The 111450-nt window shown below is 48.2% G+C and overlaps 2 protein-coding genes and 1 non-coding gene across 3 annotated transcripts; 1 reads left to right on the top strand and 2 right to left on the bottom strand.

Moving 5' to 3' along the window:
* Positions 1-3187: 3187 nt before the first annotated feature.
* Positions 3188-58163, top strand: CCNJL (cyclin J like). Its single transcript, XM_029215696.1, has 6 exons — positions 3188-3429; positions 3808-3922; positions 31371-31584; positions 52228-52530; positions 54334-54493; positions 56005-58163. Exons 2-6 carry the CDS (start codon positions 3857-3859, stop codon positions 56426-56428), a joined length of 1167 nt encoding a protein of 388 aa, XP_029071529.1. The 5' UTR covers positions 3188-3429; positions 3808-3856; the 3' UTR covers positions 56429-58163.
* Positions 58164-64662: 6499 nt separating this feature from the next.
* On the bottom strand, positions 64663-70737 carry FABP6 (fatty acid binding protein 6). Its single transcript, XM_029218998.1, has 4 exons — positions 70610-70737; positions 69308-69483; positions 67269-67358; positions 64663-64773 (listed from the first exon to the last, which is right to left on the bottom strand). Exons 1-4 carry the CDS (start codon positions 70674-70676, stop codon positions 64720-64722), a joined length of 387 nt encoding a protein of 128 aa, XP_029074831.1. The 5' UTR covers positions 70677-70737; the 3' UTR covers positions 64663-64719.
* Positions 70738-87304: 16567 nt separating this feature from the next.
* Positions 87305-87377, bottom strand: TRNAW-CCA. Its single transcript has one exon. It is a non-coding gene; the product is annotated as a tRNA-Trp (tRNA).
* Between the last annotated feature and the right edge of the window lie 24073 nt (positions 87378-111450).

Below are 111450 nucleotides of genomic sequence, written 5' to 3'. Positions count from 1 at the left end.
CTGCATCGGCAGGTGGATTCGCAACCACTGTGCCACCAAGGAAGCCCACAATGATATATTTTTAAGGTTTTTGAGTGATATTGTCTTTCAGAAGATGGTATTAATTTATATTCCCACCAACACTATATATTTGTCAATCCTGTGTATTGTGTTCTTAAAAATTCTTGACAAAGATATACCTTGTTTCTAAAACATGTTTAATGTCTTTACTAGTATGAGCATTTAAAAAATGATAATTGTCCATTTGAATTTCTTCTTTCTTTTTAACAAATATTTATTTATTATTTTTGGCTGCATTGGGTCTTAGTTGAGGCACGTGGGATCTTCGTTGTGGCATGTGGGCTTCTCTCTAGTTGTGGTGCAGGGGCTGCAAAGCACGTGAGCTCTGTAGTTTGTGACACACCGGCTCTCTAGTTGAGGTGCTTGGGCTCAGTAGTTGTGGCACATAGCCTTAGTTGCCCCGTGGCACGTGGTATCTTAGTTCCCCGACCAGGGATCGAACCTGCGTCCCCTGCATTAGAAGGTGGATTCCTTACCACTGGACCACCAGGGAAGTCCCTGAATTTCTTCTATCATGCATGCCTGTTCATCCTTTTCTGCATTTCAGGTATTAGCGTTTTATAATATGTGTTGATTTACAATAGGTCTATATAGTAAGATCAACATTTACCATGTTTGTTAAAAACATTTTCTCCAATTTGTCATTTTCCCTTTTGGTGATATTTGACGTCTAAGTCTCGCATATTTATTAAAATATATATACTCATCCTGGCCTTTTGTTTCTTCCTATGCCTTAAGCTCTAGGCCTTCTCCTCTGAAATAACCTGTGTTTTCTTTTAGTTCTCTTGTGATTTGTTTTTTGGGGGGTGTTGATATTTCTTTGTAGTTCTTTGGGTTTGAAAAAGTTAAATTGTATGTTGGGACCCACCAAATGGAGGCTGCCCCAGTGGCCTGGCCTACATCACAAATCTAAACTTAAATCAGTCTGCACTTATGGGAAACACCTCGCTGTCTAGAAAACCTAACCACACCAATCACAGTCCTCCAGCTCAGTTAAAGCTGGCTCACCTTACCCTAGAAAACAGGACCTCCTAGCCAATCATGCCCTGTTTCCTCGTTGCCTCTTCTAATGCTCTATAAAACTCGCTTTTGCCCCAAATCCCTTGGGAAGAATGTTCCACCACTTGTGAGGCACTGCACTCTCCCAATTCATGAATTGTTTTCCCTTAAATAAAGAACATCAAACTCATTACTAAATTGTCTTAGTTTTGTCATTTGACAAGTTCTTATATTTATTTTGATGATGCTTTAAATAAATCCCTAGTTTTACTTTTTTCCCCCAAGTTAACTAATTTCCCCTGCCCAATTTATTGAAGAATTTATCCTTTTCCCCTCAAAAGTGAAATGCCACATTTCTCACACAGTTAATTTTTAAGTATGTAGGATGTTTCTAAACTTTCAATTATTCCACTGATACTTATCCATCCATTCTTTTTTTTTTTAATCCATCCATTCTTGTGTCAACACCACTGTTTGAATTATAGCTTTGCAATATGTTTTAAGATTTGGCAATATATAGATCTATACCCCATTTTTAAAATATAAAAATCTTAGCTTTTGCCATAGATATTCCTCCATTTGAGTGTTAGAAACAGTGTCATCCCTCCCCCACCCCCATCTACCCACAATCGTTAGAATTTTATTGAGTTAATTTGAGTAAAGTTGATATTTTCACCTATTTCTATTTCTTCAAGCCTTTCTTATTATGTTTAACCTTTATAATTTCTTTATTAAGAGCCTGCACTTATTGTTTATTCTTAGATACTTTTCACTTTCACAGTAGTTTTTTTTTTTTTAAACTAGATCCTTTATCTACAATTTCCCCTTTCTTCTTTCGCCTTTAATATTTATTTATTTATTTTTGGCTGTGTTGGCTCTTCGTTTCTGTGCGAGGGCTTTCTCTAGTTGCGGCAAGCGGGGGCCACTCTTCATCGCGGTGCGCCGGCCTCTCACTATCGCGGCCTCTCTTGTTGCGGAGCACAGGCTCCAGACGCGCAGGCTCAGCAGTTGTGGCTCACGGGCCTAGTTGCCCCGCAGCATGTGGGATCCTCCCAGATCAAGGCTCGAACCCGTGCCCCCTGCATTGGCAGGCAGATTCTCAACGACTGCGCCACCAGGGAAGCCCCTCACAGTAGTTTTTAAAATTTATTTTTTACATTAAAACTTCTCTTTAAGCACCTATTGAAGCTTATTAAAGCTGATTTAAACATTTTTTTCCCAGGTGGGTACCTGGGTACCAGTCAGAAACCAAAGGCTCTTTAGTGGCAGCTATTTGTTGTTTGTTTTATACTCGGCATGGCGATTATCCCTTTATATGAAGTATCTTATTTAATGATACAGTATCTCCAGCAGGTTGGTGCAATTTTTATTCCCAATTTACACATGAGGGTTCCAAGCTTACAGAGTCTGAGGAACATGGCAAAAGTCACCCAGTTGCCAGCTGGATTTGAAACAGATCTGTGAACGTCCAGAAGAATCACAAAAACCAATCAATCTTCTGTGCCATCAGAGGAGCTAATTAAAGGGCGTGCCTTTCCGAAAACAATCAACTCAATTAAAAAGACAATGCCTTCCATCCAGCGGGCCCTCCAAAAAGACTGGTTTTCTCCCAATGTAAGGCGTACAATTTATACCTTGCAGGAGCACAAAAAAAAATCCGTTGATTTACTGAGCCTCCTTTAGAATCAGGGACTCGTGAATAATCAAGAGCGGATTTTCTGGCGATTTCGTGGGAACTGTCCGTTTGGAAATCCACCTCCCCATTGCAGGGCCGGTTAAAAAAAAAAAGAAATAAATAACCAGGTGGAACCGACGAAAGGTTGGCTAGAACAGCGCACGCGGGAGAGAGAACTTTCTGGGGGCATTCTGCCCGCGCCTTTCACGAGTGGCGCGCGCAGGTGGCGCCGCGGTCCTGGCGCCGCGGTCCCAGCGCTGCCCGCGTGAGTCCGCGGGGTGCCCAGGAGGCCACCCGGCGCCCACGCGAAGGTGAGAGGAAGCTTTCCACCGAGGCGGGGGAGGAGGGCTGACAGGAAACGCAGCCAGCGCCGGCGAAAGAAAGACTCCAGTTCCCAGCCCCCCGCCCCGCGGGGTGCGGGGGCCGGCGGCGCATGCGCGAGGCCCGGCCCCCAATTCCCCCGGCGAGGGAGGAAGGCCCCCGGCGGCCCCGAGGCTGCGAGCCGCGGCGGGACCCGAGCGCACGCAGGGGCGCGGCGGTGGCGGGGGCTAGCCGGGCTACGGAGGCGGCAGTCAAGAGCGTGGAGCGCCCAGCGCTAGGGCCCATCCGCGTGCAGGCACCCCAGGGCACAGCCAGCTGGGCCCTGGGCCGGGGGGGCCTGGCGCCCGCAGCCCCCCACGCCCGGAGAGGGATGCGTGAGTTTCGCCCCGGCTGGAGGGCAGGATGTGGGAGCAGGACAAAGGCTGGGCGGCGGGGGAGGAGTTGGGGACGGCGAGCTGGTGGCCGCTGCCTGAACCCTGGCCTATGGAGAGCTAGCGAAGTCGGCAACTTTCTCTGCAACTTTTGCAAAAGGGAAGATAAAAATTCTGCAAGTTGTTGCACAGCTCCAGGTCGCCTCAGGTCCCGCGAATAGAGGGGAGGGGGCACTGCAACCTTCCCGGGATGGGAGGCGACCGCCAGCTCCGCTGAGCGGGACAGGAGGGGGCGCCCGGCAGAGACCCCGGCCGAGGACGAGAGAGGATGGGATGCCGGGGGGCGCGCTACGGCCGCTGAAGTTGCCCGTGTCCACACAGGGTGCACCCTGAGAGCCCGGTAGCCTCGCGTCGCGGCGCTGTAGACTCGATGATGGATGAGCCGTGGTGGGAAGGGCGTGTCGCCTCGGACGTCCACTGCACCCTGCGCGAGAAGGTCAGTCCGTCCCCGCCCTTGTCACTCGCAGGTCTGGGTATTTAAAGTCCCTTTCGCTCTCGACCCCGTATCCTCAGGTCGCCCTGCGTGGGCACTAGGAACTCCCGGTGCTTTTCTTTCCTCCTGCTCTTAGCCTCCTCCTGGGACAGTCGTGAGGTGAGAAACGAGACTGGAGAGCTTAAATTGGTTTTTCTGCTTAGGAGCCCAGAGTTCTCAGACAACTAAACTGTACCCCTTACGGTGGTATTTCCCATAGTACTGTCACCCGAGATTATTTTAAAGGGTACATGAATGAACTTAAAAAAAATAATCATCGTGTATTTACTTTAATGTGCAATTTAAAAACGTATATATCGAGCAAGTTCTGCATAGGCTAACTGATGATGATTTTCCATATATTGTAACGATGTAGTTCTTTTTAAAATAAATTTAAGTAAAAGTAGTGACTTTACATAAAGAATAATTAGGTAAATGATAGTATAATGCATACGTAGTTAATGCCCCCACCCCAAATATATCTAGGATGGGACTGAATAAGATTTAAGAAACACTAAAGTAGAGGCTACACAGCACTATTTACAATAGCCAGGACATGGAAGCAACCTAATTGACAGATGAATGGATAAAGATGTGGCACATATATACAATGGAATATTACTCAGCCATAAAAAGAAACGAAATTGAGTTATTTGTAGTGAGGTGGATGGACCTAGAGTCTGTCATACAGAGTGAAGTAAGTCAGAAAGAGAAAAACAAATACCGTATGCTAACACGTATATATGGAATCTAAAAAAAAAAAGAAAAGAAAAAATGGTTCTGATGAACCTAGGGGCAGGACAGGAATAAAGACGCAGACATAGAGAATGGGCTTGAGGACATGGTAGGGAGGGGGAAGCTGGGGCGAAGTGATAGTAGCATCGACATATATACACTGGTATATATACATATATACCAGATGTAAAATAGATAGCTATGTGGCTAGTGGGAAGCAGCCACATAGCACAGGGAGATCAGCTCGGTGCTTTGTGACCACCTAGAGGGGTGGGACAGGGAGGGTGGGAGGGAGGGAGATGCAAGAGGGAAGAGATATGGGAACATATGTATATGTATAGCTGATTCACTTTGTTACACAGCGGAAACTAACACACCACTGTAAAGCAATTATACTCCGATAAAGATGTTAAAAAAAAATAATAAAATAAATAAATAAATAAAGGAGAGGCTACAAAACTAAGAGAATGTGGGGAGACAACAAACACTACCCTGCCAGTTTGCCGCTGGTGGCAGAAGGTGGAGGCACCTGAAATGTGATCTCTGCTTTCCCCTCACCTCAAAGGGAGAAGTGCTGATGGGCTCCCGGAAGGTGGAAGAGTCCAGGTGGGTTAGAGATGTGGCCTGTGTGTCTTGTCTCCTGCCCCTGGGCTGAGACTGGGAAGGGTGGTTTGGGGAACAGGTGTGAAATAAAGGTGTGTATTGGTTTCCTAGGGCTGCTGGGACAAAGTACCATAAACCTGGGGACTTACACAATAAAAATATGCTCTCTCACAGTTCTGGAGGGTAGAAGTCCAAAATCAAGGTGTTGGCAAGGCCATGCTACTCCTTGTCATTCCTTGGCTCGTGAGGCATCACTCCCATCTCTGTCTCTATTGTCACATGGTGTTCTATCTGTATCTATTTTCTCTCCTTATAAGGACACCTGTCATTGGAATAGGGGCTACTTTAATCCAGTGTGACCTCATCTTAATTTAACTAATTACATCTGAAAAGACCCTATTTCCAAATAAGACCACATTTTTAGGTTCTGGGTAGACATGAATTCTGGGGGGGACACCATTCAACCCAGTACAGGGAGGGAGAGGTCTTCTTAGTGGATTAGCTGGCTCCCTACACAAACAGGTCTCATATCCAGTGCATTTGCACCCGATGTCTATGGAGTTCTGCTTAAAAAGTCACCAGCTTTTCAGGGTTTTTTCCTCATCAGGGGGTAGCTGTCTTCTAGTAAAATTATTTTTTCTTTTTTCCTGTACCTAGTCTATCTCCATCTTGCATTGCTTGTCCGGGCTGTGGCTTTCCTCTGCTCCCCTTGGTCTTCTTCCCAGAACAGAATGGCCCAAGGTGCAAGCATATTTTAGGCATCTGGAGAAGAAATCCAGGTCTTGGTGTTTCAATTAAAAAGCTGGGGCAGTGGGATGGTGGACCAGGCAGTAAGGTCTTGGTCCTTTTCTGGAGGTGGTGGCTAAATAAATTAGTGAGGCCTGCCGTGGAAATTGGGCTTCCTTGTTCATTGTAGGCTCAAGTGGTTGTTCTGCTCATAGCTTAGGAGGAATGGCTTTGACCTCATTGGTCCTTTCTAGCAGGAAGGATTTCTGAGAGCAGTCTAAACTCAACCAGCTCAACTACCTGAGAATCCTCAACCTTTTGTATATAAGCAAGATTGTTCTAATCTCTCTTCCAGCCACTCAGAGGAGCAGGGCAGGCAGTTCCCCATTAATTGTGCCTCACCCATGCCATAATGCCATATTGGTTCACTGTTGGGCTGCCTACCTTGAAGGAGGACGGGTTTGTCCAGGTTTTTCAGGTTAGAGATAGAAAACTCACTCGGGTTGATACTCGGGGTCACCTGTGACTTGAAGCTGGTCTTATTAGGGTAAATCCTGGGTTTCTTTTTTTTTTTAATTGAAGTATATTTGATTTACAATGTTGTGTTAGTTTCTGGTGTACAGGAAAGTGATTCAGTTATACATACATATACATATTCTTTTCTGTTATGGTTTGTTACAAGATATTGAATATAGTTGCCTGTGCTATACCGTAGGACCTTGTTGTTTATCTACGCTATAGGTAGTAGTTTGCATCTGCTAATTCCAAACTCCTAATTTATCCTTTCCTCACCCTCTTCCCCCTTTGGTAACCATAAGTTTGTTCTCTGTGTCTGTGAGTCTGTTTCTGTTTTGTAAATAAGTTCACTTGTATCATATTTTAGATTCCACATATAAGTGATATATGGTATTTACCTTTCTCTTTCTGACTTACTTCTTTTAGTATTATAATCTCTATGTTCATCCATGTTGCTGTAAATGACATTATTTCATTCTTTTTTATGGCCAAGTAGTATTCCATTGTATATATATATCACATCTTCTTCATCCATTCATCTGTTGATGGACATTTAGGTTGCTTCCTTGTCTTGGCTATTGTAAACAGTGCTGCTGTGAACATAGGGGTGCCTGTGTCTTTTCTGTTCATTTCTCTTTTTTTAATTAATATTTTATTTTTGGCTGCGTTGGGTCTTCGTGGCTGCGCACGGGCTTTCTCTGGTTGCTGCAAGTGGGGCTACTCTTCGTTGCTGTGCGCAGGCTTCTCGTTGTGGTGGCTTCTCTTGTTGAGGAGCACGGGCTGTAGGTGCACTGGCTTCAGCAGTTGTGGCTCGCGGGCTCTAGAGCGCAGGCTCAGTAGTTGTGGCGCATGGGCTTAGTTGCTCCGCGGCATCTGGGATCTTCCCGGACCTGGGATCAAACCCGTGTCCCTTGCATTGGCAGGCAGATTCTTAACGACTGAGCCACCAGGGAAGTACTGCATGTATCTTTTCAAATTAGAATTTTCTCTGGATATAATATGCCCAGGAGTGGGATTGATCGATCATGTGGCAACTCTAGTTTAAGTTTTTTGAGGAACCTCCATACTGTTTTCCATAGTGGCTGTACCAATTTACATTCCCACCAACAATGTAGGAGGGTTCCCTTTTCTCCACACTGGTTTTTCTTGCTTATAATGTCATACTCTTTGTTTGTTGAATGCTGCCAGATGAATACAAAGTGTGTTTCCATCTAGGCTGTTGAATTGTCATCATAGAACCAGGAGCAGTTATCCTCACTTGACTGGTGCAGGAAGCAAGCCTGGGATGACAGAGATAGTGGGAGCCCCCCTGTTTGTCAGATATGAGATTCCAGTATAGTGTTATACTACAGTATATAAAATGTGACACTGGGGAAACAAACCTTGGTGTTGAATGCAAGCTACTAATGGCAGTGAAACCTTGAGGTGCTTATTTAGCCTCTCTAAACCTCTTTAAACCTGGCCCCATTGTTCATTCTTCCCACAACAGGCAGAACTTAGGTTGTGTCACTTCTCTGCTTAAAGACCTCTACCGTCATCCCATTGCAGTTATAATTTCCAGTCCTTATCACCACCTCTGTTACCTGACACAGTCCAGCCCTGGCCTGCTCTCCTGCCTTGTCTCCTACCCCATACCATTCTGACCTCCTTTCTCTTCCTTGAATAAGTCAAGCTCCTTCATGCCTCAGGGCCTTTGCACAGGCTGTTGTTCCCTCTATCTGGAGTCTCCTTTTCTCTATAACTGTTCCTCTGTGTCCCTCAATCAAATCATCCTGTTTTGTTTTCTATATAGCGTTTAACGAGTATCTGGGATTATTTTCTGTTTGCTTATTATCTTTTCCCCCACACGAGAATGTACATTCCACAAGAACAAGCCTGTGTTTGTCGTGTTCAGTGCGGGGCCGCAGTGTCCAGAACAGAGCACCCCTCTGCAGAAGGATGAGATGAGTGAATCTTCTTTAATTTCCTCTTCTGTAAACTGGGGGAAATGTTTTCTAGGAATGTTAGGATTCAGTGAAAGAACCTGAGAGCCGTGTGAGGCACGTGGCGGCTACTTGACAGGTGCTGTGCTTTTCTATGCTTTTCCACTTAACGACCACTCCCGGGGAGGCCGACAGCCCCTTTTGTGACATGCGTGGTTAGGGTAAGGCTTGGAGTTTGTGACCACCCTCTCTGAGGGGTTCGCGAGTGTGACAGGGTCTTCATAAGAAAGGTAGCAGTGGACCTTTGGATGGTGTTGGGGCTGAGGCTGGGAAGGGCAGCGGTGGGCCGTAAGTCATGTGCCTGCCGAGGGGTAGGACACAGGAACTAGACCCCATCCGCAAGATCTTCTACCCAGCCCCGGGAAGGCTTTCTGACCAGTGAATGGGAGGGTGGAACCTCTTCCCGCCCAAATTGCTATGGAGAGATGGCTCCCTTTCCTCTCTGTGCAGACCCCCTTTATCCGGTGCTCAACCTTAAAGTACTCCTATTTATTTATTTTATTGAAGTATAGTTGATTTACAATGTTATGTTAGTTTCTTGTGTACACCAAGTGATTCAGTTTTATATATATATATATATATATATATATATATACTTTTTCATATTCTTTTCCACTATGGTTTATTACAAGATATTGAGGGACTTCCCTGGCGGTCCAGTGGTTAAGACTCCACGCTTCCACTGCAGGGGGTGTGGGTTCAGTCCCTGGTCAGGGAACTAACATCCGGCATGCCACGTGGTGCAGTCAAAAAAAAAAAAAAAAAAAAGATACTGAATATAATTCCCTGTGCTCTACAGTAGGTCCTTGTTTATCTATTTTATATGTAGTAGTGTGTATATGTTAATCCCAAACTCCTAATTTATCCCTTCCCACCCACCTTTTCCCTTTGGTAACCGTAAGTTTGTTTTCTACGTCTATGAGTCTGTTTCTGCTTCCTAAATAAATTAACTTGTATCATATTTTAGATTCCGCATATAAGTGATATCGTGGTATTTGTCTTTCTTTCTGTCTTACTTTACTTAGGATGATAATCTCTAGGTCCATCCATGTTGCTGCAAATGGCATTATTTCATTCTTTTTAATGGCTGAGTAATATTCCATTGTATATATATGTACCACATCTTCTTTATCCATTCCTCTGTTGATGGACATTTACGTTGCTTCCATGTCTTGGCTATTGTAAATAGAGCTGCTGTGACCTTTGGGGTGCATATACCCTTTTGGACCATGTTTTTCTCCAGATATATGCCCAGGAGTGGGATTGCTGGATCATATGGCGACTCTATTTTTTAAGGAAGCTCCATACTGCATACTGTTTTCCGTAGTGGCTGCACCAACTTACATTCCCACCAACAGTGTAGGAGGATTCCCTTTTATCCATACGCTCTCCAGTATTTATTATTTGTAGACTTTTTAATGGCGGCCGTTCTGACCAGTATGAGGTAATACCTCATTGTAGTTTTGATTTGCATTTCTCTAATAATTAGCAATGTTGAGCATCTTTTCACGTGCCTGTTGGCCATCTGTATGTCTTCTTTGGAGAAATGTCTGTTTAGGTCTTCTGGCCAATTTTTGATTGGGTTGTTTGTTTTTTTGTTATTGAGTTGTATGAACTGCTTGTATATTTTGGAAATTAAGACCTTGTAGGTCCCATTGTTTTCAAATATTAAATTACTCCTTTGATCATCCTACCTGGCCTTACTGCTTCTGCTGGAGCAGAGCTAGAGCCCTCCTCCTTTGACTACTTTTCTGCTGGGGCTGGGGATGCCAGTCAGTACAGGGGAGTCAGGATTCTTCCTCATCACACCTGTGCCCTTGAACTTCTTCACTGAACATGGGGGGAGGAGCAGATCATCCCCACCATGCTGGTGGTGAGAATGAGGCTGTTGGTGTTTTTCTAGTAACCAGCTGTATGCCCCAAGGAGTGTTCAGATTAGACTGACAGCCACTTTTTTTTTTTGCCAAAAGATGCATCCACCCAAGTTTAAAATTAGCAGGTTCTGGGTACACATGATGAAATTAGGTCATGGGATGGCTGTCAGCTTGAGGGCCAACTTCCTGGTCCTTCAAGCCTCTCTCCCTTACCCCATGTGTCCTGGCCCCAACCTCATGCTTCTTTCGTTGTCCTTGTCACCTGTGTAGTAACTTGTCCTACTCACTAGATTGTGAGCCCCTCGCAGGCATGAGGCGTGTGTGATATCTCAGGATTCCCAGACCAGTGTGATGAGGTGTGGAGGGAGGGCGAGGGGTGTCCATCCCTTCACCTGCTGCAGACGCAGCCACTGGGGGAGCACAGAATGGAACGACGAGGCTCAGGTGTACTTGCAGGGGCACGGTGAACGGCGGTGCAGGAATGCTTCCCAGGGACCCTCCGTTGGGTCTTGGGCATGTCCCAGGAGGTGGTATTTGTCTTTTTGAAGAAAGTAAAATTCCCCCCGACAATCCCACCCATTGGAAGTAATTTGTTGACATTTTGGTGTAGGTTCTTCTGTTCCTTTGTGTGCCTGTCATCACAATACATTTTTATTTTGGAGTTTTTTTTAGTAAAAATGGAAAATATCTTTTCTCAGAACACTTTGTTGATTTTGTAGTATGTCATGCTCACATTTCCATATCATTCTTCTCCACCCAACTCCTGATTATTGGACTTTAGCAAAAAATTAGAAACGATTGTGTTTATTTAGAATAGACAATATGAGAACATGGCAAAAAGGAAAAACACCCAGGTTATATGAAAGGGTGGATGGTGAAGAGGCTCTAGTTTTCCTCCCTGAAAGGTACCACTGATCCCAGTTTCTCATGAATCCTTCCAGAGTTGTTCTCTGCATGAACAAACCAAGTGTGTGTGTTCTAACACAAGTGGTAGTAGCATTTACACACTTCCCTGTACCATTTGATGTTTTTAAATGTGTACAGTTTAATAATTTAAATATTTTTTATGAAACGACCAAACAGAAGCTCCATGACGAGAAGGGATTTTTTTTTGGTCTTTTCTGCTCATTGTAACAATAAAGGTATAGTGTAGATACTCAATATATTTGTGTTGAATGAATGAACAAAATATTTCTTTTTGGTAATTTTTTATCCAAATATATACATTTTATTTTATATAAATGTTATCATAGTATATTATAGTTTCATAACAATTTTTTTCTTAACTGCATATACTAAGTAACTTTGTACGTAATTAACTATTCTTCTCCGGTATCATGCATAATGTTTTATTGTATGGATATACCATGATTTAACTCATTTCTTTGTTAGATACTTAGATGGAGCTGCGTTTTCATTTTTTTAAATTGAAGTTAATTTATGTACAATACAATGTACAGATCTTAAGTGCATATGCAGTTTCGAGTATACAGTGAGTTTTGACAAATGTATGTACTCATGTAACTACCACCATAGTCAAGATACAGAACATTGCCATCAACCTAGAAAGTTCCCAGGTACCTTTTCTCAGTCACTCACCCCATCATGCTCCCAGCCCCAGGCAATCACTGATCTGTTTTTTTGTCTGTGTGGATTAGTTTGTGTTTTCCAGAGTGTCATATAAATGGAGTTACATGTATGTGCTCTTTTCTGTCTGCCTTTTTTAACTTAGAGATTCACTTTTTTTTTTTTTTTGCGTTACGCGGGCCTCTCACTGTTGTGGCCTCTCCCGTTGCGGAGCACAGGCTCCGGACGCGCAGGCTCAGCGGCCATGGCTCGCGGGCCCAGCCCCTCCGCGGCATGTGGGATCTTCCCGGACCGGGGCACGAACCCGTGTCCCCTGCATCGGCAGGCGGACTCTCAACCACTGCGCCACCAGGGAAGCCCCTGAGATTCACTTTTGAGAACATTTTTGAGATTCACCTATGTTGTATCTATTAGGAGTTTATTTCTTTTTTATTGCTGAGTAATATTCCACAGTATGTGTATTACATAATTTGTTCATTCATCTCCCTCTTGATGGTCTTTTGGGTCATTTCTCCTGTACCGTTTGATTTTACACAGCACTGCAGTGGTGATCCTATTCTTCTGTCTGCAAGTGTGCTCATGAGAATAAATGCCTAAAATAGAATTGCTGGTCTTGGGGTGTGATTTTAAGAACTTTGAGTTTCACCAGTTAATAAATGATCAAAACTTGCACCAGCCTGCACTTGCACCAGTGGTGTGGGAGGGTGTCAGCTTCCCAGTAACTTTGCTAACCCTGGATATTAGCCTTTAAAAAAAAAGAAAAGTCCATGCCGGGCTTCCCTCGTGGCTCAGAGGTTAAGAAATCCACCTGCCAGTGCAGGGGACACGGGTTCAAGCCCTGGTCCGGGAAGATCCCACATGCTGCAGAGCAACTAAGCTCGTGCACCACAACTACTGAGCCTGCGCTCTAGAGCCCACGAGCCACAACTACTGAAGCCCGTGCGCCTAGAGCCCATGCTCTGCAACAAGAGAAGCCACCTCAGTGAGAAGCCCACACACCGCAACGGAGAGCAGCCCCCGCTCACTGCAACTAGAGAAAGCCAACACGCAGCAACAAAGACCCAACGCAGCCAAAAATAAATAAATAAAATAAACATTAAAAAAAAAAATTCCATGCCATTTCAGTAAGTCAAAATGGTGTCCCTTGGCTATGTTTAAAAGAATCAGGAACCCAGAATGGGAAAAGCGCTAATGGATGGAAAGGAAGGGGTAGAGAACTCTGAATACTTTCCAGGATCTGGGGAGGCCCATATGCAGCAGGGAACCAGCCTGAGACCTGTGTCAGGCTGGGTGAGGGCTGCTGACCTTCGACCCTGGCCAGAAAACTCCCCAGGCTCTCTCTGAGCCCCATTTTTGCAGTGTGTGCTTCCCTCTACCCCCAAGTGGCAATTACTTGGAAACTTGAATCTTGAGGCGGAATTTGAATTGTCCTGCGGCACTGGCTCCCTTGCAAGGTCACTGGAGCAGATGGTACCAGGGCCTGGGCCTTCTTTGTGGTAGGGACATCTCCCCTGGTAGCACCAGCTACTTACTTAGTCCAAAAACGGTCATCCATTGACTTGCGTGGGTGGGTTGTGATGACAAGGAGTGAGGTGGATCGTAAGAACAGAGAAAAGCATCAGGAATTGGATGGATTCAGTTATTGTAAGGAAAACTTGGAGAAAACCTAAATGCCCATCAGAGGGGAATTGGTTTCACTGTGGTTCATGCATACACTAAACTAGGTGGAGTTATCAAGTACGATGAGGTAGATAACTTTCTGCTTAATAACAATTAATTTCCTGATCCTTGTAAAAAAAAAAATGCAAGTAACTCAGTACTGCTGACTCTTTGGAGTGCACCACTGTGTTTTCCTTTTTATTATAGAAATTTAAAAGGATACACAAAATTAGAAAGAAAAGTGGAATGAATCCCCATGTACCCTCTACCCAGCTTCAGTACCTGTTTCATCTTCCCCAGACAGCATGTCATTTCACCCATAAATATCTACTAAGCAATAAAAGCTTCTTTTTTTTGACATAACAACTATGCCATTATTACAAAACTCACCGTCATTCATTAATAATCTGTTGCTCAGTCCATAATTCAGTTCTCACAGCTGTCTCAGAAATGGCATTTATAGTTGGCATTGTTCAGAATCACAATCCAGATAAGATCCATGCATTATATTTTTTTAATTGAATGTAAGTTTCTTTAAATTCTATAGTGCTTTATAATTTTCAAAAGTTTCACATACATGATTTCATATAATCCTGTAATAACCCTTTTTTTAAATCCCCTGCTTCTGTATTGTCCCACCCCCTTTCCCTCTCCCCACTGGTAACCACTAGTTTGTTCTCTATATCTGTAAGTCTGTTTTTTTGTTATATTCACTAGTCTGTTGTACTTTTTAGGTTCCACATATGATATCATACAGTATTTGTCTTTCTCTGTCTGACTTATTTCACTTATCATAATGCCCTCCAAGTCCAGCCATGTTGCTGCAAATGGCAAATCTTCATTCATTTTTATGGCTGAGTAGTATTCCGTTGTATATATGTACCACATCTTCTTTATCTGTTCACCTGTTGAAGGACACTTAGGTTGCTCCCGTACCTTGGCAATTGTAAATAACGCTGCTATGAACATGGAGGTACCTGTATCTTTTTGAATTAGTGTTTCTGTTTTTTGGGTTTTGTTTTTCCACATATATACCCAGGAGTGGAATTGCTGGGTCATATGGTAGTTCTGGTTTTAGTTTTTTGGGAAATCTCATACTGTTCTCCACAGTGGCTGCACCGATTTGCATTCCCACAAACAGTGTAGGTGGGTTCTCTTTTCTCCACATTCTTGCCAACATTTGTTATTTGTGCTCTTTTGATGATGGCCATTCTACAGGTGTGAGGTGATAATCTATTTCGTTGTGGTTTTCATTTACATCTCCCTGATGATTAGTGATGTTGAGTGTCTTTTCATGTGCCTGTTGGCCATCTTCATTTCCTCTTTGGAAAAATGTCTCTTCAGTTCTTCTGCCCATTTTTTAATTGGATTGTTTGTTTCTTTGACGTTGAGTTGTATGAGCTGTTTATATATGTTGGATATTAACCCCTTATCAGTCATATCATTTGCAAATATCTTCTATTCAGTAGGTTTTTAAAAAAAATTACTCTTAAGTCTTTTATTCTGTAATGGTTTCCCTGTCTCCCAGCTCCTTAAAATTGTTTTTTTCATGCCATTGGGTTTTGGAGAAACCAGGTCATTTGTCCTGAGGGACACCCCCTGTTCTTAATTTGGCCTGTTACTTCCTCATGGTATCCTTAACTTGCGTTCACTGTTAACAGTTTGGCTTGTATACTTCCCTACTCCGTGGGACTAGAATATGCTGCAATCTCCTTGTTCTCTAGTTGGCCGTCAAACATCACTTCCTCAGAGGAACCTTCTCCCACTCGCACACAAGGTCAGTCTGCACCCCTGTGACGTTCTCAGACTACCCTCGATTATGCCTTCAGCACCGGGCATGACTTGTAATTGTACATTTCTTAGTGGGATTGTTCCATTTGGATTTGGCTCCCTCTCTGGACGGCAGGTGCGTGAGAGCAGGCTGGGGCCGTGTTTCCCCAGTTCTGAGCAGAGTAGCCACAAGCCTCTTGGTGTGTGCTCATCACGGATGCCTGGTCTGGGGTCTGTGCCTTACAGCCCACACACACATCGCCTTCCTGGACCTCACTGTCTGGTGGGGTAGGTAGCATGGCTGCCAGTAACTCCATCTACAGGGAGAGAAACAGCCTCCAAGGGCTTCAGCACTTGGCCAAGGCCCCCATTAAGTGGGGGAGCTGGGACCTTAAAACCTCGCGGTCTGCTGTCCGGAGTCTGACTTTGAAAAAGCAGAGGAGTCGCACGCAGCCTTGAAGGCAGCGATGTGTAACAGGGACTTCCCCTCAGCGGGGGTTCCACCCCGGGGCGAGTGGTACAGAGCTGTTGGCTCTGAGTGGAAATCTCTTGTTGGTCTTTTCTTTTGTGTTAACTTTCTGTTTGGAAGTATTATCAAACTTAGCAGAGTTGCCAGCGCAGTACACAGTTGTAAACACTTTAACACATTTGCCTTATCATCCCCTTTTTCTGTCAGGCGGTTTTTTTCCCCTCTTGGACCAAGATGCAGACATAATACTCCATTATCCCTTAATATTTCAGGGTTTATCTTGCATGGTTACTTTTAAGATGGGCCATAAAGCACTTTCTGGGGGAACTTGAGTCAAACCCCTAGCGACACCTTCCCAGGTAGGAATTCTCCCTGGAAGGCTGGTTCAGGTGAAGGGGATTCAGCATTTGGATCAGGAGGGAGGAAGCCGGGTGGCCACAGGTGGCCTGGCCGTGAATCTGGGAAGGCAGAGTTCTGGCTCATTTCCTTGGACCATCCCCGTGGCTTATTGGCAGACGGCTTCTTCATTAGGCAGTCATTTACTGAACCCCGTGTATGACCTGCAGACCCTAAGAGGCTCTCCCAGGAGATACCACAGCCCCAAGCCCCACTCCGGTCCTGGGGGTTGGGGGGGGGGGGGGGGTGTGTTCTTAGCACAGCTGAGGCTAATCATCTCAAACCGCTTCTGGCCATTCTATTTGTTAATGGTCGTAAAAGCCAGTGAAATGTAGCAGTGCTGTTCCCCGTTAATGGGTGCTTGTGTGCTTGATGTATGTTCCCTCCTGTTATCTAAATCCTCTGGCAACCCCCTCTAGTAAGTACTAAATTATCCTCATTTTATCCCCACTTTCCAGATGAGCCTGCTAAAGTACAGAGAGTTAAATAACTTACCCAAGGTCATACAGCAGGTAGATGGCAGAGCCAAGATTTGAACCCAGTCAACCTGGCTCCAAAGCACACACTCTATTTTTTTTTTTTTTTTTTTTTTTGTGGTACGCGGGCCTCTCACTGTCGCGGCCCCTCCCGTTGCGGAGCACAGGCTCCGGATGCGCAGGCTCAGCGGCCATGGCTCACGGGCCCAGCCGCTCTGCGGCACGTGGGATCCTCCCGGACCGGGGCACGAACCCATGTCCCCTGCATCGGCAGGCCGACTCTCAACCACTGTGCCACCAGGGAAGCCCCAAAACACACACTCTTAACCACTGTACCAGCGGTGACACCCCATTGCCTAGGGAAGTGTGAAGAGCTTCCAAGAGAAGGTGAGATGTGGAGGAAGTTCATCTACCAGGGCTCAGGGCCACGTGTGATAGTCACACATCAGTGACCTGCCAGGGGCGCTCTGGTGAGTAGGGGAGGAGGGGGAGATGGACCGGGAGCATTGGCTCTGGGATGCAGGTCTCTGTAGGTGTTTACACTTATCCTGAGACACATGGAGAGCTGTGAGGAGCCAGGGCTGAATCACTGGAAAATGACCTTGGCCTTGGAGACCTGGGTGTTAGTAATGATCCAAGGAGATGGCTTCTGAACCAGGGCAGGAAGTGGGGAGACTTGAGAGTTTTAGGAAATAGGGTCAAAAGGACTAGTTAACAAACAGTGAAAGATTTCATGTTTCTTACTTGTTGGAACAAAGAGATTTTCCATTGCTGAGGGATTGGCCTTTTTCGTGATGAGCAGTGTTCTTAGAAAGCTCCTTCCAGCAATTAATTGCTAGTTTCTGTGTAATCTTTCAAGACTCCCACTGCCCTCTAAATTAAGGGAGTAGGTGTTTATTGGGCACAGTATGCCAGACGTTGTTGAATGTTTGTTGCACATTATCTTATTTGATAATTAAAGTTGCCTTAATGTCCTGACCAAGCAAGGCACTAGTAGTTCTTGCGCATCGGGGCGCAGGTTCATTCTTGCATTCAACACATGTTTTTTAGCAGCCGACCACATGCCACACACTGCTAGCTACTGGGGATATAAGTGATGAACAAAACAAAATTGTCTTCATGGAGCTTATAGTCAAGCATCAGGCTCACATGAAGTGCTTGTAAAGCATATTTAGGTGCCCGACTCCATCCCAGGATGTCTGATTCAGTAAGTCAGGAAATGGGGAGTGTAATAGATTCCTAGGGCTGCCTCAAACTGGGTGACTTAAAACAACAGAAGTTTATTCCCTCACAGTTCTAGAGGCCCGAAGTTTGAAAGCAAGGTGTCTGCAGGGCCATGATCCCTCCAAAGGCTCGCAGGGAGGATCTTTCCTTGTTTCTTCCAACATCTGGTGGTTGCCGGCCACCCTGGGCGTTCCTTGGCGTGTAGCTGCATCCCTCCGTTCTCTGCTTCCATCCTCACCTGGCCCTCTGCATCTGTTTGTCTTTGCCTAGTCTTCCCTTTGTATGTTTGTGCGTCTCTGTTTTCTCTTCCTATAAGGACACCAGTCATTGGATTAGGCTCCACAGTAATCCAGTGTGGCCTCATTTTAACTTGATTGCATCTGTAAAGACTGTTTCCAAATAAGGTCACATTCTGAGGTTTTGGGTGGACATGAATCTGGGTGAAACGCTATCCAACTCAGTACCTGGGGGCAGCCTCCATGTTTCAGTAGATCCCCAGGAGATTCCAGTGCCTGTGATCAACTGACCACGGTTGCAGAAACCCAGGTCAGCAAGGGACTGGAGTCCCAGCTGGAGTGACCAGGGGTTAGTGGTGGTGGTTACCCTAACTGACTCGTTTTGGGCTGCACAGTAGGGTCTGGGTGCCCAGGAGAATCCATCAGAAGGAATCTGGAAATTGGGGAGGGGAGCTGGAAGTGTGGAGTGAAGAGCTTTTGAGGCCACAGCTTAGGAATGGTGACCCAGGGGAACAGGAAGAGAGAGTCAAGGGTTGGACCTGTTGCAGAGAACCACCGTAGAAGGGGGCACATCATGACCCCTACCCCTAGGTGATGGAGGGTGTGGGAGAATGAGGGGCACCCCCAGTCGAGAAGGTGTGGGGCGTGCATATCAGGAAGCTGCTGAATGCAAGAACTCTGGGGGCGTTTAATAAAAAGGTTGTGAGTGTTTTCGGTTCTGGGAATGAGGAGGTGTGTTTGGAGCTGGCCTTCCTGCCATTTGCAGAGTTCAGGGGGCCCGGGAGAGATGGGGTGGCTGGGGGTGACCTTTCTCTCTGCTGGAAGGAAGCTGCAGGCCAGATATCAGCAGGAGAGGATGTCACCAGCATTGTTGGCTTCATGTACCGCAAGCCACCCTCTCGAGAATGTTGAAATAGTGTTTCCCCAGAGAAGTTGATTCTTTACGGAAAATGTCTCCTCGGGGTTTATGAAGCAATCGGGCAAGAGTGGAAGGGAGGGTGAGTGATCCTCCGGCTTTGCAGGGCCTCCCAGGTCTGTGGTGTGTCCTCCTGAGGCCTCTGAAGAACCAACCCACCTCGTCCCCTTTCTTTTTCCCTTTCAATTTGCATGTCTCCACTTCCTGTTGGTCACCTTGGTTACCCATGGCGTTTCTTCACGTCTTGCTGCTTTTTGTTCTCAGGCCGACTCAACCCCTGCAGCTGTTTCCCAAGGAGCTGGCCCAGAGCCTGGAGGCCCAGCCTCCCTCGGGAGGTAGCCATTGGCAGCAGGGAGGATGAGCATGGTGGGAAGCACGGGAGGAGACCCAGAGTGGTTTTCTTTCAGTGGCTGGTGTGGGAGAGCAGCTCAGTCGTGCTCTGCACCTTGGGCTGTATGAAGCAATTGTCACATTCAAAGCAATGTCACACCCCGGGCCCGGCCAGCTCCTCTGATGTCCAAGCCAGGATTTGCCACTAACCTGGAATGTGGCCTTGGCCACTGAACTTCTGTGCCTCAGTCTCCTGGGTACTATTGTTAGTGGCAGTACCTCTGCCGGGGCCCATGTCAAGATGGTGGGTGTTGGGATGGAGAGCCTAAATTGGGTTAAATTGTCGGGGGTGTCTGTGTGCAGAGAAACAGTGTCAGAAGGGCATATATCGACACTCATACATACTCACAGTTATCTCCTGGTGGAGAGATTGCTGGTGATTTAAATTTTCTTTGTGTTCATCGTATTTTCTACAATTTCTGTAGTGATGAGATATTTTATAATCAGTTAACTATAGCATTATTTTGGAAGGAAAACACAAACCTAAACTATCCCATGGGGACCCCAAAACATAGTGTTAAGATCACGGAGTCAGAAAGCCCAGATTCACATCCGTCATTTATTTAATTTAATTTATTTATTTATTTTTGCGGTACGTGGGCTTCTCACTGTTGTGGCTTCTCCCGTTGCGGAGCACAGGCTCCGGACGCGCAGGCTCAGCGGCCATTGCTCACAGTTCCAGCCGCTCCATGGCGTGTGAGTTCTTCCCGGACCGGGGCACGAACCCGTGTCCCCTGCATCGGCAGGCGGACTCTCAACCACTGCGCCACCAGGGAAGCCCACATCCATCCTTTATTAACTAGGAGCCCTTCGGCAGGTTACTTAGCCTCTCTGAGCCATCCTTGTCTGGAATACTGGCATGCTGATGATCCCCATCTCCTGGGTCTGTTGGAGGATGAGAGGACAAAATGCATGGGATGCAGTGTCTGGCAAATGACATAGAAGCTTTCAAATTATAAATATGATACATATATATAAAATGGTATGTATAATATGATACATACATATAAGCTTTCAAATTATAAATATGATACATGTTTTCAAATTATAAATATGATACATTCGTCATAATGAGCAAGTCCAGGTACTCATGAAGACCAGAGGGGAGGTATAAAACTCAGGGAGCTGAATTCCAGGGGAAAGAGAAAGCTCTGTCTTTGCCTTGGGGTGACGTGTGCCTCAGTCTATCCAGTAGCAACAGAGGGTAACCAAGAAGGAACCAGGTCTGTGGTTTACGGAGAATTGGGAGCTGCCAAAGTTATATATATATATATATATATATATATATATATAAGAGATGGGACAGGGGCAGGAGATTTAATCTTGGGCCCAGTCCCTGGACCCCTCAAGGCAGGGCAGCCAGCACTTGGCTGCCCGGGGCTTCTGTGGCTGGCATCTGTGGCCTCTTGTGCCCCTCCTAGGCTCCTAATACCACAGCCATGTGGAAATTCTTACCAGAGGCCATTCTTCAGGTGGAAGCTGTGGTTTTTAATCTCAGCAAGCTTTTCAGTTAATCTCTTGATTTCGAATCATCAAATTATTAGGCAGTGAGCCAAGGATTTTCACCAGAGTCTTGCCTTGCAGATGTGCCGGTGTTTCATTTTCCCCAGCGCACCAGGGCCCAGCTGCCAGCACTCTAAAGCACCATTTCACAGAACAAGCTCTCTGGGATGTTGTTAGTCTGCCCCTGAAAAAGGACAGCAGGTGGTGGTGGTCTGTGGATAAATAAATTTAACCTAGCGTTTCTCAAGACTATGTAAGTTTTTTCCTGAACAAATGTTTCAGGGCCTCTAATGGGCTAATATGTATGTAGTGTTTCCCGAACTAATGGTCCAGAGAACCCTTTTTTCAGGGGCTGGGGTGTCATGGAACACATGTTGGGAAGCATTACCTTTGGAATGACCAAGTGTGGAGGGCATAATTTATGATTCTTAAAGCTCCCAGCCCTCTGTAAACACTGACCTTCTTCCTCCTCGGTCACCCTGTGTTGCTGTTGAGTAGACAACACCCCAAGGCAAGGACAGCTTTCTCTTCCCCTGGAATTCAGCATTTCCCCCACCCCCACCCCTCCTGCCTTCACACTGCCAGGCTTTGTGAGTAGTTGGAATTGCTCAACTAGATGAATAGTTTTATTCAACCTGAGATCAGGAGCAGCTCATTTTGTCTTACCTTTTCATTTCAAGTATTTGCGGTTCCCCAAATTTGGAGATTTGGGTAAGTATTGAGTATCTCTTTTGTGTCAGGCGCTGGGGTCACAGAGCCGAACAGGATGAACCCAGTCCCTGCCCTCGTGATGCCCAGTCAGGGGTGAAGAAGGTGGTGCTTGTATAGGGAGAGGGAGGGAGGGGTGGATGGAGGGATAGATGGATGGATGGCTGGAAAGTCCTGGATGCTCGGAGACTGACAGGGGCATGACCAGGGAACACTTTTCAGAAGTGACTTTTAAGCAGAGATCGGAAGAAAGAGTGGGTTAATAGTCAATTAGAAAGTAACACAGTGCAGGACACCAAGAGGTCAAATGAAGACTTCCCTTTCTCCCCTAATATAAGAAACCAGGGGTGACTGGCTGAACTTTCACAGTACGCATGACCTTCAGAGCCCTCTGAGGTAAGCCTTAAAATGCCGGCGGAGGCTGTTGGTGAGGGGCACACACTGAATTTTCTTCCCCGTCTCTCCTGCAACAGTGATGGGCTGGGGTCCTGGCTACGGGCTCAGGGTCTGTTGAAGTGCACTTGGGGCTGGCCTTGCCCATGTTCCCACGCACATCTGAGCCCAGCACAGGTGCAGAGGGTTTGCCAACCTCTGCCAAGGTCAGCGCCTCTGTGCTGGGGGGAGGGGAGGGGGAAGCATGGAAACCTCCAAAGCCTCTACAGGTGGCCCTGCTGCCTCTGTGTGTAGCTCGGTTTGGGGCTTCATGTGGGTCATGATTCACTTGTCCCTGGCCTCTCTTGGAGCCCTGCACCTCTCAGGTAGTCCTCTTTCTGCTTTGAAAGCCTCAGGCAGAGCTCTTAGGCAGCAAGGAGAGTGTTTCTAAAGGACTCAAGCCTGTCTTGACACCCACCGCCTTCCTCTCCCCCAAAGTGGCACCTCTGGTATCCCTGGGGTTTCCCACTCGGGGGCCGTTCCCCCACCCCGTTGGTTACCCCAGGGAAGGGTGCAGGACCAGGTAAGGGAGACTCGGGGGAGGAGGTTAGAGAAGGCCCCAGGTGGAGGGAAGTTTCCCCAGTTGGTGTTTGCTTGGGTCGCACCTGTGTTCATCACAGGACACTCCATTCATTCATTCATACATTCATGCACTCATTCAACAGATATTCATTCGCCCTCACTGTGTGCCGGGTACCAGGGGTACAACCAAGACCTGGAAAGAGGTGGCTCCCTCCCTCCCGGAGATCACATTGTGGGTGGTGGGGGCAGGGAGGGGGCGACAGATGGAACACTTGAGTCAGCAGTAACCGCTGATTGTAGGGGTGCTGCAGCAGAGGGGGGTCAGGGAAGGCCTCTCAGACGACACCCGAAGGAAGATAGGAGATACAGCCCACATGTCCAGAATCGGGGTCTGGTTAAGTCACAGCACGACCTCACAATGAAACTCCAGGCAGCCATTGAAACCACAGATTCCTGTGAAAGGGACGTGCTTGTAGACGAGGATCCTGTTCTGTGAAAGTTTGCACAGAGAAACATCCGAAGAATCCATGTGAAACTTAATAGTACTTCTCGCTGCACCAGGGATTATCAGTGATATTTGTTATTCTTTTTTACTTTAGAAGATTTATCAGTGAGCACCTAATTTATAATTAGTAAAAAGAAGAAACAAAGAAAAACACTACTTCTGGGTAGTGACTTGGTGGGGTCTTTGCATCTTGTGAGGGTGAAGCGGGATATTTAGCCCAGCACTGGCAGGGGGGATGCTATTATTAAAGAGCTGATTTTGTCAAAGTGATGACGCAGGGTTGCCAGGGAATCCTCGGGGATAAGGTTTGAGCTGGTCCTTAATATAGTGGGTATCCAGTCCCTCTCTCCATTTTTTCCAAACTGGAAACACAGTAATTGAAATAATAAAGAGAATGTTTTTGTGGGTTTTTTTTACAGTGAATGTTTTTTAAAAATCTGGGCAGTGTTAAAAAGCGTGAAAGTAAAAATCATGTGGGATCCCAGCCCTCTGAGATAACCACTGTAACCACTTTGGTATACATCTAATAGTTTTTTTCCTAGTCCATTGTTATTATTTTTAAAAATATGGTAAACTACTGAGATAACAAGAGAAGGGTTTTTTTTAAGGTGGATCCCCCTGCCCTCACCCTATCATGGCCATCTGTCCCTGTGCTCCCGCCTTTAGATGTACCTGAGGCACAGGTGCTCTCCCGTCTGGATCAGGTGATAAAGAGCCAGAACTGGGGAGGGAGAGTTTCAGGAAGCTTCTGCCCGCCCCTCCACCCCTCCTCTCAGTGCCCTCCCCGCAGCTTTTGTGCTGGCCACACCGATGCTGCCCCTGGCCCCAGCTGGAGCAAAGTCACCCTGCCTGACTGGTTCCTGCCCCCTTTCCGCCCGCGCCAGCTGCTGCGTGCCTGCCAAGTGCCTGCCTAATCCAGGAGAGCTTCCTGAGCCGCCTCTCAGCAGGCTGCTCTTTGGTTTCTGGAATCCAGGCCACTCAGCACTCAACGGAGGGTCTGGCTTCATGCACCCGGAGCTGACTTAGGTCAAGAGTGCTTGGGGAGGAATGCGATCCTTAGAGCAAAGCCCTTGTAATGAATGCCTTTCCCCGCTAATTGGGTTAGGGGAGTAATCGGCTGGACTCTCAACTAAGCAGGGTAGGCATGCTGGCATCCCGCATTGTTGTTCATTTGCCAAAGAATCGCCCTGCTCTGAGGTGCAGGAGAAAAGCAGAGACTCAGAGCTCCTAATTCCCTTTGGTTCCGGGGCTCCACAGAGCACGTGGAGTGGTCAGGCTTCCTTTTCTGCACAGACCCCCAGGCCCAGCTATAACCCCTCAGGTAGAATGTCTCGTTCCACCGTACAAAGCAGCTTCCTATGAGAGCCCGACAGAGGCAGATAAGCTCAACTTACCTGAGATTTGATTGCCCAGTTTGAGGGAAAGGCCACTGACGCTTGCTTGAGTGCTGTTAAGTGCCAGATGCTTTACATTATGGCACTGTGACCCCGGTTTTTTGCATGAGGACACGGGTTCAGAATTCACATGCCCAAGGTTAGTAAATAGTGGAGGTGAGACTCCACCCCAGAACTGCCTGACTTTACAATCTGTGCCAAGTTGCTCCCCTATATATGGCAGGGATGGGTGTATTTGGAACAGGGAGGGATGTCCTTGTGTTCATTCTTTTTTTTTTTTTTTTAAATTGACTTTGTTTTTTAGGGCAGTTTTCGGTTCACAGCAGTACTGAACGGAGGGTACAGAGGTTCCCCACGTACCCCTGCCGCCCCCTGACACACACACAGCCTCCTTCACTGTCAACAACCCCCCTACCAGAGGGGTCCATTGGTACAGCCAATGAACCTACATGGACACATTATTGTCACCCAAAGTCCACAGTTTACATTGGAGTTCACTCTTGGTGTTGCACATTCTGTGAGTTTGGACATGTATCCATCATTATAGTATCACACAGAGTAGTTTCACTGCCCTAAAAATCCTCTGTGCTCCCCCTGTTCATCTCCTCCCCACCAAACTCCTGGCTACCACTGATCTTTTCTCATTCTCTCCATAGTTTTTCCTTTTCTAGAATGTCATATAGTTGGAGTCATAGTGTGCAGCCTTTTCAGATTGACTTCTTTCACTTAGTCATATGCATGTAAGTTTCCTCCATGACTTTTGATGGCTGTTCATTCCTTTTTGCTCATGCAGATATTTTTTTGAGCACCTGCCCCTGGGCCAGGCTCTGGGCGCTGGGCAGATGGTATCGGCAAGATGGACGTGGCTCCTGTTCTCTGAAGCTAGTGTTTAGCAGGAAAAGACACATAAATAGGTAAATACCTGGCTGTGAAGAACAGCGTGCTAAGAGAGAAAACAAGGGGCACCTGATCTGGAATGATGACGGGTCAGAGAAAGCCTCTCTCAGGAAGTGACCTTTAAACCCGTGTCTGAGGGAGGAGAAGAAATGGGGCTGGGAAGCATCGCAGGCATCTGTTCTAGTGTTCAGAAGCCTGCCCACACTTGAGACCAGCCTTTTCCAGGAAGCCCTACCTGCTAACTCCTTCCGGAGCTATTGTTGCCTGTTCTGAAGGTCCATAGCTTTTTCTTTTATGCACCGATGGCCTCCTGTGAGAATCTGCTCAAGCCAGTGGGCCCTTTTCGCAGGGGAGTGTTCAGAGGAAAGACCTAACAACGTATTGCTTTGAGTTTCTCTTGACACAAGGGAAAATCCAGAGGGAGGGAGTGAAGCTTGGCTGGGCTGAGCTGAGCCGGGAGGGAAGTCAGGACATTGCATATCTGACTTATTGTGTTTGGGGCCTTTGAACTGCCTTGATGAGGGCAGCGCGGCCTGGGCCAAAGGTCGCTTGGCTAATTTCCCCCAGCTGCTGCCTGTGGAACACCAAGGATCTGTGACTGCTTGCTTCTTGTCAAGAGCCATAGAGCCCTCTGCTTAGAGGAAATGCCCAAGTAGGCTGCAAGCTTGTGGAGGCTGCTGGAGGATGGGGAGAGGGCTCTGTCGTTGAGGGGCTGCAGCCACACGCTGGTTGCTGATACCAGCTGTCTGGCTGTAGCCCAGGACGAGCCTGGCTGAGAGGTCTTCCCGCATGGCTGCTGCGCCCGTGTCAGTGCCCTGCTCTCAACCCTTCGCTGGCTCCCCATTGCCCTCAGGGCGGGCCGGATATCTTAGCAGGACATACAGTCTGGGACCCTGCCCACCCTCGCAGCCTGCTTTGTTCAAGCATACCCTCCCTCTCCGGCTGTTCCAAGGGCTCCAGATTCCCCAGACGGGACACCAGTGTGGCCTTACAGGTGCTGTTTTTCCTGCTGAGCTTCCTTTCCTTTCTGCTTCTTCAACAGGTTAATTCCTAGACATCCTTCCAGAATTTGGCTAGACAGGTCTCTTCTCCTTGAAGTCCCCACGGACCTGCTGCTCTACACAGATAGCCACACCTTCCTCTGGGCCCCGGGTGGTTGATACTCATCACTGCAGTCCCTCCCTTCCTGTTCCCCTCCCTTCCTTCACTCCTTCACTATTTAGTTTCGGGCACCTGACCATGTTCTCATCACACCAGGGTGGTGGCAAAACAAACATAAGCAAGAGCAGACCCAGACCCCACATTCAAGGGGCAGCATGAATCCATCAAGCAGTGTAGATGAATAATACATAGGGAAGCCAGATCTTTTCCGTAAAGAACTTAAGATTTTCTCCATGAGTGAAAAAGTCTACAAATCATAAATGCTGGGGAGGATGGGGAGAAAAGGGAACCCTCCTACACTTGGTGGGTATGTGAATTGGTGCAGCCACTATGGAAAACAGTATGGAGGTTCCTTAAAAAACTAAAAATATAATTGCCATATGATCCAGTAATCCCACTCCTGAGCATATATCCAGAAAAGACAAAAGCTCTAACTCAAAAATATATATGCTCCCCAATGTTCATAGCAGCACTATTTACAATAGCCAAGACATGGAAGCAACCTAAGTGTCCACTGACAGATGACTGGGTAAAGAAGATGTGGCACATATATGCAATGGAATATTACTCAGCCATAAAAAAGTATGAAATAATGCCATTTGCAGCAACCTGGATGGACTGACCTAGAGATTATCATATTAAGTGAAGTGAGTCAGGTAGAGAAAGACAAATATGTGATATGACTTATATGTGGAATCTAAAAAACGATGCAAATGCATTTATTTATAAAACAGAAACAGATTCACTGACATAGAAAACAAATTTATGGTTACCAAAGGGGAAGAGGGGGGGTGGATAAATTAGGAGTATGGAATTAATAGATACGTACTACTATATATAAAATAGATAAACAATAAGGATTGTTTACTGTATAGTATAGGAAACTATGTTCAATATCTTGTAATAACCTATAGTGGAAAAGAATCTGAAAAAATATATATATATATATGTTAACCAAATCACTTTGCTGTACACCTGAAACTAACAAAATATTGTGAATCAACTATACTTCAATTAAAAATTGTTTATTAAAAAAAGATTTTCTCCATGATTTAAAAAAAATAAAAGGTTGAGAAAAAGGCTACATTAAAATTCTTCTAGTCTCAGATCTAATATTGCTAGTTAGTTAAGCCCTGGGGTTTGTAGGACTTTGTCAAACTCAGTTTCTTCATGTATAATGTTAGGAACAGGAAATAATTGATTGAGGCTTTGGGCATCTTCCTTGAGCACAGCCCTAGGGCTACTGAGAGAGCTGTGTGGCGGACTCAGGGCTCTGGGGGAATAAGCCAGAAGAAAAGAGATCCCAGCATGAAATCTCCACCAGGCTTTGCTTTCAGAGGAGCTTTCCCAGAGTCCACAGCTTTCCTCCGTAGTGTTGATCATGGTTTGGAATTCTGCAGTTGCCTTATTCTTTGATGGCCAGCTCTTTCTAACTGGGCCATAAACTCCATGAGAGTGGGTGATGTGTCCATCTTATTTTTTTATAACAGCTTTATTGAGATATAAGTCACACACCATAAAATTCACCCTTTTGAAGTATACATTCAGTTGCTTTTAGGGTATTCACAGAGTTGTGCAACCATCCACACTATCTAATTTCAGAACATTTTCATCATCCCTGAAAGAAACCCCATATCCATTGGCAGGTCCCCCCGCCACTAACCTCCCCAACTGCCCCCAGCTCCCAGCAGTTGCTAATCTGCTTTCTGTTTGTGTGGATTTGTTACCGAAAGGGGGGCCGCTTCCAGGGCCCAAGAGTGGGCTCTTGTCTAACGCTCGGAAATGTATTGTCCGAGGAGACACGTTATCCTTACAGGGCGAAAGACTTTTTTGGGAAGGGGCACCTGGGCAGAGGACAGTGGAATAAGGGAGCCCAGGAGAACTGCTGTGCCGCGTGGCTCACAGTCTCAGGTTTTATGATGATGGGGTTAGCTTTCCAGGTTGTCTCTGGCCAGTCATCTTGCTTGTGCCCCTGTTTGGTCTGACTAAGGTCCTTCCTGATGGTGTGTGCATCTCTCAGCCAAGATGGATTCCAGCGTGAGGGTTTCTGGGAGGTTGGCAGGACATATTATGGGCCAGCTTCTCCTCCCTCCTTTTGGCCCCTCCCGAATTCTCCTGGTTAGTTTTCAGCGGCAGTGTGCCCTATCGGGACCTCCTGTCGTGACACAACTCTTGCAAGTGGTTATTATTGTGCCTGGCTGAGGCAGGCAGTTTTGGTCAACAGATTTTCCTATACTGGACATTTCATATAAAGGGAATCACAGGATATGTGGCCTCTTATGATTGGATTTTTTTTACTTAACATAATGTTTTCAAGGTTCATCCATGTCGTAACACGTATCAGTATTTCATTTGTTTTTGTGGCCTAATAATATTCCATAGGATGGACAGACCATATTTTTCCATTCATCAGTTGATGGACAGTTGGGTTGTTTCCATTTGGGGGCTATTATGAATAATGCCACTATCAACATTCCAGTACAAGGTTTTATGTGGTCCTGTGTTTCCATCTCTTGGGAATACACCAAGGATTGGAACTGCTGGGTCATGTGGTAACTCTGTGTTTCACATTTTGAGCAGCTGCCAGATCGTTTTCCACACTGGCTGCACTATTTTACTTTTCCACCAGCAGTGTATTGAGGCTTCCAGTTTGTTCCATTTTGTCCACATTCTCGCTAACACTTGCTTATTTTCTCTTGTTTTGCTTTTTATAACAGCCATTCTAATGGATGTGAGGTGGTATCTGATTGTGCTTTTGATTTGCATTTTCCTAATGATTAGTAACGTGAGAATCTTTTCATGTGCTTATTGGCAATTTCTATATCTTCTGTGAAGAAATATCTATTCAGTCCTTTGCCCTTTTTTTTTTTTTTTTTTGTGGTACGCGGGCCTCTCACTGTTGTGGCCTCTCCCGTTGCGGAGCACAGGCTCCGGACGCGCAGGCTCAGCGGCCGTGGCTCACGGGCCCAGCCGCTCCGCAGTGTGTGGGATCTTCCCAGACCGGGGCACGAACCCGTGTCCCCTGTATTGGCAGGTGGACTGTCAACCACTGCGCCACCAGGGAAGCCCTTTTGCCCATTTTTAAATTGGGCTGTTTGTCTTTTTATTGCTGAGTTGTAAGAGTTCTTTATATATTCTGAATTAGAGTCTCTTGTTGATATATGATTTCCAAACATTTTCTCCCATTCTGTGGTTTGTCTTTTCACTTTCTTGATGTTATCTTTTCTTTTTTTGTTGTTTTTTTGTTTGTTTGTTTGTTTTGCGGTACGTGGGCCTCTCACTGTTGTGACCTCTCCTGTTGCGGAGCACAGGCTCCAGACGCGCAGGCTCAGCGCCATGGCTCACGGGCCTAGCCGCTCCGCGGCATGTGGGATCCTCCCAGACTGGGGCACGAACCCATGTCCCCTGCATTGGCAGGCAGACCCTCAACTACTGTGCCACCAGGGAAGCCCTTGATGTTATCTTTTGAAAGTTTTAAATTTTGAAGTCTAACATGCATTTTTTTCTTTTTTTGTTCCTTCTGTCTTGGATGTCAGATCAGAGAAGCCATTGCCTAATCTAAAGTCATGAAGATTTGCTCCTGTGTTTTTCCCAAGAGTTTTATAGTTTTAATCTTACATTTAGGTCTGTGTCTATCTCATTCCAGATTGTACCTCCTGTGCCTAGAATAATGCCTGATGTATAGGAGGTACTTGATACTGAGTGAAATGAATGAACTGATATCTCTTGAATGAGTGAGTGAACAGATATCTTCTCATCCCAGAGCTGTTGCTATTTAAGTAAAGCCCCAGGGTTAAGAGGGCATTAGACGGAGGATGGGCACCAATTTGTTTTAATCTCCTCCCCCAGGGAAGCTGCCCTTAGTGAGCTCTCACAATTCCCTTTCTGCCAGCTTTTCTTTTCCTGTTTTTCCTCAGTTCTGTTTCCCTATTTGACAAAATGTTTCTAAGACATTTCCTAAATAAATTGTGTCTTGTCTACTTTGGTTAAATTATAAATATGGTAGATATACAAGAAAAATTTTTCCGTCATAAAAATCTTGGTTGGGTGACATTTCTCTTGTTGGTTTTTATTGCGTTAGACTAAATAAATTCAGGTGACATGGCAGTGTATGAATTACAAAGGAAAAGTTGCCTCCTAGGGGGATATATGATGTCTAGAACTTACTTTTAGAAAAAAGCACCTATGTCTGCAGAGAGAGAAAACGTAATATGTCAACAACTAATGAATCTGGGTGAAGGCTATTTGGGAGTTCTTTGTACTGTTATTTTAACAACTTTTTTATGGTGAATTTTTTCAAAATAGGTGCTTCACATCCATTTTTCATTTAATCCTCTGCTGTTGAGGAAGAAATGAAGGTGAAGGCAGGCTGACCAAGGTCCGTCAAACTGGTTGAGTAGAGGAACCAAGATTTGGATGTGGGTCTCCAACTCAAGGCCTCCTACATGTTTTATGGCCTCGTGCATCTCAGATAGTCGAGCTTTTGCTGGGAATGACCCGCTCCTTCACCTGCCTCTGTCTTCATGTTCTTGACACTTTACAAGCCTATGCTCAGTGAGGGCAGGTGGGAGACGGTCCAGGAGTTTCTAGAATAGAGGAACTGCCATCCTGGGACTTGAAGGAAAACGAAGAGGGTGTGGAGGGAATCAATGCTTCCTCACCAGCCAGCAGGTGGGCCTCTGAGGCTCTCGGGAGACAGCCCTGACCCCCCTTCTGCCCTGCCTGTTCCAGGAGCTGAAGCTGCCCACCTTCCGAGCCCACTCCCCGCTCCTGAAGAGCCGCCGGTTCTTTGTTGACATCTTAACCCTGCTGAGCAGCCACTGCCAGCTCTGTCCCGCTGCCCGGCACCTTGCCGTCTACCTGCTGGACCACTTCCTGGATCGCTATAACATCACCACCTCCAAGCAGCTCTACGCCGTGGCAGTCTCCTGCCTTCTGCTCGCAAGTACGTGGAACCCACTTCTTTCCCCGTGCTGTTTCCTCAGCCGGTGAGCCCGGGCGCTCCCGGGTCGTTCTACATTTCCATGGTCTTTGCACTTGCATTTGCACTTGCAAATGCACTTTGCATTTCCATGGTCTTCCGTGTTCATCCTTAGCTGAATGCGAACCATAGTAATAACAACCAACATTTTCTTTAGCATCTATAACATACCAGGCCAAGGGATGAGGATTTTAGCAGCTTGATCTTAATGAATCCACACAGTGACACTAGAAGACAGATACTTTTAGTACCCCCATTTCACCGAGGCACAGAGAGGTTAAGAAACTTGCCTTGGGTCACCCAGCTCATCTATAGCAGACAGGATTTGAGCCCAGAACTGCATGGTGCCAGAACCTGTGTCTTAACCCCATGTTACCTCCTTTCTGACATAGGGCTTCTGAAATTGCTGGCATGGGGCGGAGAGCCCTAGCAACCACTGTTCTTAGAGGTGTTTAGAAATGTGACTGTTTGTGTGGGCCCCAAGCAGGACCCATTGTGTAGTCTCCAGGCCTGGGCACAGGCCTCTTGGAGTTTGTATCTTCCAGTGAGGCCTCACTAAACACACGGCATGGGGACTTCCCTGGCGGTCCAGTGGTTAAAACTTCGCCTTCCAATGCAGGGGGTGTGGGTTCGATCCCTGGTCGGGGAGCTAAGATCCCACATGCCTCACGGCCGAAAAACCAAAACATAAAACAGAAGCAATATTGTAACAAATTCAACAAAGACTTTAAAAATGGTCCACATCCAAAAAAAAAAATCTTAAAAAAACAAAACAAAACACGGCATGGCTTTGACCATCTGTCTGCCTAGGTAGGAAATGAATATGCTACTACTCTGGTCATCTGCTTAAAGCACAGTCTGCCATGCCACGCTGCAACTAAAAATTGCCCCCTGATTTACCGACAGTCTTAGAAGGACCGTCCGTCAGGGTCCTGCCTCTCTGACCTCAGGCCTTTCTCCTCTTCCATCCCTAGGTTCCAGCCAAGCCCCTCCTGTCGCAGATCTTTGCACATGCTGTTCCCTCTGCCCACAGGACTTCCCATTCCTTCCCCCTGCCCATCTGGTCCTGACTAAATGGCGCTTGGGCCCTGTACTCACATCCCTGAGAAAGCCTCCCCTGCCGCCTTGGGAGTGGGGTGTACATAAGGCCTCCCTGAGGTACAGCTGCACGGCCTCATGGACTTTTGATTGACACCCACCTCCCCCTGCTAAGCAGTGAGTTTCAGGGAGGGAAAGGAACACATAGTAAGGCCTCAAAAAATAAGATTTGTGGACTCTCGTGCTTCCAGAGCCGGGGGCGGGAGTTCTATCCCTGGTTGGGGAACTAGGATCCCACATGCCGTGTGGTGTGGCCAAAGAAAATAAAATGAAATAAAATGAAAACAATATTTGTGGGCTAAAGGAAATGAATGGAGCCAGAGTTTCCCTTAGAGCTGGGCCAAGTTGCCCTTCATGCAGACGGGTGGGACACCCCAAAGTGGCCAGCTGCAGTCACATTTCTTTGACATCTAGTCTTTTCTCCTTAAAATTCAATCACATCTTACATTCTCCGCTACAATATGTTATTGTCCTATTTTATTTTATGGGTCCCTTCCCCATTCCCCAGTGCTGGATTCCCTCTGATGCTTTGAGACCACCATGCCCATTTTCTCCTGTGGCTTTGTCTGTCCCTGGCATGCTGCTACAGACCCTCCAGCACAATCACCCAGGTCCAGACACATGGCTTTAGAGTTTTCAGAATTCTACCTTTTTTTCCACCCTGGCACCTGCCACCTGCTGTTATCTTAATCCCTTTGGCTGCTCTGGGTTTACAGCCTCCTGACTTGTGATTTTCTCTACCTTGAGCCAACTGGATTTCCCATGTTATACAGGGTAGCCTGTCTTGCTGGGAGTCCAGCCTGCTCATTACTTCAAAGTCTCAAATCAACACGCAGCTCTCTTTTGTCTTGGGAGGAGCTGGGGGGTTTGTCCCCGCTGCAGCGGCCGTCGAGGAGTCTGCACCGTGGCCTCTGGCCTGCTGCCGTCTGTGATCTGCGGGTTGCCTCGAGGGCCCTGGGGGCAGGGGACTCGGATTTCCATGGGTTCACCGAGGCTCCCAGCATCTGTCTGGGGAGCTGGGATGAGAGGTGCGCACTGGGGACTCCTTTGTGCCTGCTGCCGTGGCAGAGGGAGGGGGCCTTTCAGAGGGAGAGGCAGAGGCCCTCACCCACATGTCTGAGGACAGCAGCCAGCCTTGGGCAGCAGGAACGGATTTTTCAGGACACCTGCCATATGCTCAGAGGCCCCAGGAAAGAAAAGTTTCCATGACAGCCTGAAATCCTATTCATTCCTCCCTCCCCTCTCGCCAGGCCGACTGTCAGCCACAAGGGGGTTCACCTTGCCTCAGGAAGTTCTGGGTTCTGCTAATTTTGTTGCAAATAATTAATTCCCAGATAAGAAGGGGGATAGTCCTTCTTGCCCCCATCTGTCCATTCTTAGGTTTTTAAAGCTGCTTCCAGGTAAGGGCCTTTGCATAGGTGGAGCCCTCTCACCTACACATAGCCCCTTCTGCCCCCATAAAACAGGAGCCAGTCAAGGACGCATGTCTCCAAGCCTGGGGAAGGGGGCAGAAAAGCAAGAGCTTGTGGGTTGTTCCTTGGGGGACCACTGGCAAAGCCACCCTTTGCCTTTCTAGGACCAAGTTAACTGCATTTCCTACCTTGACAGAGGAGAGAATTCTAGTATAAATATAATCTAGATATAAATATACCATAAATAGAGAAGAGCCACTCTCTTCTTTAGTCTTTTGTCTCACACAGCACCCCTCCCCAACTGTCTTTTGCTTGTTGGTGTTTAACTAAAAGGACAATTTGACAACACAGAAACCCCACCACTTGCAGGTGAGTTGGCTTTCACAGTGCCACGTAATAATCGTCGTCCCGGCAGGGGCAGCTTCATTGCTCACTGGTCCCCTTCTATGCGCCCAGCCCTGTGCCAAGCACTTTACACACACATCACTTGGAAGCCTCACAACCAGCCTGTGTGATTGTGCTGTCATCTGACCATTCTGTAGGCTCAGAGAGGCCCAAGGTCACACAGTTTGGAACTTTGCTTTATTTTTTTTAAATTGAGGTAGAAGTCATATCACAACATAGACTCTACCATTTTAACCACTGTAAAGTGTATAGTTCCGTGACATTTAGTACATTAACGCTGTTGTGCAGACATCACCTCTCTCTAGATCCAGAACATGTTCATCACCCCAAAAGGAGCCCATGTATCCATTAGGCAGTAACTCCCCATTCCTTCCCACCCCTGGCCCCTGGCAACCACCAATCTGTTCTGTGTCTGTATAGAGTTGACTGTTACGGGTATTTCATATGAAAAGGAGTCATACAACACGTGACCTTTTATGTCTGGTTTCTTTCACGTTCTGTTTTCAGGGTTCATCCGTGTTGTAGCATGTATCAGTACTTCATTCCTTGTTATGGCTAGATAATCTCTGTTGTATGGATAGACCACATTTGTTTTTATCCATTCATCTGTTGATGGACATTTGGGTTGTTTTCACGTTTTGGCTATTAGGATTAGTGCTGCTGTGAATACTCGGGCACCAGTTTGTTTGAACATCTATTTTCAATTCTTTTGCGTAGCAACCTAGGAGTGGAATTGCTGGTCATATATGGTCATTCTATGTTGAACTTTTTAAGGAAACTTGGAGTTTTACTTTTGCCTGGTTGTCACTGCTCAGAGATGACTGGGTGCTGAGTTCTTAGCTTCAGGGCATGGACCAGCCTGAGGAACGAGAGAGGGAGGGAAAGAAAACTGGAAAGACAAGAGGCATGCTTGCTATGCTATGTTATGCTATGTAGCATGGCCTTAAATGTGATGATACAAAAAGTATGAGATACATTTTTATTGTTAGAAACATACAAAAGATACAGAAGGACTTAGTGTAAAAAAATTGTTTCCCCCCAAATCCATAGTTCCATTCCCAAAGTTTGGGGTGTATCCTTCCAGTTCTAGATGTACTTACGTATTTTCAGAATTGGGAAAACAAACCTATTTTCATTTCCGGGGGTGAGAGGAGGGAATGAATCATAGATTAACAGCCGTATAAACCGCCCGTAAAGGAACTTCCCTGGTGGTCTGGTGGTTAAGACTCCTTGCTTCCAATGCAGGGGGCACGGGTTCGATCCCTGGTCGGGGAACTAAGATCCCACATGCCACGTGGTGTGGCCAAAAAAACCCCCAAAAACTGCCCTTAAACAAAATTGCCAGATTCCCTCTCTTCCTCCTTTTTCTATTCTTTTTTTTTCCTTTCTAATCCCAATTCCGTCATACTTTCTCTTTACAGACTTCTGTTTTCTTTCATTGTGACTTCCAGACCCCCACCCCACTCCCTGGGAAAACAAGGTTTCTTTTTTTTTTCCCCGGTACACAGACCTCTCACTGTTGTGGCCTCTCCCGGATCGTGGCCTCTCCCGTTGAGGAGCACAGGCTCCGGACGCGCAGGCTCAGCGGCCATGGCTCACGCGCCCAGCTGCTCCACGGCATGTGGGATCTTCCCAGACCGGGGCATGAACCCGTGTCCCCTGCATCGGCAGGTGGACTCTCAACCACTGCGCCACCAGGGAAGCCCCTAAACAAGGTTTCTTAGTGCTGAGTTGTTGGTGAGCCCTGTCCTGCTCCTGGCTTCTGGCTTGTGAAAAGCTGTGAAAGCTCAGGGGGACAAGTCCATCTGTTTCTTGGGATAAAGTTCTGACTTCCATATTTTTGTAGGTGAGCCTGAGTCCAATGCTGGCCTTCATCTCAGCCCTCATCCTCCTCCCCAGGAGAGGGAAACATCAAGCAGGAGTGTGGTCCCACGGCCTCTGCAAGGGAAGGACCCCTCTCTGCACATGGGTCCTCCTGCAGGGCAGGGTCCCGTAGCCCGGCGTGAGTCTGTCATGCTCTGCTGTGCTTACCTGCAGAAAGGCCCATCTCCCTCCTGTAGGGTTTTAAAATTAGAAATGGTGTGCTCACTTGTAAATGAGATTCAAAGAATAAAATAAAAAATCTGTTACCCATCTCATTCTCCAGAGATAACTTCTGGCAAAAGTCCCTTACATCTTTTTCCAAAATGGATCGAGTGTATTTTCTAGAAATGTTCTGTGCATATACAAACATACAGTCAGCCCTCATGAGTCCAAGATTCCATACTTGTGAATTCACCTACTCACTAAAATTTATCTGTAACCCCAAAATCAATACTCCCGGAACTTTTCGGGTCATTCGTGGACACGTGCTGAGCAACAGAAGATGTGAATCGCCTGGCGTGCGTGTTCCCAGGTGAGGTCGAACAAGGCAGCGCTGTGCCTTCTCAGCTCTCATACTAATAACAGGTGTCCTTTTTTTGCTGTTTAGTGCCATGTTTTCTCATTTTTCTGCTTGTTGGTGTTTTTGCTGTGTAAAACGGGCCCTAACCATCGTGCTGAATTGCAGTGTCGTGTTCCTACGTTTGGGAAGGCTGTGGTGTGTGTACCTTAGGAGAAAAATGTGTGTGTTAGGTAAGCTTTGCTCAGGTATAAGGTGTAAGTGCTGTTGGCTGTGAGTTCAGTGATCATGAGTCAACAATACAGTAAACAGAAATACACAAAAAAGGTTATGTGTTGATCGGTTGTGATCAGAGGCTCAAAGGAACCTAACCCTGTATCTTCCCCTAGGAGCGTGGTTCTGTATTCACCAGATCAGTGTGCACAGTGAATAATCAGAATCCATTACATTTGCACAAGTGGATTAATACCAAAGGTGTTTTCTTCATGGTACCTTAGGGAACATCTTTCCCGTCTGTATGGATTTACCTTACTCTTTTTACTGACTGCAGAGTTCTCCATATTATAAACACTGACATTTATAGAATGATTCCCTGTCGATGGATATTTACATTGCCATCTTTTTTTTTTTTTTTACTGCTTTAAACAATATGACAACAGCTGTCCTTTCCTCTGCATCTTTGCGCACTGAGGTATGTCTGTGGGATTGCTTTGGTCAGAGGTGTGTGCATTTAAGGTTTCGGTGGGTAGCACTGAATTGCCTTGCAGAGGTTTTGACCAACAGCTGAGCAGATCCCTTTTTTCTTAAATTGAACTTAATGTGTGGGAGCCTTTGGAAGCACGAGCTTCTCCACGAGAGCAACACACCATCAGAAGAGGAGCGTTGTCCCTCCCCCATCCTGGCCTCTTGTCCACTTTGAGCTTCTGTCTATGCTCCCAGCAGAGAGTACATTTGCATCCTGCCTTTCTGCCTTGTCCTGTCCAGGGTGTCCAGGTGAGAAATGAGTTCCCACACCAACTGCTTTTAAGGCTTCTTAAGCCAGAAATCAGTAGCCTCATTTCTTAGGGCAGGTACCAAAAAAGGCACTGCCTCTGGGTCTCGGGAGATTCTAGGAGAGGCCTGTCTTTCTCCTAGGAAAGTGCCTCACTCCCCCTCTCTCATCCCTGCATCCCTCCCCTCCGCTCCCCTCCCCTCCCCCTGCTTTGGTGACTGAGAAGCAGCTTCTTTGACAGCAAAGTGGGGGGAAGCAATCCTAATCCCTCCTGGATTTCCCTTCTGGACAAGGATGAAGGAAGGCACCCCAGCTCCCCCCAAAGCTAGGAATGCTTGGGACCCCTCTGGGGCACTAATTGTAGGCAGCAGATGCAAAGGGAGCAATTTTTCCAGGTGGCCTTGTTCAGGGGTGTACTTCAGACAAACCCTAAGATTTATTTATAGGATTAAACCCAAATCTGCGAGGAAATGTGGCTGCCCCCATGCAGGAAATAATTTAACACTCCCTGCCTCTCATGCAAGAGTGGCCAGCACTCAGTTTCCTCCCTGCCATGGTTTCACATTTCAGACACCAGGATAGGTCTTACCTTTGATGTGTGCGCTTCATATGACCATAGTTTATTATTTCCTCCAGAAAGCTGCTGCAACATCAGTGGTACGTCTTCTAATCGGTGACATTTTGGCAGTGGCCACACAGCATGGGCGGACTGAAAACAGTGGTCTGTCACGTGAGGGCCACGCTGAGCAGATCCGGGCTCGGGGCTCCAGTGTTATGGCACAGTGAGTGAGGACACGGTGATTTTCCATTTCCTGTTCCCATCTCTGCAGACTGGCAGGCTTAGAACTATTTGGGGGGAGGGATTTTGTGTGACGTGCTGGTTGGATAGCTGGCTGGGCTGGAAATTCAGAAATCACACCATTTGCCTTAGCAATTCTAGTGCCCAGACCTGTTTGGCCAAGGCCTGGGGTTTTTTGAGAGGAGGGGGAATCTTGAGCTGCATGGGTTCATTAATCATGCAGTGTTCAGGAGCCCTTGACCCTGCATGGGTAAACCAGTCAAAAAACATTTATTCCACCTCTGCAATACGCCAGGTGCTGTGTTCAGCCCCGGGGAGACGGGGGTGAACGGTAGGGGTGCCTACAGGCCCTTTCGTTGACGATGGTTCATTCCACACACATGTACTTACTATGCGCTGAGCCTGGGAGACTGTAAGGTACAAAGTAGATCAAGTCCCCGTCATAAAGAAGCAGACTTCAAGCCAAGCATGACCAGCAGGTCTCTGGGCACCTGCCTGGAACAAGCCAGTCACCCTTCTGAGAAAATCCAGGTGTCCTTACTGTTAGGAGAACAGCCCGGCTCACACGAAGACCCAGACATTGACGTTGGGCAGCCTGTCCACTCCTCACGCTGTCTGCAGTTTGGCTGCTGGGAGCTAGGCATTCATCTTTATTTTCTTTTTATTTGCAGTAGCCTTGAACCCTCTCTGTAGTGAATACTCGTGTCTTGTAGTACCTTCTCTGCTCTTATGGCCAGAATTGCATTATACGCATTCTCCTGCTGCTGCTGAAGTCTGAGAGGGCAGAGCTCAGAGTCCTTCATTAGGCACCCGTTCCCCACACCCAGAGACTGTCTTCCAGATTAGAGCCCCTCCTTGCCTTGCCCAGGAGACTCGGGCTCCACGTAGTGGGTGTTCACTCCCCTGGTCACAGCACCCTGCCCTCCACGGGACACCCACCGCCTGGTCAGCATTGGTCTCGATCGTACCAGCAAGGCACCTTTCAGTTGATTTTAAAACCCCTTCCAAATAAATAACTAATAAGAACCTGCTGTATAGCACAGGGAACTCCATTCAATACTCTGTGATGGCCTATATGGGAAAAGAATCTAAAAAAAAAAAAAAAAAGAAGAGTGGATATGTGTATATGTATAACTGATTCACTTTGCTGTACACCTGAAACTAACACACATTGTAAATCAACTATATGGTGGCGCAGTGGTTAAGAGTCTGCCTGCTAATGTAGGGGACACGGGTTTGAGCCCTGGTCCGGGAAGACCCCCACATGCCGTGGAGCAACTAAGCCCACGAGCCACAACTGGTGAGCCTGCACTCTAGAGCCCGCGAGCCACAACTACTGAAGCCCGCGTGCCTAGAGCCCGTGCTCCGCAACAAAAGAAGCCACCTCAGTGAGAAGCCCGCGCACCGCAATGAAGAGTAGCCCCCGCTTGCCGCAGCTAGAGAAAGCCCGCGCACAGCAATGAAGACCCAACACAGCCAAAAATAAATAAGTAAAATAAGTAAATAAATAAAATAAATTTATTTTAAAAAAATAAAAAAATGAAGATCACTGTCCTCTAAACAAAAACAAAAGCCCCTCCCAGGCCCAAAGGAAATATGCCAGCCTGTCCCCTCTCTGGGTGGTGAGATGAGATTGTTTTCATGTTAGGAGTGGATTTTCAAGATGGTCTTCAAGGAGCATGCCTTGCCTTTCCCTATGTCCTAGTCCTGGACTAGGGCAGATCCACATTCAGGAACCTTCTCTGGCAGTTACTTTGCCGGTTGTGGCTTCTAGGGGCCCGTCTTCTGAGAAGTTGAAACTGCTTTTCCTCAGCAGGAGAGTGGTATTTGTCCCTTGTAGAAAATTAGAAAATAGAAAAAAATATAAAGAATAAAATAAAAACTACTTGCAAACTCACTGCATTTTTTTCTATAATCAGAATTTGCGGGTGGAGGGCAGATCCTGGCCTCAGGGATCATGGAATGGTTAATATTTATTGTTTCTATGCCAGGCAGTGTTTTGAATTCTTTGTGTGGGTTTGCTCATTTAATCCTCAGAACAATCCTGTGAAGTAGGCATTGTTATTTTCCTCAGTTGACAGAGGATGCAACCGAGGCCCAGTAGTTGGGTAACTTGCCCATGGGCACACAGCTAGGATGGGAACCCAGGTGGCCATCACCGCCCCCCAACCCTGCCCCCCGAGTCCTTGCTCTCAGCTGCTACACAACAGCAGCACTTGTCCCACAGCAGATCACTTTCTTTTATTTATTTATTTATTTTTAAATTTAATTTTGGCTGCATTGGGTCTTCATTGCTGTGCGCGGGCTTTTCTCTAGTTGCAGCGAGCGGGTGCTACTCTTCGTTGCAGTGCGCGGGCTTCTCATTGCGGTGGCTTCTCCTGGTGTGGAGCACGGGCTCTAGGCACGTGGGCTTCAGTAGTTGTGGCTCGTGGACTCTAGAGCGCAGGCTCAGTAGTTGTGGCGCACGGGCTTAGCTGCTTCACGGCATGTGGGATCTTCCCGGACCAGGGCTCAAACCCGTGTCCCCTGCATTGGCAGGCGGATTCTTAACCGCTGTGCCACCAAGGAGGTCCCAGATCACTTTCTTCCTTGGCTCTAGCAAGAAGACTCAAACCAGCAAATGAAGAGGTTGCTGGGAGATGCCTGGCTCCTCTGCTTTCCGAGGCTACAGAGTGCGTTTTAGCTGACCTGGATGAAAACTTCGGCCCTAAGGATGGTGTTTCACGTCTGGAAGTGACTCCCCTTCTAACCTTGAGAGAGGGGGCCAAGATTGCTGCACTCCTCCCCTCCCCCTCCCCTTCCGTCCCCCTTCCCCTCCCCCTCCCCTTCCCCCTTCTCCTCTTCCTCTTTCTCCTCCCTTCTCCAAGCAGAGAGGTTGGAACAACAAAGGATCCAGGACCCCTCCATCCATGCCTTCAGCACCACAGCCTAGAAGAGCTCTCTCTCAGCTCTTCCTGCAGCCCGGCAGCCTGGTCAGGCCCAGTCCAGGGCAGCCCCTGGTGAGCCAGGAGTGGGCATTCTGCAAAGCAGTGACCCTCATTACAGGGGAGAACTCTGTAATGTAATCCAGGCCCCAGATGCCAGCCGTGTACATGACAAGGGGCCACATCCCATGGCCCCTTACAATCAATGATATTATTTGGGTCCCTTGTAAAGAGGAGCACAAAGGAGCCTGGGCGTTGCTGGGGCCACCGTGTGAAGTCATGCCACCAGTTGCTCCATCCTGAGACGGGGAAGTCCTCGCAGCCAGAAGGGAAGCCAGTGTCTGACCCAGCTGGCCGAATGCCACCTCTGACCTCGGAGACATTTTTACAGTTTCCTCCTGGAGAAAACCACCACCTGCAACCTCATCTCCGGTCCAGAGTTGGACTCAGGAACTGAGTCAGCCTGTCAGAAATGTGTTTTCATTCATTCGTGCATTCAGTATTTATTGAGCTCTGCTCCGTGCGGGAGACTGGAGATGCAGCTTTGCTGTGAGGAGGGGAAGGAGGGAGACCCTGTAAGGCAGGGTACGTGTGTGTGGAAGGAATCTTCAGTGACAGGGATCGTAGACATTCCTTAAGGACCTTTCTTTGTGTCCTGAGGAAGGAAGGGAGCTCAACCAGGGAAGGTGGCCGAGCTTCACCTTCATGCCGGGTCTCCCTGACACCCAGGTCTGCCTGAGATTACAGGCTTGTTTCTGCAGGACGTTTCCTAACCTCCAGGTCTCTGGAGGGGCTGGAGCTCTTGGACACAGCATGTCTGCAGCAGGATAGCGTGGGGGAGACACATCCTCCCCGCTTCCCACCGCTATGGTCTTCACATCTTCCTCCCTTCCCTGAAAACCACCACCGAAGCACTGTCTTATAGCTGGAGGGTTTTCTTGCTCTGTCCCTGGCTTTCTCCCACCTCAAATCCTGTTCACAAATTAAGCTGTTATTGCACCTGTGACTGTGACTGCACGGTTGGTCCTGAAGCGAGCAGAGGTTTATAAAGCAGCGCACGTTCCAATGTTTGTTGAGGGCCGGGCCCTGTTCTGAGCACACCGAGCCCTTGTGTCATCCTCACCACCATTCTGTCTCCTTCTGTTTCTCCCATTGCACCAGCCCCAGAGGTTGAGACTTGCCCCAGACCACACAGCCAGTGAGTGGCTGAGCCTCTGGAGAACCCAGGGTGACCCTCGGCACCGTACTTGCTCTGCCTCTCCGTGCTGCATCGCAAAGTCAAACAGCCTCTCGGAGGGTGCCGTCCCCAGAGTAGTTTCCTAGCTTCTCCATCAGATTGCTCAAAATCTGTCTCCCCTGGTTCCTCGGAAAGACACTTGTCTGCTGGACATATGAGCATGCCCCTTTGGGGACAAGTAGGAAGCAAGCTTCTGGCCTCAATAACTACAAAAAGCCAAAGAGCTTTTTTTTAAAAAAAAAAATTGAAGTATCGTTGATTTACAGTGTTGTGTTCATTACTGCTTTACAGCGAAGTGAATCAGTTATACATATATGTATATATATATATATACACATTCTTTTTTTAATATTTTCTTTTCCATTATGGTTTATCACAGGATATTGAATATAGTTCTCTGTGCTATACTGTAGGACTTTGTTGTTTATCCATCCTATATATAAAAGCTTATATCTGCTAACCCCACTTCCCACTCCATCCCTCCCCCACCTCCCTCCCCCTTGGCAATCACCAGTCTGTTCTCTATGTTAGTGATTCTGTTTCTGTTTCATAGTTAAGTTCATTTGTGTCTTATTTTAGATTCCACATATAAGTGATATCATATGGTATTTGTCCTCTTTCTGACTTACTTCACTTAGCATGATAATCTCTAGGTCCATCCATGTAGCTGCAAACGGCATTATTTCAGTCTTTTTTATGGTTGAGTAGTATTCCATTGTGTATATGTACTATATCTTCTTTATCCATTCATCTGTCGATGGACATTTCTGTTGCTTCCATGTCTTGGCTATTGTAAGTAGTGCTGCAATGAACATTGAGGTGCATGTATCCTTTTGGACCATGTTTTTCTCTGGATATATGCCCAGGAGTGGAATGGTAGCTCTATTTTTAGTTTTCTGAGGAACCTCCATATTGTTTTCCACAGTGGCTGCACCAACTTACAATCCCACCAACAGTGTAGGAGGGTTCCCTTTTCTCCACACCCTCTAGGGGAGGCTGTTCTTTATTACAGAAAGCATCCCTGTTGGAGATTTACTCTTCAACTTCAGTTCTGCCATTGGAAATAAAAACTGAGTCTTGTTGATCATACAGATCTTTAGTGGAAAGGCTTAGGAGGATTGATGAAGATGAGTATTTGTAGAGAACATGGGGGTTAGATGGGGAGGCTGCAGCTTACCTGACACCCACATCCATGGGAATTCCTGCACCCAGGTAGGTAAACTCACTATGGAGACTTTCTGGAATTGCAGGGATCTTTGTGATTGTATCTGAGATTTCCTGCTTGTGGTATAGAAAGCTCTGGACTTCAGAGCCATTTATGTATTGGTTTAAAAAAAACCTATTAAGTATTGAATTTGTGCTGGCTGCTGTGCTAGGTGAAGGGGATCTATAATGTTCTACAAGACAGGTGTGGTCCCCATCCTCATGGAATAAGTAGCCAGCCAGACTTTTCATTTTGCTCTCGCCCTTCACAGCTGGGTGATTGGGGCAACTCACTTAACCTTTCTGAGCTTCTGATTCCATGTGGAAAACACTCCCAGCCCCTGGGGTTGTTCCCAGAATGCACTGAGTTCACTTGTCAAGGGCATAACAAACGTGGTCCGTGGAGGCTGCCCCTCCCTCGGGACTGCCTGTATTGCTTGATGCCTGCTGTGCTGTGCGTGGAGCCTGAGATGCAGAGGGGAACCAAGTGTGAAACTCCCTGCCCTCCGGGGCTCACATCCTAGTGTGTGGATTCCCTGCTTCTTGCTAACCAGCTGGGACACCTGGGAAACTCCCACCCCTGCAGGGAAGACCCATCCGGGAAAGGCCTTGGACCCCACACTGCCCTTGGCCTCCCTCTCTGTGAACCTTGGAACCACCAGCAGGAGGGTGGAATTCAAGGTCACAATCCAGGGGAAGGAAGCTGGGGCCACTCTAGCGTCCTCTCTGGGGGTCCCTCACAGCCCAGCCGGTGGAATTGGTGGAGCTGGGGTAGCCTTTGGTTGGACTTATTTCCACCCCTTTTTCAGAGCCTGTAAGAAAATGTCTGTAGCGTCGGCTGCCAACTCTAGTTCATCTCTACCCAACTAACAGGACTTTAGAAGAAAGATCAGAGGTCCGGGGCGCAAGGAGTAAATAACAATGTTCAGTGAATAATAGCAGCATCTGCTACCGTTTACGGAGCGCTTCCTGTGCCCCGGGTCCTGTGCCAGTCACGCACCTACTGTCTCCTCGAGCCCTCCTGACCACCCTTTGGGCTGTGGGTTTCCAAGTGATTGCCCAAAGCCATACAGGTCGTAACAGCAGTAAGGATGGAGAACTAGAACTGGAGCCTGAACTCAAAGTCCTTGGAGGGAAAAGGGGAGCATTCTTGCCTGTTTCCAGTCAGGACCTCCCCCAGAATCCGGGTTCACCCTGGTTAACAGGATGTGCTCAGCCCTTATTAAATATCCTCAGGACTAGCTGTAAATAAAGCTGGCCGGCTCTGCCCCACCAAATGGCCACTGCTCTCCCCTTCGATGAAGGAAGGATCTGAAGAAGGAAGAATTAGTATCAGAAAGGTCTCCACTCAGCCTGGCCCAGCCTGGGGACTAAAGGGCCCAGTGCTTTCTCTCCCAAGTACTGGTGAAAAGCCCTTTCCACCAGGGCTTTCTCTTTCCTCTTGGGTCCTCAGCTCCTCTACCGCCCAGCTCTTTTCTACAGTCAGCTCAGAAGATGTCAGGTCCACCTGGAGGGCCAGGCAGCCACGGGGGTGGCTCTTTACCCTCTGACCTGCCTCCCCCCTTCCCTTTATCATGAGCAGCATACAGAGTAGGGCAGGGAGCTGCGGGAAGCGGGAGGGTAGCCATGGGGTCTCAATTCCGCATCCAATTTTGTTTCTCTTTCTCAGATGAAGGGCGGGGGGAGGACTTCAAATAGGAGAGAGGCCTTTCTTCAGAAAGGGCAGCTTTGACTGTTTTTAAAGGCATTGTACTTCTTTAGCAAAGAAGAATAGTTTTAATAGCTATTGCATTAAAACCTGGTTCTCTTTAGCCGGGGAACTTTGGCCTCGTGTCTGAGCCTAGGTTTACCTCCTGAATGGGCAGCAGGTAATCCTGAATGAGCCTGTAAATGGGCATCTTGCCAGGCATGAAGGACTGTTGGGGGGGATTAACTGGGACCTGTCTAGTAGAGAGTGGGCAGCGCTGGGCCTGGGCTTGAGAAACGGGCAACACTGGCTTTTTATAGACTCCCATTCTGTGCTGTTTATGTTTTTATTTAAGAATTTTTCTAAAGTCAGTGTAAATGTGGATGAGTGTTAGAGTCGCATAATGCATTCATGGGGCTTCATTATAACATTTTCTCTATTTTTTGGGTATTTTAAAATTTTTCCAAAATAAAGAGTTTGGTTTTTGTTTTGTTTTGTTTTTTAAGCAATTAAAAATACTGCTTCTCTTGACCCTACTTCAGAAAAGTCAGGAATCTGTTTGGTCTGTTTTAAGGCTTGATTGTCAGGACAGTAGGTAGAAGAAGAAGAAGGAGCCAGTCTTTAGTCAATTCATAGAGACAAAGTAGAAAGGTGGTTATCAGGGGTTGGTGGAGGGAGACAGGGAGCTGTTTAATGGGTTTCCGTTTCGCAAGATGAAAAGGGTTCTGGAGATTGGCTACACAACAGCGTGGATGTGCTTAATGCTACCGCACAGTGCAGTTAAAAACGGTTAGAATGGTACATTTTCTGTTATGTGCATCTTACTATAATTTCTTTAAATGCCATTTTAAAAAAGAGAGAGGAAAAAAAAAAAAAGCCAGTGTGTGAGTGTCACTCCTGAGGCTTGCTGGCTTACAGTGTCTGGCCACTGTGGCCTAGTCTGTGGTTAAGAGTTTAGATCACTTGGTGGCCTCACGGTCATCAGTCCACTAACTCACTCTATGACCTGCCAAGTGTGGCTCAGGCTCTCTTTGCACCAGCCCCTGGGAGTGTGGGAGCAATCAGCTGGTGTGCAGAGCATCCTCAGAGGTGTTGTTTGTACGTTTCACCACTGCCACCAACACTAAGGGCTCGTGTGCATGTGGCTGGCCTCCCAGATTCAGGGTGAGTGCTCTGATAGGCTTAGGATTTTTTTTCTTAACTTTAGTGTGTTGACAGTGCTCCCACTGTTCAAATTTGGGACAGTGTGAATATCCAAAAAGAAAAATGTAGATGAAATGGTAGAATTGTTAAAAATTCTTTTTTTCGACCCCAATGTAATAATTTATTCAGGAAAGGATCCTCCATGGATGCGAAACCATTGAGTTAAAGGCTGTTGGGAAACAGGGTATTCACTTATTCTTGAGGAGTCACCTCACAGATGACTTATTAATTTCACAGGCGAATGGTACCTTTAAAATGGAGAGATCTGATGTCAGCACCTTAATCAAGCGATCAAATGTAGCATCGCTATTGCTGGGACAAACTGATGTTGTATAATTCCTGATGTGATCTGTTAAGAGGGACAAAACGTCACCTCTGTAGTTTTCTTGCTCAAACCGTTTGATCATGAGGAAACAATCAGGGAATCCAGAATATGGGACATTGTACAACTGGCCTGGATTCATCCAAAGAGTCCATGTCATGAAAAACAAACAAAGAATGGGACCAAAGGGATGTAACAGACACCATGTGTAGCCTTTTGGATCTGGATCAAAAAAACAAAGGTCATAAAGGCATTTTTGGGACCCTTGGGGAAAGTCAAATATGGATTGAATGTTAGAAAATGTTAACTACATTAATGCAGATGTTCTTGCAATTGCTAGTAACATTATGATTAGGTAGGAAAATGACCTCAGGGATGGATGCTGAAATATCCAGGGGTGGCATGTCATGCCTGCAACTTAATTAAAAAATGGTCCAGTAAAACCAATATTTATATACCACACACACACACGCACACACACACATGGCAATTGTGTGGCTCCGTGTCAGCTGTTGGTGAATCTGGGGAAGGGTCATCGGGGTTCATTGTTCAGTTCTTTCTTCTTTCCTGTGGATTTGAAACTTTTCCAAATAAAAAGTACATCAAACAAGTTGAAGACAGTCTGTGGCTCTTGTCTGACTTGCAAAGACTCGGACTAATGTACCCCACCCCTCCTGGGGGACCTGCCTAAAGACTCCCAGGCATCTGCTGTCTGTGCCATTTGTCAACAGGGAGCAAGCAGCTGAGTGGCGGTGCTCGGTGGTGGCGGGCTGGGGACAAAGGGCTGCCCGGCTCACGGTCATGGGAGGAGGGGAGGAAACGTCTGCCCGGCACGTGCAACACCAGGAAACTCATAAAATCTTTGCTGGCTGTGAAATGTGTTGTTCGCTAAGAGCAGGGGCTGTAAGGTCACTCCTAGGTGTGGAGCTGAGTGCTTGCGTGAGCTTTTTCTCTGAGCCTCTGGGGCTCCGAACAGAACCTACCTGGGAGGATCTGTTGTGTGTCCAGCACAAAGCCTGGTGCCCAGCCCCAGCATGGGAGCTCTGTCCATTTCTGTGTGCTGGGTACTTCTTACAGCACTTTGCATCCTGCGTAGCTATGCTTTCTCCGTGTGGGGCGGATTCCTAGAGAAGAAATGAACAGCCTGTGGAGTTTAGTGCTTTTAGGTCCAGGGTCAACTTGTCGAGGATTCAGACCCAGCTCCGCCCTGCTCTGCAGTGCGGTGGGTCCCTATGTAGCCTCTCCAGTGTGGGGAGCAGAGAGAGCAGATGAATCAGATTCCTCAGTAATCCATGGCCCCTTCCATTTGAGGGTGATCCCTTTTGGGCCTGAACTCTGAGGGGTTTGAAAAGCACTGAGGGCAGGGAGAAATTAATCTGATTGAGCACATCTGCCGTTGGAATAGATTGCTGGCTGCCAGCAAGACCGTGGAAGGGTCTTGGTGCCACCGCTGGCACGATGCAATAGCGATGCTACATTTGCTCGCTTGGTTAAGGTGCTGACACCAGATCTCTCCATTTTAAAGGTCCCAGATGCAAAGGTTTCTGCCAGAGCGGTGACCTTCACCGTGCCACCCTCTGCTCTGGGAAGAAAAGAGCTCTAGCTATCGAGTGCCTGCGAACAGCATTGGCTCACGTCAGCCCAAGGTTCAGGGAAACCTTGACAATTTTGCAAGAAAAATATTATTTTCTTTCTTTTTAATTTGCATAAAGAATAAGTGAATTGTTGGAGAAAAAAATAGCAAACACAGATAATCAGAGAGCATCGGAGAACAATTCAAATGGCCTACAATTCAGCTATCCAGAGAGAACCATTCATTCTCTCAACAAATAGGCATTGGGCATCTACTGTGTGCCGGGGACTGTGCTGGCACCTCGGGGAACACCTTCGAATACGTGGGACATGGTTCCTATCTTTCTGGGGCTCACACTTGTTAATGACCTATTAATGGTCAGGTGCTGGCCACTGATACTACTATTTGAGATGAAACAACCTGAGTGTGAGAAGTGCATTGATGACACCGAGCGGCCTCTGAACTGAGCTCTGGAGGACACATGATAAGGGGGTGAGGGGATGAGCACGCCCGCTGGAGGAGGGGCCAGATTCCAAGTGTGGCTGGATCTAGTGCTTGGGGAGGGTGAGGGGCCCTGAGGCTGCGGAAGGCAGCAAGGCCTGGTCAGCAGGGTCCCCCCTACCCAGGATTTCAGCGTTCAAGAGCCTCTTCCCCTTGGGCAAGGGGCAGCACTGTCCTCACCTTTTCCTGCCTGAGTTGCCCTGGTACAGGGCAAGGGAGTAAGGTGTGTGCTCCGCCGGCGGGGCCGTGGATGGGGCTCTGGAAGGCGATGAGTCTGGGTTGCTTTGCTGTAAGCCACTTCGGGACCGGTCAGCATCGTCTCTGCTCCTCCGTGGCAAGCACTAGAGCTTCACGTCACCATCTCTGCCCACCCAGTGGGCTGTTGCCTGGCTCACAGAGAAGAAGGATGCAGGCTTCCCAGAGTCAGTGTTTCATTTCTCAGTGACATCTTTTGAGGCCTTCGTGAGGAATGTGTTGTATCTGCTGCAAGGCCGCCTGCCTGAAGTGGTTACTTCCTTCTCTCTCAGCGAGCCTGAGCGTCTGCTGAGAACTGGGTCAGGGGGAGCTGGCAGTTGAGCACAGGTGTGTGGATGATTTGTTGGCTGTTCCCTTCATCGGCACACATGTGTGCTCAGAGCTCAACTTGGTCGCCCACTGCCTCTTCCGACACCTGCTCCCGCAGCTGTTCTGCAGCCAGTGAGGTTAGGCTTGGAGGCCAAGGTGACCAGACCGAGGCCACCACCGTCCGATGTGGGCATCGGGCAGCATGTGGGGACCATGGTCAGGGAAGGTTTCCAGGGGCAGTGGCTTCGAGGTGAAGGACGGGGTGAGCTTGGCGGAGTGAAGAGGGGATGGGGAAGGGTGCTCTGTGCAGAGGGGCTGTGCGGACAAAGGCTCGTAGGCAAGGAGGGCACGGTGCCTGCAGAGAACTTCCATGGCCGAGGCTACAGCCAGGTGTGCGTGGTTCCCCCGAGTGAGGGTGTGGTGGCTGCACGCCCCCTGCCTGCAGAGCCCTCCACAGCAGAGGCTGCCACTAGGGCCTTCCACAACTGATGACTGCCAGGGGGACATTGCTATGGAAGTCCTCGGTTCCTTGACCCTTGAGTGGGATAACCCCAGGCTTGTGTTTTATTTCTGTTTGTTTGTATCTAGCGTCATGCGGATTTATTTCCTGCAGATTATTTCCAGAACCTTCCAGTATGAGGTCATTATTCCTTCGGTACTTCCCGAGCTGTGTGACATGTCTGTCTGTAGGGTTTCGCATCTTTTTGCCACTGTGCATTGATATGAATGTATTCCAGTTGTCTGTTCCTGCAAAGCAAATCACCCCAAAACTAAGTGATTTAAAACAACAACGATGTGGGTTGCTTGGTGGTTTCTGTGCTGGTATTACCTGGACTCCTTCATACAGTTGCTGGAGGATCCGCTGGCCTGGAAGGTCCAGGGTGGCCTCATTCACGTGTGTGAGAGTCGGTGCTGGCTGGGCTGTTGCCTGGGCATCTTGGTTCTCCTCCTTGTGGCCTCTTCACCTCCAACAGGCTAGACTTGATTCCTTGCACAGAGGTCTCGGAATAGCACTCCAGGCGGGGCAAAGGCAGAAGATGCAAGACCTCTTAAAGCCTCGCTTTGGGAGTTACATGACACCACTTTTTTTGTTTTCCAGTTTTATTGAGATACAGTTGGCAGACTGCATTAGTTTAAGGTGTACAGTGGTTTGATATATGCATATATTGTGAAATGATCACCACCATAAGTTAACATCCGTAATCTCACATAGTTAGACTTTTTTTTCTTGCAATGAGAACTTTTCAGATCCACTCTTTTAGGAACTTTCAAATATGCAATACGGTTAAGTGTAGTCAGTATGCCTGACGTTGCATCCCCAGGACTAATTTATAACTGGACGTTTGTCCTTTCTGACTATCTTCACATCCCCCACCCCCTCCGGCAACCACCAATCTGCTTTCTGTATCTGAGTTTGTTTTTTTAAGATTCCACATGTAAGAGATATCATAACAGTATTTGTCTTTCTCTGACTCTTTCATTATTCACTTAACATAATGCCCTCAAGGTCCATCCATGTTGTCCCAAATGGCAGGATTTCCTTCTTTTTATGGCTGAATAATATCCCATTGTATATAAATACCATATTTTCTTTATCCATTCATCTGAAAGGGGGCACTTAGGTTGTCTTGGCTGTTGTGAATAATGCTGCAGTGAGCATAGGGGTGCAGAAACCTGTTCAAGATAAAGTGCCCTTTTGGCTTTTGTCCCTTTCCTGTCTTCTCCTACTTACAGATCTTTCCTAGGCTCACATCCCAAGCAAACTGTGTGTGGGGGAATCCAAACTAAAGAACCCATTGACAGAGTTTAAACTCAGTATTGAAGATACTGGGGAGCCACTGAAGGACTTTTCCACGTCTGGAGGGACAGGACCAGATTTGCAAGGTCACCGTGACAATGGCCCCCTGACCAGTCCTGAGGCTGAATTAGCGAGGACCAGATGGGAGGGCCACCTTACTCCCCAGGCCCTTGCTGCTGTTGCTAACTGCTGTCAATCACCTTCTGTGATCCTTATTGCTGGTCTGAACATTTGGTGTGAGGTTTCCCATTGAATCTGACAAAATCTTTAGGATGTATAAGTCCAATTTTACATGTGAGAGAACTGAGGCACAGAGAGGGTGAGACACCTTTCCATGACCACACAGCACAGCTGGAAGTGATGGCCTGGGGATTCGAGCCCAGGTGTGACAGATCTGGAATGTGTGCCTTTGGGCTTGCTCTTCTCCCTGCCAGCACCGTCCAGGTACTTTAAGGTGGGCTTTTACAGCAAGTGTTGTAAAAGTCCCAGTAACCTCTGCTTCTCCCTCAGGTAAGTTCGAGGACAGGGAAGACCACGTCCCCAAGCTGGAACAGATAAACAGCACGAGGATCCTGAGCAACCAGAACTTCTCCCTTACCAAGAAGGAGCTGTTGAGCACAGAGCTGCTGCTGCTGGAGGCCTTCGGCTGGAACCTCTGCCTGCCCACGCCTGCCCACTTCCTCGACTACTACCTCCTGGCCTCCGTCAGCCAGAAGGACCACCACTGCCACAGCTGGCCCACCACCTGCCCCCGCAAGACCAAAGAGTGCCTCAAGGAGTACGCCCACTACTTCCTAGAGGTCACCCTGCAAGGTGGGGCTGATGTCAGGGCCTGTCCGCCCTTCCCCCCCACCACATGGGGGCCGGGGTCAGGGGCCCTGAGAGACCTGCCCCAGGGAGTCCTTGCTGATGGGGGCCCATCCACCCAAATCACCAGATCACTCCACTTGGCAGGGATCAGCAGGGAAGGAGCAACGATTCAACCATGTGTTAGCAGTAACGTGTAAAAGAGAAGTAGCAGCTTGTATGCAGGCAGCTGGTAGCCTATTTACTGATCACCTGGTAGTTTTTGTTTTGTTTGTGTTTTTAGCAGTACGCGGGCCTCTCACTGTTGTGGCCTCTCCCGTTGCGGAGCACAGGCTCCGGACGCGCAGGCTCAGCGACCATGGCTTACGGGCCCAGCCGCTCCGCGGCATGTGGGATCTTCCCGGACCGGGGCACGGACCCGTGTCCCCTGCATTGGCAGGCAGACTCTCAACCACTGCGCCACCAGGGAAGCCCTGGTAGTTTTTTGTACACTAATCTGGAACACAATGCAAATCCACAAGTAGGCCACTCCGGAAGAGCTATCATTATACAGGTAGGGTGGGAGAGAGGATTATGTTTACATCTGCTTTAGCAATAAACTTTTGTCCTGCTTGGGGACTTTTATTTGAAGTATCTAAAGATCTAGGTATTAAGTACAACACTAGGTCAGAAATACTGTTGATACAACCACCTGATAACCCACTGCAAACCAAATATCAATAATATCAGTAACAACATCAACAATTGTGATATCAAGCATTAAATGAGCACTTACTATGTACCAGGCACCTTATTTTAGTGCTCTGCATGCATTGTCTCATTTGAACCTCACAACGACTTCACATGAAAATCATTTGTGCTATTCTCATTTTACGAATCAGTTTCCTTAGTTGTTACTCAAGGTGTGAAGTAACTTACCCAAGGCCATCGCTGGAATTTGAACCTGGGGAGTCTGACTCTGTGTCTGTAGCCGTACCACCCTGCCTAATTCATACTTTAACAGGCAAATGTTGAAATCATTGAAAGTCATAAACAGTTTAAGACAGCATAATAATGCGCTGATAACTGACTGTTCTTCATGAGAATTGTGGGAATTTCAACGCTTTGCCTTTGCACATAAGTAGTCCCAGCTTTGCCACGTTGCCAGATATCAAAGTAGGACGTTAAGATTTCTCAGATCATTTTCCAGTGTGTACATGTACCAAAACATCACGCTGTACACTGTAAATATGTACAGGTTTTATTTGTCAATTATACATCAGTAAAGCTGGGGTGGTGGTGGGGAGGATTCCCCAGTAAACATAAGTCAAGTTCCAATTTTAGTTAAGAATATCAAACACTTACAGGCATTCATTCATTCTTTAGTTCTTTCAACAGATTGTTAGTGAGTGCCTACTGAGGGCCAGGCTTTGTTACTAAGTAGCCTTCAGTCATAACCTCAAAAAGAAGCCTTTGAAACAGTGTGTCAGTCACCCCTAACAACCAAAGGAAGGAACAGGTGTTTGGCAGTTCTGCTTGTAGCCCATCAGCAAGCCCACTGCAGCCCCTAGAAGCCAGGGATGGTATTTTGAAAACTGCTGCTCTAGGCTGACATAAGAAATCCCAGACTGAGAGAGCCAAGGTGTTTTAAGATTCAAGAATGGAAATTCATGCTGTTTTAATTTTTCATCGTGTGTGTGTGTGTGTGGTGTGTGTTTGCGGGAGCAGTGAACAACCTTGGACCTAATCATTTGTCTACCAGGGAGCACAAGGCAGGACTCCAGGACCAGGCCTTCTGATGCTGCCTCTTTCTCTGTGATTCTCTTTCAGATCATATTTTCTACAAATTCCAGCCTTCTGTGGTGGCCGCAGCCTGCGTCGGGGCCTCTAGGATTTGCCTTCAGCTTTCTCCCTACTGGACCAGAGACCTGCAGAGGATCTCAAACTACTCCCTGGAACATCTCAGCACATGCATCGAAATCCTGCTGGTGTAAGTTCCCCTCCTGATCCTTTGTGTTTCGGAAATACCGAAGTTCCACTTGCTCGTAAGACCCACTTCAGGCAATTTCCTGGAGGCTTATGGTGGGTTGATGGCTCACGGAAAGTGGGCCGTGGTGACTCCTGACAGAATTGGGATTCGGGGAGTTGGTCCCTCCTATTTTGAGTAGCTTTGGGTTTGCAATTTGTAGGTCAAGAGTGTAGCCGCAGAAGGGCTCTGTGCACATCTTTCTGAGTGTCTTGGGCTCTTTGACCCAGTGTATCAGTCAGTCTTCTGGGTGATTATATTGAGACACTCTCATTATGAGCTGCTTTTCTCAGACATGGCCACAAAGCTGACTCTTAGCCAGCTAAGCCCAGGGTGGCTCCACATAAGAGGCCACAGCCTCCTTGCAAGGGTCCTTGGGAATCTTGGGGAGGAAGTGTTCATTGTTTCAGAGAGGATGCTTAAAGGCATCATAGACAGAACACCCTGAAACTGATATCGGAAGCAAAAGAACTCAGTAGTGACTGCAGGGAGGAGGGCAGAGAGGACAGAAAGCCCTCGCCTGGCTGCACCTGGTCTCTCTTCCACCCAACGGCTGGTGGCATCTCCTGGATGCTGGCCCCGCTGACCACGGGGCCAGTCCCTGAAGAGCCACCTCTCAGCCTCCTGGTGCAGCTGCCTTTGTCCCATTCCTCTGGAATCAGTCCTGTGCCCTAGCCCTTATTTTAGAATCTTTGCCTTCTAGAGGGTGCCCAAAGCTGGAGAACACGGTCTAGCCTGAGTGAGGATGGGTGCCCCTGGATACTGAGCCACCAGCCCTGCCTCTTCCCCAAGGCTGTCCCCCTCTGGGGTAGCCCCGTGCTCAGACCTGCTGCAGCCTCCACTTGTTCCTTTCTTACCGAAGCCTCTAATTGATTTGTTTTCCCAAAAAGATTTACTACGGGAAGCTTTTTTTTTTTTTGAGATGGCAAAAGACCTGTTCCATCCCCCTTTTCAGATGGAGACACTTAGGTCCCTGGGGGCAACCTGCTTGAAATCTGCTAGCTTAGCTGGGGATGGAGCTGGCTGGAAGTGCCTTGAAGGCAGAGGTTGTGCTCACCTAAGCACCGGGAGCTCTGCCCTCTTAGGGCAGGCGCTGTGCCCAGGGTGGGGATGCAGCGATGAGCAAAAGCAGATGGGTCGAAGCTCGAACTCTGCACGAGGGACCAGGTAGTGACCGGAAGTTATCATCTGTGGTGTTGACCGCCAAGGTGGGGCAGTGCAGAGGGGCTGCAGGGACAGCTAGGCTAGTCTTGAGGGGTCAGAAGAGGGTTTTTGTAGGAAGCAGATCCAAGCTGAGATGTGAGGCCTGAGTTTAGTCAGAGAACAGCTGAGGCAGTGCTTCAGGCAGTGAGCCCAGGCTGGGAGAGGCCCAGCAGTCACAACACATGGGTCTCCTGGCATCCCCCTCAGCAAGGCAGGTGTCTGGTGCTGGAGCCTCTGACCTCCCAAGTCTCACCCAAGTCCTTTCCTTTCAGAGCCTATGACAACATCCTCAAGGATGCCGTCGCGGTCAAGAGCCAGGCCCTGGCGATGGTGCCCGGCACACCCCCAGCTCCCACCCAGGTGCTGTTCCAGCCACCCGCCTACCCCGGCCTCGGCCAGCCGACAGCGATGGCCCTGGCCCAGTTCCAGACCCCCGTGCAGGACCTGTGCGTGGCCTATCGGGACTCGCTGCAGGCCCACCACTCGGGGACCCTGCTCTCAGGGGGCAGCGGCTCATCCCTCCATGCCCTGTACCCCACCCTCCAGCCCCTGGACGTGTGTCCCGTGCCGCTGCCCACGTCCCTCAGCATGCACATGGCTATTGCAGCTGAGCCCAGACACTGCCTCGCCGCCACCTACGGGAGCAGCTACTTCAGCGGGAGCCACGCGTTCCCTGCGGGCTGTTTCGACAGATAGGGCACCTTTAGCCACGCAGGGAGGCCTTGGAGATCTGGGCAGAGGAAGAGGATGCTGACGAAGGGAGCTCAGCCCAGTGAGGCGCCTGGGAGGCTGTCCCCGCAGAGCCTCAGGACCCTTGAACGGAGAGGATGCATGCTCTTTTTAAATAAAACTGACCTGGGGCAAAACAGGCAGTGACATACCTCACCCAAGAGCATTGCTCGGGAAAACGTCTTCCACGTGTGGCTGGGATGCAAGGGGATGGCTCGGTGGCCAGCCCCTGGAGAGGGGCCCAGCGGGTCGAGAAAGACCTGGGAAGAGGCCAGGAGACTGGGGACTGGATGCAGACCAGCAGTTCATGAGCACGTCCAGGTTTTAGCATCAAAGACTCCTTTATTCTTTGCCGATGGCAGCTACACCACTGAAAAGGGGGCAGCCTGATGTGTCTCCAGACCCCCGGTAGATGCTATCTGGGGTGCTTTTCTTCCCCTGGCTCCATCCACAGGGGCCTGTGTGTGTGTTCGTGCACGAGCGTCTGTCTGCCTTCCGAGGCACAGTGGGCAGCTGTCTTGTTGCTTTGTTATGGAACCTAAAACCCTCTTCAGCCTTTTAGGTATTTCACATGCTGCTGCTTCCCGAAGTGACCTAGCTTTCTGTTCAGTAAGATGTCTTGTTTACATGCTGTATCAGGGATTTTGTGCTACTTGAAAAGTCCTTAGGAGAAAGATGGTGGTGATTGCCACACTGCCTGTCCCATGCAAGGGCTGTAGATTTTTAACCCGGCTTGGGGCAGACCTGTGGTTAACCACAGAGCGCCCTTTGCAAAAGCATATAGTTGGGGAGAACCACTTTCCAGGCTCTCGGTTCTGGAAGATTCCACGTCTTGGATGCTCTGTTCACCTGTAGAACTTCGATAACCACCCAGAGGAGAATGCTTGTTGAAAAGTAGACAAAGATTTAAACCCAGCAATACTCACGTCCTTCCACCGCATGCATCTCCTGCTTGAGGCTAAACCCAGCCTCAGCCTCAAGTTTGGCTCAGAGCAGAGGCTCATAATGTGGGATTGTATGCCTGATGCCAACTGGCTTTGGGGATTTGGGGGTGTGCAGGGTCTGTTACACGACTGACAGCCAGTGACAGGATGGATCAGAAGCCAGTATTTGGGTCTCTGCAGTGAGAGGGCTCTCAGGAAGACTCTTGGAAGCATGTGCAATATGTTTTTATTCTGACTAACGGCTTGTGCTCAGCGTGTTTTATGTTTTGGTTGGTTTAGGGTCAGAGGTCCCATTATTCACCCCCTAGGACTGGGAGGTGCAGAGAACCACGAAGGCGGTTTTTGGTTGGTTTTTTTTTTTTTTTTTTGAGAAGAACCCATCTTAGTTTTCTTGACTTGGTTGCCAGTCCAGGAGACTGGCAGGGGGGCTGCCAGGAGTCGGATCTGAAGGCGGTTTTCAGAGCAGATGGGAGCCTCAGCGTGGAAGCTGAGTAAAGAAGAGCCTGGACGTGGGCGGTGCGGGGCCGCTTTGTCACCCTAGCATAGGAAAGTGCACATTCATTTGTTGTTTTCTCTTTTTCTTTTGCCAACCTCCTTCTATTTATGTGCAACTGGTTTGGATTCCAAGTTATTGTGTTTGTCTTTTCTGGGGCTGGGCGCTTGGGAGGGTCCGTCCATCCGTGTTGTCGTCACCCCCCCAGTAGAACCTCACAGCCAGCCCAGCCCCTAAAAAAAGTGGTCCCGCAATAAACACATCACCTGCTCGTGGCCTCTCTGGGTTCTCTTCCTGGCCTTCTCTCAGCCAGCCCTCCCTCCCTCTCCCACGTCAGCCTCTGGGGATGGGCACCCACACTGGTGCCAAGAGGTTGTGGGCATGACAGCAAGACGGGCTCCTGCCCTCGGAGCTGGAGCTGGGCCTCCCTGGGACACGGGCTGGGCGTGGGAGTGAGTGAGGCTTGACATCCCAGCTCTGAATCGGGTGGGGTTCTTCAGAAAAACAGAACCCATTATGGAGGTAGTGAGAGTGATTTAGTTTAAGGAAATCGGCTGAACATCACAAATGCCTGGATTAAGGTCAGGGTTAAGGTTCCACTTCCTCATACCCTCTGGGTTCAAAGTCCATCTCTCCAAAGCCATCGATTCTGTCATCTGAATGCTCCCCTCTCTTAATCCCTTATATCAGTGATTCTCAGCGGGGCTCATTTGTGCCCTCCCGGGGACTTTGGGCAATGTCTGGACATATTTTTGGTCGTCACAGTTGGGAGAGGGACATGGTTGGCATTCAGCGGGCAGAAGCCAGGGATGCTGCCCAACATCCTACAACGCACAGGACAGCCCCCACACTAAAGAATGGACTGGGCCCAGATGACCGCCGTGCCATGGTTGAAAAACCTCAGCCCACAAGGTCACCTTCCAAAGAGGTCTTTGTCATCCCCCAGGTCTCTTTCCTTACCCCTTTGTTTTCATCATAGCTGTTAAATCATCTGGAACGATCTTGTTAGTTTGTTTACTGGGTTTGATGGCTGTGCCCTAAACCACCTGCAGCCAATGGAATATATAGATACCTGGTGATCGTGACACTAATCACCCAGCTGACGTTTATTAAGCGTTTGCTGTTTATAAAGCACTCTGCTAAGGAATTTGCTCATACTATTTACTATAATCATCCTAGTAACCCTGCAAGGCAGCTGTACCTTACAAATCAGAAAACACGGCCACAGAGAAGTTCTTTGCCTAAAGACAGTGTGGTAAAGGAAGGAGGCACAATTCAAACCCAGGCAGCCTGGAGCTGCCCCGCCGCCCTGAGATGCCTCAGTCGAGTTTTGAATAAGTGCAAGGCTCCAGCTGGCCGTCCTGCTCACCTGGTGAAGAAGACACGACAGAATAATGGATATGGGTTCGCAAAAGAGTGGCCAGGCATTCGTGCTGCTGACTGACGGGGTCAAGGGGATTCTCAGAGTGTGCCCAGCAGCAAACGTACAGAAACATAGCTTTTGCACAGCTGCCACAGGCTAACGTGATTTACGGCTCCATCTGCCTGCCCCCAACAGGCTCTGATGTGGGAGGGGTTCCCCCAGCCCCATCTGTGAAGGTGAAGATCTGGGACCAGGCTTGGGGCTTCCCCAGAGCACCCCCTGGGAGGGACCCCACCTCTGGGCTGCCTCTGGTAATCCCTGGCACCAAGTTCCTGGGAAAGAATCTTACCAATCTCATTAACCTCATTCTCTGTTCCTCAGGGAAGCCATTTGTGACGAATTTCAGCAGAAAGGCCATAGCCTTTGGCAGGCGTCTCAAATCCAAAGGCCCACCAGGACCAGGCAGGTAACATAGTGAGTGAATCCGCTGGATGACTGAGACAGCGCGAGGCGATGGGGACTGATGAAGCCAGTGTGTCCCCTGTAGGGGGTGTGGCTTCTGTTCAGCTCTGGCTAATTACAACCTTTCAGGGATATAAGCCTTATTTTGCCACAACTCCAGATTTTCAGAGAAACTGGATATCTGCACTTGCTAGGAAATCTAATTTTTCGTGATTAAAAAAATTTTTTTTTTAATCGCAATGCAATAGAAGACCAATAAAACACACTGCAGGTTAAGGTGGTTCTTAGGCTGGAAGCTTGCAGCTTCTAGTGTACGGACAAGAACGTTAGCCCGAGAGGTGGAAGGTGCGAGTCTGTCTGCTCTTAGCTAGATGACCTTGAGGAAAGCTGCTTCTCCACTCTGAACTTGTCTTCTCATGTGTAAGGTGAGAAAGCTGTCAGCCTGGGCTGCACTTCAGGTTTATGATAAGAAAACATGGAATATGTGGCATCATTATTCAGCAGTGAGTTCTGTGACAAATATTGTAGATGAGTGGGCCTTTCCCTTTTGAGGAGGGGCCCAGATGAGCCCCAGAGCTTCACCGCCCCCCATCCCAGCTCTAGCTTTAAAGGAGGAAGAACTCAAGTGGTCATCCATCTGCTGGCCCAGCTCGGACAATTGTTTCAGGCCTTGCCCTTACCAGAGCCACAGCAGGCAGTATATACTGGAGTCAGGCCTTCTGCTACTCCCTAGCTGTGTGGACGAGGGCTGGTCAGTCCCCTATTCTAGATCTCAGTTTTTTCATCTGCAAAATGGGAGGGTTGGGACTGGAATGGTCTCCAAGGTCACACCTGGCTGGGGAGCACTTCAGAACAGTGACATCTCCCTGGTCTTTGTACCCAAAGTGTCCTGTTCTGCAGGTCTGCAGTGGGGCCTGGGCTGTCCTTTTAATAGGACCCCCAGGAGATGCACATGCACAGCCAGGTCTGGCCACATCTCTCTGCTCTAGAAGCTCTGACCTAGTGTGTTCCCAGTCACACCAGTAGAACCTCCAAGAAGGGCCCTGTTTAGTGAGCACTTACTGTGTTCCATGCCCTGTACTTGACACTTTCCTCATGGTCTCTTAATCCCCCTGCTCATCTTTTGTCCTCACGACAACATCATTATCACCATTTTCCAGATGAGGATACTGAGGTTCAGAGAGGCCCAAGGTCTCACCATGGGCAAGTGGTGTGGACTCAGTTTTGCACTTAGATATGCAGGACTGAGGAGCCTGTGGCCTCCGCATTGCCCCCGCCCCCAGAGGAAACACACACCCACACCATGGCCCAATCACTTGGGATTTCACTGCTCACCCCCCTGCCCCACCCCCAGCATACAAACACCTCTTGGTATCCTTGGGGGCCACAGGTGTGTGGTGGAACGCCACCTAGTGGTAGTCTTTAAAGATGCTTTGAGAAGCCCCCATTTCACCAGATGAGCTTGGCAGGAGGGAAATGGTTGCTAGAGATGACTTCCAAGGGTCAGGGTGAAGGGCAACCGAACTGAGCAGGGAGTCACTACCGCACCTTGAACAGCACAGCAAAATGGTGAGGCGCCTCTAACTTTATGGAGGCCACTAGCGAGGATTTTTACCTTTAACCCTTGCAACTCCTCTGTCACCCGGGAAGGGAAGGTCTTATTAGCTAGCCTATTTTACACATGGACAAGACAAGATGCCAAGAAATACTGCAGCGTGCCCATGTGCCTTAAAGTGAGTGGAGGGGGCACTCCTAACACTTTGATCACCCTGGCTTGAGAATGACAGTGCTGATAATGGAGATGATGGTGGTCGTGGTCACAGTGGCTAGTATTTAATTTGTAGCATGATGACTCTATTAGGTAAGCGTAGTTGTTTTCCCCGCTGACAAGGTAGGAAACTGAGGCTCAGAGAAATGGATGAACTTACCCCAAGGTGACACAGCTTCTAGGTGGTAGAAGAGGGATTTGAACCCTGGCAATGTGACTCCAGAGTCGAAGCTCTTAACCACTGTCCCTACTACTGGCTGAGGAAGCCTCTTTTCCAAGATGCCAGCAACATGGACACTTCACCCCATCACACCTTACTCCACTTACCCCCATAAGCTGGAATGAGAAACTGTAGCCTCCATCAGCCAGTGATGCCCAGCCCTTCATTAATCTGCTGTGTGACCTTAGTGAATTTCTTCCCCTCTCTGAGCCTTGGTTTCTATATCTGTGTAATACAGAGTTTAAACTAGTTGAGCTCTGAGATCCTTCTATTCCATGAATCTGTAACACTGGCTGCAGTGTTTGAATTTGTCCTTGAATCGGTTACCAAAGTATAAACAATCTCTCTTCCCCCTCAGGTCTTTCTTTCTTTTCTACTCTTCTCCCTTCCTTCTCTCTCTCTCAATTTCCAGCCTAATTATGGTTACCTCTCTGTTATTTAGAGACTTATTATCCAAGCTCATTATGAGTAATTATTCAGTCTGGAGGGGAAACGGCAACACTGCTAGTTTAATTTAATGCTTACCTAGTTAACTTAATTAGCAATAAGTCTTGGCAAAATGATGGCATTCACAGGATCCTGGCTAGGTGGGTGGGTGCGGGAGGCTGAGTGCTGTCCTTGGAAAGCAACAAGTTTCAGGGCACAATGTGGGGGTAGGCGAGGACTGAGCTGCCAGTGAGTTGGGCTGTGCTGTCCGTCCAAGTTGAGGCTGGCCCCTGAGAGTGAAAGGCCATAGATTACACAGGCTGCAAGGACCTGAGGTCAGGTGGCACTTACTAAGCACCTGCTGTGTGCCAGACCCTTCGCAAGGTGTCGGGCAAACCTTATTTCTAATAAGCCATATGTGGGACTTGTATATTCAAGATAATTTAGATCATTCAACTCTCTTTGTAGTATATCTTTCGGGTATACAGTATTATAATTCAACTTTGCAGTATATTTGTATATACTTCGCAGTATATTTGTATACTTCGTATATTTGTATATAGTTTATAGTATATTTGTATATACTGAAGAGAGATCACCAGCACAAGTTTAGGTCGCATCCATTACCACCATACAGTTGACCCCCTTAACCATTTCACCCACCCGCCTAACCTCCTTCCCTTCCAGTAACCGCTAATCTGTTCTCTGCATCTATGAGTTTGTTTTGTTTTATTTTGAAATCATACGATATTTGTCTTTCTCCATCTGACTTATTTCATGTAACATAATACCTTCAAGGTCCATCTGTGTTGTCACAAATGGCAGAATTTCATTCTTTTTTATGGCTGAATAGTATTCCTGTGTGTGTGTGTGTGTGTGTGTGACAGAGAGAGAGAGAGAGAGAGACATCTTCTTTACCCATTCATCCACTGATGGACACTTAGATAATTCAACTCTTATAGTGAGTGCATTCTTCTCTTTTCAAGGAGTCCTGCAGGATTTTTGATTAGGGAAGGAGAGAGTTTCCCATTTGATGCTACTGGCTCTTGTAAGGCTCTTATGCTTTTCACTAAGGGAGGCCTCAAAGTCATGGCTTTGGCAGCAGAATCCAGCTAGAAGTCAACATTGTTCAGCTTTGACTTTTTTAAGTAGTCTTAGTCTATTTATGGCAAATGATGTTGGCTTTCCGTGTATATAAGTGATATAAAGTTTCCATTGTAGTAAAAATAAGTGAGTTGCCATAGAGAAAAATATGGGGTAAAAAGAAGTCAGGGTGGGGCTTCCCTGGTGGCGCAGTGGTTGAGAGTCCACCTGCCGATGCAGGGAACGCGGGTTCGTGCCCCGGTCCGGGAGGATCCCACATGCCGCGGAGCGGCTGGGCCCATGAGTCCAGGGCCGCTGAGCCTGCACATCCGGAGCCTGTGCTCCACAATGGGAGAGGCCACAACAGTGAGAGGCCCGCGTACCGCAAAAAAAAAAAAAAAAGGGTGGGGACTTCCCTGGCGGTCCAGTGGTTAAGACTCCACGCTTCCACTGCAGGGGGCACAGGTTTGATTCCTGGTCCAGAACTAAAGATTCTGCATGCTGCATGGCGCGGCCAAAAAAAGTAATAAAATAGAAGTTAGGGTGGTACCCAGATGGGGAATACTCCCAAGGAGTATGAAAGAGGAGAATGAAAAAAAGTGCATCAGGATTAGCGATTATCTAGCCACGGGACAGGCAGACCTCCCTCCTCTTCTTCCATGCCCCGGACAGACGCTGTAATCAGGCAGGGATGCCTGCTCATTCCAAATGCTGCCTCAGAATCCTTCCTGATGCAGGGCTCCAGGCACCTACCAGGGGATCAGAGTGACCCTTCTGACCACCTTTCCCAGCCCACTGCAGCTTCTCCAAGTTTCTCCCAGGCCCGCCTGTCTAAGCCCTACTCTGACAGCTCGCTTTCTGCCTGGCACTCCCATAACCCCTTTGCCATCTCATAGACTCCCATTTCTCCTCAGTCCCTCATTGGTCCTCCTGGCCCCCTCTTGTACCAGCAGGTAAACTGAAACCCAAAGGAACGACTCCACAGCAGATTAGCAGAGAGCCACAGCCATGCTGAAACACCTTCCCTGGCTAAGCCCTGGTGGGTGCATCCCAGTGTCCGTGCAGCCTCGGGACCCAGCAGCGGGGAGCCCTTCCCCACCTTCCTGTGGCCCATCTGAGAGTCAGTGTGCCACCCGTCCGAGGTGATATTTGTCTCTTGAAAGGATGGTCTCCACGCAGAGTGTGGATGGCAGGCTGGGGCGAGGGGTCCACAGAAGTGTGCCTGCCGTGCATCCTGAACACCGCCTTTGCCCTCTCCCCGGGGCCAGGGGTCTTCCGTCCATACCCGTCTCCCTCTGCCATGACACAGGTCCCACAGAGATCTCAGGGCCAAGGTGTGGCCTGTGTAGCCATCGTCACGGGTTTCCCACCCCCACCAGCCAGAACTGCCCCAAGACACCAGAGAACAAAGGCAGAGGCTCTGGAATGAGCAGAATGTCTGTTGTTACATCAGCTTTATTGGTGGCTTTGCGGCCCCCCGCGGAGCCCTGCCTACTAGCTCAGGCCAGCCTCTTGCTCACGCGCTCATAGGACACACCTGCAACGGTGGAGATCTGGAAGAAGCAGCAGGAACAGGGGGTGTCAGTGCAGGGGCCCCAAGGTGACCCTGGGGCCCAGAGAAGGTAGACCAGCTTCCAGTCCCAGCCCTGAGTGGGAGTGAGCCTGCTGCACTGCTTCTCTGGGCCTCAGTTTCCCAATTTGTTACAGGACTCATTGTGTGGACTCTACATGGCCAAAGTGCTAACAGATGTTGGCGTGATGTGGCTTTTCATGGGATAATCTTCCACCCGTCTGTCCATATCAGTTCACCCATGCCAGGCGCATCTGCACGACACCAAGCTTGTCCCCATTGTACAGATGAGAAAACTGAAGGTTAGAGAAATCAGTCACCCCTCTAAGTCTGAGGGGCCATGCTCACCCTCTGCACCATTTAGCATTTATGGGGCCCCTGTGCTCGGTGATGGGAAGATACATTCCCTGTCCTCAGGAAGTGTAAGCATTCATGGAAGAGGCTGCAAGAGGATACTGTTCAGCCAAGGCCCGCTGTGTGTGGTGCCCTGGGCTCAAGGCCAAGACACGCTCTCTTGGGATGTATGCATAGCATCAGTTGGTCCAGATCCCCAGCAGAGGAAAGCAGCTTTCTTGTGAGGAGGGGTGGGTGGCAAATGGAGTTTGGTGGAAGCAGTTTTGTCAAAGGGCAGCAGTGTGAAGTGATGTGTGATTTGCATATGGGATGGATGGAAGATGAAGTGGAGGGGGAGGCCGGGGAGGAGGCTGGGGCACGGTCTAGAGGAGAGGTGATGAGAGAAGGGGTGCTGGTGGTGGGTGGAGACGGGAGGAGGGGTGCTTGCAAAATGCACCCATGTTGGTGGAGAAGGAGGGAGGTATCCAGAATGATTCTGTGCTTCCAGAGATGGGAGATCTGCAACCAAGACGGCTTGTCTCTGGTGCCTAGTCTCTGTGTGTGTGTATTTGCGTGTGTGCATGCCTGTGCCTGCCTGCGTGTGTGTGTGCGCGTGCGTGTGTATAATGGCCCTGAACTCTGGGCTCTGCTCACACCATATAGGCTCCATGGTCAGGCGCCTCTAGGAATTAGGAAACGGGTTTGTTCCATTTGGGAAGATCAGTTCAGTTGGGCACAAATGTGCTCCATTCTCCTGCCCTGTGTTCTCCCTGCACTCCTTACAGGCTGGGGAGCTTTGCCTCTAGCTTTCATCAGGTTCTCCAAGAGGTCGATTTCCATCCAGAAGAAAATGTATAGTCACTTATGTCACACACACACACACACATATATATACATACATATATATATATGTGTATATGTGTGTGTGTGTATATACACACACACATACACATAGATATATTTTTAAAACACTGTACATCTATTTATTTTTAGATTTTTTTTTTTTAAACTAAAATGAAGGGGAGAAAGAAGACCCATTGGCCTGGGAAGAGCAGGCAGAGAATTTAGAAGTCAGCTGATGCGGTCTGCCTCCACCACAAAGTAGCTGTGTGACCTTGGGCAAGTTACTCGTGTCTCTGAGACTCTATGGCTTCTCTGTAAAATGGGAGTAATGCGAGGGCACTGAGCCTCTTGGGCCACGTGCTCCTTTTCTCTAGACTGGGCTTGAGATGAGGAAAACAAGGAAACAAGGGAGAGATTGAGAGACAGGGAGAGAGGACAGGGGGAGGCAAACCCTGCTTCCCTCATCACTTCCCTTCTGGAGAGGCTTGGGGAGGACAGACCCAGACGTCCCCCAGGGGGACTCTAGCCCAGGACACAGGCTCACGAAGGGGGAATGACATGTAGAAACGCCTTCCTTTTCCTCTTAACCTCACACCGTTTCTTTCACCTGGGGAAAACTTTGGAGCCCCAGGGAGAAGAGAGGGATGTGAGATGAGGGCCTTCCAGGGCAGCACCTCCAACCTGTGTTTACAGAGAATGGCGTGTGGGAGGGGTCAGTCCACAGGTGTGTGAGCTGTCCCTGTCAGCGTTTCAAAAAATGTTTAATTAGTTGGCAACGTTCGCTAGACTGGAAATTTCACTTGGAAGTGCCAACTTCCAGCTTCTCTTGAAACACCAAAACATCTAGCAGCAAGGGCCTAAAGTCCCTTGTGGAACTGGAATGGAGCGATGGCTACCCTTGCAGGGCCCACCCAGACTCCCCACTTCATTCACACTCTGGGAGGGGTCCAGACGTGTGTCCCTGCGGGGGGCGAGCGTGGGCACTGGAGTCAGACTGCCCAGAGCCAAATCCCAGTTCTGTCAAAAAACCTCTGTGCCCTCCGGCCAATCACTTAGCCATCCCGTGTCTCAGTTTCCTCACCTGCAAAATGGGGATAAAAATCCTTACCTAACAGGGTGATTGTGAAGGTCAAATGAGGTCATGTGCACCCAGTGCTCAGCACAGAGCCTGGCCCATGGTTGGGCGGGGGGGGGGGGGGTTGCACATAAAGCCAGCTGCCCAGAGGACCACCTCTTGGGGGCCATGGCTGGGGGCAGAAAAGCATTCTCATCGATTTTGCCAGGAACCAGCGGGACACTCACCTCCACCAGCTTGCCATCCACGATCTCCGCAGTGTAGTTGTAGTGGGGGAAGTTCACCACCACCTTCCCACCCTCCATCTGCACAGTGGCCTGGAAGAGAAGCAAAACACAGAGTTGCAGAGCACCCCCCAAACACAGGCCAGCCGCCGGCTTGCGGCCTCAGCAATCACCCTTTAGGAATCAATTTGCCCTATAGACATCTGATTACATATATCCAAAGATACAGATAACTGTGCAAGCTACTGAACCTCTCTGTGCCTCATTTCTGTTTGTTTGTTTATTTATCTATTTATTTATTTTTGGCTGCGTTGGGTCTTCTTTGCTGCACATGGACTTTTTCTAGTTGCCGTGAGTGGGTGCTACTCTTGGTTGCGGTGCGCGGGCTCTCACTGCGGTCGCTTCTCTTGTTGCGGAGCATGGGCTCTAGGCGTGCGGGCTTCAGTCGTTGTTCCGCACGGGCTTAGTTGCTCCACGGCACGTGGGACCGTCCCGGACCAGGGGTCGAACCCGTGTCCCCTGCATTGGCAGGTGGATTCTTAACCACTGCGCCACCAGGGAAGTCCCTGTGCCTCGGTTTTCTCATCTCTAAAATAGGGGTAGTAACTGTACCTACTTCCTGGAGTCATGGGGAGGATTAAATGATTTACTATGATACATATAAAGTGCTTAGAGCAGTGCCTGGCTTGGTGTTGAGCACCCCTTGTTAACTATGGAGTCAGTTATGATCATCATTTTTAGAACGATGCTAATGTCATCCAAGGGTGTTGATTGCAGCATTGTTTGTAATAGTGAACAACCTAAATATCCAACCTGTATTATCCACTGGTAAATACCCTAAAAATCTATTAATGAGGGAGTGGTAAGTAAATGCTAGCATTTCCATACTATAGGATACTGTACCACCATTAAAAAAGAAGACGCAGGTCAACATGTGCTGACACAGAAAGACATCTGTGAGAAGTTGTTAAATTTTTAAAATACCCAAGCGGCAGAATATGAATGTTATGACTACGTATCCTCCACCTTGGCAGCCTAGAAGCCTGAAGGAGCAAAGTACTCTCTTGGCCAGGGTTGGAAGCTACAGAGGGGAATGGGTGGAAGACCCGGGGGACCAGTCTGGGTAGGAAGGGACAAACAACCACCTTTCAATTCTTTGCTACCCAAGACTGCAGTTTCAAACCCAGATGAGTCTGGTTCTAGGGCCTGGGCAATTAATCTCTAGGCCACGCTGGAGGCAGCATTAAAATGTGGTTATGGAGGCTTCCCTGGTGGTGCAGTGGTTAAGAATCCACCTGCCAACGCAGGGGACACGGGTTGAAGCCCTGGTTCGGGAAGATCCCACGTGGCGCGGAGCAACTATGCCTGTGCGCCACAACTACTGAGCCTGCGCTCTAGAGCCCGCGAGCCACAGCTGCTGAAGCCCATGGGCCACAACTACCAAAGCCCGCACGCCTAGAGCCCGTGCTCCGCAACAAGAGAAGCCACCGCGATGAGAAGCCCGTGCACTGCAATGAAGAGTGGCCCCTGCTCGCTGCAACTAGAGAAAGCCCGCGTGCAGCAATGAAGACCCAGTGCAGCCAAAAATAAATAAAATAAATTAATTTTTTTAAAAATGTGGTTATGCTCTACAGAACCAGACTGCCTGGTTATGCAGGCCCGCCCCTGCTGTGGGATCCAGGCAGCTGTTTAATCCTATGACTCAGCCCAACTCCCCCATCTGTAAAATGGGGCAGTAACTGTAGCGACCTCATGGGCTTACCTGCATTAAGATGTGTGACAGATCCAGCAAGTGTCTGCGATATATGTGTGAAGAATTCAGCAAATGTTAACAATTTTTACTATCATTATAGTGTCCATTATTGACGGTAGCATTAAAAACTAGGAGAGGCTGAATTGCCAAGTAACTCAAGCTGTTAAAGCTGGAGGCTAGACTCGAGAAGAAGCCTCAGCTCAGGGAGCAGCCCCCAGGGACATGGTGGGGACCAAGAATTCAGCCAGAATCCTGGCGAAGGAGGGAGGGGTGGCTAGCTGCCTCTCACCTTGAACTTCTTGCCCATCACGGTCTCCATGTCGCACTCTTTGCCGATGGTGAAATTATTGGTAATGGAGGGGCCCCCGGGGTAGTTCTGGGACCAGGTGAAGGTCTGCCCGTCCTGCTGCACCTCTGAGATAGTCTTGAGGTTGCGACCCTTTTCAATCCTGTCGCTGGGGAGCCCTGGGCCAGGGGACAAGCAGAGTGGCCATGTAAGAGCTGCCGATGACTTGTGGCTTTGGGCACGAGCTTGCCTCCCCTACGGCAGGCTAGCCTGACAGTCGAGCACAAGCCCCATGTCGTGAGCCATGTGGCTTGGGCAAGTCACTGTCTCTCCCAGCCTCAGTGTTTTCATCCGAAAAATGGGGATAATAAGGCCCATTTCACAAGGCTGTTGCAAGGATTAAATTACAGTGATTGTGTCTGGTAAAACTCCTGGCATATAGTTAAGAATAAATAATAGCTGCTCTTCTGATAGTAGTAGAACAGAAATTTGCCAACCTCACAAATTTCTAAAATGAATGAGACCTTCAAGACTGTCTTGAAATGCTCTTGTTTTACAGATAAAGATTGCTACATCTAGACTGTTGTAGGTGAAGCCAAGTCACTGTTCCTTCAGGGCCAGTCCCAGTGATTGACTCAGAAGGGCTCTTGCCTTCCCAAGGCCCCAGGGCACACGGATCCCGCTCTTGGGGCCCATTTCCTACCAGGAGGTAGTAGGCCCTGGTCCCCTGGGGCTGTCGTCAATCTAGACAACTGCACTGCCTCACACTTAGCTAGCACACCAAGATTTCTGCAGGATTGTCAAGTACACTGTCTCTTTGGTTCTTCACAACCAGTGCTGCAAATCGAACAGTCAGAAGAGTGGGGTCTTTGATCTCCAGCCAGAGTGCCTAGCACTGTAAGAGGCCCCCGTTTGCTCAGTGACTTAGTGATCGAGTGGCTTGTCAGCCCTGATCTCTGTGCTCCCACCCCTTGGTCACCTTTCCCCAGGCAGGATGTGGTGACACCACTCATCTCATCCTCGGGTCCAGGGGGTCTAATGACATCTACCACTGATGCACAGTGTGACCTCGGGCGAGTCTGGCTGAGGCGCCCCGTCAGTAACATTGGGTTGGTCGTGCGTGTAGCAAGCATTCAGTAAATGTTTGAATGAATAAACCAATCAACTCTCCACCTCACCCATTACTGGCTGTGTGACCTTGCACGAGTCACTCAACTTCTCTGAGCCTCGCAGACTTTGGGTTCCCTGTGCAGAGCTGGCCGTGACAGCCCAGCCCCAGGAAGGTGCTTTCAGGAGCTCGCTCACCCAGGCGCTTCATGAACTCGTCATAGTTGCTCTCACTCTCGATCTCATACTTGCCAGTGAAGGCCATGCTGCCGGAGAGCTGGAGGCTCAGGAGAAGAAGGATGAGGAAGCAGGGCTGCGGTGCTGAGGGGTCTGGTGCCTCAGCTTATAAACCCTCCCAGATGCTGAGGCTCAGCCCCAAAGTCACCCCACTTCTCCTTCCCACCCCTGAAGAGGAAGCACCGGCAACTTTATGATGTAGGCAGGCAGCAGAAACCTGAGGTTGTTCACCCTGGGGACTCGTTGGCTGGAATCCCATTGCCACTGGCAAGGCCAGGGCCAGCTCTGCCACAGGGTTTGAGGTGTCATCCACCTCTGCCCAGCCCTCCCTCTATCCACGCTCCCATCTTCCCTCATTTGCTCAGTCACCCCTGCATTCATCGACCAAAGTGCCTCGGGCACCTCATTTTGGGGCCAGCACTGAGGAAGCAGTGAGACATACCCCCTTCCCAAAACAGCCTCCAGTCTGGTCCAGGGACAAAACACACCTGCAGAGAACCCCTGTGCAAGCAGGATGGGATGTGTCCCGAGAGACGTGCAGATCTGGGGCCTGGGGCCTAGGGAAGGGGTGATGGTGTCCAGCTGGCTGGTGTAGCTTTGCATAGGAGATGGCATGTAATACAGGTCTTGAAGGAATTTGGATGTTTACAGAAGTGGTAAGGTTGGAAGACACTGAGAATGTAGGCAGGTGACGTTCTAAGTTGAGGGAACAATGTGATGAAGGTGGGAAGGGCCACAGTGAAAGGAAACAATGAGTTGTCTGCAGCAAAGAGCACTTGAAGGAGAATAGGCACGAGATGGGTGTAGATGGTGCGAGCAGAGGGAAGCAGCTGCCCAAGGGCCCAGGGAGCCGATCAGAGGAGGCAGTGCCAGGTGCGCTGAAGACCTACTATGTGCCAGGCATGGGCTGGGAGCGTGGTGAATTTCACTCTATTCCAGCTTCACCACTGGGAGGGCTAGTAATTCAGCCCCCACTTCCTGTCCCTGTTCTGATTCTGGCACCACTTCACATTAAGGACTCCCATCTCCTCGGTGATAACTCCTGCCCTGCCTGTCTTGTGGGACTGCTCTCTGGATCAAACCGATTGGCCATGCAAGTATGAAGCACTTACAAAGGCCGTCACTCTTCTTGTTATTAATAAGGAAAGTTTTGCATCTGTCTCCTTTTCCAGAGTGGGCTGTCCAAGAATCCCCATCATTTCTATCCAAAGCAGGGTTCACCACAGTTGCTAACCCCCCAGACCTGGGACTGAGTGGTTTCTGAACTGATGAAGCCAGCTTTGCCACATTCTGCCAGTCTGCAATCTCCAATCTTAGAATTCCTCACTCCAGCCAGGTGTCTCACTTTAAAAAAACACAAAATCACACACCCACACTCCCCTCACCCACACCTCATCGTGGATTTTCTGATGCTGAATTATATATATTAAAATTTCATAATTCAGAGCAAGTGACAGTTCTGGCAGAGATGGCCCTTGATAACGGTCGGTAGCTATCCTTCTAGACTTAAATGCACACCTACACTTTCTTCTATAAATAAGATTATATTGTTCTGTCATTTCTTTTTCATGTAATGATGTAAGTACACGTGTATATCATTACATAAAGGTATATCGTACATATTCCGTGGGATGTATGTTTCATAATTTATGTAACTATTGCCAGGTCTTTAGGTTGTTCCCAGTGTTTTTCTATTATGAATAACTCTGAGGGGCTTCCCTGGTGGCACAGTGGTTGAGAGTCCGCCTGCCGATGCAGGGGACACGGGTTCGTGCCCTGGTCCGGGAAGATCCAACATGCCGCGGAGCGGCTGGGCCCGTGAGCCGTGGCCGCTGAGCCTGCGCGTCCGGAGCCTGTGCTCCGCAACGGGAGAGGCCACAACAGTGAGAGGTCCGTGTACCGCAAAAAAGAAAAAAACAAAACATAATTTATGTAACTATTGCCAGGTCTTTAGGTTGTTCCCAGTCTTTTTCTATTATGAATAACTCTGAGATAAACATTCTCACTCACACCTCTTGGTGTACATGTCAGATTATTTACTGAGATTATTTGCTAAGGATAAATTCCTAGACATGCAATTCCTGGAACCAAAGGGGTTTTGTATCTAAAGTTATATATAAACTTATATATAAGTTATATCTGTACCCTAATGCCTTTCTCAGAGGCTAGAACAGTTTACACTCCCACCTGGAGCATATGAGAATTTCCCCTCATTGATGATAATGATGAAATAACAATGACAAATAATAGCTAACACTTACTGAATATTTATCATGCATTGGGCATGATGCTGAGTGCTCTATATGAATTATATCATTTAATCTTCCAAACTACTCTATGAAGTAGGTGCCATTATTGTCCCCATTTTGCCAAGGAGGAAACTTGAGGTTCAGAGAAGTTAAGTAACTTGCTCAAAGTCACAGTGCCCCTATGTATAGTTCATATTTACTACCAAGGCAACTTTCATCATCATTTAAACAGATTTCCAAAAGTCCTCCATAATCCCATTACCCTAACACTATAACTATTTTTACTTTTTTAATTGTCTTCCTGCCTCTTTCATTCATCTCTCTCCTCTCTCATCCCTGCTTTCTTTCCCACCACTCTAATTATAGCAGGTGTATAATAGCCATAGTCACTATATAATGCAATATTCCATTATTTTTTTCTTTGCTCGGTATTAGTTTGTAAACACAGTCCCATGTTTCTATTAAGCTGCCATGTTTATTGTTAGAAATGGCTGCATAACGTTTGCTGTTGGACTTTTAGAGGGAGCCCAGGTTACCCCATTAAATGAGAGGCCACAGTGAGCTGCTTTATATGTAGATAATTTTTTAAAAGTATTTCCTTGAGCTAAAGCCCCAGGATGGGATTACAAAGTTATGAGATCTGGAACATTCTTACAGCTCTTAATATGTTTTGCCATGTTGAGACTGAATTGGTTTAGCCCCAGATTGCCTGGGTGCTGAAGTTCTTGGAACTCAGAATTTAGAGCATCTTTAGTTTTTTTCCCCCAAACATCCTGCTTCCCAACATCATGAATTGTGCCACCCTGAGATTCTCTTTCTTTCCTCTTTAAACAATCTTTATGGAGGAAAGGGTTTTTAATTTTCTGTTTTTAAAAGCAATAGATGTTCATAGTAGATACTTTGGGAAGAACAAAGCGCAAATAAACTAAAACCTACCTATAATCCCACCATGGGGTCTTGTTTTTCAGTTGTAAAATTAATACATACTCAGTGTTTAAGAAGACAAAAGCTCAAAGCTGGGTAAAGTAAAGGGGAAAGCCCCACATCCCTACATCTCCTTTTCCAGAGCAATTGCGCTTTAATTCAGTATATAACCTTCTGGACATTTCCCACATGCACACAAACTTATTTGTGCTTATCCTTTTTTTTTTTCCTGTTCTTTTTAACAAAAATGAAATCCAAAGACACTGTTTTGTCTTGCTTTTTTCCCCACTTAGCAGTATATCATAGACATTAACGGATCTTATTTCTTCATGGAAACTGAAAACTATCCCATTAATTCTTTTTTTTTTTTTTTTTTGCGGTACGCGGGTCTCTCACTGTTGTGGCCTCTCCCGTTGTGGAACACAGGCTCCGGACGCGCAGGCTCAGCGGCCATGGCTCATGGGCCCAGCCGCTCCGCGGCATGTGGGATCTTCCCGGACCGGGGCACGAACCCACATCCCCTGCATCGGCAGGCGGACTGTCAACCACTGCGCCACCAGGGAAGCCCTCCCATTAATTCTTAAAAGGGACTTTCCAAATGGAGAAATCCACTAATAAAAAACATGTCATACCGGTCTGGGCATGGGGAAACAATAGAGCATTTGCCCTCTCCCTGTAATTTCACAGAAGTATAGGATGTAGGTTCGATGTAAGATGGTTAAGGAGGCTAGGGAGGCTTGGGGAAAGGGGTGTAGTCTCCCGAAATCCCCTGGGGCCTCTAGGCTCGGAGGAGGTGTGCCCTTTGCAGAATCTCACCTTTATGCCTTGGCCTGCATAGAATGAGTGCTCACTTTTCACCCATCTTTCCAAATTTGAATTGTCTTTCCAACTCCACCTCCTCCCGGGAGTCTTCTCTGATTACTCCAACCTGTCCTTTACAGGAATCCCCCAGGCGTATACCAGCTGCTTGTAATTGCTCAGGGGGAAACCTGGGCTTGTGAGTCACACTATTAGCCCTGAGACTTCAGACACACAATCTTTAGTCACTCAAAAAATACTGAGTACCTACTGTTCACTAGATTCTGGAACTACCAAGCATCTGTCCTCAAATCTTGTGAGAGAACCAGCCTAGTAAACAGGCAGTTGTAACATGGTGTGATAACTGAGATAAAGTCTGTAACATTGGGGTATTGTGGGAAAACAGAGGCATCACCCTGATCACCTCTTAAGGGTCAGGGAAGGCGGATGTGAGAGAGATTGGCAAATAAGCCAAATCCTTAATTTACTCATTATTAAATGGGGATAAAAATACCTATTTTCCAGGATTTTAGTGAGATAATCAGTATATAAATAAAGGGCTTAGCATAGGATCTAGTATTTTTTAGCTGCTCATTGAATGATACTGTTATTCCCACTCATTGGCAGTTTGTCCAGCCTATCTGCCTACTGTTTTGAATTATTCATTGTAGCATTAATTTAACTCTTCACAAAGTATGTCTTTTATCTCCCAATTAGATTTTTTTTTGACTGCGTGGCATGTGCATCTTAGTTGCCCAACCAGGGATTGAACCCATGCCCCCTGCAATTGAAATGCAGAGTCCTAACCACTGGACCACCGGGGAAGTCCCTCCCAATTAGATTATAACCCCTTTAAGGAAAGAGGCTGCATTTCATACTTCCTTATGGCTGTGCAGCTAGTAGGCACTGGGATCCCTCTGATTTTGTTTTATTTGTTCAGATCAGTCTGGAATAGGCTGTGAGACAGTTTTTCAAATGTGATCTTTATCGTACACTGCAGCGGGTGCAGGAGGAGAGGGCTTGTGAAAAATGGAAACCTCTGGGCCCTGACCCACAGGAGTTCTGATTTGGTAGGCCTGGTGGGGCCCTGGAATCTGCATCTGACAAGTTCCCTGCTGGTTGTGCTGCAGCTACCCTGAGAAGCTCCAGGCCAGCAGACGTGGGCAGGAGCTGGCAGATGGGCTCTCCAGAACCCCAATTAAGTCCCTTTCCCATCGACTTCCTTGTGCATGGTCAGAACCTTTTTCTCCTTAGTAGCTCATCCAAAGCCAGCGTCAAGGGCAGGATGGGAGTGGCAAGGGTGTGGGAAAGGACAGCCTTGGCACTGAGACACCTGACTCAGCTGTGCTCCCTTTCACTGGAGTTTATGTGTGAATTTTACCCTCCAACCCTCCTCCCGTCCACACCCTCTCTCTCTCCCTCTTCAACTGGGGTTCACCTATTTGCTCAGACACTCATTATTGAGAACCTTCCAAGAGGGGTAAATGAACTCAAACTGCCTCCCTATCACAGTGAGGTTTTATGGGGCAGTTGAACCAACAGAGCAGCTCTACCGCATGGAGAATGGCCCCAGGGCTAATCCCCCGAGGCCACCCCAACTTCCCACCTGGACTCTGGCTCCTGCCTCAAATCAGCCACCATTATTCTGAGAGTAACTAGTGAAGAAAGTAGGAAATGCAGGTGCTGGAGTCCGTGGTTGGAAGAGGAGCCCTTGACCTCTCCCTGACCTCCCCACCCCAGGACTTTCCAGAGCCGTGGGTGTAGTAATTGATCTATCAGTGTTATACTGGGTTGGCCAAAAAGTTCGTTGGGGTTTTTCCATAACACCTTACAGAAAAACCCAAACAAACTTTTTGGCCAATCCTCTAGATTCCTTGATCAAACCCCCCTTCCTCTTCTTTCCTCAACCAAGAATCTGAAATGCTAATTGGGGCTGATCCTGGAGTATCAATGGGACCTCTGATGGCAGTTTATTCCAGGATGATTCGCCTAGCTGTGCTCTCAAGGGTCAGAGACTAAGAAATTCAGCATTCCCTTGGAAAGTCTTCTTGGCACTTTGTTTATCCACAATTAGAAATTAGAATTAGAATTTTAAAATTGGAAGAGATAGAGACTCAGAGGTCAGCCTGCCTGGGTTTGAATCCTAGCTCTGCAACTTGCTGGCTGTGTATGCAAGGGCAAGTTAACGATCTTCCTGTGTCTCAGTTTTCCCATCTGCAAAATGGAGATAATAATTGCTTCTAACTTAAAGGGTTGTTATGAGTATTAAATGAGTTAATTTTGTAAAGCACTTTTTTCAGAGCCTGGCCGAGTATATAAGAGCATGTTAAGTAAATGTTGCTGGGGCACGCTGGCTGTGCAGCTTCAGCCCCACTGTGTCTGGTCACCAGCTTTGCAGTGGCAATTATCCCCGTCATTGCAAAGCATCAGATGGCCCCGAGTTCAGTCCTCAGTCTTGTCTTTTCTGTAAGCCCTCTCTTCTGTGGTGATGTCATCCAGTCCATGGCTTTAAACCTCATCTATATGCTGATGACTCCCAGATATTTTCCCCATCTCAGACCTCCCCTCTGGACTTACATCCAACTGCCCACCTAACAGCTGCACTTCATGTCTTATGCCATCTCAAAGTCTGACAGGTCCAAAACTCCTGTTCTTCCGCCAACAAAGTCAGCTCCTCCCATGGCCTTCTGCATCTCAGATAATGAGGAATCCCAGCAGCCAGCCTCTGGTGTGCACCTGCAGTATGCTAAATGCTTTACATAAATTATCACCCAATTTTCCCCACCAGTCTATTGGATAGGTCCTGATATTATTCCCACTGTATAAATGAGTAAACAGGCTCAGAAATGTCACAGTTAGTTGACTGAGGAAGCAGTTTAGCTTCAGGTCTTGCACTCATGAACTCTAACTAAATGCAGCAATTGGGTTAGGATGCAGCCTCCAGAACCAGCCAGGCTCTTGGAGACCATTATTCCTCCTGCAGGACTTAGCAAGTGATCCCCAAGTGCCAGACACTGTGCTAAGTGCTCGACACATGGCATCTCATTTAATCCCTGCAACAAACTTCCAAGAAAGCTGTCATTATCCCTATTTACTGAAAAGAAAGCCTAGGCTCAGAGAGGTTAGGTGACTTGTTCAAGGTCACACAGCTTGTTGATGCAGCTTGGATTTGAACTCAGTTTTCTCTGACCTGAAGTGGTACTTGCCACCACTATGGATATCGCTGGTTTTCTGACGAAAAGCAGAATGCCAGTCTCTGGCTCTAATGTCAGAGTTATAACCCACATATTCATTCATTCAAAATACATTTACTGAGCACCTGGCTGTGTTAGGGAAGGAAGATATGCAGCAGAATAGAAAACAGTCCCCACCCCCATTGAATGAATCTCCTAGCCTCACAGCTCATCCCCTTTCCCCCAGTTCATCCCCTACTCTTAGCCTCACTTCCTTTCCTATCCAGCCCATGGATGCTTCACTTCTTTCACTAGGATCCTCAATGTCCTTTGGCCACCTTCACTTCCCAGGTCCCATCTTTGGACCAAAAAAAAAAAAGTGTCTTTCTACCTCCCATCTCCAGGACTGCTGGCTACAACCAGAAGAAAAGGCATGGGATTGGGGGGTGCACATCACCACAAATTCATGGTCCGCCCTCAGCCAGGTTTTGAACATCTCAGTGGTACTCCCCTTCATCAGTGGGTGGTTCTCAACCTCATTCTCCATGCCAACTACCCTTATCAAGTCTTCTACATCACTCCCACTGCCCGCCTGCTCACCGCAGCCCCAGCCATCGCTTTAATGGCCATATAGCAATGCACTGTATGGATATATCACAACTTCTTCAACCAGTCCCCTGTTATTGTATAGTCAGGTTAGGTAGGGAAAAGTGCACACATGACTAGGAAACACCACCGTGTAGAGAAAACAAAAACGTTATTCAAGATCATATATTAACATGAATGCAGTTGACAATGCAAGGGATTAGGGGCACAGACCCTCTGTATAGTTGAAAATCCATGAAAAACTTTTAGTCCCGGCCTGTATCTGTGGTTCCTCTGCATTTGCAGATTAACCAACTGCAGATTGTGTAGTACCGTAGTATTTACTGTTTTTAAAAATCTGCATATAATTGGAGGCAGGTAGTTCAATCCCCTGTTGTTCAAGGGTCAGCTGTGGTATTACATGAGGTGAGTAGGGTGGGGCTGAAGACCCTCTGGAAGTTCATGGATTACAAACCAGCGGAGGACAGTGACCTCAGAGTCAGTGCCCAGAGAGGAGATGGGAAGTCCTGTAGCCACTGGTCTGCAAGGCAGCCTTCTCACTGGAGACAGTCTTTGCCAGACATGGAAAACCCTTATTTCCTGCTTCTGCTCTGTCTCTGCCCGCTCCACTCCCTCTTTTTTTTTTTTTTTTTTCCCCGTACGCGGGCCTCTCACTGTTGTGGCCTCTCCCGTTGCGGAGCACAGGCTCCAGACGCGCAGGCTCAGCGGCCATGGCTCACGGGCCCAGCCGCTCCGCGGCATGTGGGAACCTCCCGGACCGGGGCACGAACCCGTGTCCCCTGCATCGGCAGGCGGACTCTCAACCACTGCGCCACCAGGGAAGCCCTGCACTCCCTATTTTTGAGCTAATAGAATGTCTGACTGTTGTAGACAAAGCCCTTTGGGTTGCAAGTAAAGAAACCCACTTGATCCAGCGTAGGCCAAAAGGGGAGCTTACTAGATTACAGCACACATAATTGCTGCTATTTGACCTATAAAAACAACAATTTCATATAATTCAACCTAATATTTTAAGGATGCAGGGGCAACTCGGAGAACCCAAGGGGAAATAGAGGGCTTCATGAGGAACTAGAGGAATCTCTCTCTCTCTCTCCCCCTCCCCCTCTCTTCATCTTCATCTTCTCTCTTTTTCAACTTGATTCTCCACAGACGCCCTTTCTCTGCTGTCCATGTGCTCGCAGACAACAGGGACTTCAAAACACGCAACAGAAGCTGAGTCAGGAGAGAGATAATCTGATTGGTCTGTCATGAGTCAAGTGTCTGCCTCTGGTCCAATCAGCTGTGGGCAGGGAGGCCGAGCTCTTCATTGCAAGCAATGGAAACTGATTTGAGCAGAAAATAAATTTATTGTGAGGATATCAGTTAGATCACAGAATTTTCAGGCTTGGAAAACAAGTAGGGACGAGAGTGGACAAACAGCTAGAACCATAGCCACAATCACATCACAGAAATGGTTTTGTGAGGATCCCGCTGCCAGTACCACCAAAAGCTGGACTGGGCAGTTTGGAGCCCTTACCAACGGCGGCACTGCATACTGGCACTGCAGCCACCATTCCGCTGGGCACTGGACATGGCCCCCACCACCACCAGAATGGATTCCCTTGCCCTTGCTTCTTCGCATTGCAAGCTGCAGAGAAAATGTCTTTGTGAGAATGTCTGATTGGTGGCGCCCAAGTCACAGGCAGGCGCTTCGTTGCCACGTGATGGGGTGATGAGAAGATGAGTATTTGGCCTTCTCAGCCTCATACTGGAAGGTGGGGTCCATGCAGTGAGGAGTTCTCTGAACAGAGACGGTGCAGATGCTCTGCCCCACCAGTGGGGTCCTGAGGTACCAGCTCAGCAATCAGGACCAACTGTTCTGCGTAGAGAGAGACAGTGTTTGAAGAAGGGATTGTGGCATGGCAGATGATGGAAAGGTGTCCACGACAGTGACTATCCCCAAGGATCACGTGCTGTGCCCTCCATGAAGCCTTTTTCTCCACGCATCTAGCCCACCCAGGTCTGGCTCTCTTTTGCTTAGAATCTGCATAGGAGGGTATGGGAATCAATCATTACCATTGCTTTTCTATCTGAGATGTAAGCAGCTGGAGGGCAGGAAACTGGCCTTATGTTTCTGTGTGACCTGTATGTCAGCTGAGCCAGGGCAGGCCTGTCTTTTTTTTTTTTTTTTTTTTAATATTTATTTATTTGGTTGCACCAGGTCTTAGTTGGGGCAGGTGGGCTCCTTAGTTGCAGCTCGTGGGCTCCTTAGTTGTGGCATGCGAACTCTTAGTTGCAGCATGCATGTGGGATCTAGGTCCCTGACCAGGGATCAAACCCTGGCCCCCTGTATTGGGACTGTGGAGTGCACTGCACCACCAGGTAAGTCCCGAGGCCTGTCTTAAGGGGCTTTACAGGTACTTGTTGGGTGACTTGGGGCTCTTTCAGATGTAAGTACAGACGCTGATTCTTGGTGACAAGCAAAAAAGTGGGAGTGGATTTCTTGGAGGGTATAGGGTAGCTCATAGAAGGGATGGAAAAACTAAACCACCAGACCTCCCGACAGCCCATAGCACTAGAGAGCAAGAAGGAAGGAAGAGACAGACCCCATGGGGCACTGCCATCCAGTGAATCACTTCAACCACCCTCCATCCTTATAGCCCTGCACCTGAGACTCCAATTTCCAGCTCAACCAATTACTGGCTGTATCACTTGGACATGTTACTTAACCTGTTTGAGATTCCTGGTTGGCAGAATGGGGCTAACAATTAAACCTGCCTCCTAGAGACATGGGGGGACTGGATAACTCAGTACATGAAGGCACTTAGGAAGGGGCCTGGCACCTAGCAAATACTTCATAGATGCTAGCTAATTAAAAAAAAAAGTACCAAGAGACAAAGTTCAATTGGCCTAGCTAGGTTGTATGCAACTCCTGGGGGTGGGCGGAGCCTCTTGACTGACAGTCCCATGAAGACCCATGTGCCGAGGGGGAGGGGTAGCTCTTCAAGGAACGTGGAAGGAACATGGAGAGGCTCATACAGAGGAAGGGGAAATGCATGCCGGGCAGGCGAGAACCCTAAGTCCTCTCTATAACTTCTCAACACCCCAGAACTGGGCATGCCCACCCCCATATCTCCTGGTCTGATCCTTGGTGGGGCCATAGCCAGCAAGGAGGAGGAAGCAAGGGAGGTAGATCCAACAACATCCAAACAACCTTACCTCCAAACTTAGAACCAAAGCACCGCATGACTCTTAAAAATATTGCTTCAGGCCAAAGTCAGATGCCAAAAGGTCTTCATCCAGTTCCTGTGCAATTATTCATTGCCCTTCTGCTGCCGCAGGCTAACCGTGATTAATTCCTGTGGCAGCCCTAGGAATCACTCCTAATGAATTTCTAATGAACTCATCTGGTGTTAATGCAGTGTGTAATTCCGCAGGACACTCATTATAATTTAGCCTTATTAAGTTATTGGGAACTACTATTGCTCTACGCTCATAAGCAGGAGAAAAAGTAATTATCCGGAGTAGGCAGTTAAATTATGAAAAGGATTGGACATTCAGAGGAGGCCAGGAAGTGGCCACTCCTATTTTTTTCTCCTTGGGGTGTACTGCTCTACAGAGAGGAATGGGCTGTATGGGTCCTTGAGCTAAGACGTGAGTGCCCTTCCTGACTTTATATTCTGAAATGTCAGAGCTGTGCAGGCTGCAGCCTGCATGGTGGGATTTTAAGGACCATCCAAAGGGGCCTTGCCCCCACATGGTCTGTTCCACTTGCCTACTGCTTGGGTCTGAAATTCCATCATAGGGATGGATTCCTTTGCATCAGAGGCCCTGCTGCAGGTTGAAAGATGACCTATGGCACACCTCAGAGTTCACAAGGCAGTCACAGGTAAGTTATCTCATCTGATCATCACAGCATTCCAATTATTGTCATTATACCTCCTTGACAAATAAGAGACTGAGGTTCACAGAGGTGACACGACTTGCCCAAGGTCGCTGGGTGCCAGAGCTGGGAACAGAACCCATGTCTCCCACCCCCAGGTGAGTTAGCTCTTCAGCTCACCTCTCATTTACTGCCTGGCATGCTTTTCCTGCACATGACTCATACTGCCACCTAGTTCAGACCTTCCTTGAGGTGGGAGCTGTTTCTGTGATCCCCTTCACCTATTTGACTGGCCTTGGTTCAGAGGATGGGCTGCAAGACTCCCTTGGTAAGGGTAGGTCAGGGCTCCTGAAGACACCTGGAAGATTCCATCCTGCACAAGCTGATTTCATGTCTCCTTTCCCCACTTCTTCCTGAAATTTTCTCTTTATTCTCACTTTCTTACAACCAACTTCATACTTTTGGCTAAAATGTAGATTAAAGTCTTTTTTAGGTTTGAAATCATTTTCTCCTGCTGATAAAAGTAACATATGCTTTTTGCATAAAATTCTAAAAAATGAAGAAAAGCCTAAAAACCTATAAGGATCATCTGTAATCCCATCACTCAGATATAACTATTGTTTACAAGTTGGTGTATGTATCCTTCCAGACCTTATTGGCACACGTAAATATACAATGCCAACCTTTTACCCAAAATGAGATTGTATCATATGTGCTATTTTAGAACTTGCATTTCCTTAAACTTAGAATTAGGAAATTTCTGTAGAGACACAGATGTAGAGAACAAACGTATGGGGGGAAAGCTGGGGTGGTGGTGGTGGTAGGATGAATTGGGAGATTGGGATTGACATATATACACTAATGTATAAAATAGATAACTAATAAGAACCTGCCGTATAAAAAAATAAATAAAATTCAAAAAAAAAAGAAATAGGAAATTTCTGGAAGACGAATTTACATTATCAGATGATAAATAAAAACTAATGTAACAAAAATATCCTTGGTAGGACTTCCCTGGTGGTCCAGTGGTTAAGACGCTGCACTTCCACTGCAGGGGGTGAGGGTTCAATCCCTGGTCAGGGAAGTTCCACGTGCCGCGAGGTGTGGCCAAAAAAAAAAAAAAAAAAAATTCCTTGGTAACTCCTCTGGGTTATGGGAAGATACAAGAAGGGGGATTGAGAGAATAAAGTCCAAATAACCTCGTATGCAAGACAGAAAGGAAATTTGCTTATTGCTACCTTATCTTCCAAAACGTCATTTAGGGACTTCCCTGGTGGTCCAGTGGTTAGGACTCCGCACTTTCACTGCTGAGGGGCCCGGGTTTGATCCCTCATCGGGGAACTAAGATCCCACAAGCCATAGCGCAGCCCAAAAAAAAAGAAACCAAACATCTTGTTTCTCAGTCTGATGCAGGAGTTTGGCATGAGAAGACCAGTGGATGGAAGATGAAGGCCTAAGTGCAGAGTCACTTGGCACTGGGGGTCAGGGTGAGTGGACAGGGCTGTGGAGTGCAGAGATGAACCCAGGGGCCCGACATGGCCCTTGCCCACCTCCCCGGCCTCATTTTCTGTCGCACGCTGACTCTCTGCTGCAGACTCATGGTCACTGGAATCTCCCACACTCACTATGCTGTTTTGCACCTCCGTGCCTTTGCATACACTTGTCTCTCTACCTAGAGTGCCCCCTGCCATAAATGGTGAAAATTCACTTTCGTGCAATGTCTAGGTCAAGTGTTTGCCTATGAGGAAAGCCAGAAGAGGCCCCTGGAGGTCAAGCTAGCTTAGGCTTCCTCACAGCATAGGTTTTGTGTCAGTGTAGAAGGAAATGCTGGGCAGGTGCGGCGAGGTTTTCTTTCCCCTTTGAGGGTGGAAGCGAACTTCTCACAGCCTTCCTTGGTGCTGTGTTGAGTTCAGCCACCATGACTATGGAGCTGCACATCCAGGTCACACTGGAATTGTCCTCCTGCCTCCTGGGCCATGTTCTGGTCTGCAAGTCCCTCTTTCCTATCTCTATCCAGAACTTTCTGTCAGTCCCAGGTGAGGTGCTGTTGGCCTCTGCCAGTGGCTTCTCACTACAGCCAAGGAGCCCCTCAGAGCTGTATGTTTGTTACAGCTATTCAGACGTGGGCAGGAATAGGTAAATTCACGTTGACATTAACGTGACCAGTGTTTGTCTCTGTGCTTCTCTGTATAAAAATGCACATGGCCCAGGTGTGTTTGTCTGCGGTACTGTACACAGGAATTGCATGCATGTGTAACAAAGTATGTGTAGGTCCCCCTGTATCTGTATGTAGAAGGATATATGCTTCCTTTGTGTATGGGTGTGTATCACTGTGTATACGTGTGGAGTATTATTATGTGCTTGTATATACATGCAAAGCAGAGTGCACATGTGCTCAGCTTTGGACCTGTTTGTTCACAGGTATGTGAGAGTGTTTATTTACTGAAGGGAGGGTAGATATTAGTGGGATGCCTTAGACTTCAAGCAAAAACAAACAACCCTCCCCAAACAATAAATACGTTTTATCTCTCATGATTGGAATTCCAGAGGTGGGGAGGGAGGACTCTCAAGTTGACTGATTGCCTCGATCAATAATGTCTTTAAGGGCCTGTCCACATCTCCACTTTGCTTAATTCTGCATCCTCATGGTCACAAAACGACTGTAGCGTTTCCATATCCCACACTCAGACATTAAGAATCCAGCGACTGATAAACGCATATCTGTTTCTAGGGTGACTTTCCTAAGAATGAGGAAGTTTTCCCAGAAGCCCAATCCTACCTCCCCCCGTGTCTCATTGGCTAGAACTAAATGTTGCCAAAGCTAAACCCATCTTGGAGGGGATGAGACCACCAAGTTTGGTTTAGACTCATCAGGATCCCTCTCCTGGAACTGAGGATGGTATCAGCCTTTCAAAGCACAAGGCTGCCTGGAGGAAGGGTAGTCTAGTACAGGGAATCGCCTGGTGTTCCTGTGGTTAGGACTCTGGCCTTTCACTGCTGAGGGTCTGGGTTCTATCCCTCGTTGGGGAATCCTGCAAGCTGCGTGGCATGACCAAAAAAAAGGAAGTGCCTAGTACAAAGGTATGTGCATGTACGCACACATGTCACACATGTTTGTGTACATGGGTTTGTATGCATGAACATAAGTGAGTATGTAATATGTATGGGTGTTTCAATGACCTATTGTTGCATAACAAACTACTGCAAAACATAATGCCTTAAGACAACTATTTAAAGTTTTATTTATTATTTCCCATCATTCTGTGGGTCAGAAATTTGGGCAGGGTGTGGCTGGGTGGTCATTTGCACCAAATGGCATCATCGGTGGTCACTCACAAAGCTACATTCCACTAGTAGCTAGGCTGAGCTAGAAGGTCTAAGAAGGCTTCCCTCCTGTTTCTGACATGTTAGTGCACATCAGCATGGCTCCTCTCTCTCTGTATATGAATAGCTTGGGCTTCCTCACAGCATGGTAGTCTCAGAATGGTTGCAATTCTTTCGTGGCAGCTGACTTCCAACAAGGAGGAAGTAAAAGCTGCCAGTGCTCTTAAAGCCTGGATTCAGAAATCTCAGAACGTTGCTTCTTCCACAAACATTCAAGAGGAAGGGAATAGAATTTACCTTCTGATAGGTAAGGCAGCATGCACGTGCAGAGAAGAAAAGAATTAATGGCAGCCATCTTTAGAAATGATCTACCACAGCAGGAGTATGTCTTGAATATGAGGGTGAGTGTATCTGAGTGTGTGCAGTTTGTGTGTGTGTGTTTTAAGGATTGTGGGTTATGTGTAGGTGGCAGTGTGTATGTAAGTGTGCAGGTGTGTATATAAGTGTCAGTTTACACATGCATGCCTGTTTATGTGCATATATGCACAGGCAGGTGGGTAAGTATGCGTGGAGAAAAGTGCATATACACACAAGGAAGTGTGCACATGTGTGCAGGTATAAGCGTCCGCCTGAGCCAGGGGCCTGCGTATGTGTGCATACATAGAGTGAAAGTTGATGGGGTGGACCTGCCGGGGCTGTGGCCTTCCTGAGACTGCAAATCCTGGCCAGGGGTAACAATCTAATCTTTACTGGGAACTTGTCCTTGACTGGAGGGCCTTGGGTTCTGAGCCAGGCAGAAGACTCAGGCCTTATCATAAACTAAAACCACACTGCTGGCAGTGGAGGAGGAGACCTGCCACATTTTTTGATTCCCGAGAGCCTGCCGTTTTCTACTTGGGACACCACTGGTCTCCAACAGCCAATAGGAAAGCTTAGCTGCCATACTGCCTCCCTCCGTGATCCCCACCCCAGCCCCACCCATGGGGCTGTAAACCTCAGGACCGGACTTCAGAGAGACCAGGAAGCGGAGCTCAAGGCTGCTGGCAGGGCGAGGCCTCCTACCCCAGGTAGGCCCTGAGCCCTTGGCTTCTCTTTCACTCTCTACAGCGCATTTCCCGGTAAAGACAGTATGGCGGGGGCAGGAAGCAGGGAGGGAAAGGCCTGACACTGCGACTCCCCTATGGAATTTCATTCTATCTCCACAGTGAGCTCTGAAGCAAGGACTTTGTGGGTCTTTTTATAGATGAGGGAAAGAATGCTTGGAAAGGGAGAGAGACTTCCCCACAGTCACACCCCTTATAAAGAGCAGAGGTGGGATTTGAACTCCATTCGGCCCGATTCCAGAGTTCACACTCTGTCAGACAGGAACACAGATATCCAAACATCTTGAAGGAGAGAAATAACTCCTCAACCTGCAAAACATGAAAGCACAGTTCAGGCTCAAATTCGGCTAGAATTATTTTTTTTACTGCCCACAGATCATCTCTCAACATTGATTAAAGCCATTCAGGGGTTACCCATTGCTATGAGGATAACGTTTAAAGCCAGTCTCCTTATTGCAGCTTACAAAGCCCCAGATGGTCTGGCCGCTGCCCACCACCCTTGTCTTCTTTGCTTCGGCCACCCGGGCCTTGTCTTTATTCCTTAAATCTACTTATATATATATATGCCCCTCTCTTTTTAATTTTTTGGCCATGCCACGCAGCATGTGGGATCTTAGTTCCCCAACCAGGGATCGAACCTGTGCCCCCTGCTTTGGAAGCATGGAGTCTTAACCACTGGACCACCAGGGAAGCCCCATATATATGCCCCTCTCTGCCTCAGGCCTTTGCACCTGCTTGGCCTGCTCTCAGCTTAAATGTCACTTCCTCTCCTAAGGAAAGGTTCATTATGTTTAGGCGTGATGATGGTGTTGTGATTATATTTTTCTTTTTAAAGAGTCCTTATCTTTTAGAGATACATATTTACAGATGAAATAATAAGAGGCCTGGGATTTTCTTTCAAAATAACTGGGTGGAGGTGAAGTGAGGGAGTGGGTGTGGTGCAGAGGCAAAACAAGATTAGCCATGTTGTTCATTGTGGGAGCTGGGTGATGGGTGCATATGGGGTTCATGATAATATATTCTCTATTTCTGTATGTGTTTGCATTCTTTCATAAGAGATTATAAGAGCTTGTTCAAGAATAAATGGGAAAAACAAGTCACTTCCTCAGAAAAGCCTTTCCAACCCAGAGGCTAGGTCAGGTCCCCTTTTCTGTGCTGCCATGTGACCTCTCCTTCACCACACTTATGCTGAGTGTAATGACATTGTTGGCTAGTTGCGTGTTCACAGTACCTCTCTGCCCCCCACACAGCAGAAGGTAGTTATGTCTGCCTAAATCCTGCTTCTGTCCCAGAGCTCATTTGGTGAATAAATCAATGACAAGTGAATGAATGAATGAGTTCAGAGACAGTTCACCATGTGAGCTGGTCTAGAAAAGGCAACTTCCTAAAGAGAGAGAAGAGGAGAAAGGAGGGGGATAGAAAGGGGAGAAGCATCCCAGCTGGATTCTCTCCATCCCAAATATATTACATTATATCATGTCCTATTATGTTGTATTACATAATTTTTTCTTTGGTCACCATTTCCTTTCATTAAAGAGAGGGGGTTTTTTTTCTTATTTTTTATGGCTGCCTTGGGTCTTCGTTGCTGCACGCGGGCTTTCTCTAGTGACGGTGAGCGGGAGCTACTCTTCGTTGTGGTGCGCAGGCTTCTCATCGCGGTGGCTTCTGTTGTTGCGGAGCACGGGCTCCAGGTGCACGGGCTTCAGTAGTTGTGGCGCGCGGGCTCTAGAGCACAGGCTCAGTAGTTATGGCGCACGCTTAGTTGCTGTGCGGCATGTGGGATCTTCCCGGACCAGGCCTCAAACCCGTGTCCCCTGCATTGGCAGGTGGACTCCCAACCACTGTGCCACCAGGGAAGTCCCTAAAGAGAGTTTTAAAATTAATTTTCAAAACAGGTAACACATGCACGTTTCAATATTCAAGAGTAACAAAAGGGGCTGCAAAGAAAATCTCCCTAGGGAATTCCCTGGTGGTCCAGTGGTTAGGACTCTGCGCTTTCACTGCCGAAGGCCCAGATTCAATCCCTGGTTGGGGAACTAAGACCCCACAAGCCATGCAGCAAAGCCAAAAGAAAAAAGAAAATCTCCCCTCACACCCAGGTCTCCTGCCACCCTGATCCACCCCACCCCGGGTAAACAAAATGATCAGTTTTGTATGTGTCCTTCAGAGCAATCTGATGCATATATACACAAATATGTATACATTTTTATGTGTATATATATTCCCCCCTTTGTCATGCTTTGATTTTTTATTTAATACAGCTTAAAGAGTGTTCCATGTTGGTACCAAAGACGTCCTCATTCTTTCTTACAGCTGCCTAGTGTTTCATTCTGTGACTCCACCATATTTGACCAGTCACCTACTGAAGGGGCGTTTATGTTACTTCCAACTATTGTAATCACAAACAAAGCTGCAGTGGGAAATGTTGTGCATTATTTTACTGTTGTCTGTAGGATTAAGTCTCCTGAAGTAGAACGGCTGGGACAGAGTATGTGCTAGATCCTGGCAGAGCCGCCTCCCAACACGTTAGAGACTGCCTCCCCCTCCCCCCACCCCTGGGCTGGTTTGAAGGGAGCTCAGGTGTAGCCAGGCCAGGAGGAAGGGTGGAGCCATTCTCAAGGGAAGCCCATGGCAGGAAAACACAGATGAGGCACGTGGGGACTGTCCTGCGACATCGGCTGGTAACACAGACCTCTCCCCCAAGTAAGGGTGCAAGCAGAGGGGGCCTCTGCCCACCACAACAGGAAGAGCTGGGGCCTGAGAGTTTGAGGATTCTGGGCCCAGGTCTGCCACCTCAGCTTGACAGGTGGCCTTCAGCAGGCCACTTTCATAATGATAATGGCTCTCTCCAGGCACAGTGCTAAGCACTTTGCATGTGTCACCTCCCACAGCCTTAAAAGGCTGGAACGTCTGCAGCCTGAGCTCAGAGAGGTTAGGGAACCCACTTAAGGTGGTCCAGCTCTTAAGTGACAGAGTGCGGATATAAAGCCAGACTCAACACTGTGTTTCACGGCCTTGGATTAACCCTCAGCGAGGTAAGGCAGCGAGACCCTGACTAAGCCTCTTCCAGCTCAGAAAGTCACGTGGCCTGTGACTATACAGGGAGGGGTTCAATCAGAGAGGAGCTAACTGCAGGTGGGGGTGGAGATATGGAGCCCCCTCCACAGAGACGGCCAGGTCCAGCCCCACTTCTTGCAGGAAGACCTGAATGGGAGAGAGAGAGGGAGAGGGAGAGAGGCCCCAGCAGGCGTACACGCAGCAGAGCCCAGCACCGCCCTGCCCGCCTCTGGCCGCCAGTGCACAGGGATGCGGTGGCCTGGAACGCCCTCTGGTGGCGCGCTCCGCAGCCTGGCCTGGGAAGGCTGGGCCCAGGGGAGGAGGGGCCACCTACTTTCCACCACGACTGTCTGTGGGCCCAAGCGGGCCCGCGGCTTCTCCCGGGGGTGGGTACTTCCGTGGAGGGAAGCCAGCTTAATAATAGTAACAATGAGTCGCCCTCAAAAAGGGTCACAAAGAGACTGATAAAAGGAGGGAAAGGATTCTTGAAGCCATGGAGTCATCATTAGAGTCATGGAAAGATGTCCAAGTCCCCCAAGTGTCCTCCCCACTGTGACCAGACACATCCTTGCATTTGCCTCTGTTGACATCTTTGCACCTTTTCAGGGCTGTCCTGTTTGCGCCTGCTGCCCCACCACCATGGGCTGAGCCGTCCCTGCCTATGAGCCTCACTGCACACAAGGCCACAAAGCCTGTGATGAGATGCAGAGCCATAGCAAGGACAGGGACTCTTGAGGCTATCGAATTGTTCATTCGTTTGTCTATTCGATAAATATTTATGGAGCTCTACTATGTGCTGGCCACATGGGCCCTGGGGATGCAGAAATTAATGACAGGCAAGGAATTGAGATTCCAGGTGAGGCAGGCAAGAAAGAAACAAGGTAAGACGTGTGGTCAAAAGTGCCTTGAAAACTACACAACAGGCGGAGGTGCCGGAGTTTGAGGAGACTGTTTTCAGACGGGGTGGGCAGGAAGGCCTGTCAGGTAAGGGACACCTTAATGCTGAGGACACAGGACTGGGGAGAGCAGGCAGGGGAAACTTCAGGTAAAAGATGGGGGCTGGGGACCACATACGCTTGAAGGTGTGCCCGGGGTTTGGATTTGATTCTGGGGTCCGAGGAAGTTACTGGAGTGCTTTGAGCCAGGATGGCGTGATCTGACTTGCAATCTTAGTAGGTCATTCCATCTGCTTCTTGGAGCACAAACGACAGGAAGGGTGAGGGTGGAAGCAGGGAGGCAGCCACGGGGAGACTCCAGGCCTCCGGATACAGAGGGATGGTTGCCGAACCAGGGCGGGGAGGGGTCAGGTTCTGATGAACCTGAGAGGCCGGCTGGACAGGACCGGCTGGTGGGCTGTCTGTGGTGGGGAGGGGATGGTGGAGACCAGGCTGGTGCCTCCCTGTCCCCCCACCTCCACCCCTTACAGCCTGGGGATGGGGCCACTGAGTCATCTCCCTCAGGTCACTTAGTGGAGGGGCAAAGGACCCTAGACTCCATTGCCAGAGGCCCCCAGGGCTGTAGCTTGGTGTGTTCAGAGGCTTGGGACCTGGGGCCAGAGGGGCTCTCTCCCTCTCTCCCTTCCCTCTCCAGCTCTTGCACACACACACACACACACACACACACACACACACACACGCAGTTTACTGCAGCCTTATGGGAAGGAAGCCTCCAGCAGAGACAAAGGGTCTCCAGGGACAGAGCCAGAGGAGCTGACTGTGGAGTTGTGCAAGGAGGGGAGGCAGCCTCTGCTGCCTTTCACATTCCACCTCCTGCTCTTGCTGTCTCCACACCACCCTCTCGGCTCCTGCAGCATTTCCCCCAAGACCCAGGATTCTCAGCTGGAGGCAGTTTTGTCTCCTTGGGCAATATCTGGAAACATTTTTGGTTATCATAATTGAAGAGGGTCGGCCTCTAGTGGGTGGAGGCCAGGGATGCTGCTAAATATCCTTCGAGGCACAGGATGGCCCACCCGCAACAAAAGAATGATCTGGCCCCAAATGTCAACAGTGCTGAGGCTGAGAGCCTGGAAGAGACTGTCCTCTTGATCGCAGTCACATTCTCATCACACTGCCATTTACCAGGCTATCTCTCTGTGACCACATGGTGCCTGCGTTATCTCTTGCAGCCTCTCGCTACACTGGAAGGTAGGAAGCCACTGAGGCTGGAGCTAAGGGAATGTGGCCATGAGTGGGGGACAGGGGAGAGAGATGGGCTAGATGGCCCAGGGCCCTCTAGGTAAGGTTTGGGATTTTATTCCAAGTCAACTAGGAAGGCTTCCAAGGTTCTAATATGCATTTTCAAAAGATCACAGTAGCCCCAAAGCAGCTCTTCTCCCTCCCCCAAATGACAGATTCAGGATATATTTCCGAGGATGAATCAAAACAACTTGCCAGCGTATTGGGCATGGGGGAAGGGATGGGAGGAGACCTAGAGGGCTTCTAGATTTGGAGCCTATGCAACCAGTTACGTGGAAACTGTTCTCAGTTGAAAGGGCTCAGTTTAGGGGTCAAACAGGCCCAGATTTCAATCCTCAACCTCTTCAAGCCTCAGTTTTCTGTTCTGAAAAATGGGAGCAAATGACAGGTGCACATAACGGGTATTAATTATAGCTTGTCCTTTGACCAAAGAGTTTACAGATATCTAGAAAAATAGTATTCTGTTTGAGGCCACATTGCTAGACTAAGCAACTCTAAGTTTTATCAGACAGAAAAACAAGGAAACAAAGAAAGGGGTTCTGGAGGCTGACCTAACACCCAGTTCAAGTCTGGGCTCTGAACCTCACCTTCTTACCGGTAAAGTAGGAATATGTCATCTTGTTACCCCAAAACTGGGTTCGCCTCTCAGTGGGTGTTGAGCCAAAAGAAACAACCAAGCCAAAGAAAGGAAGAAGGAAGGATTTATCACTTACAACAAGTAAGGAGAACACTGGGGATTTTTCCCAAAGCAGTGTCTCCCCAACAGCAAAATTGGGGAAGTTTTAAGCTAAAGGTACATGCATATTTATGAAGGGGCCTGGGCAGTCCAAACTTTAGTTGATTGAAGTCAGAAGGGTCAACATCACCATTCCATCTTCCACCTGGGTGGGGGCCTTAGTTCCTGCAGAACGCAAAAACATAATCAGATTGTTAGTATACCCCTTGAGGAGGAACTGGGACTGTTTTATCACTGAACTATATTGTTTCATGGCTGCTTTTCCTTTGTTCTGCATTCCGTCACCTCCCTTAAGGTCACTGATTGCTGAGACCTGTTCAAGGGCAAGCTTTGTGCCCCAGGCTTAGATCACAAAATGATTTAGGCCAAAAATGGCTTCTTTTATGTCAAGAAAGCCATGCCCGGTTCTCCTTATCCGGGACCCCTTACCCTATCTGCCTACAATTTCTATCTCCTGAGCCTGAGCTGATTGAATGAGATTTGCATGTTGAGCAGCTAACACAGTGCCTGTCACATAATTGCACTCAGGAAATGAGGGGAGTGTGGGACGCAACAAGACACCATCCTGACCTCTAAGCCCCCATCTTCTGCTGGGGACACGGACCAGCTACAACATGGAGAATGACATCAACTATGTAGTAGTTTCATCTGTGGTCTGACATCATCCCCCGCCCCCCCACAGCCATGCTGAAGTTTGTCAGTGTTTTGCAGATGAGAAACAGCTCCAGAAAAGTGAAGGAATCAGCCCCAAAGCCCACATTACAAAGCCTGGGGTTACAAACTGATTTAGTGCAGCCTGCTAGGTTAGGAACACTTTCTGTGTTTTTAAGTGAAAGAACAAAATATATAAAAAGAAAATTTTCTTGACACCTGAGAATTATAAGAAATTCACACCAGCTGCCATAAACAAAGTCTTATGGGAACACAGCCCCGCTCATTAGTTTACCATCCTCCACGGTTGCTTTTGCTACAAGGGCAGAGTAGAATAGTTGTGACAGAGAACGCCTGGTCTAGAAAGCCTAAACTATTTATCATCTGGCCCTTCTTAGAAAAAGTATGCTGACCTCTGCTGGGAAGCACAGCTGCACTGCAACTGTTCTGCCCCCAAGGATGCAGAAAGGATAAATACCATCCGAGATAACCCAGGGGCCACCTGAAGGCTGCGAGGAGGGAAGAGTTTCAAATCCGGAGAAGGTAGGTCATTGCAGGGACTGCCCCAACCTGGAGGGACCTTGGAGAAGTTGAGTCCAGCGTCCTCTTTATTTATTTTTTATAAATTTATTTTATTTATTTATTTTTGGCTGAGTTGGGTTTTTGTTGCTGCGCGCGGGCTTTCTCTAGTTGCAGCGAGCAGGGGCTGCTCTTCGTTGCGGTGCGCGAGCTTCTCATTGTGGTGGCTTCTCTTGTTATGGAGCACGGGCTCTAGGTGCGCGGGCTTCAGTAGTTGTGGCACAGGGGCTCAGCAGTTGTGGCTCACGGGCTTAGTTGCTCCGCGGCACGTGGGACCTGGGACCAGGGCTCGACCCCGTGTGCCCCTGCATTGGCAGGCGGATTCTTAACCACTGCGCCACCAGGGAAGTCCCAGCGTCCTCTTTTAACATGAGAAAAGCTTAGGCCCAGAGACTGGAGGCAACCTGCCCAAGGCCACTCAGCATGTGGCCAACAGCCAGGTTGGGGGCTGCCTCCCTCGGGGAGGAGTGGGCCAGCGGGCCGGCATGCGGGCGCCTCGGCCCCTGGGGCCTGTAAGGTTCAGTTGGGCCAGGACCGGGGCTGCAGCGGGGGTTGGCGGAGGCCCTTAGCTGGCGGGGAAGGGGAGGTGCCTGCGTCTCGGCCTCCGCCCCCCGCTCTCCGCGTGGTGCCGCACGCGACTTCTGACCCGCCTCTGCTGCCGCCCAGTTCTAAGGCGAGTCCCACACCTGAGCCAGGATATTCGTCCAGGCTTTTCTTTTTTTTTTTGCTCCCCGATTTTGCAAAGCAGGGAAGACACACCCAGCTGCCTAGGGCTCTGAAAGCAGCATCTGATCCGCGCCTGGTTGGGGATCTCCTGGCTGATAAGGAATCGGGAGGAGCCGCCGGAGGGCAGCCGTGGGGTGCGCGGTGGCTCCATACGCGCGGCTGGAATCCGAGACCCGCCCCAGCCTGTTTTCCTCCGGGGTGAACTGGGAGGGCCGCCCCGGAGGAATTCAGAAGCTCCTTCCTCTGGCTTCCTGGCGAAATAATAGAAGTAATAGCAAACATTTATTAAAGGTGTGGCTCAGAATAGGAGCTGTGAGAGTAACCATTTGTGGAACTGTTACATCCTTCCCCACCAGGAGCCCGAGCTTCCCTCGGCGTCTATCCTCCATCACCGAGACCCTGATTCCCACAAGCCCGGGCACAGCTAATCTGACTCCCGTTCTGCGACCACCCTGCCATGGTGCTGTCAGGAGCCCACAGTCCTCATCAGAAAACTGCTGATTCTCAGCCTCTTCTCTGCACGTTCTCTTCCCCTTCCTGGCCTGAAACCTGCCCTCCCCTGCCCACCACCCCAGGACCCTGTTCCCTTACTGTCCCCTCAAGGGAAGCTGTTAATTTTCCCAGGTACTCCCGGTAGATCAGGGTCTAGGGGGTAAGGTCACTCCCTTGCTTTCTCCTTGTGGAGCTTTGCAACCCATTTCTCCTCCCCTCTCCTTCCACATTGCTTCCTGTGGACTTATTACTGCCAGTCTAGACAGCCCACAACCCCTCTTGCTACTCTTTTCTACAAGCTTCTCACAGTCAGCTCTTACTGGTCAGACATCTTCTCCTTTAATCCTGTTGTTACCCGAAAACTGGGTTCGCCTTTTGGTGGGGGTCAGAAAAAGATACAACCAAGCCAAAGATCGAGAAAAGGAAAGATTTATTACTCGCAGCAAGTAATAACACTTGGGGATCTTCCCTAAAATAGTGTCTCCCCCAAACAGCAAACTTGGGGAAATTTTAAGCTAAGGGTACATGCATATTCATGAAGGGGCCTGAGCAGAGGAGAATTCAGCATAGAATTGGGGCCATGATGGATAAGAGTCCAGGTTTTAGTTGATTGAAGTCCTGTGGGTCAACATCATCATTCTGTCCTTCACCTGGGTGCGGGCCTCAGTTCCTGCAGAACTCAAGGACTGTATTAAATTGTTATGTATATCCCTTGAGGAGGAACTAGGACACTGTTTTTTCACTGAACTATTGTTTCTTCTTTGCTTTTCCTTTGTTCCTGCATTCCCTCGCTTCCCTTAAGATCACTGATTACTGAGACCTGTTCAAGGGCAAGCTTTGTGGCCAGGCATAGATTACAAAATGGCTTAGGCCAAAAATGGCTTCTTTTATGTCAAGAAAGCCATGCCTGGTTCTCTTTCTCCGGGTTCCCCCTACCCTATCTGCTTACATCGCTATGGTGACCTACAAGGCCCAATGATCTGGGCCCCATGACCTCTTGTCTTAGTCTGTTAGGGCTGCTGTAACCAAATACTACAGACTGACTACTGGCTTATAAACAACAGAAATTTATTTCTTATAGTTCTGGAGGCTGAAAGTCAGAGGTCAGGGTGCCACCGTGGGGGACAAGGAACTCTCTGGAGCCTCCCTTATAAGGGCACTAATCCCATGAGAGCCCTTCTGACCTGATCACCTCTCAAAGGCCCCACCTCCTAATGAAACCATGGAACTCAGATTGGGACTTGAATCCACGGTCTTTTTTTTTTTTTTTTTTTTGTGGTACGCGGGCCTCTCACTGTTGTGGCCTCTTCCATTGTGGAGCACAGACTCCGGACGCACAGGCTCAGCGGTCATGGCTCACGGGCCTAGCCGCTCCGCGGCATGTGGGATCCTCCCGGACCGGGGCACAAACCTGTGTCCCCTGCATCAGCAGGTGGACCCTCAACCACTGCACCACCAGGGAAGCCCAAGCCCATGGTCTTTTAATCCCACAGTCTATTAATTGAGATCACACACCTGGCCTCAGGACTTAATGAAGCTCAGGTTCTTGATATCTCATCACAGAAAGAATTCAGTGAGGGAACGGGTGATAGATAAGAAGTGGACTTATTTAGGGAGAAACACACTCCACAGACAGAGTGTGGGCCATCTCAGAAGACAAGAGAGGCCTCAGGGTATGGGGTTGTCAGTTTTTGTAGGGGTGAGTAATTTCATAGGCTAATGAGTGGGAGGATTATTCCAACTATCAATATTTTGGGGAAGGGATGGGGATTTCCAGGAATTGGGGCCACCACCCAATTTTTTACCATCTGTGGTCGGCCTTGGGACTGTCATGGTGCCTGTGGGTGTGTCATTTAGAGTACTGATGTGTTACAGTGAGCCTGTAATAAGGCTCAAGGTCTGCTAGAAGTTGACTCATCCGCCATCTTGGACCTAGTTCGTTCTAACCAGTTTTTGTCATGTCCTATGGCTATGTCATTCTTTTAAAGGTTGTGCCCTGCCCCCTTCCCTCCTGTTTCACTAATACCTTCACCTTGGGTGATTTTAACATATAAATTTGGGGAGAACACAAACGTTCAGACCATAGACCTTTTCTGATTCATCTCCTACTACTCCAGTCAGCCACACTGGCCTTCCCCATTTCCTCCACATGCTTGCACTCCCACCACAGGACCATTGCATTGGTGGTCCTTGCTTCCTGGGAAGCTCACTCCCTCACTTCCCATATTTGTTTCAGTCACCTTCTCAGTGCCCACAGGAGGCACTTTTCCTCATTATTTTAGTCTCCTTAGGGGCCGGAGGCTGTGCTGTTGAAGAGGGAAGGAATTTGTATCTGTATTGCCCTGTGATCTATACTCTGCATCTGGGACAGTGCCTAACACACAGGAAGCACTTCAGTAGTAGTTTCAGAATAAATGAAACCAGATTCTCCACAGCCTTTAGGGGCTTTGCCCTAGCAGTTCCATTCCTCCAGCTCTTTGCAGTTGAAAAGTCAAGGTGGGACTTCCCTGGTGGTGCAGTGGTTAAGAATCTGCCTGCCAATGCAGGGGACATGGGTTTGAGCCCTGGTCCAGGAAGATCCCACATGCCGCGGAACAACAAAGCCCCTGCACCACAATTATTGAGCCTGTGCTCTAGAGCCTGCAAGCCACAACTACTGAGCCCACATGCTGCAACTGCTGAAGCCCATGGGCCTAGAGCCTATGCTCCACAACAAGAGAAGCCACCGCGATGAGAAGCCTGTGCACCACAACGAAGAGTAGCCCCTGCTCGCCTCAACTAGAGAAAGCCTGCGTGCAGCAACGAAGATCCAATGCAGCCAAAAAATGAATAAATTAAAGAAAAGAAGGAGAAAAAGAAAAGTCAAGGGTCCCTTCCCTGTGCTGCAGCCCCCAGCATCTCTCACGTTTTCCTGATAACTCTTATCATCACCTGATAAATTTAGTGTGTGTCTCCCCTACCTGGTAGTAAAGTTGACTGTCTCCTCTTCCTAGTATCTCCTAGTAGGCATACAATAGGCTCTCAGTAAGTACCAACTAGATCAGAATTTCTCCACTGCCACACTATTGACGTTTTGGGTTGGAAAATTCTTTGTTGTGGGGATTATCTTGTGCATTTGGGGTATTTAGCAGCATCCCTGGCCTCTACCCACTCAATACCAATAGCACACCTCCCCCTCCCCACCAGTTATGACACCCAAAAATGTCTCCAGGTATTGACAGATGTTCACCAAAGGGCAAAATCACCCCTGGTTGAGAACCACTTAATTAGTTGAATGAATGGATGAATGAGTGAATGAATGCGCTCAATTCTGAGCTCTACCTTGAGCTCTTTTTTCTACTCCCTAGCTTAAAAAGTGCTTTCCTGCAGAAAGATCCCCAGCTCCATTGAGAGAGAGCACAGAAAAGGCCTGGCCATTCCTTTCCTCCCAAAACAAATGTCCCAAAGCCTTACACCCTGTTCTGGAGGCTGGAAGTCAGAGATCAAGGTGCCACCATGGCGGACAAGGATCTCTCTGGAGCCTCCTTTATAAGGGCTCTAATGTCCTCCAACCAACCACCCCCGCACCATTCCCCCCAGTTTTATAGGTTTATAATTATTCAATACCTAGAGGTGTGTGTGTGTCTCTCCAGGGTAGGGGTGAGGATGGAAGATGGAACCATCCCCTCCCTTACCCAGTCGTTTCCAGGTTAACACTGGCATTACTACACTTCTCCCCTACCCTCCAACCCAGCCCTGAATGCTGAAGAAGGAGGAAAAATGTCCATGAATTTTAATTGTTTCTCTTTCTTAAAACTTTAATTTCTATTTTATATTGAGTATAGTTGATTTACAATATTGTGTTAGTTTCAGGTGTACAGCAAAGTGATTCAGTTTTTTATATATATATATATACATATATACACACACATATATATACATACATACACACACACACACACACATATATCCATTCTTTTTTCAGATTCTTTTCCCACACAGGTTATTACAGAATATTGAGTAGAGTTCCCTGTGCTATACAGTAGGTCCTTGTTGATTATTTGTTTTATATATAATAGTGTGTATATGTTAATCCCATATTTATCCTTCCTCCACCACCTTTTCCCTTTGGTAACCATAAGTTTGTTTTCGAAGTCTGTGAGTCTGTTTCTGTTTTGTTAATAAGTTCATTTGTATCATTTCTTTTTAGATTCTGCATATAAGCGATATCATACAATATTTCTCTTTCTCTGTTTGACTTATTTCACTCAGTATGACAATCTCTGTGTCCACCCATGTTGCTGCAAATGGCATTATTTCATTCTTTTTAATGGCTGAGTAATATTCCATTGTATATATGTACCACATCTTTTTTTTTTCTTAATTAATTAATTTGTTTATTTTTGGCTGCATTGGGTCTTTGTTGCTGTGCATGGGCTTTCTCTAGTTGCAGCGAGTGGGGGCTGCTCTTTGTTGTGGTGCATGGGCTTCTCATTGTGGTGGCTTCTCTTGTGGAGCATGGACTCTAGGTGTGTGGACTTCAGTAGTTGTGGCTCGTGGGCTCAGTAGTTGTGGCTCGTGGGTTCTGGAGTGCAGGCTCAGTAGTTGTGGCATACGGGCTTAGTTGCTCTGTGGCATCTGGGATCTCCCCAGACCAGGGCTCGAACCCATGTCCCCTGCATTGGCAGGCAGATTCTTAACCACTGTGCCACCAGGGAAGTCTCGTTTGTGGATTTTTTGATGATAAGCCATTTTGACTGGAGTGAGGTGGTATCTCATTGTAGTTTTGATTTGCATTTCTCTAATAATTAGTGATGTTGAACATCTTTTCATGTGCCTTTTGGCCACGTGTATGTCTTTTTTGGAGAAATGTCTATTTAGGTCTTCTGCCCGTTTTGGGGTTGGGTTGTTTGATGATTGGTTTTAATGATATTAAGCCGCATGAGCTGTTTGTAAATTTTGGAGACTAATCCCTTGTCAGTAACATCATTTGCAAAAATTTTCTCCCAATCTGTGATTGTCTTTTCATTTTGTTTACGGTTTCCTTTGCTGTGCAAAAGCTTTTAAGTTTCATTAGGTCCCATTTGTTTATTTTTGTTATTTTCATTACTCTAGGAGGTGGACCCATAAAGATATGTCAGAGAGTGTTCTGCCTATGTTTTCCTCTGAGTTTTATAGTATCTGGTCTTACATTTAGATCCTTAATCCATTTTGAGTTTATTTTTGCGTATGGTGTTAGAGAATGTTCTAACTTCATTCTTTTACATGCAGCTGTCCAGTTTTCCTAGCACCATTTATTGAAGAGACTGTCATTTCTTCATTGTATATTCTTGCCTCCTTTGTCATAGATTAATTGGCCATAGGTGCGTGGGTTTATTTCTGGGGTTTCTATCCTGTTCCATTGATCTATATTTCTGTTTTTGTGCCAACACCATACTGTTTTGATGACTGCAGTTTTGTAGTATAGTCTGAAGTCAGGAAGCCTGCTCCTCCAGCACCATTTTTCTTTCTCAGGATTGCTTTGGCTATTTGAGGTCTTTTGTGTTTCCATACAAATTTAAAAATTTTTTTGTTTTGGTTCTGTGAAAAATGCCATTGGTAATTTGATAGGGATTGCATTGAATCTTTAGATTGCCTTGGGTAGTATAGTCATTTTCACAGTATTGATTCTTGCAATTCAAGAACATGGTATATCTCTCCATCTGTTTGTGCCATCTTTGATTTCTTTCATCAGTGTCTTATAGTTTTCTGAGTACAGGTCTTTTGCCTCCTTAGGTAGGTTTATTCCTAGGTATTTTATTCTTTTTGTTGCAGTGGTGAATGGGATTGGTTCCTTAACTTCTCTTTCTGATCTTTCATTGTTAGTGTATAGTAATGCAAGAGATTTCTGTGCATTAACTTTATATCCTGCAACTTTACCAGATTCACTGATGAGCTCTAGTAGTTGTCTGGTAGTATCTTTAGGATCTTCTGTGTATAGTATCATGTCATCTGCAAACAGTGACAGTTTTACTTTTTCTTCTCCAGTTTGGATTCCTTTTATTTCTTTTTCTTCTCTGATTATCATAACTAGGACTTCCAAAACTATGTTGAATAAAGGTGGTGAGAGTGAACATCCTTTTCTTGTCCCTGGTCTTAAAGGAAATGCTTTCAGCTTTTCACCACTGAGAATGATGTTAGCTGTGGGTTTGTCATATATGGCCTTTATTATGTTGAGGTAGGTTCCCTCCATGCCCACTTTCTAGAGAGTTTTTATCATAAATGGGTGTTGAATTTTGTCAAAGCTTTTTCTGCGTCTATTGAGATGATCATATGGTGTTTATCCTTCAGTTTGTTGATGTGGTGCATCACACTGATTGATTTGCAGATATTGAAAAATCCTTGCGTCCCTGGGATAAATCCCACCTGATCATGGTGTATGAATAAGGTCCATGAATTTTTAAATCAACTCTTTCTTCCCAAATAACTTCTAGCAGCCACAGCCCAAAGAATCATCCATTCATATATTTATTCAACTAACCTTTATGAAGCATCCCCATGTACCAGGGACTGTGTCAAATGCTTTATACATTAATTATATATTTTATATCCTTTTAATCTTCACAACTCTATGAGATCATGTTATTACCCATTGTACTGATGAGGAAAAATTTTTTTAATTTTTTAAAATTTATTTATTTATTTATTTTGGCTGTGCCTGGTCTTAGTTATGGCACGTGGGATCTTTTGTTGTGGCACACGGACTTCTTAATTGCAGCATGCGGACTTCTTAGTTGCAGCTTGTGGACTCTTAGTTGCAGCATGCATGTGGGATCTTGTTCCCTGACCAGGGATTGAACCCAGGCCCCCTGCATTGGGAGCGTGAGTCTTCCCCACTGGACCACCAGGGAAGTCCTCAGATGAAGAAGTTGAGGCACAGGGTAAGAAGGTCTGGAGTCAGTTCTCTGCAAAATCTTAAGACCAGTAGGCCTGAAATCCAGGCCAGTAAGTGCAGGCACGCTCTAGACAGAGTCTCTTGGACGCCCTTAGGCATCTCATACTCAGCAGGTCTAAGGAACTTGTCTCTCATCCTCCCAACCCCCACCCTGATTCTCCTGTCATCCTAGTCAGTAACAGGCCATGTCCCTGCCTCTCACTCCTGGATCAAATCAATCACCCTAGTCCTCCTTATCTTTGGAAACTCCACCACCAAACCCACCTCCAGGCATCTACCCCCAGCCCATCACATCCTTCTTCCAGAGTCAAGCTTTCTAAATGCAAATCTTCATGATACATGTAATATCCTACAGTGGTTCCCCATTGTCTTGCGGGTAAAGTCCACACTCCAGCTACTTCTTGATTCTCCAGTTCCACCTGCCTCCTCCAGTAAAAGCTCCCGCCCAGCTTTTACTGGAATTGGGGCTCTCTTATACCTCTGGGCTTCTGTGTGGGCTGCTCCTAGCTCCTCTCCGCTTGGACAATGCTTAATTGGCCTACAAGACTCAGCTCGGCCTTCTCTGTCCCCTAGGACTAGGTGATGCCATGACACCCAATGCTCATCCCTACCCTGTTGGAATTGCTATCTGTCTTTCCTGCCCCCCAAGTAGAATGGTAGCTGCACAAGTGCTGGAATCCCACTGGTCTCGTAAGCAAGGGCCTGGCAGACACAGCAGGCACGCAATATTACATTTGTTGTCTGAGTGAATGAATAGATGAACAAGTGTGTTGCAGGAAGAGGGACCCCTTCCAGGGCCTGAGAGTGGGCCTAACACTTGGAAATGAATTGTCCGAGGAGATACACGTGCTGACAAAGCAAGACGCTTTATTGGGAAGGGGGCCTGGGTGGAGAGCAGCAGGGTAAGGAAACGCAGGAGGACTGCTCTGCCATGTGGCTTGCAGTCTCAGGTTTTATGGTGATGGGGTTAGTTTCCGGCTTGTCTCTGTCCAGTCACTCTGACTCGGGGTCCTTCCTGGTGGTGCGCACATCACTCAGCCAAGATGGATTCCAGCGAGAAGGATTCTGGGTGGTTGGTAGGGCATATGGACTGGAGTCTCCTCTCTCCTTTTGACCTTTCCCAAATTCTTCTGGTTGGTGGTAGCTTGTTAGTTCCGCATTCCGTACCAGGACTGCCTGTTTAACATAACTCATACAAGTGCTTGCTATGGTGCCTGGCCAGGGCAGGCGGTTTCATTCAGTGGTTCCCCGAGTAAGCAGAAGGATCAGTCTGGATGCCAAGCAGAGAGGTAGGCACATTTACATGGTTGTCCTAGAGTAGGAGTCCTCACACTCATGCAGTGGAGTGGCCCAGAGCCTTGGCGATGAAGTGAGATCAACCGGTTTGCATTCTGACTCTGACAGTATCTGTGTGTGTGACATTAGGTGGGCTCCTTGGCCTCATTGTGCCTTGGGTTTTCCACTTGTAAACTAGGACAATAGTATCATCTTTAAATGCTTAAAATAAAAAGCATGCCGGAGCAAAGGGCTGTGCAGACAATGTATCAAATGGTGGTTCTGTCTCTTTCTGCTGCTCCCCAAGATGGCATGACGATGAAGATGAGACTTTGGTGATCAGTCTGCCTGGGTCTGAATATTGGCTCTTCCACATATTAACTGTGTGATTTGGGGCAGTTACTCAACCACTCTGAGCCTCAGTTTTGGGGTAATAGTACCTGCCTCCCAGGACTGCTGTGAGAATAAGATAAATATGTAAAGCAGTTAGCTTGGCGCTCCAATAATGGTTTGCTGTATTTTTAGCCATAATTCCTGTTACACACTTGAGTCCTGTAATGTAGTGTGATGGCCAGGAATCCTGGGCTCTCCATGAGTGACTCAGACAAATTCTTCCTCTCTGTTGTTCAGTTTTCATATCTGTACAAAGGGTCAGCTCAGCTGGTTTCCTCCAGCTCTGAAATGCCATGCTTCTGAGTCCTGCCTGGTCTTCTTCATCCCTGACAGTACCTGGCACCCTCTCTAAGGAAAGAGGAAAGACCCCTTCTCTGTCTCTCCAACTCTGCTCCCTTGGCCTTATCAAAGCTGTCTCACTCCATTACTCATCCCCTCTGGGGATCTCTGTGCTTCCCGTTTCCAGTGGGTGCTAATGGGTTAATTAGAAGCACTAATGGAACCTACAGGAACTCAGTGTTTGCTTGCTAATGGGTCGCCCCATCTGCCCTCCCTGTAACACAATGCCTTCACCCTGGTAAAAGGCACTCAGGGATTTTCTGTTGGCTCCAATCTGCTGGTTTCTAACATCTTGAAAGGCAGAAGGATGGAGAGGGAAGGAGGGGGACTGGTAGAAGTGGGAACAGGGTGGGAGAGGCTCTGCACCAGCAGTCAGGACATCTGGGCTCCCACCTCACTGACTTGCTGTGTGAGCTTGCACAGATCCATTCCCTTTTCTGGGCCTCAGTTTCCTCATTGGTAACAGGGGGCAGGTTGGGCTCTAAAGACTTCGTTGGAGCTAACATTCTGGAATTATCAAGTCCCGTCACTTTTGCAGCTGAGGTGTGAATGTCCTCTCAGCATCAGTCAACGTCCAAAACCTATGATGTGCTGGTCTGGGCCTGGCACAGAGTGAGGCACAGTCCCTACCCTGGGAGCTCCTGGGCTCTGGCCATCCTGCTGCAGTTTCTCTGTTCACCACACGGGAGAGAGCAGGGAGGCCTTCATGCTTACTGAGGACCCCCTGTGTGCTGGCCAGGCCTAGGGCATGGAGGAAATACAGGTAGCTGCAGATCTGTCAGTCCTTTTGGTTTTCTGATTATACTGTGTTGTCTCGCCTCCTGGCCTTTCCACAAGCCATCCCCTCTGCCTGGACTAGTCTTACCTCCCCTGCTGTTTGCCTGTCTAACTCAATTCATTTTTCAGGCCTTACCTTCATTCATCTGTTCACTCATTCATCCAACCCATACTTATAGAGTGCTTTATTTTTGGCCACGCCATGCGGCATGCAGTATCTTAGTTCCCCGACCAGGGATCAAACCCGTGCCCCCTGCATTGGAAGTGTGGAGTCTTAACCATTGGACCGCCAAGAAAGTCCCCCCATACTTATAGAGTACTTATCGTGTGCAGGGCTGTGCTGAGGATTTGGGATCCAGGAGTGAATAAGACACAGATCTGTTCCTATACCCTTACAGATTCTTATAGGAGGAGATGGTCAATTCAACAATTTCAGCAGGAAAAAAAATTAAGTTGAGATGAACATAGAGGGGGATAGAAACAGGCTGAGATAGAAGTGGACACTCCTAAAAGATGCAAGCACATGTGCACAGCTCAGAGGCAGGAAAGAAAAAGCCTTTTTTTAAAATTTATATATTTTTATTTGTATTTTTGGCTGTATTGGGTCTTCGTTGCTGCGTGCGGGCTTTCTCTAGTTGCGGTGAGTGGGGGCCCCTCTTCATTGCGGTGCGCAGGCTTCTCATTGCGGTGGCTTCTCCTGTTGCAGAGCACAGGCTCCAGGCCTGGGGGCTCAGTAGTTGCGGCTCGCAGGCTCTAGAGCACAGGCTCAGTAGTTGTGGCGCACGGGGTTAGTTGCTCTGCGGCATGTGGGATCTTCCCGGACCAAGGATTGAACCCGTGTCCCCTGCATTGGCAGGCTGATTCTTAACCACTGCGCCACCAGGGAAGCCCCCAAAGTGGCTTTTTAGAAGAGTAGAAAGATCAGTGTGGCTGGAGTATAGTGAGGGAGGAGGACAGAGGGAGGCTGGAGGGAAGGGCTGGAACACATCGGCCCAGAGGTCCTTCCTCGGGGAGCTGGGCCCCTCCCCCATGTCTGGGTGGGTTCTCCTCCTCTCCTTCCCTGTCATAGTACCTGTCACGCTAAATTGTCATCGCTTGCTCATTTCTTTGATTCCCCGTCCAGACCACGAGTTCCTAAGGACAGAGACCACCTCTGGTTAAGTGCTGTGCCTCCTGTTCTTGACTGATGGCATAAAGCAACATACACTTTATGGAGCTGCCCCATCTCAGTAAACAGCACCACCATTCATCCAGCAGCTCAAATGAAAACCCCAGGAATCATCATGGACACCTGGTCCAATTTCTCTCCTCCTGGGAATCTAGGAAAAGACCTGTCCCTGCTACCTCTCAGACCATCCTGCACCTGCCATGGCCACCTCCCTGGTCCAAGTCACCATGAGAACCTCTCAGCTGCTCCCTCTTCTATTCCCTCATCACACCACTCCCCTGCTTAAAATGTTGGCAACTAATCCTTTTTGTTTGTTTGTTTAATTTTTATTTTATTATTATTTTTAAATATTTATTTATTTGTTTATTTTTATTTACTTTGGCTGTGCCGGGTCTTAGATGTGGCACGCGGGATCTTCATTGCGGCACACGGGCTACTTAGTTGTGGCATTTTCTTTTTTTAAATTGTGAAGACTGAAAAGCAAAACAGAAACAAAAGCATAGTCACTTCACTGTGCTTAAAATAAAACCATCATCCTGACCTACATGTCCTTGCTGCTCTGGCCTGTTCTAGGTCTCCAAGCTCATCTCCTACATTCTCTTTTTTGCTCTTCTGGCCACGTGGGCCCCTCTCTCTTCTTTTTCTGATTCTTACATACTCCAAGCTTTGCTCCTGCCTCAGGAGCTTTACATGTGCTGTTCCCTCTGCCTAAAATGCTGTCTCCTCAGATTTTTACCTGTCCTCCTCGTCCCAACTCAACTCCAGTGTCACCTCCTTGGAGGGGCCTTAAGGCCATCGCTCCCATCACCATCGTTCCTTGCCATTCTCCATCCTATGCCCTTTTAGCTCTACCTGCTATTTCCTGTTTGTCCGTTCAGTTATTTGTTTGTTGTTGGTTTTCCAGACTCTCTCCAAGGTGAACTGCATGAGAGCAGGGATCTTATCTGCCTCGCTCAGAGCTGTAGCCCCAGAACCTGGCACGTGGTGGTAGGCCCTCATTTATTTGCTGTTTATTGAAAACATTTCTTTTTTTTTTGTTTTAATTAATTTATTTATTTTTGGCTGCATTGGGTCTTCATTGCTGCAGGTGGGCTTTCTCTAGGTGTGGCGATCGGGGGCTACTCTTGGTTGCGGTGTGTGGGCTTCTCATTGTGGTAGCTTCTCTTGTTGTGGAGCATGGGCTCTAGGTGCACGGGCTTCAAGCACGGGCTTGTTGTGGCACATGGGCTCAGTAGTTGTGGCTGGCGAGCTCTAGAGCACAGGCTCAGTAGTCGTGGTGCATGGGGTTAGTTGCTCTGCAGCATGTGGGGTCTTCCCCAACCAGGGCTCGAACCCACATCCCCTGCATTGGCAGGCAGATTCTTAAGCATTTCGCCACCAGGGAAGCCCCAGCTGAAAACATTTCTTGATCTCCTTTATATGCCAGGGTCTGTCCTAAGCACTTTTTCCATATTATCTAACAATCTCATGGCGGCAACCCTGAGAGAGAAGCTGCAGCTTAGAGAGCTGAAGTGACGAGCCCAAGTTTACGGAGCTAGGAGGCGATGGAGCCTGGATTCAAACCACCCTGTCCTCCAAGACCTCACTAGCAATTGTAATGAAGAGCTGATCCTCATAGCAAAGGCTCATGCTGCATTAATGAACGAATGAATGAGTGTACACATTATAAACACCTGGACTGAGAGGCATGGCTGAATGAAAACATTCCCAGCTTTAAGGAGCTCACGGTCTTCATTTTCTTGGGTCTGTTTTTGGAGTGGAGAATAGAGCGCTCTCATTGCCTCAGGGACTGCTGTGTGCCAGGTACTGTACGCGGTGGCCCTCGTGGTTATCTGCTTTGTCCAGAGTGGCTGCCATGTCAACCTGGGTGGCGGCGGGGGGACCTCAGGGAGAACCCCAGTAGCTGGGGGCTCTCCCTGGGCGGCCGGGCTGTCTTGTGAGAGCTGCGTCTCTGGCTGGCTGCCCACCCGCCTGCCAGCCAGAGCTCCCTAGCTCATCAATCACTCCACAGCACTCTGCCAGGCTGGATCTCAGAGGAAGACAAGTCAGCTGAAAATGGAATGGACCGCAAGCTCAGGAGGGAATCGAAGACACTGGGGAGTGGGGAGGGAGAGGCCCAGGGAGACAGCTGAGGTCGGGATCGATCCCCCCCTCCGCTAAGAAGGGTCGATGGGGAAGAGGTGGGGGCAGCGTTCCTGTTGGAAAAGCAGTGGGGTGAGCAGAAGACGTGGAGAAAATGGCTGGTGTGGGCGGGTGGAGGTGCTTTCCCATTGCAATGGAAACAGCTCTGGGAAGGCGGGCAGCTTATGGCGGCTGCTTGGCCACAGGCTCAGCTGCCCTCCAGCACTGCTGTGGGTCCCTGTGGCCTGGCTTCCCGGCACCGCCTGCCTCCCCTCCCCACTGCTGGAGAGGCTGGGATGTCTCCGTCTTTACCACCCCTCTCCATTCTCAGATCTGAGCCTCCTGGGATTGGAATTGCACTGTCTCTCCGGAGAGGCTCTGCCGAAAGTCAGAACGTCTGTGCCAAAGACTCCTTGGAGATCTTGTAGTCCAAAGAGGCAAATCCACAGGCTTTTGTTTTGCCTGTCAGTCTACACAATGAAAAAAACAAAAATAACAATACACACACACACAACTAGTTGCCAACATTAAAACAGAAATAAAGTACACATAAAAATCTGATTTCTGGGGGGCTTCCCTGGTGGCGCAGTGGTTGAGAGTCCGCCTGCCGATGCAGGGGACACGGGTTCGTGCCCCGGTCTGGGAGGATCCCACATGCCACGGAGCGGCTGGGCCCGTGAGCCATGGCCGCTGAGCCTGCGCGTCCGGAGCCTATGCTCCGCAATGGGAGAGGCCACAACAGTGAGAGGCCCGCGTACCGCAAAAAAAAAAAAATCTGATTTCTGGATTCTATTCAAAAAATCCAACGATCTGGCAACTCTGAGCTGGTTTTTCCAGAGCTGAGCCCACCACGCCCACTTCACCCCTCTGTGTTACTGACCAGGCCCCTGTGGGCTGTGAGTTTCCACCCCTCACCTCTTCCCAACCCGTCACTGGAGAAGGTGAGGCCTGCAGTGGGAAGAAGTGAGAGCAGGGTCCTGGGAGGGACAGTTACCCTGGGACTGAGAGGCCTCCTGGCTTCTTATCCTAGGGCTGCTTTTTGTGAGGTGTGATCTTGGGCAGGTAACCAGAGAACCCCTCAGAACTTCAGTTTTCTCATTGGTGAAATGGAGATAACTACAGTGAACTTGTGAGGAATAAATGAGATACTGTACATTTATTTATTTATTTATTTATTTATTTTTGCAGTACGCGGGCCTCTCACTGTTGTGGCCTCTCCCGTTGTGGAGCCCAGGCTCTGGATGCTCAGGCTCAGCGGCCATGGCTCACGGGCCCAGTCGCTCCACAGCATGTGGGATCTTCCCGGACCGGGGCATGAACCCGTGTCCCCTGCATCGGCAGGCAGACTCTCAACCACTGCGCCACCAGGGAAGCCCGAGATACTGTACATTTAACATTTAGCACCATCCCTGTATGTTTACAAGGAAGATACTCTTAATTTTTAAAAAAATTTATTTTATTCATTAGTTTTGGCTGCGTTGGGTCTCCGTTGCTGCGCGCAGGCTTTCTCTAGTTGCGGCAAGCAGGGGTTACTCTTTGTTGCGGTGTGCAGGCTCTAGGCATGCAGGCTTCAGTAGTTGTGGCATGTGGGCTCAGTATTTGTGGCTGGCAGGCTCTAGAGCACAGGCTCAGTAGTTGTGGTGCACGGGCTTAGTTGCTCCACGGCATGTGGGATCTTTCAGGACCGGGGCTCGAACCCGTGTCCCCTGCACTGGCAGGTGGATTCTTAGCCACTGCGCCACCAGGGAAGCCTGATATTCTTAATTTTGAATAGGTAATATGTGTGATCATATATATGGTCCAGTTAATATTCACATACAAAGAACTACACCAAAGCTCAGTGGCTTGAAACAACAATGTATTATTGTCTCTTGCAGTTCTGTTGCTGAGTTGGTTCCTATGGGTGGCTCTCACTTGGGGTCTCTGCCATTGATGTGGTCACATGGCAGCTGAGGGTGCAGTCATTTGAATGCTTGATGGGGGCTGAACTTCAAGATGGCTCACTCACACGGCTGCATATGATGTGAGCTGGAGCTGGAGCCCAGGTGGCACTGGGGACCACAGTGCCTGCACAGGGCCTCTCCACGTGCCTTAGACTTCTCCCAGCATGGTGGCTGGGGTCTGAGAGAAAGTGTCCCAGATCTAGCTGCATGACCTTTTATGACCTAACCTTCAAAGTCATGTAGTATCACTTCCACCATTCTTCATCGGACTAAGCAGATGCAAAGCCCCTCAGATGGAACAGGACAGGACATAGATCCCACCTCTTAAAGAATTGCGGGGCCATGTATTAAAACCACCACACATATGTGTGAACTGAAAAATAAGTCTCACTTCTACCCCATTACCCCAGGGCTGAATTACCCTCCCTAGCAGCAACCACTGCTAACCAATTCCCTGTGTATCTTCCCAGAGAGAAAATACACACGTACACAGGGTGAGAGCCTTACACATACAGATATCCCTACTGTCTACTCTGGTTAGCCAAACACTATTCCAACTCAGGAACAAAATAGATTCAGATAGCCTCTTGGATGAACTGTTTACTAATGAACTCTTGCTATTTGCTATCGGAAATGAAAGACAGGAGTTAAAGATTCCAATAAGGTAGCATCCCTTGCTTGGAACCCCTGCTATCTGAATTCAGAAACCAAACAGATTTGGATAGCAAGAGGTACTTGCATAAATACACATAAGAACATTTCTTCCCCGACCCCTGGCTCCGCCCCAGCATATTAGACACACTGTTCTGGCCTTTGCCTTTTTCACTTAACAGCCTGTCTGGAAGATGAGCCTGTTTCAGCATATGTAGATGTTTCATTCCTTGTAGGTGCAACAGAGCGTTCCATTGTTGAAATACACCATTATTTGCTTAATCAAATCACCTCCGATTGGCTTTTTTGTCCTAGTCTTCTGTGAATAATAACCCACACTGCAGTGAATAGCCCTGTCCAGAAGTCTTTATGTGCTTGTGTAAGATTACCTGTGTGATAAATCCCTAGAGGCAGAATTCTGGTCAAAGGGAAGGGTTCCCATGACCATCTCTACTCCATCCTGGCGGGACCTGCTCAACTCCACATCTCTTTTGCTCTGGCTTGGACCTTCTGCCCTTGCTCATGCTGTCACCTGTGGGATCCTGCCGGCTTCCAGGGCAGCAGGTGGCAGCTGCTTCCCAGCTACTCACCGAGGTTATATGGGGCCTGCAGGGGTGAGGGGAATGAGGGAACTCCGCAGGGACAGAGGTGACGGCCTTTGCAAAAGGAGGGCGTGGGGAGCTGAGAGGCGCCTCACCCCACGTATTTGCCTCCTGTTCTTCAGCAGCAGCTGCATCCGTTTCTCTC

The sequence above is a fragment of the Monodon monoceros genome, unplaced genomic scaffold (genome assembly GCF_005190385.1).
Source record: "Monodon monoceros isolate NGI ecotype Baffin Bay Population unplaced genomic scaffold, NGI_Narwhal_1 Super_Scaffold_12, whole genome shotgun sequence".
Lineage (NCBI taxonomy): Eukaryota > Metazoa > Chordata > Mammalia > Artiodactyla > Monodontidae > Monodon > Monodon monoceros.
This window is presented reverse-complemented; position numbering and strand designations above follow the sequence as displayed.

Coding starts and splice junctions, on each gene's coding strand:
- CCNJL (XM_029215696.1), top strand. CDS start 3,857: ATGATGGATGAGCCGTGGTGGGAAGGGCGTGTCGCCTCGGACGTCCAC. Junction 3,923..31,370: donor ACTGCACCCTGCGCGAGAAG/GTCAGTCCGTCC, acceptor TGCCTGTTCCAG/GAGCTGAAGCTGCCCACCTT. Junction 31,585..52,227: donor CTCCTGCCTTCTGCTCGCAA/GTACGTGGAACC, acceptor CTTCTCCCTCAG/GTAAGTTCGAGGACAGGGAA.
- FABP6 (XM_029218998.1), bottom strand. CDS start 70,676: ATGGCCTTCACTGGCAAGTATGAGATCGAGAGTGAGAGCAACTATGAC. Junction 69,484..70,609: donor CGAGTTCATGAAGCGCCTGG/GTGAGCGAGCTC, acceptor CCCCTGGCCCAG/GGCTCCCCAGCGACAGGATT. Junction 67,359..69,307: donor TGATGGGCAAGAAGTTCAAG/GTGAGAGGCAGC, acceptor CTTCTCTTCCAG/GCCACTGTGCAGATGGAGGG.